This window comes from Haliotis rubra, unplaced genomic scaffold, assembly GCF_003918875.1.
Source record: "Haliotis rubra isolate DU_JTF1 unplaced genomic scaffold, ASM391887v1 Scf168, whole genome shotgun sequence".
Taxonomy (NCBI): domain Eukaryota; kingdom Metazoa; phylum Mollusca; class Gastropoda; order Lepetellida; family Haliotidae; genus Haliotis; species Haliotis rubra.
The window spans coordinates 262,180-406,358 of NW_025765647.1; the positions used below are offsets into that span (position 1 = coordinate 262,180).

General features: G+C 39.6%; 2 protein-coding genes across 3 annotated transcripts; one reads left to right on the forward strand and one right to left on the reverse strand.

The window, feature by feature from the left end:
* Window positions 1-19,585: 19,585 nt before the first annotated feature.
* On the reverse strand, window positions 19,586-109,871 carry LOC124272268 (dachshund homolog 1-like). Of its 2 annotated transcripts, none has more exons than XM_046707433.1 (10): window positions 109,373-109,871; window positions 76,634-76,755; window positions 63,003-63,195; window positions 56,073-56,149; window positions 55,135-55,263; window positions 42,935-43,153; window positions 24,924-25,007; window positions 24,106-24,255; window positions 23,589-23,654; window positions 19,586-23,175 (listed from the first exon to the last, which is right to left on the reverse strand). In XM_046707433.1, the coding sequence occupies exons 1-10, from the start codon at window positions 109,834-109,836 to the stop codon at window positions 23,060-23,062; spliced, it is 1,620 nt and encodes a 539-aa protein (XP_046563389.1). In that variant the 5' UTR covers window positions 109,837-109,871; the 3' UTR covers window positions 19,586-23,059. The 2 variants fall into 2 exon arrangements, with proteins under 2 accessions (XP_046563389.1, XP_046563388.1); XM_046707432.1 differs by having other exon boundaries at window positions 63,003-63,213.
* Window positions 109,872-132,648: 22,777 nt separating this feature from the next.
* LOC124272246 (histidine-rich glycoprotein-like) lies at window positions 132,649-133,884 on the forward strand. The gene has a single exon (XM_046707407.1). It carries the CDS (start codon window positions 132,649-132,651, stop codon window positions 133,882-133,884), a length of 1,236 nt encoding a protein of 411 aa, XP_046563363.1.
* Window positions 133,885-144,179: the final 10,295 nt, after the last annotated feature.

Genomic DNA, 144,179 nt, shown 5'->3' on the forward strand with positions numbered 1-144,179 from the left:
TTTAATGGATAACAACTTCTTTTTACTCTTTATCACGATGTTTCAGAGCTAATTTTTGCTCCATCGGGCAATTGCTGAGTAAGTGCACATAGTTACCAGACAGACACACAGACAGACAGACAGACAGACAGACAGACAGGCAGACAGGCAGACAGACAGATAATCATGAAGCCAATGAGATAAGGATATTATACAAAGATAACAATGTAATTGCCCGAAATGGCAGATTTCATGCCAGATGGATCAAGGTAAGTCTTGTTTTCTTATATTCTGGTGACTATAGGGCGTGAAGTCTCTCCAGTGTACTTGTCTCAACAGCTGCATGATATTTAACGGTGATAAAGAATAGAAAAAAGTCGTTATCCATGAAAGGTGGCATGTATTCAGACTATATAAGAATGATTATTCTACGTTTTCAAGGAAAGGTGAGCGTATCCTGCCCCACCAGTAACACCCGTCACAAACACACGCAAAGGCGAGTAAATTATTCACTAGTCTGTCTCACAGTCCCTGAACCACATTATTTTTTCTACTGCTAAGCCCTCTCTGCAGTACTAAAGCCCTAAATAAAGCAAGTCTAGATTTCCTCAGGTTCAGGAATCTCTGAATCTCTGGTCTCCCCGGGGCTCCTTTTCAATTTAAATGGGCCTGTTTGTTACTATGAAACTTATATATATTCAGAGACTAAGCATTAGTCTAATTATTCACCTGGAAAAGCACATAGGAACAGTCACAAGTCATAATGCTGGTAACTGGTGTGTCAGATTTGAAAATATCCTCCACAGTCCTCATACAACTTTTTCAAAGTTTTATTAAGCCTTAAATGTCACCCCGATCACACAACGATGGATCGATGATCTATGTATCAGTGAACTGTCCTCTCATATCCCCGCTCAAGTCTAGTTTAAACAAAGCTATCGATCCGTGCCGCGCTGTGAAGGCCCGTACGTATCACTCGTTGCACCTGTGACGTACTAGCGAGACGATGAAGCAATGAATTCCATGCTGTGTACATTTCATTACCGAACTCAAATCATACACTTATATAATCATAACAGAGTTCCTAAACTGATATCACAGCAGTTGGAAGTGTGCAAGGGATATTAGTGGGCTTAATGATGAGGCGTACATGTGTATATCTTGAATCAATTTCATATTCAACCTAAGCTGCCGCCATCTTTTTTTTGCCACAGCCAGATTTCACACAATCCGAAGTTTCACCGTTACAAGCTTCAAATGCCATTTTCATTTTTTTCTCTTCCTTCGCTTATTTTTTTTCTGAATGTTATGATTTAAACATTAGTAAGGGTTTTACAGTAATTGTTTTACACAAAAACCGAGAAACGCGGGAAGCCGTTGAAGGCATTTGAGTAGCGGGATATTTTTCCAAACTCTACAAACACACTTGTTCATGCAAAAAGATAATATTTCATGCTAAGAGGTGTGCTGGTCGACGTTATCTCCAGAAAACTCGGAGACAATTGGAAGTCGACAGGGTGCCGTTTTTTGTCACGGGGTAAGCAGAAAAAAATATTTGTCAAATTGATCTTGTTTACTGTCCCGACAAATCTCTTAGCTTTTCATACACAAGATTTGCGTTTTTTTCATTAGAGACCGTGTACCTCTAACCTCAAACGACGCTGCCTGATTCCTTACTTCTCATCAGTAAACAACGGCCGTGAGATTAGGAGAAAATGTGAGAATCATCAGTTTTCTTAACCCTGGCTAATTATGTAAACATTCTTTGGCTGAAATCCCCCAAGGGGGCTAAAGCAGCGAAATGCTTTTATAAATTACGAAAGCAGAGTTGGATCGGATCGTTCCTTCGCATCATACATAGGCTGAATAACGACGGTTGGCGTTTAAAAGCTGGCTTCTTCGAAAGTAATGAAAAATCATTTGCACTTGTTTTTACTATCTCTCGTTTCAAATTAAGATGCGCTCTTTGTAATCTTGCGGCGCATGGTAAAGCAGGCGGTCGGTCCTAGAAGATGGAGAAAACAGGCGTAATAACATGTAATTCGGGGATGCTGTTTTCTAGATTGTCAGCTATTTGGCGAATGTTAGCATCGGGAAAATGAGTCACAGTTATGTTTATACAGTAGATTTTGTTGTTATTTTGTTAATTTACTTTCCTTTCATCTTATTTCTGTTGATTTGAACGCAGACGAATGGCATCACTGCGAGGCATTTTTTACAACGAAAAAGAATTTGGTTGGTAATGAAACCTAGCCAGCATGTCAAGGCGTGGAACGAAGAGACGGTCTTACTTGAGAGGGAGGAGAAGGTGGAGGGAAGGGGGCATTTACTTCATGGGTTTGAAGGTTATTGAAGTATTTTTGAATGGGAAAGTATTTTGTGTTCTTTCGCAGCAAATATTAGAACATTTTCCGTGGTTGAGGCCCATAGAGAGGTGGAAGTGGGGGTGGGGGTTGTTGTTGTTTGTCTCAATCTCGGTATTGCGTACTGATATGTACAGTTATGTGTACGTGGTTTGGCCACGCGTCTGTACATAAGGCGGTATTGGTTGTCGTTTTTTATATTACTGATAGGTCCAATGTTACCTTTAGGACCTATGTTACTGTTAGGTCTTATGTTACCTTTAGGTATTATGTCTTACCTAATGTTAGGCCCTATGTTATCGTTAGGTTTTTATATTGTCATCGAGTGTTAGGTCTTATCTTACCGTTAGGCCCTATGTTATTGTTAGGTTTCATATTTAGTGTTAGGTCTTATCTTACCGTTAGGTCCTATGTTATCGTTAGATTTCATATTAGTATGTTCGTTAGGCTTCATATTAGTCTTATCTTACCGTTAGGCCCTATGTTAGTTATCGTTAGGTCATTAGATCGTTACCCCTATGTCTTAGGCCTTATCTTACCGTTAGGCCCAATGTTATCGTTAGGTGATATGTTATCGTCACGTTTCATATTAGTGTTAGGTCACATGTTACCGTTAGGCCCTATGTTATCATTAGGTTTCATATTAGTGTTAGGTCTTATCTTACTGTTAGGCCCTATGTTACTCTTAGGCCAGATGTTACCGTTAGGCCATAGGTTACTTTTAGCTCACATATGTCTGCCTGGTTAAACCATTTGTTACGTCAAGCCCATATACTGCCATGTCGGTGAATCTACGTAAAACGTCGCAGTCGCCTACGGTTACATTGACACCCACAGCGCGTGTATTGCAGCGTCAGTGTCTGGAGTTTATGACTTAGGCCTGGTCCCAGTACCATGAAAACGAAAATTGACCTTGCACTTGCCTATCCTTCATAATTTTATAATCTCTTTGGTCTGACTGAGACATGCGTCGTACTTTTCGACTTGTGGAGTCCTATTATCGCTTGTGCGAAATTGTCTGCAGATATCATTAACATTAACACATACTGAATGGTATGCCAAAACCACTCGGTTCATATAGGAATGTTGTTCTCAATGGAACACTAACTGATGGGTTTCTTTCAACAGATGCACAGATATGTTTCCAAACCCCGTCATTTACTCTGTCGCTCACTCACCAACTCTGGTAATTTTAGTAAAGTGCATTTTACTGATTTGTGAGTTTGGTTTTACGCCGCTTTTAGCAATATTCCAGCAATATCACGGCGGGGGACACCAGAAATGAGCGTCACACATTGTACCCATGTGGGGAATCGAACCCGGGTCTTCGGCGTGACGATCTAACGCTTTAACCATCAGGCTACCCCACCGCCCCGTTTACTGATTTGTACAAAAGCATAATGACAAATATGATGATATCATTTACAATAGTCCTATAATGTTCGATTCAATTCCATGTGTTGACTCGTTCAATGTTTCCCGGTGTTTTTCCAGATAAATAGTTGACTTGTCTTTGCATGTGTTTCTGACGTGTGTTATCAGTGGGACAGGATACGCTCCTCTTTTTTCTAACCCCTTGTGTCACCACTAGTTTATAGTGGTTCATAAACACAGTCATGTACATGACATACTGGGAATCTATCAATGTTTCTTGTACAGATTATTTTTAAGATTATGGAAACAATCTAAAAAAATGCTGCGTTATAAACATAAAATAAAGTAATCAAAGTCCTCACCTATGAAGTTAACTGTCGGCATATACAATCAGGACACATGGAGATTCAGTTCAAAGGCGTGATCTCTCACACAGGCACAATGCAGGTACCTGTAATTCTACTTTAATGGATGTAGTGCAGCTTGAGTGTTCAAGCATACGCTTGGAATGTCAAAGACCCGTGTTCGATTCCAGAAATGACACTGAGAAAAGTTAAATGGGATTATGATGGATTTTCCATTATGTCGTTGTCGTCATCATTATCATCATCAACATCAACAACGTCATCATCAACATCATCATCGTTATCATCATCAACAACAACACCATCATCATCATAACAACAGCATCATCATCATCACCGCCATCAGCTCACCACCACCATCTTCATCTCCATCGTCATCCTCAACAGTAGTAAGTAACAAGCAATCGTAGGAAAAAACAGTATCTTCCCCAGGCAGACCATCTACGTCAGGCCCACGTGAGGTAAATACACGCTGCCGCACAACCGAAAATTCTCCATGACAAAAGCTAGAGGAAAATAATGATTATACGTCAACGCCAGAGAATACCCACGCAAGGAACCAATGTGTATATATCGTCACCCCGGAGATTAACTAGTCTCGATTATCCCCGAAACAGATTCCAGTGGGTTTAAAATGCAAATAGATTGAATTTTGTCAATGACTTTGAGACTGACACTTTTCCATGAAACGAGAAACAAAATATTATTTTTCGGCCTTTCACATGGCTGGTGCACAGTGCAGGGGCAGAAGTACGTGTTGCAACAATGTGCAGATGGTGCTTCTCTGAGTTCTGTTTTTACAGTGGCAGGCATGTTTCTAATTAGAGTACAAGCAAATATTCCATCATCACATTGCACAGGCAATATTGAGGTTTACAGCCACTTTGGTGTTGCTACTGACCGCAGGTTGTCCCCAGAAGGATTGATGCTTGATTTACACTGCTATATTTTCTCATCCAAGTATTGTCACACTTACCTGATTGAAGGTAAGACCCGTTCAGACCAAAAGTCTCAAATTCAGGAACAAAAACAAAGAACACAAAACATAACTTTCCATAATCGTCAAATCACAATCAAAGCTAACCTATCCACAATTTACCGCACATCAACGAATACATCAACCCATATATCCATCCATCAACCCACCCATAAGTTCATCACTCCTGTAACCAATCTTCATCAACCCAGTTATTTACCCATTTATCAGTTAATCAACACTGCAACCAATCCATCTTTATGATCATCAGTTAATCATCTTTGCAAATAGTCCATCCACTTGTTTGTTAATTACCTCCACAACTCAAATCCAATTATCAGTTAATCAGCTCTCCAACCAACCCATCCATTTATCAGTTAATAACCTCTGCATCCAACCAACCCATCAGTTGATAACTCGGTATCTACCCACCCTTCCCACCAACCAAGTCATGCATTAATCAGCTTATTATTCCTGTCATCAACGTAGCTATCAGTCTACCAACATGTCATCCCATCCATTTATCAATCTATCATCCAGTAGCTATCCCTCATACTTTCAATCTACTCATCCACCAACAGCCAAACCCATCCGCCTATCACTCATACCATCCACGTACCTATAACTCCACTAAACCGCCAGCCATCTCATCCATTAATCACTTCCACCACACACCCATCCACCTACCCACCTCTCCCCAACCAGCCAACCAGGAAGTCTAACTACCCATTAATCACTTCTACCCTGCCCATACTTGCGCCGACCCATCAACCAGGAAACCCATCTATATATTAATCACTCCAAACACCCCCATCCCTCTAACAACCAGCCAACCCTCTATCTACTAATCACTCCCACCACCCATCTACCCATCCCTCTAATAACCAGAAAACCTATTATCTACTAATCACTCCCACCACCCATCTACCCATCCCTCTTATAACCAGTCAACCCCATCTATCTATTAATCACTCCTACCACCCATCTACCCATCCTTCTAACAACCAGCCAACCCCATCTATCTACTAATCACTCCCACCACCCATCTACCCATCCCTCTAATAACCAGCCAACCCCATCTATCTATTAATCACTCCTACCACCCATCTACCAATCCCTCTAACAACCAGCCAACCCTATCTATCTATTAATCACTCCCACCACCCATCTACCCATCCCTCTAACAACTAGCCAACCCCCATCTATCTACTCCTCTCACCCTATCCTATCCCATCTACCAATCCCCATCTCTAACAACAGGCCAAACCCCATCTATCTATTAATCACTCCTACCACCCATCTACCCATCCTCTAACAACCAGCCAACCCCATCTATCTATTAATCACCCCTATCACCCATCTACCCATCCCTCTAACAACCAGCCAATCCACCTATCTATTAACCACTCCCACCACCCATCTACCCATCCCTCTAACAACCAGCCAACTCCATCTATCTATTAATCACTCCTACCACCCATCTACCCATCCCTCTAACAACCAGCCAACCCCATCTATCTATTAATCACTCCCACCACCCATCTACCCATCCCTCTAACAACCAGCCAACCCCATCTATCTATTAATCACTCCTACCACCCATCTACCCATCCCAGTAACAACCAGCCAACCTCATCTATCTATTAATCACTCCCACCACCCATCTACCCATCCCTCTAACAACCAGCCAACCCCATCTATCTATTAATCACCCCTATCACCCATCTACCCATCCTTCTAACAACCAGCCAACCTCATCTATCTACTTAATCACTCCCACTACCCATCTACCCATCCCTCTAATAACCAGAAAACCTATTATCTACTAATCACTCCCACCACCCATCTACCCATCCCTCTTATAACCAGTCAACCCCATCTATCTATTAATCACTCCTACCACCCATCTACCCATCCCTCTAACAACCAGCCAACCCCATCTCTCTATTAATCACTCCTACCACCCATATACCCATCCTTCTAACAACCAGCCAACCCCATCTATCTACTAATCACCCCTATCACCCATCTACCAATCCCTCTAACAACAGGCCAACCCCATCTATCTATTAATCACTCCTACCACCCATCTACCCATCCTCTAACAACCAGCCAACCCCATCTATCTATTAATCACCCCTATCACCCATCTACCCATCCCTCTAACAACCAGCCAATCCACCTATCTATTAACCACTCCCACCACCCATCTACCCATCCCTCTAACAACCAGCCAACTCCATCTATCTATTAATCACTCCCACCACCCATCTACCCATCCCTCTAACAACCAGCCAACCCAATCTATCTATTAATCACCCCTATCACCCATCTACCCATCCTTCTAACAACCAGCCAACCTCATCTATCTATTAATCACTCCCACCACCCATCTACCCATCCCTTTAACAACCAGCCAACCCATTGTCTTCTAATCACCCCCACCACCCATCTACCCATCCCTTTAACAACCAGCCAACCCATCTATCTATTAATCACTCTCACCATTCACCTACCCATCCCTCTAACAGCCAACCAACCCATTATCTACTAATCACAAAACACTACTCATCTATCCTCTTAATATAAAGCGAACCAATCTATCTATTAATCACTCCAACTATACATCTACTCATCCCTTTGTTAACCAACCAGCCCATCTCTTAATCATTCCCGCTACCCTCTAACAACCAGCTAACACATATATCTATTAACCACTCCTACCATAATCTACCAATCACTCAACCAACTGGCCAACCCATCTTTCTATTAATCACTCCAACCATGATCTACAAATCATTTAACCAACTGGCCAACCCATCTATCTATTAATCACTCTGGCCAACCCATCTATCTATTAATCACTCCCACCATGATCTACAAATCATTTAACCAACTGGCCAACCCATCTATCTATTAATCACTCCCACCATGATCTACAAATCACTCAACCAACTGGCCAACCCATCTATCTATTAATCACTCCGGCCATGATCTACAAATCACTCAACCAACTGGCCAACCCATCTATTTATTAATCACTCTCACCATGATCTACAAATCACTCAACCAACTGGCCAACCCATCTATCTATTAATCACTAACCTGGCCAACATGATATCTATTAATCACTCCACCATAATCTACAAATCACTCAACCAACTGGCCAACCCATCTATCTATTAATCACTCCCACCATGATCTACAAATCACTCAACCAACTGGCCAACCCATCTATCTATTAATCACTCCCACCATGATCTACAAATCACTCAACCAACTGGCCAACCCATCTATCTATTAATCACGCCCACCATGATCTACAAATCACTCAACCAACTGGCCAACCCATCTATCTATTAATCACTCCCACCATGATCTACAAATCACTCACTGGCCATCTATCTATTAACCCATCTATCTATTAAGTCACTCAACCAACTGGCCACTTCTATCTATTAATCATGATCTACAAATCATTTAACCAACTGGCCATCTACTCAATCCTTTCACTCTACAAATCACTCAAACCAACTGGCATCTATCTATTAATCACGCCCCCACCATGATCTACAAATCACTCAACCAACTGGCCAACCCATCTATCTATTAATCACTGACCATGATCACCAACCAACTCTACAAATCACTCAATCAACTGGCCAACCCATCTATCTATTAATCAATAAAACTGGCCAACCCATCTACCATCCCACCATCTACAAATCACTCAACCAACTGGCCAACCCATCTATCTATTAATCACTCCCACCATGATCTACAAATCACTCAACCAACTGGCCAACCCATCTATCTATTAATCACTCCCACCATGATCTACAAATCACTCAACCAACTGGCCAACCCATCTATCTGTTAATCACTCCTATAATCATCTACCCATCCCTGCTCCCACCCAGCCATCCACAATACCACATTGACAAATATTCTGTATTCTGTCTGCACAAAGCCATAGCGTCCCTCAAGTATCTCCGCCACTGATCTCCTCACCAAGAGGCTTGGCTGTCTCATCCTCTGTTCTCAAGCTAATTGTACCGGACACTGCAATCGGACGGCGAAGTATGGTGATGGACTCCATTGGCTCGAGGCGAGAGGGGGACTAGAAGTTTATCAAATTACCACAACACTCGCTAACATGGTCCTCACCACATTTGCTCTAATCTAACACGCGAGTTCCAGTTACTAGAAACACTCACTTGTGATGTCTTGAGTAGCCATCTTGTAAAACATACCGTAATTCGTCGCATTTCCGGCAGACATTTATTTAAAGGTCGTAATCTATCTTATTGTTTAATTTTAAATAGGGAATGGTTTCCTTTGAGTTTTTCGTAATATTGAAGTTCTTCATGTCCCGATGACAAAACTGTAAATGTACAATCATTTACAATCTCTTTTATTTGCTCAATAGAAATGTGGTTACCAGACAGAAATATGGTATGGTACGTTCGATGTCGTGACTTTGAAATGTGACATATTGGTTATTAAGCCTAATAACACCACTAAAACAATGAGAATAGTACAGATGCAGCAAATACAGACATAACGTGACCAGCAAACACATGTAAGCTGTAATTCATACAACCAAAATGAGAAAGAAAAACATACACACACACACATGAAAACCAAAATAATAGATAAAAACACAATAAGATTCGTTTTCGTTTTGTGCAATTAATTAAGTCAAATTATTTGAAAACATGGCTGTTTTTACAGAACAACTGTAATTCTCTGTGTTGTTTGTTCCTAACGGTTATTACTAGAATCCTAGAATTTGCGACATTGTCCTCAAATACAGAGAGATCTAATTACGCAGTGACATGTTTGCTGTAATGAGTTCTTTTGTATTTGCGTGTACAGAGTCAGGAGGTAACTGGATACCAGGGTTTCTCCGAGACATACAAAAGTCGGAATAACAAGAACGAAAACGGAATGTATAGTATTTTCCTATTATCCACCTACATCAAACAAAAAACCCCATCTCTTGGTTTCATGCCCTTATAGCGGACACTATTAAATAGTTATTACTCTCCCAGAAAATAGAAACGACAAGTAATTCATTCCCCGAGTCCACAGATGTAATATAATAACGTCATTACTACCGCGGAACGAGATTTCGAGAATTGGACGGAACTTCTAGCCCTAATCTGAACTCTGTCAATATTCCATTGGCATGTGTGGACTGCAAAATAAATAAATCGCTTTATTCAGTTTTTTTCTCAAAATGAACCGCACTTTTATGACAGCTTGATGACTACAGTATTTGGAAGAAGTTGATATTTTGTTATGATAGACTCAATGAATCGTTAAAGATTGTATTGATCGAACGCCAGACACATTAAATATAGGGAGAAACATTCAATATGGTCGCCGGCGCGGAAAATACCTTGTACATGATCTGCGTATTAATTTCGCCATTGGGTAGTCCGAAGCGGTCATTAATTCCCTGAGTTTGTGAAATAGATTTTATTGGTCTTAGGATGACCAGCTTTCTAAGCTATTACAGTCAATCATTTAAATTCATTTGTCACGGAGGAAAATCTCAGTTAAACGCCAATCCTGTCAAAGGAAAATGAAACGGGTGAAATATGTTGTCAATTTCTTGTGTCTATCAACGATGACACCCGACCAGTCACGTGACACCATCTTGGCAATACAATAGGGTGGTTTTGAAAGGGGCAGTCATTTTTCTATCTCGGCGGGATAAACGGCTAGATTTAACAAATTGAATGATTTGAAAGGGACAATGATTAAACGACCACTCGGAATAACCACGTGAATAAAACGATTCTGCCAGGCACATATCAAATAGCTGATCTGTTAAGAAGAAATTAATCTTATTGGATTTGCAAATTGGATGCCTCCATAAAACCTGCAAATCATCCGCATATTTTCTAAATAGGAGAAGGTTATCAAAATACTAGGTTTTTCTTGGTCGACCAAATTACTATTTGGCCGAATAATGAAGCAATTAACGAGAGATTGATTGAAGAATGTGAAATATAACGATACCCATAAAGAAGGATAAAAGTATTAAAGATGTTCTGCCAGCGAGCCGATTTGAAGCAGAGGAGGGCTGATTTCATCTTTTATTTATACAATGCAAGGAATACTAGATACTGCGATAGCCGTAATGTTAAACCTTCCATGATAAATCGACAACTACGTATAGTTGCAGAGTTTGCTGCGGAGTACGAGGCAAATGCGACTTCATTCGTGTGTTGAGATCATTACAGTGCAGATATAGATGCACAGTTTTGAATTGTATTAGGCTGATTAAAATGCACAGGTTCTGAACCCAGCTTGAGTGCAAAGAAGGATGCACAGTCTATGAAGGTCCACGGGCGCAGATTGCTATGTGAGGTTTGAAGTCAGTTCTACTGCGAATGGGGATGCGTATGTTTTGAAGTCGATCGCGAATAGAAATGCATAGGTTTTGAAGTCAGCTTGAATACGAATAGTGGTGCGTGCAAACGTTTTCAAAGCAGCTCGATTAGGAATAGATATGTACAGATTCTGAAATCAACTGGAGAATGAATAGTAATGTACTGGTTTTGAAGTTAGCTCGGGAATGAATAAAAATGTACTGGTTTTGAGGTCAACGCGAGAATGAATAAGAATGAGCTGGTTTTGAAGACAGCTTTAGAAGGAATAGGGGTGAATAGGTTTTGAAATCAACTCGAGAATAAAAAAGAATGTACAGATTTTGAAGTCAACCCGAGAATGGATACTGACGTATAGGTTTTGAAGTCAACCCGAGAATGAATAAGGAAGAAAAGGTCTTGAAGAAAACTCGAGAATGAATAAGAATGAACTGGTTTTGAAGTCATCTCGACAATGAATAGAAATGTGCAGATTTTAAAGTCAACTCGACAATGAATACTGATGCACAGATCTTGAAATCATCTCGAGTATGAATAGGAATGTACAGATTTTGAAGTCAGCTCGAAAATGAATAGGAATGCCCAGATTTTAAAATCAGCTCTAGAATGAATAGGAATGTACCGATTTTGAAGTCAAATCGAGAATGGATACTAATGTATAGGTTTTGAAGTCAACTCGAGAATTAATAGGGAAGAAAAGGTTTTGAAGACAACTCGAGAATGAATATGAATGAACTGGTTTTGAAGTCAACTCGAGAATGAATAGAAATGTACAGATTTTGACGTCAGCCGAGTACGAATAGGGATGTATAGGTTTTGAAGTCAACTCGAGAATGAACAGGCAGGTATATTATATATTTTGTTCATGTATATATGGCTGTTGCACCACCCCTCACTCTACACTTACATTTTTCAAAACGTAGTTTTATTCACATATACGGTAATATCCTCACGGCCTTCCCCCAAAGTTTTTCCAGAGGCAACCGCACTTGTTTCAACTCAAAGTTTGCAGTATGCGTCACAGACCCCCAAGGTGGTACACATACGGTGTGGAGTCGTACTTACAGTGTCATTTGGACATTTCGTGATTGATATATCACAATTATACCAATTCAGACGTAACGAACATCGTCATAAAACCAGTCATTTGTAACTAACACAAATATATCCCCAGTTTAAACCTTTTACGGTTTGTTTCCGATTTCTAAATATTCCCACGGATCACAAACAGCTTCGCCAACAAACTGACATCGTCCCAATTCCAAGGAACATTTTACTGTCGGCGCCGCGATTGACGCCAACTTCGAAACGGTCCCTGTTAATCTAATGGCGTAAAATATTAATGTAATGAACTGGGTTCGGTCTCAAACAGCAATAATTATCTCTCAACTGGAATACATTCTCATAATAATGTGTTACGCACTGGTGCAAATACATCCCACAAGCAAGATTCTGATTTATTAACGGTTTGTTAATTAGTTACATGAGAAAGATTTAGTATCGGTCAATTCTGAAACGCATGTAATTTGTATTTAAATGTCAACTACGGGAGTGCCCATTTCATTTCTTGTAAATTTGTTTCCCCTGCTGAGATGTTGAATTCAATACTAGTAGGTTTAATTATACCCACGATGAAGAGTAATGGAAAAATGTTTTTGTGTGTATGTAGATCCCTTTGAAGCCCATGTTTTGCAATATATAACTCAAAAGCTTGATATATGAATGAATTATTGGCTGAACATTTTTTGCTCAAATGAACCCAATCTAGTTTAAATTGATGCGATGTTTTCTGTTTCTAATGAGAAAACATCAGGATATGTGGCTTTTTCTAAACATGTTTGTAAAATAGTTTTGAGATATTGAAACCAACTAAGTATAATATGAGATAAGATAAAATCTGGGTTAGAGTTTAAATATGACTTTTCAGTGGGAATATAATGTTCTTTATGCCATTTGAATTTTGCATTTTCTTCTAGAGATATTGTTCGAATACAACAGTTAACGATCTTCAAAGAAGTGAAATGTTTGTTTGAATACATCACCGCCATATTACCATAATATTTTCATTTTCATCATCCTGGCCTAGTTATTATTTTCCTACTACTACCTCTCTGCATGAATGGAAGAGGGTCTCCCTAGGGCTCCTTTTCAATATAAATGGGCGTGGTCTATCAAAATGGCTAAGCCTTAGTCAAGTCCTGGCCCAGTCAGGCTTTCTACGTTCATTATCAGCTCAGGGCCCCACTCTACACGCAGCCCAGACAGCGAATAACAGTTCTCCCTACAATGAAAAAAGGTTTACGAGAATGTGAAGACACCAGAAAATACTTCAGTCTTCTGCATTACCAAGAGTGTCAGAAGGACTGTGTTCCTGGCAGAAAACCCGGTACTCTCTCAATGTCAAACTAGAGATCGGGGGTACCAAACCTAAGGCACCAATAAAATGGGGAGTCGGACAAGTTGGTACTTGGAATGCAAGCGGGGCCTTTCCGATGTGAGGTCCACATATTTGCCATGTTTCTCCTGAATATCACCAATCACATTTGTGTCAAAAGGGACAGAAAATTCAATGATATACATTAGATTTACGAAAAGGACAAGGTGAGGTTTGTTGGCCTTGATGCGTCTGGGTCTGTATATGGTCCTGTTCCAGATAATTCTGTAAGTGTCATTTTCCATGACGCTGTCGACCTATTCCTGGTCGTAGCATGGATGGAGTCTAAATCACAAGCAATGCGAAGACCATAATAAAGGAAACGGGCCACGCTGTCATGTTGCTTCAGATACAGTGATGCTTCAGATGCCAATGCTGGGCATCCACTGACAAGGGGTTGGGCAGTTTCATTAAATTCATTGTATAATCTGCATTTCATAATCATATTCTGAGGCAAAATCAAACATTGATGGTTACAAGTGGGAAGTGAGTGGTCCTGAGCAGCAAACAGAAAATCTCAGTTTCACTTTTCAGGAGTCTTTAGCCGACTTCATCCCAGCGAAGAACTCTGCAGGACTGCTCCTCTTCTTAACACGTTTCACGAAACTTGGCGTACCGGTCGTTTAGACAGCCTTCCCTTGAAAACCCGAGCCTGTGCTGATTTCATGTGTGACTTCACTTGTCTGACACTTATTTCTGTACCTACCAGCAGTGCAGAACCTTCAACAAACTCAACATTAAGGATCTTTTAAGTAATAGAGGGACGGCTTGTAGGTCATCAAGAGTGTCACAAGAGGATCATCAGAAAACAATTACATAAATAAATAAATAAATAAATAAATAAATAAATAAATAAATAAATAAATAAATAAATCAATAAATAAATAAATAAATAAATAAATAAATAAATAAATAAATAAATAAATAAATAAATAATAAATAAATAAATAAATAAATAAATAAATAAATAAATAAATAAATAAATAAATAAATAAATAAAATAAAAATAAATAAATAAATAAATGTATAAATTAAATAAATAGATAATTCTGTCATGAAGAGCTTCCACGCTAATCCATCCACACCCTCAGCTTAAAATTGTCTAATATAGACGGTTGAGGTAAGAGCTAGGATGGTTGGCTCTATTGTCTGACGCGGTTCTTCTTGTGACGGTGATAATACTCTGGATTTGTTGTTTTGTCCAATCAACAACACCAGACCAATATGCAAGGACGGGCACAAGATAAGTACTTGTGGCTTTGACTCTACTGCGAGGATTTAGTTCTGAGCTCCAGTTTGTTTGATTCTACATTTGTATTCTTGTATTTGTCCTTTATATGGGCTTTCAGGAGTTTGTCTTGTATCCCTAACCTTCCACAAAATGGTCAACAACTCCTTCCCTGGTAAACTGACCGAACCCGTCTCTTCTACCTTGCCACGTGTCAGATAAAGAATGTTACATTTGTCGAGTTAGAATGACATACCAATGCTGCTATAGAGGACTCGACAAGGAAAATCTATTTTTCCAGTGTTGATTCTCCCTTGGCAATAGGCTCCAGGTCATCCATGTGAAGAGTTGAGTAGAAGGTGTTGGACATCTGTGCTGAGGAGGTCAAGGGTGATAGCCTCCCTTTGTTAAACAAAAAGCCTAAAGGATTGAGTGACAAACAGAAAAGCAAAGGACTAAAAGCATCGCCCTGTAACATTCCTCTTTTAATAAAAAAATGGGTAAAAATGAAGTCATAATCTGTCCCTTCAAATAGAACTCAAGATAAGATGACCACCACGTCAACTAAGCGCTCAGGTATTAATATTATTATAATTTCTTCAGACATGCAGGGAGACGTTTCCCATATGAAATGGTTTTCCTTCAGTGCAGGTAACAACGGCCTCCCTGACCTGTCTTCGGCACTTGCCAACCTGACCATGCATCTTCAATGGCATACACTAAAGTCTTGGTTACGTCTTTTCTTGGAGCATGTAAAATAACTCACTATTCTCAATTAGGTCATGTATATTTGTAAGCCAAATTATTTGGTACACATGCAACTGATAAATAGTGGTGGTGAAAATAGGAAACTAGTCAGGTCACGTGGGATGCCGAGAGCCGACAACAATGCCAACGATTCTTGATGAACCATACACAAGTAGTAGACTCTTCAAAGACCAAAGAAATATGAGATAATATTGGTTTTGTTTATTTATGAAATATTCAAAACAGATGCAATGTGTCTGTTTGACTGAATGATGCCACATAGTGTAGCCCTTTCTATATGGCTGCACGAAATTGTCATAGGAAGGACAATGCACGTGGATATTGTCCCCCCGTCGTGATGTCACGTGTCTGTCTGACTATCAAAAGGTCAAACGTTGGTCAACTTTGGGAAAATGCCGAGGCCGAATGCTGGCAATCGCAACGTCGCCATAGGACGTCTTCAAGCTGGAGAGTCCGACACTGCAGTTTGAAGGTTATTGCAACGAAAACCAGGACACCATATCTCGTTTGACCCAAGATCGTCCGAGAAGTGGTAGACCAAGGGTCACCCCCTTTTCACAAGATTACAACCGGGTCTTTCATCTTCGTCATCGGCCTGCTACTGCCATTGAGACTGTAGGACATGTGCCTGGCTTGAGGAGGGTGTCAGATCAAACATTCAGGAGGCGTGTGCGAGAGGTGGAGACCCAAAAGACTGGTATTTTCCCTGAACTGAGACGTTAGATTCACGTTTGTGAGGGCATACAGGCGTACAGGCATAGACTAAGGCAAATTTCATGGCAAAACTGGCAGCAATCCCAGTTCAGTGATGAATCTCGATTTCTTTTCCAACACCAAGATGGAAGTCAGTGTGCCTACCGATGATGGATGTTTTGCAGCGAACTACTTTCGGCAGGTCGACAAATTCGATGGCGGAACTGCTTTGGTGTGTGGAGCCATGTCCTATACACAGGAGTTCAAGTAAAGCTGACAGTAGGTCGCTACACCGACCAAATTCTGCAAGGTTTCCTTCGTCTGATTCTCAACTGGCAGAGGAACGCTATATTACACACAGTTCGTGTCATTGGTAACATCAATTACAAACATGTTAAGATCCATCTTGTTGTAGGAGGCGACTAGCGCGATCGGGTGGTCAGGCTGCCTGTCGTGGTAGACACTTCATAGTATCCCAATTGCGTAGTCGGTGCTCATGCTGTTGATCACTGGATTGTCCGGTTCAGACTCGATGAATTACAAACGGCTCCCATATTGCTGGAATATTGCTGTCATTGTCTCGCCAAGGCCGTCTTCATACACACGTACGCGCACACACATATATGTAAACAGTATTCTCCTTAAAATAGCACGGAATCAGGAAATATGGGAGCCAGTTCCAAGCATTAGAACAAAGAAAGGCGTTTACAACAAACATCCCACGCAAGAATGTAAAACATCAAAACACATCCGATAGTTTGCACGTGTCCCAATCAGTAACGCCATACACGTGCTTCCAGTGCCATACCTCATTGTGATACAAGACAGGATCTTTGTTGACCATTATTTCTGTCAATCGTATTGATACTGTGTAGCATAAAATTGTGATTTACTTGATTTCATCCTATGGTTTTGTGGCAAAGCGACGTCGGCAACGTGCGGAGCGTCAGCGGGATATGGGCGTGCTGGAAACTGCCAGTAGCCTACAATGTTCAATAGGTTCGATGTTCCACAGTCTGGGATTAGCAGACCATGGTATAGGTACCAACAAACCAAACATATTGACGATCGACCCCGGGTAAAGATTTGATTGAAATGAAACGAGATCGAGCTCAAATGATGAATTAAATTGCTTTCATCAGGCTTCTGGACTACTGGTTGTGGGACAGACGATTTGGAATCGTCAACACGCTGCTCATCTTCACGCTCCACGGTCGCTTGTTGTGCTGCTTCCTACATGTCGTCATATTGCCAAAGGGGCGGTGGGGTAGCCTTGTGGTTAAAGCGTTCGCTCGTGACGCCGAAGACCCGGGTTCGATTCCCCACATGGGTACAGTGTATTAAGCCCATTTCCGGTGTTCCCCGCCGTGATATTGCTGGAATATTGCTAAAAGCGGCGTAAAACTATACTCACTCACTCATATTGCCAAAGACGTCAACGGTGTGCATGACGTCGTAACTGCGGCAATCGGAGCTGGTCACGTGTCATGTCTGCAGATGAGCCCTAATTCACTTTGCACTTCCTTGATGGTTGTGTCTGGTGACGTCGTAATGAACGTCAAACCAATGTCAACCTGACATGTAATGGGGTGGTGTCTCTGACATTTCCATGTTCTGCAAAGGACAACATACTGACACTCCTGAGTCGATGTATTGTCTTTCAGCATGACAACAACGCCTGTGCTCACCGTGTACGAATCGGTAATGTCCACGTCGACCAGTACAGTACAATATCCATACAATATCATGGCCATCAATGACCTCTGACCTTTCACCCACTCAACGCACGTGGAACATGTAAGGGAGACGCTTGCGTCAACGTCGTTAGCCACTGACAACTTTGGCTCCATCACGTCGCCATTGAAAGACTAATACTTAGTATGCGAGTGGATGAATAGTTGACCCATCATCCTTTAACATTGCATGTCTGACTGACTTTAGTTTAGTTTTACGCCACTTTTAGCAATATTTCAGCAATATCACGGCGGGGGACACCTGAAATGGGCTTCACACATTGTACCCATGTGGGGATTCGAACCCGGGTCTTCGGCGTGACGAGCCAACGCTTTAACCACTAGGCTACCCTACCGCCCCTAACATTGTATGTGGTCATAACATTTACTTTCGAATCAAATAAAGTGTTAGTGAGTGATTGTATGGGTGAGTATGGTTCCAAGCCGCATAGAGCTCAGGTCACATATCAGGTGAAGTTAAGCAACTTTGGCCGCGGAGAGTCCTTGGATTGGTGACCGTGTTTGGCAGCTTGACTCCTGCGAGTTTCTAGGACTCCAGTCCTGCCCTACACCGAAGCACATGTGATACACGTGATCTCACCTTAGGCAAGTGACTTTGTTCAAAATTGCCTCTGTTCACCCACCCAGTACAAAATGGGTACCCGGTGGCATAAGTCATTTGACTATAACCTTCTAGCGCCTCAGAGGTAGCTTGGGTTATCCGGGGTAAACTTTGTGAAGCGCCGTTGAACAGCTTCGAGTTGGGTACCAGGCACCATAGAAAATCAATATATGATAATATTATATAATAAGACTTTGGATCTATGTTGGGAATCGAATCCAGGTCTTTGGCGTGACGAGCAAACGATTTAACCACTAGTCTACCCCACCATGCCTAAATAGTATGTTAAAGCCGGGTAGATGTATACAAATGTCTCTCATATACTACGAAAGTAAGTCCCGGTTTACACTTCACTACGTTGCATATGGGGCACCGCAATAAGCTGCAAAGTTCCAATCAATGCGAGAATATATGAATGTGGGTTCGAATTCTGGTTCATATTAGAAGGTTTGTCAGAACCATCGCTGGTTTCACTCACTCACTCCTCCAACTATATATGACGAGATTCACACATCGTATCCATGGCAACCGATGTCACAAACCACCCTGACATGTTGTACCATATCTACATATTTATTCTGTATATGGGCCTTGGCCTTCGCAATAAACTGATAAACTACTAATCACAAAAGTAGAAGGCAAAGCTGTAGATATTTTACATTTTTATTGATGACAAAATAGGAATGTCTCCACGAAATATTGCAAAAGTGACACAAAATATACAGGCCACTAGGACGCGTAGCAATACACTGTTTAACCCGAGGGCAAAATGACATCATTTCCGTTACACATACGCAGTAGGAAATTTCTATGCGAGACCAAGTCTTCAGACAACAGCGTTGCCACCAAACCATTGATTTAAAAGATCTGACCATCGTTTGGAATTTCTGAGAAGGGCAAATTTATCGATTTGATTAAAATGATCAGAAAATGACAGATTTACATGGCACTAAAGATGGCACGTACTAATAAAAATTGAGAATAATTTATGAAAATAACCAAACAGTGGCAAAAGTTCAACCAATTTCGATAAAATCTAAATAACAATGACTACAACTAAATCATTAGTACATGGGGGAAATATGGCGACAAAGTGTTCGCTGGTGACACATCACCATACAAATATATACGTTATCAAAATATTCACATTCAAACAAGTTATTATCAATCACATTTGGGTGGAGAAGTGGTGAAAATGAATCTCACGGTTGTTAGTTATTTTCACTAACATTTATATTATCTAGTGTCGCCATTGCAATGACGTCACTAAATTACGTCATCAAAATCTGAACACGACAGGACGAGACCGAAACAAGAATGCTATGAAAAATGAAAAAATATTATAAAAACAAATGATATAATGATCATAGTCCAAGGACAATAATACTTCATATATAGATTGATGCTTTCGATATTGAATAAACCATAACTCATAGGTTTCGGCTGCAATCAGTAGATCCGTAGAAATGAATCCTTAATCAACAAGTTGAAGAGGTAGCCATTACGGATAATGTTTCGTGTCAATACCCTTATTGGGAATATCTCATTATTGGAGCTCAGTATTCAACCAAGCGTGAAGCATTTCCCTCGGTCGATCTTTGTCATCCGGGCACCGTGAAAGCGGCATGTAATCAGCGTACTGTTCCTACAGCAAATGTGCCTAACTTTGGCATATTTTTCACTGGACGTTTGACGAAACTCAGATCAAACGAACTTTCAATACATAAACCTAGTTAGATAAAATTTTACTTGTAAGAACAATTATTATGCCCAGCTATAAGGTTCGGATTACATTAGACAACATTGTCGTAAACGTTATAATACTTTTTTTCAGAATACTTGAACTGATTTTAGAATACGAGTATTTGGTTCGATAAATAGAAGAAACAATTTGAAATTTTTGAATTGTATCTGTTTCTAAAAGTGTAAAGACAGGTGTGACAAAGAGGATTGAAAGGGGGGGGGGATGTCGTGGTTTGAGAACTAAATGAGCGTTTTTCAGCACGATCTGAACGGGGACTGAACATGCAGACATATAAAATATGAATTTTAAAAAAAGTACTCATGCGTAGGTTTTTTAGTGACACGTCTGAGAAACAGTTTATTTTTCTCGTGTTCAGCTTTCCTTGACTAAGGTGATAATGAGTTGTAATACGTACGCCTGTTACATGAAATCTATCACAACTAAATTATTCAATGATGAACAGCATTGGGCAGTTTTAAATCGACTAGATTTAGGAATGGCATTGCATTATGAACGCTGGAGACATTTAATCTAAAGTCAAATGTCATTAACTTGAACACCTAGTAAAACAAAGTCCATCTAAAATTATGCCACTTAAATTTTAAAATTAAAGCTAAATTTAGAATGCTATTGACTGGCTTTAGTGTCTATCTTTGGCCGTCTACTAGATACTAGATATTTGGTTGAAACCAACGAGAGCACCATATTATAGCTAGAACGTTTCTAGAGTCTGTAATAAAATATTTCTCAAAGTCAAACATGAAAACATGACAAAAGCCGACTTACATTAAAGGCTTAACAATCGGTACGCAAATATGAACGAAAAAAAGTTATGAATCATAAATATGAGGAATATATTTGAGTAATTCTGTGCTCAGTCTTTACTAAAAAAACACCCCAAAAATAATCATGTTCCTTAACTTTTTGTGTTCAGTATGTATATCTTACTCAACTATGAATATTGAAATCATCATTATCGACGTCCATTTAGGATGCTTCACGATAATTTCCTACACATTTCCATTACCAAACTGGTCTCAACAGTAGGAACTTATCCTATCCCTATGGGCGTTGAGTAGTATATATTATGCATTTACAAGAAATATGATTTCTCTGGTACTGTCTGGTTAAATTAGTCACGGCGATGCGTTAAATCAGTAGCTAGCATTTAGGTTTTCATGTCTTTTGATGACCTTTGAGAATTTGCACCGTAGCGTACATTGTATTTGATGTACTGAACATGGTCAAATATTGACCAACTTAGTAACGTCAGTGATTCATACAGGCATTTTATAAACCAACATTTGTAATTATATTGCAAAAACACAACAATAACCATGTCAGTAACCAAAGAGAGCGCGAACAATGTGGCGCGACGCGACGCGAAGCATGGCGATATTCGCCTCGAAATCTCTTCTCCTATATTACATGAAATACAACAGATGATCGTATTGGCAATCATAATGTGACGTAAGTTTCAGTGGTCTGATTCTTGTCACGATATCATTCATTTTGATTTTTAAAAAATGCATCCTGGATATCTAGAATAATTCTAAATTTTGATTCTATTGTGATTTATTGTACGGCCAGTGAATAAATAATACTTGTTGCCATTTTGATTCCGTTTCGTCGCGCCGCACCACGTACTGTCGTCGCACCCTACAATTCTAGCAGACATACAATATACGCATTTATACCAATATTAAGCAACACTTCCGTCTAAACGTCTGAGATTACATCTAACGCGTGGTAGATCCAAGATTTGACATTCATCATTGTTATTATTGAGATTGAGCTGTATTTGTCACAACCATGATAAGTAGTGGCAAATGTTCCGCCAGTGTTTTATAAGTACAACACACAGACCACACACACCAAGGGCGCACACATCTCAAGTGTAGTGAAATCTAATCTAATGTCGTACATATATGGACAACCCTCTTCTAACCTAACTCGTACACTTGTGCAGCGGGCCTGCTCAGTTATCTGCCCTTCCTGGCCTTGACCTTGTATCAAATCTGCCGTTCTTGAGTACGCCACTTGTGGCCCCTGCTGCACGTTCTAAACAATAGGATGAAGCCAATTCTTCTTCTTGAAGGCATATGTACAATGTCCGCCTCGCCTCCTATCTAGGTCGGGCTGTAGTGCTCTAAGTCTTTAGTTTGTCGTTACAGTCGTCGTCCCTAAACCGGAGGCTAGTACCGTTAGAGACAGGGTAGCTTCCAGACTGACCCAGAAGCTTGGTCAACTATGACCTCTACGTTTTCTGAGACCTTGAGTTCTGAGACATTACTCTGAAAGTATCAGAGGAGTCAAGATGGCGGACTGTCACGTGACAGCCTGTCGCTATGACAACTAGATATGTTGTTATGGTGACGATCACTGGACTTCATTCTGTACCATTGGGAGGTAGGGAAAGCGGGTGCTGCTAAGAGTATGGGGTGGCGGGAAGGTTTCAAAGATGTCTCGATGATTTGACCGACCGTCAGAGAGATCTGAAAAAAAATAACCAAAAAGATTGACGACAAATGGTAACTATTTCAAAATATATCAATCAAAGATTGTTCTAAGAGATCTGAAAACTGTTAACCATTTTTAGCATGTATCATTCAAAGATGGCTTCAGGGTTTGTTTGTTTGTTTTTTTATGCCGCACAGCACTATAAATAATCGAGTCTGGACCAGATAACCCAGTGATCAATATCATGAGCATCGTCTACGCAATTGGGATACGATGACAAGTATCAACCAAGTCAGAGAGCCTGACCACCCGATGCCATTAGTCTCCTCTTACGACAAACATGGGTTGCTGAAGACCAATTCTAACCCGGATCCTCACGGTGTGTTTCAAGGTTTAAACAGCGGCAGTTACAACAGTTATGACGGTGTATCCTAATGTGTTAGCTCACCTGGTGTCTTCTTCCCCGAGTCACATTGGCTGTGTTTATCGCCGTCTGAGTCTTGGTCGATTGAATCTGAAAAAGAAGCATTTCTTTAGCTATGCTATTGGTGCAGAGAATGCAAAGACTCGTGTAACTAAATAATTGTTGTTGCTGTTCCAGTCACCAGCGCTTCAGACATTGTTATTTCAATAAGTCTTACAAGAGAACCACCATGTACCACAAGTTGAGATCATGGGTGTTACAAGTATCAGATGGAGGGTTCATGAAATCTGATAAATCTGTTCCGGAAGTGGAATCACCGATCCCCGAGGGCGTGAGCCGACTCAACTTCCGGAATATGCAGCGTCTTTGACTTAAACGCTGTTATGCTTGATAAGATTTTGCATAATGCCACATAACTGCTCCAGTTTTACTGGCCTAAAATAAATGCCCTTTATGGTCAGTGAATTCTTGGCCCAGAATCTTCTGCAGCAGCAGTAGCTTGACTTCATTATAATTGTTAAAATGAACGTGTAGCACTCACCTGCGTTATTTCTGGTTGACTCCGGGCTGTTTGGAGCCTTGCAGTCGAGGGGTACTCCGGACTGCCCTCCCTGTTGAGCCAGAATCTCCAACTGTTCCTGAATCTTCCTCCGGGCTTTCTTCTCCTTCTTCAGCCTTTTCTGCAGGATCACTGCACGGAAGAAAGGGATGGCTCATAAACAGGATGGTTTAAAAGAGACGTTGCATATGACGATTAAAGAGTGTCCGATTGGACAATATATAAAAGAAACGTGAAATGTTACTCATTCACAACTTGATAAAACACACAAATACATGATCATGATCAATACAAATCTTCGATTACAGTTCACATCAGCAGATCCACGCATAATTGAGGGAGGCAACTCTGCAATGCAGCTTTTTATATCCATCACCGAGACTAGTGACTGGGGGTCGTTATGCAGAGGTCAGTACTTTACCAATATATTTTGTGTGAGTGAGTGAGTGAGTGAGTTTAGTTTACGTTGCTTTTAGCTATATTCCAGCAATATCACGGTGGGGGACACCAGAAATTGGCTTCACACATTGTATCCATGTGGGGAATCGAACCCTGGTCTTCGGCGTGACGCGCGAACGCTTTAACCACTTGACTACCCTACCGACCTTCTTGTGTATGATAAGGGAAAGGTTTGGGGATAATAATACTCCAATAATTAGTACCAATAACGTCCATCTGTTATTACAGAGGATGCATAAAAACTCTGCATCAAAGAAAGTCATATCTGATTAGAGAAGTAAGGAGAGATTTCCGCAATGTAGAGAGTCGTGTTGTCATCATGAGTCTAGTTGTCAGCTCACCTCTGTTTTTCTGTTCGTCCATGAGCTGCTTCTCTGTCTGTTCTCGAGCTTCTTTTTCTCTCAGCAGCTCCATCTTCAGCTCAGCTGCAACACAGCAAAAACAACATGAGAACATCACGTCAGAAACTTCAAGGTATTAGGACATCGCGTCAGAAGCTTCATGCATCCATCTTTGAAGACAGGACAAATCGACACGGCGATCTAAGAAATAGTTTTAAATTCAGGTATCGGAGTTATAATAGTTAAATTTCTTTGTGAAACTGTTATCTTTAGTTTATATTTTACTTACAGCAAACTGAACAAAAATATGACACATTTAGACTCCTCAAAATGATCAAAATCGTATCTTAAGATGATGAACAGAAAGATCGTGTTTCACGAATGTTACGAAAAGAATAGCATCTTAAACTCTGGCAAAGCAAACGACCTTGACATTGCCGCTTGTCTTCACAAAGTCTACTTCAGTTAACAAAGCGGATACGCGAAATAATTCGGCAATATATATCGACTACAGTCGCGGCAATTGAAGGTTAATTGTTTCCCTCCTAAATACAATTAGAGATTTGATCATTGTTTTAGATTATACAGCGAATGAACTGAGCCAAACTGATACATAATTCATCAATCGTCTGAAGCCAGCGCCGATGTTTATTACAACGAGAAGTCCTTTTGCACCACAGGCCAATAAATAACGCATTTAATACTTAATAAATATGCACCGAGTCACACAGAACTCAAAAAGCAGTCTTTAAAGACCCACATACGTTTTATTGAATGACATCCGTGTTAGATGTTCCACAAACAATCCAATATCAACGCCTCTTTGCAATGCATTTATTTGTACAGCGCTTCAATGATCGATCAGCCCCTCCACCGACTTAAACTCGAGAAACAGAACTTGTAAATTCAATCCAGTTATACTGAATACGTTTCATTGTACGAGACAGCTATGAGAAACAGAAGGGGATTTTATTCATTTAAGCAATCGACTATAACCAGATTGAGATGGATTCCGTCGTCTGTGCCAGCAACTCTGCTATTATTCTCTCCTTTGTCACTTGAAGACAATCTACATTTCTCAATGTCTCTGATGAATCAATAACACAGCCTAGCTTTTATTCCCTAGCCGAGAACACACCCATTCTTTGGTTTCCCGATCACTTAATTTTGATCTTTCATTTAGGTTCCCGATCTTTTTAATTTTAATCTTTCATTCGAGTTCCCGATCGTTTCATTTTAATCTTTCATTTGAGTTTCCGATCGTTTTATATTAATGTTTCATTTTATTCTTGGGCAAGAAAATCGGTATATTTTCGTTTTATATGTCAATATATTTGTGTGTGGTAATGTTAATTTGTGATTCTAAAACTTATTTTAGGTAGTTTCGCAATATATTATTTTGTGAAACAAACATGGGACAAAGATTATACCGGATAATCAATTGAGTTGGATTGTCACCGAGATTGTACCATGATACAGTATTGGTGTACATACATTCTGTTTGACATTTGATGACATTTAATATTAAAATGTTAAAAATTAACAATTATTATATTAATCTCTGGGCTGAATTTCTGTACATTTTATCATTTCTCCATGCTTTACTGTTGGGTGACGTATAACGATACTCCCTTATGGTATGCTTGCATCATATTTAAAACATGCCTAAAACTCGAACAGATCAGTTGATACTGGTGGTTCCTTTGACAGCAGTTATTCAAGTGTATGTACATGTATATCACACTGCAGTGTTGTCCACCAACATAGAACATCACCGCCAGAGAATAGGTCTTGATTATCTGACGGAACACATTTCACTGAACGAAAAGAGGAAAGGTGTTTGAAGACATATCAACATGAAACAACTTGAAAAAACACCAAGTCCTGTCTAAGGTTGATTTCATTCTATTTTGTTTCGTAATATCAGATCCCGATTGTAGCCAGTGACCATCCTATCGTGATCCACTTCATTGTATCCAACCCCATATAATCGAACCCCTGCATTAACCACGCCGCCGCCATCACCGTAACCATCCACTTAATATCAAATCCGTATCCTACGGAGTCAATATTCAGCACATCTCGACCTAGCCACTGCACTTACATGCCCATCTAACAACCACATCATATCACAACCACCCTAACAACCACACCTATATCACACAACCACATCCTCAGATCTATCACCCCAGCCATCCCCTATCACCACAATATCCTAACACCTCTCCCAATCCTCCAATCCCAGCCTTCCCTCTGCCCCTCCACCCTACCACCCCCGTCACCCCCCTCCGAGTGCCACCCAGTAAGTTCTGTGCCAAGTGACGTGTGTAAATTTACAGCCGTGTTCTTCACAACAAGGCCAGTATGTGTACAATTGTGCGTTGATTGAAGCCTCATTTGATGCAATTTAATCAAAATCGTATTAAACGATCGGAACCCTCAATCTACAAAAAAATACAACTCTGCCTGAGAAATGACTGTAAAATCAAATTTACACCTAACATGAAAGTCGACAGGACGGCGAATCAAGCGCTTCATTGGACTCCGAACGAAAAGTGAAGTCCTCGCATGCTTATCACCGATATTCAAAGCATCTGGCAGTCTGGGTAGAGTCACGGTGATTGGTAATCCCACCTACTTCAATCACTGCATTAGAAAAAGCCCCAATGATAACTGAGAACCAGACCAGGCCTATCTTTATCTAATTGCAGTTATTGTTATTCATCGCGATCCATGGATTTTTCTAAATTATTGTCTTCAGCCTTTCGAGATGTTACATTTGACAGAGTCCCATAGCGGTCGGCCGATTCGTAATCCTATCAGTAAACCACACTATTATTGATGGCATGGCGAAATTACGCCACACGTAGATGGAACTGATTTGAATTTTCGCGCAAGCGAACTCTGAAAACACGATAAACGTCGGTTTCCAAACGACTGATCAAAGCCAATGCACATGTGGCTGTCGTAATGGATCGTTTGACAAAGTCTGAAATATTATTGTTTCTTCACGTCAAGGCCCAAATACAAGACTTTGATTTAGTGGGACCAGGAGCCCTATCTTCTGTTACAGAACACTAAATTATCTCCTCATTTTCTTATTTATTGGCCTTTAATTTATTTTTGAGATGAATCAGACTCCTCGAAGTACGTTTGACTCGGTGGCGATCTGGGATTATGACGGAGAGGCTAAACAGAAATGAGAAATTTTCACATTCCGCGCTCGAGCGATGATAGATTTGTATGCTTCGTCACCCCCATTGAACGACCAACCAAGGTAGAGTCAGGAATGGGAGTAAATCACTGTTTTTCCTTCTGGTCATAATGACAAAGCATTATCCAGCGCGTTAATGAGTAATTTCTCCCATTCCGTCTCCGTCACAGTAAACCCCGACGCCTCACCAGGAAAAATGTAATAAAATGTTTAAAATAAACGAGAGTAACGTGACGGTTTTCCAATAATTCTCACAATGAAAAGCCCCATCACGACTCCTTAAGCACTGCAAGACTGATGCAGATTGAATCTGCTAGTTTCAGACAAAGGCCCCAGGAAATGATTTCTACATTGAGTACTCTGTGATAGAGGCGGAATTTGGAGCTCCGGCAGTGTGAGGACAAGTGACGTCGCTGTGAGGAGCTATGGAGCCACCAAACCAGGTGTGGACAGGCAAGATCAGGTCTTCGGGGTCGAGGCGGGTAGAGCCATCAATCATTATCTGGCTTCGTGTATTGAAACCGATCGACTTTGGTGACAGGATCACCAAAGAATGGCAAATACGATATTCAGGACCATGTTATTGACACAAAGTGTCTTTGACAATAATAGATTCCTTCTGGAGTCCGACTCTGCAAGGTGTGGGTTAATAGAACTATGATTGAGTAATGGCCGTGAATTGTTGCAAATCAGCTGCTTGATACGAATCGGAGTTCAAATTGCGTTTCCTAATAAGGAAAATAAAGGGCGCTTGTGATTATCTCAACGGGGGAGCATTGAGCGGATAGTTTCCTTCCAGTTATGCCCTCAGAAACGAGGGCTTGCCATTGAGACCAGTCATCAAATCCGAATAGCTAACACTTCATTTAGCTCAGTTCTTGGCAGTTATAACATGAAACAATTTCTATGTTTAGATGGGAGGAGTAAAAAGTAAAAGCTTATTTATACATCCGTCAAATTCCAGAACGCTTTACGTTTGGGAAATTTAAAAAGTTTATAACTGGTAAAAGCGTGAATTTCTGTTAGCGGTAGACGCGAATAACCAGTTTTTGCACTAAAAACCATGTTTCAGGTGTGTTTTGTTGTTTATTTAACTTCAAATGTTCAAAAGAGTTGAATAAATCGGTTTTCCAATTATTCCCTTCCACCGGTGCAATGGGTACGAGAGAACAGGGGTATAAAATGTCATCCGCAGATCCATTCACATCCTTTAACAAGATAAATGATGGGAAAACCATTCACGCACCTTTTTGCTCTCGCTGTCAGGTAATTAATACTTCTATTTAAAAAACTAATCGACACAGCGGATTCAATAGTCCACTTCTCCTAGTGAGAATATCACCAACTCAGTGAACCGCACAATCGTAAGGGTCAGAGCTTGCCGCGAGGGGGTCAGGATTGTCCGAGGGGGGCAGGGGTATCCTTGGGGTTCACATAGGGTGATACGATGGTTGTGCTAATCTCTGCACTAACTAAGGGTCAGTTGAGATGACCACGACGCGATCGCCGTGTCCACTAATTAGAAACATATACATCCGTAACATGGGAAAGGCGGGTTTTTACGACCACAGCAGACCAGGAAGACTCGTGGGACTATGAATCTGAAAACATTTGTCAGGTCACGCCGGACATTACTGTGATAGAGTGTCAGGTGGGTCAATTAAAACCCGGGGGGTGGGGCGGGGGGCAAATGCATCCTTAATCACAATGAGAACACGAATCAAATACCATGAGAAAGCCAGAAACACGAAATACGATCCGGGCCTGTTCTGTGTGAATGAGTCGAAGCATAGGTAAAACAAATTATTTCATTTCATGCTACATTGAGAAGCGGTACCCAGGTCTGAACTGAGACCCCCTTTTCATTAATCGGGACGAGTGTTACAATGGCTGTCTGGGGGGACAATGGTATCATGTTGACTCGAGGGGGGTCCCCTCCCATTCCCCATCCCCGAACTAGTGTTGTTCATCATCCATCTCCTTCGAGGTTCTCGAAGCTCTAAGTACAGATAACTGTCAAAGGCTCTGTAGTATATCTCTGCTTGCTTGAAACCGACAGCAATATTTCTGCCAACTTTTCTCCCATACCATAAATATTCCAGATAATGACTTCATAATGCTGTCAGACCTACTGCTGATTAAAGCAATTATATTTGTATTCCGATTACAGCGGGTTTTACAAAAAGACATTTCTAACTTTCGCAAAGACCGTATCGTTTTGAGTTTGACATAATGTATGCAGTCTGAGGTGACATTTGTGATTTATTTATCTGTTCTTGCTGCCAAAAATGACATTTATAGCGCTTATTTGTGTTCTTTGAAAATAAATGCAATCACATCTCAAAACAGCTGATTATATTTTAATGGCTTACAAGCAAAAAATATAATGTTAAGTGTATTATAATAAATGGTGAAGTATTAGGACAACTATGTTTCTGAAAAATGTCAATTATGAAACAAGGTGTAAGAAATTACTCTAGAATTTATCTTCGTGTCGAGGTCAATAAATCATTTGCATGTTTTATCCAATGTCAATTTCATGCACTGTGAATATCTACACGTTTCTCATCTAAAACGTCCGTGAGATTTTTAAACAATTCAAGGTTGTCTATTTAAAAATAATTAGTATATTACATTCCATGACATTTGGTTATTAGTATGTAATTAGTATATTTCATTTCAAGCGACTTGGTTATTTCGACATAATTAGTATATTCATTCCAGAGCAATTCAAAGATTGAAAGGAACACGTGTCAATTTCAAGACCCATCACTCGAACACATGTACATAGCAAAGGTGGTGGATCCGGACAGGCTGTTGTCTACCTCTGACAGTTAATCCTACCAGTATCAACAGTTTACATTAGGCCCGTGCGGGGTTTTAACAACATCAACAATTATCCCTTCCTTCAATTATCGCCATATTTTGTTGTGTTTCGGTGTACATTCCGCGAAGCACCTGTTGACCAGAAGCCCAAGCACGCACAAAACATGTCCAGTAGAAATGAGAGCGGGATGAACGAGCGAAACTTGACGCAAGGGTTGAAATTAACACCACGTTTATGCATATTTTCACACATGCCGTGAACGTCTCTACCAGAACTAATCAACCACGGATTATTAATGTCCTGTTCATGTGTGTCTAAGCATAGGATGAAAATGGACATGTGTTTCTGAAAAACGATAGCTGGGTAATTATGTTGAAGATGTATAAACCTACAACGGAACCTCGTTATTAGGGATTCTTTTGTTTCTACTATAGAAATCAGAAGTTTCTAGCAAAATCTATATTATTTCGGAAACATGATATTCCCAATATTTTCGGGGAAGATGTTAATCTGGATTAATGTCGGTTTGGTTTAACATCAGTCATTTCCTAATCCTACACTGAGAAGGTTTTGCCATATTAATTTATATTCGGCAAAGAAATTACATTTTTGGGGACGTGAACTTTCATGACTGAGCTGCTAAGCAAAACAGAGCATGGCGCTGTATATTGGATTTGGCCAAAAAGTGACAAACTTGCCCAAAACGTAATTAGCCTGAAATTGCATAAACACTGCAGACTTTGGATCCCCAGACAAGACATTCTTTCGGAATATCACTGTCGAAACACCATTTCTTGTTTCTTTCGTTTTATCTACCATCAAACGTGTGGATGCTCTCTTTTGTCTGACAGTAAGGCTATGCATTCAAATGAGACGTGCATACATTTCGTGATAAAAATAGAATGATTTCAAATAATATTGATAGAATAAGTAAGCCCCAAAAACCCAACAAGTTTGCCTTACGCGGTAATGGGAAGAAATTACGAGTACATGTATGTAATTAATAAATTCTCAAGCGCGTGAGTTGTGACGTCATGTACATTTATAACGTGTTGTAAGATTAAGATTTCAATAAATGTCAACACATGATGAAACGTAAAACCAAATAATTATTTCATTTCAACATCACCAAGCAAAAACTATTGTGTTAATTCTATACATATTTAAAATAATCAGTATTTTATCAATAATCAAGTATTCGATTTACAAAGTATGTGATTTATGGAGTTTAAAACACTTTTCCATATAAGCAGTGAATATTTAACGTTTGTTTGCTACGCTTGGAAAAAACGTCTTCAAAGTGAATTCGTCTCAACGAGCGTCATCGTTTCCTGATCAGTCGTCGTGCAGCGTAACGCACCCAATTAACACTAATGAAGTTGTCGACTCCGACAAAGGTCAATGCACTTTTTTTCATAGCCAGATTTCTATGTTCGTTCATGTCCCTATCTTATCATTACCAGCCCCAAACAAGTATAAGAAATATTTCCCTTCCCATCAGGCACCAAATGGCATTGCATGTAAGTATATGAAGTCGCACTTGGTACCGCTACAGACCAATCAACAACTGTTGGGTAAATAACTGGATTAGTGTCGCTTCTTTTTAACAAGAATTTGGAAATTGTTTTGGCTATTATTTCATGTTTGACAGGTAAAACCAGAGATTTAATTGCACCATTTCGTGTTTTCGATGCCTTGGGTCAATGTTTGCTATAGTGCAGTGCTGAGTTTTCAGGAAAATCCAGATGTTCCCTGACTGGGAACAGTGCGGTATATAAGCACATGTTTGAACTCACGCTTCTCGAGTGTATACTGGCTTGCTTACACCAAAATAAACAAGCGACGAAATAGAGCAAAAATAAACAAATTCTTCAACATGAACAAGAAACCTCTGGCATTCCATTTCCCGGTACTCAAAGTTGGAGGAGTATTTGGTGAGAAAACCAAACAAATATACTCAAACGTGTACAAAAATACTAAACATGTATGTTTAGCTAGAACTTGTATACGTTGATAAAAGATACGGGGATATGTCTATCTGCAGCCGCATCTGTTTATTACGAATTCGAGAGGGCGCTCTCTAACTGGATTAGAATTCGACATAGCAGTCTTGATGTTATATCTGGTTATAAACATTTATACCCATTTGCATGTGTCAGTATGGGTTTATACATTTACCCACCTTATATATGTATGTATGGATATGGATATTTATCTCCCGTGATGATATGTACAAATATAACATGACCCCGTTTATCCGGACGATACCGTTATAAACTAATCGTCCACATAAAGGAATTCCGGTTTAACGAATCATGCGTATAAGAGAGACAACTGTTTGTATACCACTAACATGTTAAATAACACCCTTTTTATGACTGCATAAAGTAAACTCTGATCTGGAAAAGCCATGTTTTCTTAACTATTTTTGAATAGTATAAACTCATTAAACGTTCAAAGTAACGAAAGTCCAATTGGTGTTGTGCGAGGTGGAACAAACTGGTTCAATGCACGCGTTTCTGTCAAAGAATCCATATCTATCCATTTATCTATTGTATATCTATCAACATATGGAATCCAACATAAGGCTGACACGCTGAAATGTTGTTTGAAGCGACTTAACATAGAACATATGATCATCATATATGTATTTGCAATATATTTCTCCTTTTTTCTTCCTTTCCTCAACAGCTCATCCCTGTATTATTTACTCCGTCATTCTACAAGAAATCAAGCGCACCCAATAGGCATCAATGAAAACACAATGCCGTTTAGAAAGTGGTCAAATGGAACCCATGAAAGTGTAATCCCAAATATAACATGTGTTACAACATCATCAAGTACCCATCATCAACTACTGTCTCTTCATCTGGCCATCTGTCCATCAGCGCATTCCATCTCAATCCATCATCGAGTTCAAGGCCAACCCATTTTCCATCCTGTCCATTAAGCATATAAGGAAACATACAATCTCAGCCCCTATAAACACGGTCATAAATCTCCACAGTCTGAACTAATTCAAACCTTGTCATTTTTCATCCGTTCTAAAAACAGCACTCCCCAAACGTCCTGCCATAATAGAAATTTCACCCTATACTTACGGCATATTAGATACACAATATTAATATATCTGGATTATGTTATTTAAACTCCACTTTGAATGGCCGGTTTCTTCATTAGCGGCGCGAGGCGGGTGGTAGACACTGTGTAATGTTAAACAACAGCATTAGTTGGGAATCCTTGTAAAAAGTCAAAATTTCATCAATCATCGTTCACTCCACTGAAAGCTAAACGTCTTGCTTAACTAGACTCCAAAGTCTGTTTTCTATCACACTAAAATATATTTAACCATAGATACGAATGTAAATCAATGGCTTGTAAATTGAGTGAGAAATTCACAGGGTGGAAACAGAAAAGCGTTGCCGTAATTATTAATTTATTTCTCAAAGGGAAATTTTGATGTGAATGATAAATCGAATTAGCAATTACTTTCACTCTGAGAATAAAATAAAACATATTTTTCTGGACAAGAAAAATATGACAACCTATCTTCGATCGGGATTCACAAAATGTCATTTGGTTAATCGTGTGCATGTTTTTATGCATGTAAGATTGTTCACTGGACATGTGCGGTGTTATAAGTAGACGGGAGGATGTATTTGAGTTTTGAGGCTGAAATACTTTTTTAAAATATGTCCACGATCGGCTCTGCTCATATTTGAAAGGAGTCCAGCCATAATACTTAAACAACCACGCTATATCCAATCCTGAAATGAGTAAACTGGCCAAATATTACAATCTGACCACATAACGACCATATTTTGTCTCAAATTAGTTCTTCAAGTGAAGGGCGGTGGGGAAGCCTAGTGGTTAAAGCGTTCGCTCGTCACGCCGAAGACCCGGGTTCGATTCCCTACATGGGTACAATGTGTGAAGCCCATTTCTGGTGTCCCCCGCCGTGTTATTGCTGGAATATTGCTAAAAGCTGCGTAAAACCATACTTACTCACTCACTCTTCAAGTGAAAAATTGAAATGCCCTTGCGTGTATTTGTGACGAGTGTCACATGTGGGGCAGGATACGATAACATTTTCGTGCACACTTGATATCATCGTTACTTGATACTGGTCCATAAACACGCGATGAGCATTATTAGTAGAGTCTGTTTTAGTTAAGATTTCTGATGATTGTGGATTTTTGCTTTTGCTTTTATTGACAAATATCCCAAATATCGAATTTACCCACGGAGAACCGCGTCGCTTGTCAAGGTTGCAGTCAACAATTTATCAGTTTGGTGTAAATATGTTTTATTTAAAGCCACTGTAACACTAAAGCCTCTGTAGATTCCATCACTAGTTTGGTAGCAATGGAACGTTTATGGTTGACAATAAAACCTGTCAAATTTAATGTGACAAGACTTGACTGTATTGAAGAAAACTAAATTCGCAGCTCTATAATTTCTGACAGTTCGCCATAGGCAGGAAGTTGTGGTAAACAGTATCCGACATTTGTCACAAAGAAGTTGATCCAGTGAATTCCAAACACACGCCCTCACCCCAAGGGAATGTCTCTATTGACTTGACCAATAATCATGTGCGCCAAATTGACCATAATCCGGGGTGTTTGATGCACCCCATACTTCTTTTGATCCCATCTACCCCATCAAGTACACCCACCCCACCCCCACCCCTACGCCAAACCCGAGGGTATACCATGCATAACTTGACTAGTGATGATACGTGCCTAATCTAGCTTAAAGGAGCTGAATGTCCTATCCTGCAGTAATGGCCAAACTGAATAGCCACGTTGCCCTGACCAAGCATGTTTCCAAAATTATTTTGTGGCTAAGAACAGGGTGTCGATTCAAAATATAGTGATAACAAAAAAGTCAAAAGACCTAAATAGCCAAGGCTTTAGAAATGAAACATACCAACAGCCGAGAATAATAAAATCCACAACGAAGAGGGTCATGCGTTGACCCCAGCAGGCCCTGATCACGCACAAGAGAAGAGTTTTACCAAACATATTTTTAACAGTTTACAAAAAACACGAAGGGAGGGAGACAACTGATGTCAAGTTTATAGAAGCAACACCTGTATTTATCAAATCAGTTTCTACATTGTATACATTTTTTAAAAATACCGCGGAAAATATTTTTTAAGGAATACACGTTCTGATACACCATAGACGTAAATATAGACTGTGTTATATGGCTGACAAGGTAACAAGTATCACGTGACAAGTGAACACACGTTTGCCGAATATTTGTCAAGACAGTTACATTTCAGTATTCAAATAAAATTTAACATAATTACAAATTAATTATGAACAAACGATGCAAGTTTGTACTTAAAACGATTCATCAACAATGAAATTTAAACATTTAATTTAAAAATTTGCATAGCGTTATTAACGAAATACGATACAGGGTATGTCGATTTAGATCGCCTAACGCACGGAAATGTTTAACGAGAACCTATAATTACATTCTGCATTCGGATTCTTCCCTATTTTCTTTTTTTGTAACAACAGTATTTGGTAACAGAGACCCAGGACCCGCGGGGTAATATTGAAGTTAAGTAGCCGCTTGGATGCGGCGTATTTTCATAGACAAGTGACCTGGTTAAACTGTTGGTATTTCTCTATTTCGTCTCCGTAATGACAATCTTCATGAAATGTCATTCCCTTTCCGGCTGGATGCAAAATTTCATCCATGGCTTGAGCAACTCCATTCATCGTCCCTCGAAGGGGGCTATCTTGTCTGCTCGAGACTTGTGGACAATCGGCTGGAGACCACACAATCCTTTGGGCTTCCGAAACACTCCTTTAGGTACACCCTCGTTATTTCCCCGTATTCAGTCGTGTTGGGTGCTTAATCAACAAAATGTAAATTTGTCGAAAACGATCCCGATTCACTTTGTGGGGATGCAGTGAAGCATTTGGGGGATAACAGAGTGCGCCAAACAGTTAATATCTACCGAAGGATGCTGACTAGGAACCAGAGATGTTTTATAAATCGCTATATGGTTTTACATTGGTATTTCTCTGTGTTGTAATTTATATGATATGAATAGTTGATACATGATAGTCCATATACATCGCACGAGAGATTCTCTTTGTGAGAAGAAAAATACCTTGTATCAAATGTTTCAAGATATTCCCAACAACAAAGAAATGTTATATTCGCTGTTTAAAAGCAGTATTTGATACGCCGGGAGATTCTCTAAGGAACAACTTCAATGAGAACATTCGGAGCGCGCATATTACTTTTAACTTTCAATGGAAGACGCATTTCTTAACATTCCAAGCGGAGCCGTATCGAAATACAAATTCTCTTTTGAGGGAAAAGAAAACAAGGTTTTAATTCTGAACTATTTGGGAAGGATAGGCTTGCACTTCCTTTGTATCTTCTTAATACAAGGTACATACTTTAAACCTCATTTCAACACCAGTTGAGTCATTTGAGTCGTGGAATTCAGTTTAAAGTTACGTTTTCAAGTTTCAAATTATTTTGTCACATGTTTCATTTAATTTTTAAATTTCAAATCCTGAGTAATTAATGAGGGTTTTTTTTAGAATCGAAGGATTTTCTTCAAAATCAGAAGTCTCTTAAATCCTCTTCACTCTGACCTCCATTAAATCACGGAGTAAAATACAAAGGTTTCGCAATTACAACTAGTGTAATGGTTTTAATGGTGCTGCGAGATTGAAAAGAAATCGACTAAGCCAAATGAAAGCTAAAGTGATTTATACTCGACAGTTAAAGAGTATCTGTTCTCCATTTAATGCTCGTAAATTACTTATATGACAAATGAAAATGGTTAGACGGCATAGAAGCGTCTTTGTTTTTTAGTTATGTAATTACAAGAGCTCTGAGCTCTTATCGTTTCTGTAGTTGTGGCCCGGTCGGCGCAGACTCGCAGACTGGGCCCGTATAGGCTGCTTTTGATTTACAGGAAAGAAAAGCGATTTATAGCATAAATATTGTAGCTGTCGCTCCATAATGGTCATGACAAGAAAAATCTTGCGTTTTTCAAGATGCTAAAAAAAGGCCGGAGAACAGGTAACATAAACCTTTATTGATGTTGAGTTTGTACATCTTGTAAATTCTCAACCCATGTTAAGAGAATCGGAGTTCTATCTTTTTGATAAACGCGTCCTCAGATGGCGCTCCCAATCAAATCTCATTATCTATCTATCTGCCCGTTCCGCCTTGTTTTCTTAAGTTGCCTTAGGGGGCCATTTTCTCAGTGAGGTCCAAATGGACATCGCGTTGGGTATTTCTCTGCGTACATTCTCTTCATACTATCATTAGTCCTACAAAGAGACGTTAGCTTTTAGAAATGTGCTAATGATATAATGTCCTTGCAAAATGACATTTTCATCTAATGTGTTCTCCAAATGCAATTCATTGTTTTAGCTTGAGATCAATAGACCAAGGTCCCTGGCCTAATAGAGACGAAGAGCATAGTAGCCATTCTTAACGATAACCATCAAAATCCGAAATGAAATTGAATCAGCCTCTGATTTATGCGAGTTTGACTGGCAAGCGCTTAATTATTTATAAAATCCAATCTTTTCCCTTTTCGCCATCTTCATCGACGGCCCGTGTTCCTCCGGCAACATTGAATGGACCGACATCGACAACGTCGTAACGTTGATGAGATGTCGAGGTTCGAGCGGATATGTTTGACTGTGATTGGGAAACATATTGTTAAGAAAATTAAGGGCAATCATTCTGCCATAGTATAGGTATTCTAGAGGCTTTATTAAGAATCGTATGCCTAATACGAGGAATTCATTACATTCCACAGCAATGACGATGATGATGATGATGATGATGATGATGATGATGAGTGCTTTTCAACCCATTCATAAGGATTTATTTAAGGTTTGCACAGAGCGCTAATGGTGATGACGATGATGGTGATGATGATGATGATGATGATGATGATGATGATGATGATGATAAGGGCAACCCATTCATAAGGATTTATATAGGGTTTTCACAGAGCGCCAATGATGATGATGAAGCATGACGCCAATGATGGCCATCATCAAATAATCATCATCATCAGCAACAGGCATGGCAGCCTAATCGTATTGAAATCGACAACAATTTCGAAACACGTGCAATTTTACAGCCGTGGAGTAATCTAAGTGAGAATAATTTGAAGCAGTGTTTCAACACGCTGCCGTTACAGATGTGTTGCCGACATGCGACACGCTGTCCACCGTTCCTATCAGATTCATCAACCGATACCAATCTTTCACCATTGAGAGAATAAATGGATGAAGTTGATGCAGGAGATGTTAACGCGGAAATCGCCGAATCTCTACAGCTGTAATAACGCACCGAGAGGAAGCTCATTCCTTGAGCGAACCATTCCTCGATATTTCTCTCAATTAACGTAACGCTCCCTTTTCCCCTTCGAGTGGTCTCGCCGGGCGAAAAAACACCACCGAGGTTGTCAGAGGCAGTAATATGGTGTCAGACAAAACTAATTTATTCACTCGTAAAATTGAAGGTTCATTCAATTTTTGATGTCTGTTTTTCCTACTGTGAAACACGCATTTTGCCGGCTGAGATTCCGTTTGATAGCAGTGTAGTGTCATTTAGAGCCATTTATATGAAATCGTAGTGATCAGGAAATGACAGAATTTTCATAGCTAGATTAATATCTTGCAATCAGTGGTACGCAAATCCGGCAATATGAGCTCTGATACTTATTGGAAATGGAAACGCTTGCGAGAGGGAATAACGCATTCGCAAAGAGATACGGCTGATAATGAAAGCCGCTTGAAGGTTTGCCTTGTACCTGTTGTAAAACTTCCTATAATGATAGAGCCGATATTGATACATAAATCGGTAATATTTTCGGCGGGGTTGCTTGAGATTGTTGATCTATGGTAATTGATGGTTTTTCGATCAAAGGAACAAATGCGCAGATCTCTTTATGCGCACGAGTGTGGTAATTTGTGACGTCATCATGAGTGTTATCGTCCAACATTGAGAGAAATTTATGTATAAAGATAATAGACTTTGAGAGAGATAATTCTGTTTTATCTATCATGAATGTGCATGTTTTCGTCTGTCATCCTCGCCAATGTTATTTGGTCTGTGACATCCCGACTGTTTGGAAATAGTGCTTAATAAGTTGGACATGAATAGAATAGCTTATTGCCGAGAACAGCTGTCTGTTAGAATATCGCCTTACGATACCGACTGCATGAACCTCATATTCCATAAAGGACACATTACGTTTATTCTATAGACAGTCATACATCTTTCAGAAGCATCTCGTGTATGAAAGACTGTCTTTTATCTAATGGGCATCTGGTAAAGCTTCTCCATTTACCGAATGCTAAAGAAATCTATTACAGCACAGAAGTCGGTTCCTTCTTACAGAGTAAAAGTCCCAATCTCTTTATCGATTTGTATTTTTATTTGTCTAACAAAACATCTTATGTAAAACAATTTTACATAGGTCCTTTTTTAAATTGGCACAAGTGAATTTGTTGTAAATATTACATTGTGACAATGCAACTTCTCTCCTCCCCCCCCATCCCCACTTCCATTCGGCATTGCATTTGTAAGCAGGTGCATTTATCTTTCGTGGAAGAGTTTATAGTCTACAGAGGGATGTTTTCTATAGTACAGATTTCTTCAACGTGTGTGAGTAATGTAATTGAGAGTAATGGCTAATGACAAAATTCATTTCATTAAATTTATTTCAAAGTAATTGAACTGATTATTGATATCATTTATGTAATTACATAATAGATTAATCTAATAAAATGTAATCTCTGTACTTGTCTGTGTTAAGTTACCTCTCTGGTAGTTTCATCGTTCGTGAAGACAACAGTGACAATGGCCATGGCCATTCGGAGCAAGAGGAGACACGGGACCCACAGTTAACGCTGCTATTGAAAAAGCTTAGACATTGGCGACGCCCGCATTGTCACGTCATAAGCTCAACGTGAGCGGCAATAACCAGCCAACCACTACTTCTACCACCATGGTTTAACGATATGATTTATGATGTGAAGGGCACTGGGGAGGCGTCTGATAAATTTTACTTATTTCGCTTCCTGCTCGTTTATCGTTGTTTTTGTGTTTTCGGTGTGTCGAGTTTCTCCATAGATAGCTTTATGCATAAAACATGTCGTTATTTAGTTCGTGTAGTTATCTATTGTGCTTGTGTGGCGTGAAAGGTTGTTAAGATAGATACAGTTGTAATCTGGTGCCCATTGGCATTTTAGATGAAAAACAACTTGGACCATTTGATGAATATTTTGTACAGAACGACCGAGTACTATACAGGGATTCTACATTGACGAATATGAGAATATCAGTGTTCTTTAAGTATTCATGACTAAACGTGTGTCTGTCTAATACTCAAATAAACACATGATTGAACATTTCCACACTTTATCTCGTCAATTGAATTGAAGCCGCAACATTCAAAATTGTTGACGCCGCCATATAGCTGGAATACTGCTGAATGCGACGTAAAACTAAACTCACTCACTCCTTCACTCAAGATTGTTGAAAATATTTCTTTAGTCATATATCTTTGTTGTTCTCTCAGTTGAATTGAAAACACTACACTCAAAATTGTTGAAAATATTGCTTTCCTTATATAGAACAAGTAAGTATATGGATGGCAACTTCTTTTATTCTAGTGCTCTAGAACAAAAGAAGTTGTCATCCATATGTGCTCTAGAATAAAAGAAGTTGTCATCCATATGTGCTCTAGAATAAAAGAAGTCGTCATCCATATACTTACTTGTTCTATCTGACTTCCAACTTCTATAATGTCACTCAAAGAATTCCGTTATATATTTGGAGTATTTGTTTCTCTTAATATATATTCTTGATTTCGTTGTAATGATGACATTGTGGAAAGTAAACATGAGAACTACAACATTTGACCACCTCAATGTCTCAGACCATCTAACAAAGCGCAAGCAAAAGCAAACCAAGCCGTCATAATTAATTGATGGCATCCGCAAACCCTTTCATCTTTTCTCCTCGTCAGGGTAAGTTACAAATTGCGTCCACGAAAAACAATAGCCCCGGCAGATCAATGACAGAAAAAATGAGCTTTAATTTCTCCATTGGGAAGAAACAGACGGTTTCTATCTGTCAACATGTATTCTCTTAAAGCAAAGCTGAAATGCACTGCGTTCAAACCAAGCTCTCAATAGCAAAGGGCTGCGCACAGTATGCCTTTTGGGCGAATGCAAAGGTTATAAGCCATTATTGTAATAAATCGCCATAAAGTATTCAGAGGTATTGTGTGCGTGCCCTCAGTCATATGTAAGAGCATGTTAGATGATGAACGTTTGTTGTTGCAGCGGCAACGAAGAGGAGAGAGTATCTAAATCAGAGACTCAGACATCTTGTACACGAGTAACATGTGGTGATTTGGAGCGGGTTGGTTTAGAGACTTTGTATTATTACATTACAATCAAGTCTATTGCCAGTCTAATGTGACTGACTGACTGACTGAATTTGGTATTACGCCGCTTTAAGCAATATTCCAGCAACATCACGGCGGGGGACACCAGAAATGGGCTTCACAAATTGTACCCATGTGGGGATTCGAACCCGGGTCTTCGGCGTGACGAGCCAACGCTTTAACCACTAGGCTACCCCACCGCCCCAGTCTAATGTGAAGTGAGTTGGCAGTTAATAGTAACTACATACATGTAGTATCTGTATCCTATCTATCATTATTACTGTCAGGTACTGAGAAATTTATGGCCCTATCTTTTTATTTAATCCACTTATATTTTATCTGATACAAAGATTTAATTATATTTTCCCGGTATCTAGTTTTTTAGCTGGTTTCATAACAGAAAAAAGATTGATTCATTTGCTGTCATGAGAAGGTGTTCTTCGTAAAAAGGTAAATGCGTTGCCCGGTTGTAGAAATTGCTTGGCACTAACCAGCAGGTAACGTACCTTTCTCCAGCGTTATCTGTCTCTCATGGTGACGTGCATTCTCTGCTGCGACCTTGAGGAGGCCTTGGATGTTGAGAAGGAGCGTTTCGATTGATGAGATCCCTGTAGCCTCTCCGTTCAACAGCTGAGGGGTGTGTCCATGCTGCCCCACCCCAACCTTCTCTCCTACCTCCCCCGGGGCATGGAAAGACTCGTTGATGTCAACACTGTCGTCCAAATCTGCAATTAATCAATGATTGTTTGTCAAAACAGCAGAACGTATGTACGTGAGACGAGATCTACAGCTATACCGTTATATCTTGATTAGGCAAACCAATGGTCGAAAGTGTGAACATGCACTTTGATGACACATTAAATGGAGTCGGTCTGGGAAACTGAGTCGTGATCACAGTGAAAGGGTAAATTAAGGTTGTGTTTCTTTTTTTAACGATGCACTCAAAAACGTTTCCAAAATAATCACTTTTCGACCAGACAATTCAGTGAAGATCGACCTGCGCAAATGCAATATGGTGCCATACATGAACAAAGTCAGTAAGCCAGACCACCCGATCCCGTTAGTTGTCTCTTACGACAAACTGGGAGGTGGGGTAGCCCAGTGGTGTCGGCGTGACATGACTGGATTACCGTTCAAAGGCACGTTCAACCCATTTCACTCACTCACTCACTCACACTCTCCCACATGTTATCTTCAACACTGCTGTCGAACGCATAAATTCACAACTTAATTTCGCCCCATTGGCATAATGTGGCCTTGTCCGGCTGAAGACCCGGTTCGATTCCAACATAACAATCAAATAAAGATTTTTTAATGTCCACATTTTTAATAACAGCACCCTCGTAGGGATTCCGTGTCAAAATGGGGCCCAGGATCCGATGATGGTCGTTGGAGGCAATTGGTGGGTGGACATGCTTGGTGACTACGTGTTCTCGTACACCGACCAGTTTGAGTCGATGCTCACAATATCAACCACTGAATTGTTAAATCAGCGAGGACCTTGAATATGAAAGTATCCCATATGCAACGCAGTTTGACATGAAGTCAAATGGCTGTCAAAGTAATTAAACATTATTTGAAAGAAGTGGCATTTTATTACCGGATAAACATCACTCAACCGACACTGCCAGAATTTTTAAAGGTATTTATACTGCACCCAGTTGACATTTGTTAGAACACCCCCGTTTCTGAAAAATATTTTAATCTATTTCAAATATACTTTAACTGATGTTAAATATGGTAAAATAACTCCAAATTTCAAAACATTTTCATAAACCAGTAGCGCGTATTCAAATGAAATGCGTCTCTTGTTTTTCTATCAGAGGGAGAGCACCTAATGCTGTACTTTCTCTCACATTAACTAACGTGATTTCCTAAACATGATTTTCCCACAACCTCCTCTCCATAAATTTAACTCGATCATGTGGAAAAGTCAGCAGAAAAATTATTTCATCTTTTCAGCATAATGAAACTTTAAAGACAGTCAAGATATGTAGAATTTGCCTGGCGTCTGAATGTTTACAAACTGCATGTGTCATATGCTGAACACCGAAAGACACCACACTGTGAAAATGCAAGAAACGCGCAATGAGAAGAAATATATGCAACCATAATTGACCAGATCTTCAGAAAAATCTTACAAGTTTAGGGACAAAATGAGAAAAAAACTGTTGCACGTGGCGATATGAAATAACGTTTTAAAAAGAGTTTCTCCTTGAGTTACTCTGTAATTACCGAGGGTATAGAGAGAAACATGTACATTTCATTACCGTCCCTATGGGAAGATAAACATCGGACCAGTAGGGGGAGCTGCCCCTAAGGTTACTAGCCAAGTCGGGAAATCTTCCGTACTTCCCCTTATGAATATTATATTTTTGTATTCGGGTCATTTCGTAATCGTGTCCGCTTCTGTCAGATTATATTGTTTATGATGCTAATGAAATGAAATCATGTACAACTGAATATATAACTACAATTTAAGAATATATTATCAAATAAATAAATGAATAAATCGAACACAGCTGATTCGAAAAGATCAGATCAATGCTCACTAAACGCTCGCAACAATTATGTTCTTCTTTAAGTGAGATCTGTTCCTTGGTTAGAAAGTTCGTTTTAGAAATAGAAATATTTTTCTGATAACTTTTTAATTAAAATCTCGAAAACAGCTTCAACAAATATATATCCCAATACACTTAGTCCGAGAGTTTTTACTCTGTGCGTGCGCGTGTGCGAGTGCGTATGCGTGTGCATATATTTGCTGCCGTTGATTATTGTAAGGGGTAGTTTAGATGTCAGCGTTTCGAGGGCAGAAAGGCAGTGTTTCACCCAATGCTAAATATGCAATTACATGAGTTAGGAAACACTGCCATCTGCACTCAAGAATTGGTCCCGTGCTCGAAACATGTCCGTCTGTTCTCAGGAAAATACCACCCTATCGCAGCACGATATGTCTGTTTCATTCCAGTTGCCTGTTCGTAATTACTTTTGAACTCAATGTGATTCTCAAAGAGAACGAAGAACTATATTATCTATTCCGCCACCAAACTGAAGCGGAGGGATTTCAAAGATTACTCCGCCATCTGTGTTAACCCTTTTAGCCGGACAGATGTAGCTTAAATACTTCGCTTCCACAGAGGGCGCTTTTCATATCTTCATAAAAAATGTAATTTTCTTTTAGTTATGGAGTGCCGCATCTGAAACGACTTGGCTAACTTTTTTCAAATCCAGATGAAAGTTTGGCTGTTTGGCCCATCTGCAAAGTGGGAGTAATTTCGTGGTTACGGCCATCTAGAGACGGACTTCACGTCTTTGAAAATTTTAAACGTAATCCATCAAACCGTTTCTATGTGCTGTGTTAGCCGTCTTGCAGACGGAGAGGACTTTTGACACTGGTGGAAATAAGCTAGGGAAATATTCGACTCGCCAAGTCGGAGAATTTATTGCTTGGCGTAAAACGCCTGTGATATTTAAAAGATCGTGTGAATGACTTGCACGTGCTTTCCGTGTGAGGTGAGGCAGGGTGGGACACGCAGTGTGGTAGAGTTTATATAGCTTTATTATGTCGACGTTATGTACTCCTAACAGGGGATCTTACCATGTTCACCAGAACGAGAATGTCGGAGTCTGTTTCCAATACGCTTTGCTACGACATAATCAACAGTTATAGGAAACAGTTTGTTTCCAAGTATTCTGATTTTAATCTTTCACACATTTTATCAAAACATCGGTTTTAACAGATGATTATGATAAACTCGATTACAATGTTATAGAATACAGGACAAAATCCCCAAAACAATTGTAACTGCATCTAAGAGTAGTAATTAATATGATACAGTTTAAATAGAATGGCGACCCTCAAAATGGACCTCGTTTTGAGAAAAAACGGGTTTGACCTAATGGTCGAAGAATCGTCTCCTTCACTTACATTAAGTACCCGAATAAAAAAGTTGATACGTATAATCTTTTTCTGTATAAAATAGATTATAAAAGATAACAAAACGATAAATTAAACCACGTTGCTTAAATCATTCTAATTAGTAGGTCCATTTTTTATCCCTATTTATTTTGGTTCTGCAGTAAAGGTCGATTTTTTCCATCCTTTCATCAAAGTGGCTGTATTCTTTTAACATGCCGTTCGGCCCCACCCACACTGACACAGCCACTGACCTTCTGTATAATTCACCCTTGATCATGGAGAGGGGCTGGCGTTATATTTTAGTAAGGGTAACGCGGCACCCCCAAAATGACTCAGCTGGACTGGTTCTCTGTGTGCGAGTTGTACATGCGTTTAAGCCATCACGTTGATGCCCTTTCATCAGAATTTGTCATCTTTAATTCCTAGATTACTTCTCAGAAATTTGAAATAATTGCAAAAACATAATTTTTCTGCCTACATCGGCGAGAGTTGCGATTCCTGTAATTAATACCATTCCAACACCCGTTTTTCACATCCCTGAAGATACGTTTGTATCTACGAGACATACATCCTTGCGTTTCATCTTTCAAACAGAAACAGATTTTCCCCATCAAGGCTCTCCTTAAGATAGTTTTATACGGTAATCATAGATACGAAAATCAAATACGCGACTGTTTCCAATAAGAGGTAATTGTCACTTTGTGCACAAGAAAACCATTAATGAATTAGCTTTACTGCTGGAGCGGAGATTTGTTCCAGTTTTCAGAAACTCAAAGAATATTAAAACATACCCCCAGCAGAGAGCGGTAACACGGAAGATGACGCGGTGAAAAAGTACAAAAGAATTTTGCTGATGAATATTAAAATTTGGCTGTTGGTTTAAATTTATCGTTTACTGATACGGATTTTGAAGAATGAGGTTATACGTTTACAAGTATATGAAATCAGCTTTTATGTTTTAGTTTCTTCTCTTAATATAACAAATCTGCATATACTTTGTAGGTAAGTATTGTTTGTCTGACTATTGCGCAAAAGAAAAATGGTTCCATTTCAGGAACATGTAAACGTACATAGATCCACATTTGTAGTTTACAAACGTCCCGAAGCGGCCATATAATCAACTTACATGTATAACCTAACGGTGTATGTGCACCTTACAAGCGAATAAGAAAAATGTATTTGTGTGTGAAGTTGAACAATAAAAACCTTTGGGAGTTTTTCAGAATGTTAACATTTACATATCTAAAGAATTTCAGCGTTTAAAATTTCCCAATTTTAAATCATTTGACAGTTAACAGAAAACAGCGGCAGAAGATTATATCGTTTCGCAGCAATAAGGCAGTTGAACACACAAGTGTTGATTGTCCATTTCAATATTGATTGACAGGTTTGATTGTCGCGGCTGGCGTCTCCATAAACCCACGGCGTTACTGTCATGTGCCCTGCGTCAAACACCACGGCTTGACTAGTCAATCAGTGAAATTACCATCCCCCATCCTCCCCCCATCCCCCTCCCGGTGTTTCTAGCTCCCTCCCACCTACGTCCAAATCCTCACCCTCGTGCAGGTACAGATTTGATATAAATTTGTTTTTGTTCTCTAACTCGGTTTGAAATATTCATGATGGATGGAAGGGGATTTCGATCCGCAGAGACATCGAGTGAAATTCCATCTCAATAATCAAAGCCTTCCTTCTCGCTTCCTTTACTGGTACTGTCGCCCTTCAAGAGCTGACACAGGCCGGCCGATGCACCCATCTGCTTGAAATGAATATTTCAGGCGTGGACACAGCTTTTGGGGGAAAGTGGCGAGAGGGGGTTCATTTTGTAATTTTGCAATTGGTTTTAGATATTTGTTTGAATAAGTAGGCAACATAATTTAGTTTATAAGTTATAGTCTTTTTGCAGTGAATACCCAAATTAATAAAACTTCCGAATTAATGAAGCCCATTTCTGGTGTCCCTTGCCGTGATATTGCTAGAATATTGCTAAGAGCGGCGTAAAACCATACTCGCTCACTTCCGATTTTTTTATATTATAGAAGTCTGCGTTAATATGGAGGGTGGCGATCGGTATGCACCCCGACATCCCCACCCCTATATCTGGATCAGTGTAAGTTTGTAGACATCCCAAGAATCTGTTACTTCAGCTTCATCGCGGGCGTTAATAAAATCTGAGCAATAAAATGTTTGGTAGAGCAAATCCTAAGCTAACCACTTCCTCAACCGCATGTTCGTCCCGCTCAAACTCAACATATGTACATTGAACCTCACTGACCTCGACTCTGAGTCAACCCATCGCTAAAAAAAATCATCAAACCACCAGTTTCCCCCTCAGTTGCCCCTTTCTAACTCGGCCTCAGAGTCGGGTCATAATCCAAACACTGTCAACCTCTTAATTTACCCATTAAGGCACAGGTGTTTGATCTTCACAGCTAATCTTATCATTTTGATCATTCAACCTTGAACATTCACTAACATTAACCCCCTCACCCCATCCACTATTCGCCTTCTCATAGCCTCACACCAACGTGGATCCGAAAAGAATCACACCTACCACCAGATTCAAACTCATCGGGGGGATCCGAACCTAAACAGACCAACCGTCAGCTTCCTTTGCAACATCGTACGTACGTACGTGGATCCGAAGCAAAACATACGAGCCACCAGATTCCCCACCCTCGCCTTTAAACCTAATGGATCCAAAATCAAAACAGACCCAACCACCGGATTCCTGGCATGTTCCGGGGGAAAAAACCCTAATGGATCCGAACGCAAACTGTCCAACCGCCAGATGGCCTCTCAACCTCTGTCGTAAGTGGATCCGAACAAAACCATACGACCCGCCAGTTTTCCTTTCATCGTTGAAACCTAATGGATCCAAACCCGGCAGACAAACCGCCTAATCCCCCCCCAGCCCCAACTGATTTGGATCCGAACCCTAAAGTCTCGCTATAACCTGTCCCCGTTTCCCATCCCCCCACCCACGTGCCCACCCTCCCTCCATACCACAATCTCCGCCAGCCCCCAGGACGTTTACCCTACAATCCTACAACCATAAACAGGAATACAAATTACTGTCTCCGTATCTGCAGTCTTTACGAGAGTTTTACAGTTACGTTTCGTGTAAGATTTCTCCCTACCGCATTGAAAACCAGTTTGTGCCGTTTTATTGTGCTGCACAAATTACTGGTTCCTTAATCATGTTGTTATTACTTGCTTAAATTTGATTAAAATAACTTTTTGTCTATATACAAAGAGACCGAATGTGACTGACTGCAAAAGACGGGTGCCCAGTCACCCACAATGGGGTTAACGTTGCGTTCAACATCGTTGCACGCACACAGAAACTGCGCACTGTCATTCTACGTGTTAGTTCCGAAACGTCTTCTGGACAGCCTGCCTACTTGAGTGTTTAACCCTGCCCTGTGAGGAGCCTTCGTACGTATACATGTACAGTCGGCGATTACACACATCACTATTGATAGCTCTATCATGTAAACTCCTGACAGCGCTGTGCCTGGGGACAAACGTGTCGCACGGGCTCTGACAAGGGTTAATGCTTAAGCGACAAATCACATGATGTAAGAATGTATGTAACGCTTGCTCGCCTGCTTGACGGGTGTGGCTGTGTCTGCGACTGCTGTCGTTGCTGCTGCTGGCTTTATTGTCGTTGCGTTCGTTATTGTAGCGTTATGGCGTTCTTACAGTAGCTGTAGGAGTTTTGCTTGTTTCTGTGTTTGTCTGTTTGTTTGTACGACATACAATTTTCCAGATACATGTATATGACGGCCGTCTGTAATATAGCCCGGATAAGACAATCAGTTGTAGGGTAGCAGTACTATCAAACACATAAGAAGTCGTACAGGCAGTAGTATTAGTATTGCAGCTGCGGTTGTGATATCGTGCATTTGGTGCATGTCTTAAAATGTCATAACGTCTTTTTGCAACGCATGCATCTCGGAACGCAGCATGCAACACAGAGCAAACAGAGACGGACACAACCCAATGCCACGGGCGACTCCGCTTTGCACCCAGCACTATAAACTCCACTCACTGACCTGTAAGGAGTTTGTAATATGATGCGAATCCTACCAAATCTCCAGATGTTTCTTTACGTGCTAATATGTATAAACAAATACGCATCTACATGTTCGCTTCTCTTTGGCATCACAGTAATCATTTAGTCATATTTGTTTAGGATTCCAGAAAAGTTTATTTTTCTTTTTGTGTGATGTGGTTTACTGCTTTTCGGACTAGTGTGAACGGAATAAGTTGATAAATATGGCTTCATCGGACATTGCAATGGCTTCGTGTTTCTGCAACTCTGAAGGCGTTTTGTTGATTGAAAATAAATATGTTTTCGTGTGTTTGCTTTGCAATAATAGCACAGAATGCACTTGTATTGAATGGGTTGAACACCGTTTTGCACTCGTGTTTACTGTTAGCAATATCGGTTTCCTTCCTACTAATTATTTGCTTACTTTTCACCCACATGGCAATAGTTTGGTAAAAAACGCATAACAAAAATAAACGTGAAAATATCATTTGACAAGCTGTATGTTATTCCCATAATGATCGCTAACACTTCTATTTAAGATTATTATTGTGTTACATCTCGTAGTAATAACCAAACCGGTCGAACCTTTGCTTGGGATACATTGCGAAATACAGGTTTTCCAATTCCACGCATTGCAGCAACCGTCACGACATTGATAATGATAGCAATATCTATCTTGAATCTATGAACCATAATTAAAAGAATATACTGAATTATAGACCTCAGAACTTCAAAGCCCATCACATACAATTCAGATTATTAATCATAGAAATCTTATTTATCTTGTGTCATAATGAGTTTTCTTTCCAACACTATCCGATCCCATTAACACACGTTTCGTGTGTACGGTCATAAGCAATATACCAATCAATCAATCCATCTCATTCAGATATCATAAGATAGATCTTTAATTATCCCCTGTATGTTTCAACGTAAGGACAAACACATGGAGGCCGTATTTAGCCTATCGGAATGTAAGTAATTCAATACTTATGGAATTAGCCTATAACAAATAAGTAGAGATACCACGCTTCAGGTAATGAGATGATATTCCATGGTACTAATGACTATACGTCTTATTCAGCAAGAACGCACAAAATGCAAATTCTACCACCACAATACATCCATATTAAATCCCAGTATCTGCTTATATTCGCGAAATTCATTTATCGCATGATTACATCTCCGCCGGATCAATAGCGGCCTTCATATATAGGCACACGGCTAGTGCTATCTTTGCACTGTTAGCCTTGTCGATTCTTGTTCAATAACCTCACCAGGTCCATTCCAAGAAAAGTCGTATTTTCAACTTTAATGATTTCTTGTCTTTTTATTCTTTGATATGGCAAACAATCCCCCTGATTCCTGTTTATACTGCATTAAATGTGGTTCTTTCATCCCGGAGTCAAAAGTCGAAATTCGTATTTTTGTTCTCTTGTTTGTTCTTATTATTCTCCGAATCCTGATTCTCAAAGCAAATACGGTGATAGAAGTTTCGCTAATCACTCAATTGCAGTGGTTGAAAATTCCCATTACCTGGCTAAATTCACATGACTGTAATGTTTATTACTCAAATGACAGAATTCCCAACGGTATCAGGTGGCCTTTAAGATAATTGATATTTAGGCCGTCTCTTCGCTAAGCTAATGAGACGAGTACTCTCTTCATTTCCACATATTCTTAGTTAATATCATTGTGGAAAAAAGAGAAATCATTCGCTTTGGATGTCTATTTTTGAAATAATTTCTCTGCGCATGAATACAACGTTACAGTTGCCGGTTTACCGCTCATGTTATTCCGAGACGATGTGGCTTTGAATTGTACGGGATTCGATAATCAAAACATTTGCAAAACACGCGGTCAAGGGGAAAACCAAATTAAACCTCCATTACGCAGACCCGCTAAATCAGAGACAACGGCAAACTCAGGGGAACAGAAATTGAAATGAACGAATGCCACAAAGATCAAAGCTTTCACCGTATTATGAAAATAAATAAGGTTTTGAGTTGTCCCCTAGAATGCAACCTGCGTAATTATAATGCTCATTTAGGGAGATTGAGTCAGGGCCCATATGAACAGACTTGAAACATGAGCCGGTTCAAACTTGGCAAGACTTAGGGTCGAATAGTTACAACCTGATGAAAGCTTTTTACTGATCATAAGTTCAATCGGCCAATAATACTAAATTAATTAGAAAACTTCACAGTGATCAAGGTGTAATTATGAAAGCTGATTAACGCAGCCGTTTAATTTTCTACAGTCGGGCGACATGTTGACGTAATTGAAGCCTGTGTCACTCCGTGCATTAGACAAGCAATGTCAATTGCAGTTCGGCAGCTAGGCGGAGCTATATCACGATAACGTATATATCACACAGAAAGCGTACATTGCAATGTTAAGTACAGATAATTGAATTTCCACGTGCCCCCCATTTCTGAATCATATTATTACTTACATACGAGAATGAAAATACCAGAGTCAACACTTGTCAATCGTATGTTTTCCTTGCAACATACTATGTCAATTACATGCAAGCGAAATGTATTATGGGTTAAGACAGCCAAAATCAATATTTATTTGCTCTTTTTGGTGAAATAGTAGTCTAGGAAACCACACGCTATACATCAAATGTCGATCAGGTACAATTTCTTGAGTTTGCGAGTATTGATTTAAACTAGAGTGGTGGATCTTTACACAGATATCGAACAGATTACTACAATTCCTTCTAATCATTTAGTAAACAAATACCTGGGATGTCTACAGCACAAAACACACCCTCCATCTATAAGGTAAAACTCAAAATAAACAACTCAATATTAACAAAAATGTCTAGAAAGCATTACATGTATGTCACGTACATCCATGACTTCTATATACAGATCACATGACAAATCTCGTCGTGTACGAGACGTGATCAAAGCAACACGTTAAGTTGTCAATAACAGCTGTTATTCTCTAATTAATACAGATGAGATTTAGGAGCCTGAAGCAAGCCTGTCAAATTTGGAAGAATATTTACATAAAACACTCCGCCAGAGGGCAGTACATAGATTAAATGTTCAAAGCATGTTGCACGACAATAATTTTTATTGGTGTACTTGTCATGTTAACTTGAAATCAATCGGAAAATTGGCTTACTTGGCAACATTTGGGAAAATAAGACACTTAATTTATAACGCGAGTAGACTTCATTTATTGTCATGTCAATATCAGCCAACACGTTGCAACTTTTACAACTATTTCAGTGATATATCACTTATTATGCAAAGTTTCTCTAAAAATCATTGATAGCATGCTAATACATATCGTTGTATGATACCCTTGTATAGTCAATTGATAGCATCCATTCAGAGGAAGGGGAGTCGGTTCATTCAAACACAGATGTCAACTTTTGATTAAAAAGTTGATTTTAATCTGGTATTTTACTTGTTTAGATTTTTGAGATCGCAAAAGCCAATTTGTCAGGAAGGCCTATGGAGGCTTCGCCACGAGACCTACAAAAACTGGGTGTATTTAAACAATCTGCAAAATAAATGGGGATTATTTGATAAATGCAATATGTTTTCTTAGGGTCGTTTTTAACTGCAGCGAAAGGCCTGCTTCCACAAGAAACTAAACTCGTGGAAGGCATTTTTGTTGATCATTGAGTGCACCAAATGTACACCTCTATTATATCGCGAAATAGTTCCATTATACCGAGGAAGGAAAGAGGTGGTGCTGCACAAGACGCGCCATTACTCGGATTAAACTAGCACTCATATGTATAGCATTGTGGACAGAAAGGACAACGAGCTCACAGTGAATTCAAATAAATCCTGAAAAACATCCACGTTAAGACGTCATATTATACACATAAACCCCCCCATTTGAATCGTGATGGAAGAAGAATATTTTTTCGTTTTAAAGAAAACAAATTGTTAGATTAGCTATGCATGACTATACTGAAGACACTATTGTGCCTTCTGTAAGGAGAAAGGTATCCGAATGTATGAACGCCCGAGAACCCATTCCTCTTGTAACACATTCTGTCTGCGTGTATTATAATACAAGCGATTAAAATGGAATACTTCGAACTATTAAATAATCAGTTTATAGGCCATTAAATTTTCAAATGGTTAAATATTACAACACGTCTCATTAGCTACCCAGTGTGTTTCTCGGGTTTGAAATGAAAACAAGTGTGTCCTTTTTTCCGAATGCTTCGACCTAGGGAACCATTTTCTAGAGCCTGTGACCCGCGAAGCATTAATCTTGTCACAGGACAAAGCCAAGCTACGAGTCTCGTGCAAGATGCTGGGTAGAAGGCGACCCCCCTTGGCTCCTCCCCCCTTACCATCTCACCTGGATGGGGACAATACCAATGGGGGAATCGCTGAGACGAGACAAGAAATATGAATTTTATGTCTGTGAACTAAAGAGAAACTCACAGGATTAAAACACACTTCGAAGGATTTTTGAGAGCATGTATGGTTAGCTTTTGTTGCGAGCCGGTTATGGCGATTTAGCATCAAGTGTTTCCGCCTTGCGATTTCATGATGTTCTTGAGAAACTGAGGACTTAGGAAACAGTAGTACCTGATTCCGATAATCAAAGATGTTGAGATCGTAATCTATGGAAGCACAAACGTAACTAACAAAGGTTCCCAGCCGCCATTGTACACAAGGTCATGTGACAGTGGATGCGCCCCCATGCGGTAAGAACACGAAACAGGGGCAGATAGCTCCACTTACCGTCGTCTCTATCATCCTCTGACATTTTGTCATCATCAGGGTCGTCATCATCATCATCACTTCTGAGAGGGCCGACTGATTTATAAGCGTCTTTCAAATGCCCGTTAACGTGGAGGTTGAGTGGTTTGTCTGAAACAAGGAACCAGATATTGCGGATCAAGAGTCGGAAGGTGAAGGCTAAACTGGCATTAAGTCCAAGAAACAAGTTATCTTTCTGAAATATACATGCGTACAAAATGAAAGAAAAAATCAAATGGATCCCACAACAAGCCTTGATTTCAGAGCTGAGGAAATCTGGACTCAAATAATTATCGTCTTTAGGTACTCCTTGGTCTGGGAGACACGTGAATACGGGATCTAATGCCAAATGTTTTAATACCAATAAATTCGACTTAATATCATATCGGAAAAATAAATTGGGATTATTTAAAAGGTGCAATATATTTTCATAGGCTTTCAATAGCGGCCAAACATAAATCGTAGGTTTGGTTTCATGAGAAAACTATTAAGTAGAGAGTCTGTATGAGAATTTAATGCAAGCTCTACGATGCACAAGAATGTTAAATGTTTTGACATTGGCAAATAAATCGTCGCTGATTCCTTCAGTGGTATGACTGGAAAAGTGCTTTAAAAGCGTCAGTTCTTATACAAACCACATGATATACTGATATCTTGAAACATAGTGAGTGAGGTTTTTACACCTTTTTCAGCAATACGACAGCAATATCACGGCGGGGGACACTTTAAATGTGTTTTCCACACTGTTCCCATGTGGGAAATCGAACTCGGACATTCAGAGTGACAGACGAGCGCTGGCACCTCTAGACTGGGCACTGTGTTATGGATATGGGACTTAAGAACACCTGTGGAGTCGAGAGTCAAAGAACTCGGAGCAGCCTTACTAATAGTGTCTAAAGAGTTATAATATGGTCACTTACTTGAATCGTTGTCCATCATCCGGGGATGAACCCGGTCTGTATCATAAGGGGATTTGCCAATGACGTCATCGCGACCTCTGGAAAAAATAGCACGTGAATGAGTATGGTTTTACGCCGCTTTTAGCAATATCCCAACAGTGTCACTGCGGGGGACATCAGAGTGAGTGAGTGAGTGAATGAGTGTGGTTTAAAGCCACGTTGATCAATATTCAAGCAATATCACTTCGTAGGACACCAGAAATGGCCATCACAGATTGTACCCATGCAGGGAATCGAACCCGGGCCTTCGGCGTGGCGAACGAACACTTTAACCACTACCAGAACTATAAATATCATGTCTGAACCAAGTCATTTTAAGTAAGTGAATAAGATGCATTCTCCATTTATATATACGGCGACAAACTCAAATACAGGACCGCAAGAACCATACTTTGAATGGAACAAAATTTTAGACGCTCACGGTGACCGCTTGAACCATTGGGCTATGGGCGACAACATGATATTCTCAGGGCGTGTTACCTATCGGAGACGATTTACCTCCCTTTTACACTCAGAGACGCTATGATTATGCGCTCTATTATTCCTTGTTCTCTTCCATCAAACTAAAACCATTGACCGTGGACACTATATTAGCTTTACTCTCAAGAACACCCAGATAGAGATTAGTCATAAATACGAAAGAATTTCCGATCAATAGATAAATAAATTTATTCATCCTCTTGATGGTATGATAAACCGACGTTATTTAAACATGCAAGTTAAACCCTAAGACGCATAACTCAAAGAAGAGCCCAGATCTCTGTTATTTTAGAAACTGTGACATCTTGGAGGAACAAAACGTGTCTCTATAAATATCCGTATCCTAGTATCTGCGTCCTTCATGGGTGCACTTCATGCTTTCTGTTGAAAAGACATACAATATGGCGGCCATGGCTTTCCGCGAAGCATGTTAGTTTAGCATTCAGATGAAGAAAATGTTGTGCTAATTTTACACAATACATCTTTCAATCTTTTTCATTGATGACAGCATTAAAGCTTTACCTAGTTCATTACCATGGGTTTTTGCGTATATATATAGAAATCTAGTTGATAACGCTTTGATTTTTCAATTTGAGGAGACTTTGAAGTCCCAGATACAAATATCTGACGCATATTGTGTTTTGCAATAAATATTTATCCAATTGAAAAACAACTTGTTTTTAGCTGCCGTGAATCATTTGATCAAGTCCAAACAAAGAAATCATCTTCTATGACGAATTATAGAACAGAAATAACGCTCAAGATATTTGAACTTCCTTCTCTGAGGAGATGATACATAGTTATCTCCCTTTGATAAATCTTTGGTATTTGAAAATTACATCTAAAAGCGGAAGCACGTTTATTCTGTTTCTAAAGCCTGTCTCTTCAATTAAGAGTATACCTGTTGGAGTACGCGAAACAGGTTTAGCGCACATGTCAATATTTTCTCTTTTGTTTCGTGCTTTCACAGCAATAGTGCAATTGAACGAACTTCAACAAAAGCAAGATGACTTGGCTCTAATCGTCGTTGATTTAATACGTGTGGGATTGAATCCGCATGTTGATGGCAATGCAGCAACGCCGTCTGACTATGAAGAGCCATCATCCCGCTGCCATTATCAAATGGAAACGGAAGCAAGGTCGAACCTAAGTATTGTGCTGAAATCTATTTGCAATACAAGTGAAAAGCACGCGTTGTAAGGCATACGAAACGATTTTCATATACGTCCTTAACGTTGTTGAAAACAACAGTCACGGAAAGCTGTTTCAAGCCAAACAATAAATTCATTTGAAGACAAAAAGCACTGTGTTGTTTTCATCAATCGATCCCAATAGCCGTAAAGAGATTGCGCTTAACGCGACACGACAATTACTTTCCAAAGAAAGGGCGTGGGGAGCATTTGTTTTTAACAATTGGAAACAAATTTCTTTGGATGCGTGAGCGAGCGTTAATCAGCTGCATGTTGTATTTTGAGAAAAACTCTCCGAAACATATGTGAGATGCATTGTCTTTTGTGAAAATTCTTTATTTTTGACTTCAAGTGAGTTCCTTTCTGCTTTCAACAAAAGTATAAAGAAAGCCAAATTGCGATAATATGTTCGGTGGGAGAAGTACCGTGAACGAGATGGTGTGTTGGGTTCTTAAGTCTCGAGGGCTTTCTCTCGAGGGCAACAGAAATACTGAACGGTTATTTTGTACAGAATGGATGACTATCCAGTCTTGTTAGCATCCATTACCAAGTTTCTGGTCGATGAGGGACTCTTATCTCGCATACAGGTATTTATTTAATCACAACTCCCATTAAACGACTTTATGTGGACTTAGTAAAATGTTTATTTTCAAAACCATTAAACCTATTTAACTTTTGGTTCATATTGAGACATCAATCATATATTTCTAAGCTACAGTTGGGATCAATGTGGATATTTCACATTATGCAACATCTTTTGTTGGATATTGGCATCTGAAACAAAATCTCATAAATATTAATATCGACCAGGAACTTTATACTTCACAGATATGGTTTTTATAAGGGTCTATAATAACATTAGCTCTTCTGCATCTGTTACAGTCGCTGTAGTTAATGATCAATTTTGTGTCAGATGTTCATGAAACATACGCCTAAAACTGGTCTGTTGCCTGTATAATGGAAGATGTTTAATGACTGTGTAAGTGAACTTGTCTTGTGACTCAATGAGTGAAGGTGGCTGTAAAACTGAATGTTTCTAGAGTTTGTGTGACTGTGGGTGCCCTTTGGCTGTGTGAATGAAGGTGTCCTTTGGCTGTGTAAACAATGGTATCATGTTGCTGTGTAAACGAAGGTGTCTTGTGGCTGTGTGAATGAAGGTGTCCTGTCGCTGTGTGAATGAAGGTGTCCTGTCGCTGTGTGAATGAAGGTGTCCTGTCGCTGTGTGAATGAAGGTGTTCTGTCGCTGTGTGAATGAAGGTGTCCTGTCGCTGTGTGAATGAAGGTGTCCTGTCGCTGTGTGAATGAAGGTGTCCTGTCGCTGTGTGAATGAAGGTGTTCTGTCGCTGTGTGAATGAAGGTGTTCTGTCGCTGTGTGAATGAAGGTGTCCTGTCGCTGTGTGAATGAAGGTGTCCTGTCGCTGTGTGAATGAACGTGACCTGTGGATGTGTAAACGAAGGTGTCCAGTGGATGTGTAAGTAAGGGAGTTCAATGACCATTAGAAGAAAAGGTGTCTTGCTGTGTCCTTAGGTTATGTAAGTAACATACAAGCAGTTTGTCTCATCAGACTAATATATCCTCGTTCCTGCCCTAACGACCACATCAGACTAATATATCCTCGTTCCTGCACTAACGACATCAGACAAATATATCCTCGTTCCTGCACTAACGACCATATAAAACAAATATATCCACGTTCTTGCACTAACGACAACACCAGACAAATGTATCCACGTTCTTGCATTTAACGATCATAAAGACAAATATATCCACGTTCTTGCAATAACGACAACACCAGACAAATGTATCCACGTTCTTGCACTAACGACCATATAAGACAAATATATCCACGTTCTTGCACTAACGACAACACCACAAACATGTTCTTGCATGTATCCACGTTCTTGCACTTAACGACCATATAAGACAAATATATCCACGTTCTTGCACTAACGACAACACCAGACAAATGTATCCACGTTCTTGCACTAACGACCATATAAGACAAATATATCCACGTTCTTGCACTAACGACAACACCAAACAAATGTATCCACGTTCTTGCACTAACGACATAGGACAAATACATGTACTCCTAGGGGGCGGTGGGGTAGCCCAGTGGTTAAAGCGTTCGCTCCTCACGCCCGGGTTCGATTCCCCACATGGGTACAATGTGTGAAGCCCATTTCTGGTGTCCCCCGCCGTGATATTGCTGGAATATTGCTAAAAATGGCGTAAAACCATACTCAGTCAGTCAGTACTCCTAGATTCTTGGATTAACAAACACAACAATGAAGAAGAACAATCTTTCCATGAAAAAGTATTGTACCTATCGCTGAAATGGTCAGATGCGATAGATATATTTGGCCTGGCACTGACCACTATACACACATGATCCTTGCACAAACAAACAACAAACAAACAAACCATTCAAAATAACAAATATCTATAAGCACTGGACTAACCGTTGATAGGGAGAAGTTTTGTATCAGTTTCAAATGCTAAAGATATAACAGCTTTCTACAGTGTGTTTACAATGCTAGATATCAAAGCCTAGTAAAAGTCTGTTTACAGTGCCAGATATCTAAGCCCTGTACTAACCGTTCGAAATGCTAGAGATATACATGTATAAGCCTTGTACTAACCGCTCTAACTACAAGATATCTATCCGGCTCCTAATGGAAACGACGTCGGTGCTCGAACCAAAGTGAAGCCATTCGCGAGGGGTACACACGAAACGATTGTACTTGAGGGACCTTGGGTTCACCGAGTGCTCGCTATATCCCCCTGTATCCCGCTCCACAGATCCCCTTACTCGGCCGAGGTGCTAACAAAATTACTTTTCCACTTGCCCAACAATTTCTTGTTTTAATGGCAATATACACACCATCTGTGAGCGTACTGCAGATAAACTGACGGAGAGAGTGGGACATATGTTCCCCCGGCTCGCCAAACTCTACAACAATCTGTTATTAATTACAGAATTGTGAGAAGGCAATAGTTTCAAGACAGCGCACATAGCCGACACCATCGTCAGGGTTTTCATACAAACCAAAGTTTTGTTTGCGGAAATCTCGCAATGACCGACATGGCCAGCTTCTTTGTGAGTTCTGTTCACTTTTTGATATATAATCCGGGATCAAAGAAACAAATGATTTGTCATGAAATCGTCAGCAATAATTTTCTTACCACAAATTGGGTTTTTCTCATTATTTTGTCATTTTCTATCAGAAATAGGTTTCTAAACACTTTCACGTGTTTGATAGATTTTCAAGACGGAGGCACCAGCTGCCGGGAACGGATTCTTGCTGCTTCGTAACCAAAATATCATAATTAATTATTTCACTCTGCACATTAAGACGTTTTAGTAAATTAATATACTACAAATATGATATGCATGGACTCAATCTGCATATTATATTGTGCATCAAACATGAGCTTGACAAATATGTTGGCCGCATGTGCTTCATGTTCTATAAGAATCATCAGGGAACTTCCAGGTGTAACATATCACTTGAAAGGTTGAATATATTTACTTTTTGCTTTGGGCCGGGGCCAACCTAATGTTCACGGTTTATTCATTAGGAGAATGAGCAATGGACAACACTCTCTATATCAGACGGATGAGGAACCGTCAGATATACCTTCTCGTTTTTGGCATTCCATAATTTGGGGTTTTTAAACATTGGAGTAAGACAAGGTGGATCATTATACCAAGAGCTATTAATGTAAAACAGAGAATTTATTAATAGTATGTAATCCTAAGTATGTTTAGTCTATATCTTATTTAGTATCCTCACACATTCACTGATTTGTGTATTTATTTATTCGCTTTGTTATTCTCACACTCGTTCTGTTTCAGTACATTTTCTGCTAAAATGATGAGAATTTGGTCATCCATACCTCAACAGTACTTACAGCTCCATTCATCCGATTCTTTTTTTGTCGTAGTTTTAGGAATGTTTGGGGGTTAAAACCATTTGAATGAAACAATCATTAATGTTCTGTAATTGAATGTAACATGATACCCTCGGAAAATGTTCTATTTATCCCCGCTGCATAAATTAAATTCGTAATTTCTGTTTTCAACATTTTGAACTTAACATCTCTTTACAAACCTCATAAAGTTAATATTTATAACCTCGTAGAAGTTGATAAATTATTTAAAGTTAAGGCACATCTTTCTGTACGGTTTATGACAAGTATAGATTTCACAGAGATTAGGAATTCCCATTATAAATCCAAAAGTATTGAAGAAAAAACACATTAAGATATTTATCTCTGAGCTACAAAGTACAGCGCACTTCTATTCACAGAGTTCTAGGGGCGTAATACAGGGTTATTTACATCGTGGCGCGAGATAGAGATTACATATGCACTGCCTCAATTTACATGACAATAGTAACATATTTCAACTCATAATCCTAATGCTTATTGTAATATCTTACATTTGTGCTAAATGCAATTACCACGCTTGTCTATTTTGATAACGCACGAGATAATCGTTTTGCCTACGTTTCAGGTAGAGAGTAAATGAGTATTGGAGGACTTTGAAAAACTAATTCTGTGTCGCTTCATTACATGGAGTGTTTTTCCAGTACTGCCAGAGCGATCATACACTAACCGTGTTATTTTCTGGTTACATTCTACATTCCAACATACCTTGATACATGCGAAAAACTTATAATGGACGTGCAATGATTAATGCAGATAACAAATACTTTGCAGAAATGTCTTTTCTAAAGAATAAAACATAATATAACTAGTTTGATGGGAATATGTGAATTGAGTCTTTCTATCAACACAATCGCATGTCATCCATTTCACATTGAATCAGCATTTATTCGTGAGTGATAAAATACGAAATAAAGACGTTTATTTTCTAAAGATTAATGATGTGATATGATGCACATTAATGCAAACCTAAAACTCACACAGAAATGCATATACACTGTGATGACCTTTCTACAAGTCTCATTCCTTGAATGACGGTTTTCTCTATTACCTTTTCCTTATTGCATATGTGTTTTCATGTTGCCTCTGACGCCCATTAGAAGCTGCTTGTTTGAATAACTGAGACTGGTTATTATCTGGCATTGACGTTCTATATTTACAATAAACCCACATGGACATAATCTGTTCACAGATTTATAACATAATTCTTATTCAGAAAACAACATATTAACGCACACGCATTGCGTGGACACTTACGGAAAGACGTACCTGGGTGACATTAGATCCGACTCTGAGCTTGACCTGTCCTTGATGATTGACCCGTCAGGTCTGAGGCCGAGGTGCTGAGCCATTGCCATGGAGACTGGTGGGGACATCATGGGGTGAGTGAGGGGCATGAAAGGAAGGGGCCCCATAGCATACGGGTGGTGTGGGAAGCCATTGAGTAGGGACTTCCGGTCTCCTGGAAAATACGAAAGACCTATATCGATTTATTGATTAGAAATCAAAAGGTTGGCAAGCATATAAAACAAGAAAACATCATCATTTATTTGTTATAATATTTTCATTGCATTTGAAAATGGCTGTATCTTACTGAATTGAATTAAATGTTTTTGTTAATATTACGTATTCTAATGAATGATGCCAGTATATGTATCGATTGCAATAATCGATTATTATCTCTTAGAGATAGATGCCAACTGATGCAGTGTTATATATGTGTAACGGGTTGTCATATTGGACGTGTATACATAACCACATAAGGGTACAGGAGAACCATCATGATGGTGAACAGAGACTCGAACCAGTCTACGTAGGAACATAACACCGTGATTGCTGACGACCAGTCATGATATTGTTCACTCGCTTGGAGGAATGATGGTAAATATTTGCTAAATCGTGGTCATCTAATTAAAACTGGAGTAGGAAACATTGTCGGTTTAGCAGAACCAGCTTCAGTCGAGACAATTCAGCCTTAAAATGCAATTGTTCAATGTTGTTTTTCGGGCAGTCGTGTGGAATGCGATATTAGTGATGGAGGTCTTCTGATGTAAAGACAAATATGATATTTCCAAACACGTCTCTATAATCAAAAAGAAAGAAAAGAAGAAGTCATGCAAAGGCCGTGTTTCAAATGAGATGCGTTTGACAAATCATTGAATTTTTAAAAGACACAGCAATTAATTATTCCAAATTAACCCCCACTTAAGCCTGTAGTTTTATGTTGTTCCTGTCAAATGACTTAATGATCGACGGCCCCATTTGTCACTATGGCAGCGCAAACTTCCGGGGGCTGACCGATGCCGGAATTCGGTTCAATATCCCTTCCGACATTTGTATTTAACCCAGTATGCCGCATCCAATATGGCGGTCACCATGTGCTCAGGCGGAAGTGCGGACGACAGGGGTTTACGTTCTACACCTGCCATACAAAGATAATATGATCTTATAGTAACTGATACCTTTATCAATTTCCAATAAGCATGAGTAATATGGCTTTATGGAAACAGAGGATTTCACACGGAGCCTCATTGCAATCCTGCAACTAAAACGAACTGACATATTCTATTCAAATTCAAGAACTGTCATTAATAGGGGAAAGGGGATGGAAAAGAATGATTTTGGGTGGGTCTAGGGTGTCATGTAAAATGATACATCGAAATAAACGGATTGCCAACAATTATCACAGCTGTATAGACAGGATATGAAAAAATGAGTTCTATATATTTAAAACATAAATATTTATATTTTTATTATAGGTACTGGGTCAAGAAAATAATATATAATGTATTGGATTTGCATGTTGGAGATGGGGATGGGTTGGGGAGACATGATAGCAAGACAAATGGCAATAACTGGCTGGTCCCTTACTTCATTTAAAAGTACTTCCTGTGACTCTTATCCTTTACATAATTCAATACCTCATAAAAGTTCACTTTTTTCAAAGTTTAAACAATTACGTCGATTCCCTAACAAAGTAACTCGGATGCAGTAATGCCCATTATCTTACTCAATGTTATTGTTATCTCTGAGCCTCCGCGTGTAATCTGATCAATACTATTTTGAGCCAAACATCCTCAATTCTAAATATGCCTTTATCTGATTAAATGCTTATAATTCTGTATCACTTCAAAATTTAAATGTTTCCGTTTCAGATCGTTAATCCTTTTTTCGAATAACCCTTTGGCCAACACGATTAATAGAGAACATGGTTGAACAGGAAGTGAATTAAATGGCGACATCTGTACATGGGTGTTTACAAAACTTACATCCGAGTGGACGAAAGTTATTTCAAGCTGTCATTTATAATGACAACAAATAGGCATTTAATGATTCTAAGAAAGCGTATTTATTTCAGCCTCGTGGTAGCAGCCGTGATAAAACAGAATATATAGTCTCTATTGGGAAACCGGTAATATTCAACATCTTTGTTATCTTAGATGAAACGGGTCAGGTAATCCAAATATTAAATCAGAATCGGAGACCACGTGTCCCGAATTAAATATAAACAAAAGCATGGCAAGCAAACAATTCTAACGTCTTTAGATTTCTACATCAAAGATATATATTTGTTATGGAAATACTACCTCTGTCGGATCGTTATAAACTAAACACAGTCTTTCTTTACGTTACATGTAACAACACAAACTGACTAGCAATAATATTTTTATTGTCAAGTCATCCAAATGTTGCGCTTACGGTGGACGGGAAATGGCTATACTGTTAATCAACGCCTTGGTTATGAGAGGAGGCAACGATGATGTCATGCCGTTAAGGTCGCGTGATCTCGCCGGCAGCGGCAGAGACAATGTGAAATATCTTACGTCACTGTCGTGAATTATAAATGACGTGTAATTAATTCAATGTCAACCTAAATCACAAAAAAATATGTGTATGTTTGTAAGAAAATATGGTTCCTAATGTTTGTAAGAACATCTGGTTTATTATTGTTTTTCAGACAGTATTCTGACAAAGGGATCCGTTATGTACCAAAAGAAGGAAAATTCATTGTTTCTATTCGCAGTTCATAGTTATGGTTTTTGTACAGGATCGATGGGGTACCCTTGTGGGTAAAGCGCTCGCTCGTCACGCCGAAGACCCGGGTTCGATTCCCCACATGGGTACAGTGTGTGGAGCCCATTTCTGGTGTCCAACGTGGTGATATTGCTGGGAATATTGCTAAAAGCGGCGTAAAACTAAACTCAATCGCTCACATGAGTAAAATCCGTGAAACCCATTTCTGGTATTCCCAACCGTTATTTTACTGAATTACTATTTCAAAGCGGCGTAAAACTGTACTTATCCACTGAAGACCATTATGTAAATCAGTCGATATGATTTCAGATTTAACCGAATTTCGTTTACATGTTACATTTACTTCACGGTATCCGAGTTCGTTTCGTTAGCTATTCTACCTTAAATATACTTGTACCTTAAGGAAATCAATAGATTGATTCTTCAGAGCTTTTAGTTCCTGTCAACGACATGTGCTTTTAATTGTTACACTGATACCTAATTTTGCATAGATATATACCCTTCCAACAATAGAACTACTATTTTTATCAGCTCAGAATTGTATACCGTTTTGTTTCAGTTTGAAACGGAGAGATCCATACTTTGCAAGTTTATTTAAAGCTCCACGGCAGTATGGAACTATAGAAAGGCACACGAGGCGAACCCTCTGACTTTGTCTATTCTCTTCACAGCGTCTAAATAACGAAACCATGAAGGCAGATCAAACAATCTGTCTGTATTTTCTTTAACAATATTCCCTCGGTGTGCGTTTCATTCTCTCGGATACCTTGGATTCACCTGTGCTGCTTAAAGAAAACTCGAGTATGCTCTGAGGCTAAGGGAGCGGAATACAGGTAGCAGGATATTGATTAAAAGCGCCGACCTTCGGGTGATGGTCCACCGCAGTAGACACTGGTAATTCTGTATAAAGGCTTATGATCTCAGCTGCGCTAGATGGCTATACTAGAAGACTATTGGCGTTTTGATTTGTCTCCTGGCATCTGCTTCATATGGGACACCTTGGCAGGATTACGTGGCAAGGATGAAACACTGGAGCCGTTCTCCATTCTAAGTCCTACAAATTCACGGACATATGCAACCATACCGATCTTCCTGTCAAGCTTATTGAGTTTTAGCCGATAGAAGAGCACTTTGGACTGTCTTAAAGATAGCCTTTGTTTGGGTTTACGGGGCTTTTGTGCTTCAGCAAAATTACTCGACGTCAAGAGTTGAATTGATCAGAAATAGAAAACTACATTTCCTCTCTGTCAAGGCAGCAAAACCAACATGTAAAGAAAGAGAAGCCGTATGAGCTGGTGATACGCCATTATGGTCTTCCTGTCGTGGCGCTGACAATGTTTTCCACACGACAAGAGAAATAGATGTGGAACAATAACGTCATATTTGGTTTCATTCCTATTTGTCTGCGCTCAAACTCAGAAGAGAACTCTTAACGGACAATGGCTTACCGGTCCATCACGGGTTGTGTCCGTCTATTCAGTTGCAATACGCAGCTAGGATAGCAAACACTTCATGGTAGAACATGAATTTTTACTTGATCATAGAGTAAGGGAAAGAAAGCAAATTGCTCTGAGATTCCCTAGGAATCGCTACGGTAATCGTAGAGTTTCCTTCCCCGAGGCCTGAGTAATCAGCAATATTAAACGCAGGGTGGGTAATTCAACACAACAGAAGTTCAGAGGTACAAGTGGGATACAGATATGGGTTCAATGCAGTACACGCCAAACAAGTAATTAGTCAATAAAGCGGATGAACGTTGCTTCGGAGGAGTCTTCGGACAAATAGTATCTTCTGCAGTATAGGCAGGTATTATCGATTGGAGAACAGAGGGAGAAGCTGTCGAACGGTTGAGGGGTTCACATGTGTGATTGGAGTTGATGGTGATGTGATGGCTGCTGCTGCTGATAATAGGGGGGAGGGGGATGGTGGGAAAGGTGCGTGAGGGAGTTTAGTTTTAAGCCGCTTTTAACAGTATTCCAGCAATATAACGATGGGGGGAACAACAAATAGGCTTCACACATTGCACCTATGAGGGAATCGAACTGGGGTTTTTGGCGTGACGAGCGAATGCTTTAACCACTAGGCAACCCCTGCACCTGTTTGGACAGGGGTGAGTGTACAATATGGAAGGTATTAAAGAATAGGCTCAAGTTAGGGTGACAAGTTAAGATCGTGCGTAGTTCATATCCCAGGAGCGTCGGTCGTTGTTCATGCTTCATTGGAACTCAAACTGCTGACGTATTGCTGACTGTAGCGTAAAAGAATACTAACTCACTCACTCACTTCTATTGACTTTGCTAGATTGGAGGAGAAGGGCCGTGGACAGGGAGATATGTTTAAGGCCGCAGTGTGAACAAGTCAAGGTGGGTGAGTGAGATTTGCGATTCGATCCCGGCTCACGTTGCCAGTCTCAAAGTCTACCCAGCCCTCCCTGCAAAGCTTAAGCCCCTAATGGAGCAAGTCAAGATTTCCCCAGGTTCGGAATCTTCAATCTCAATGGGGTTCCTTTTCAATTCAAATGGGATTATTTGTTACTATCAATATTACATATATTCAGAGACTAAACGTTAGTCTACGGGGCCAGCTGAGCATGCAATATTACGACATATTTCTTGGCTAAAGTAAGGATATAGCTTTGGGGCGATTTAATGATTGCCAGATGGCGCGAGTCAGCTGGGCAGGAGAGTGGGCGTGGGTAGAGATCCGGGCGGGGTTGAAGGAGGTCATAATGGACAATGTCGAGAATCATGTCGCTACTAGTAAGGTCGAGTTACCCTTGCTGAATGTCGACAATCATGTCGCTGCTAGTAAGGTCGAGTTACCCTTGCTGAATGAATGAGTGACATTTTACGTCGCATCGGTAACAGAATTGACTGTCCACGAGCTGGTTACTGGAACGATCTGGAGAAGGCTGATATTGGTTTGCTGGTTACTGGAACGATCTGGAGAAGGCTGATATTGGTTTGCTGGTTACTGGAACGATATTGAGAAGGCTGATATTGGTTTGCTGGTTACTGGAACGATCTGGAGAAGGCTGATATTGGTTTGAGGCCATTTTTGGTGTGGGGGTCTGACACTGAGCAGCACAGATACACACTTACCATAGCGTTAAAAAGGAAGAATACGGTGGACAGCGTTAGGTGGTAGAACACTACTTAGATCTTGGACGTAGAATATATGACGTGCAGAAATAGTAGTCACGAATGCACGCGTAAGCAGAGGCGAGGTCGAATGTCGGTGACGTTCAAGATTGTTGCACTTTTATAACGACGTGTTGCACGTATGTGCGGGCGTTCGTGCGTAATTGTATGGGCGCACGCGATGTCTGTGCGATGTGTGTGCGTGTGCGTGTGCGAACTAATGCCGAGGCAATATGTTGCAGTTTAACATTAATACCCTGATACCCCCGAGCCAGCCATTCCTTGATGTATCATCCCAATGATGAGCGCAGGCAGGGAAACAATAAGTACCATTATTCAACGTCTTTTACTATGATCGGGAACCTTCTGCTTTTTGGGCAAACTCCTTACGTGTTTATGACGTTGGCGGCACTGTAAGTGGACAGCCTTGAAGTAGAAGCCGAACAATACAGAGGGTGAGGTCCTTCCGCGAAGGAGAATAGTCCCTCCCACGCACGATTCTACTGTCGCTAAGATCATTTTTACACACTGAAGGTTATAAATGTTGGACGCCCCATGGATTAAACATTCATATTTCATAAATCTGGATGACCATTTACCGAGGCGTATTAATAAATGCGGTGTACGCCCCAGTCAATGTATTCATACATCTAGTACTTCGCACAATGCGCGTCAAATACTTAACATATACACCATAACACTTTAGAAGGATTAATTATCCATGGCGAGGGCTGCCCTATTTCTTTGTTATGCCCCGAATCTGATAAGGTATGTAGTGTTCACAGGCACATAAGAGGCACACAGAACAAATAAACTGACTGACTGACTGACTGACTGACTGAGTTTTGGTTTTACGCCGCTTTAAGCAATATTCCAGCAACATCACGGCGGGGGACACCAGAAATGGGCTTCACACATTGTACCCATGTGGGGATTCGAACCCGGGTCTTCAGCGTGACGAGCCAACGCTTTAACCATTAGGCTACCCCACCGCCCCAGAACAAATAAACAACTAATTCGGAAACACAAATAAAATATTAGGACATTATTCCAGAGTAAGCTATTTCGGATCAGGTTGTGTTTTTTCTTTTGACGTTATAAAAAAACCGGTGTTATATTTTGCAGAACCGGTAATGCACTATTTGAAAATATGTTTAGCTCACCTTACTATTTGGGTGAAATGTTGACACTATCCATTACCAGTAATATTTACACAATATGCAAAAATGATCATGACCATTTAATCCGAGTGAGTGAGTGATTATGGTTTCATTTCACACCCTTCACTAACAATAGGCCGGTTTACCAATTTTTCATCATTATAAGTTCAAACATAAGTTCTTCACTGTCTTCAACCAATGATATGAATCGGATATTGTTGAATCAAACACCTTATTTTATATGAAATTCTGGTAACGATGGGTAGCCTAGTGGTTAAATCGTTCGCTCGTCACGCCGAAGTCCCGGTTTCGATTCCCGACGTAGGTACAATACGTGAAGTCCATTTCCAAAATCAAGATTCCATATGAAACTTAACGGCATCTAATACAGAGTTTAGATCCTAATTCATTCATTTCAATTTCAAAATCCATATCGATAAAGGTGAGCTACAGTGACTAGCAGCTTTATTACTTTTTGCATTTGTTTTCTATTTATCCGTATTTAAATAGAGCACAGGGCGTGGACCGTAATGACACACGGACAATGAAATGCGTGATTACGCATAGAAATATTTTGCAACGAAACCACTCTCATATTTAGGAGGTCGTGTACACCGCGACTACAAAACAAACTTCCATATTCAAATAGTAGATCAAATCTCACATCCACTGATTATGCGGAGTTCAAAGTTGTATATTCGTGGCGTGACTTGTGTCAGTCTCTATTGTTTGCTTGCTACTATGTATTGTTACGGTTTAAGTTTCTTCAATTCCTTGGCGTCAATTCCTATGTGCGCTTATGAATTATGATTATGAAACTAATAGTACCGTATTCATTGACAGGTGTTGAGTGAAAGATGACACGACTTGTTGATAAATATTGAAATGTGAATGTGTTGAAACACATAATCGGGTTTTGTCGCTGCGGCGTTTATGTTGAACGTGTGGATAATATGTGGCGTGTACACGGAAACCCTTTTAATCTGGAAACGGACAATTGTAAAAAGGACACGAATCAAAAATTATCAATTACGTGAAAGCAGCATGTAGTTGCATTTTTCGTATAATCTTTACAATGAAACCCCGTTAATTCGGACAGTACATTTATAGGTATTGTCCGGATTAACGGGGTTTCGTTGTTAGATAATATGAAAATTGGGATTACATGCTGCTTTCGCGTGTTAATCCGGATATTGTAAGCCCGATGCTTTAACAATCTACACACACTTTTACTTTCACGGTTCGTGTTTCTTTAATCGTTATTTCCAAAGCGAAGCAATGAGAAGCGCTTTGATGTCGCACCCTCGAATCAATGCATTTAAGCGACAGGGAGTTTGGTCGATGAAATCGCAAATAATTATTCCATGTGAAATACACAAAGACTAAAGTTTTATCGGTTTGCAGTCCATTTCCTACAATTATAGAGAATGCTTGAGTTATCTTCAGTCGTAACTGATAAATCACCTGTGCTATTCCAGGGCGAATGTAGGTAGGACAGTTTTTAAATGTTCGAAGATTGGTACATTTCCGTTAATTTCCGAATTAAGTCACTATATGGATGGAGCTAGTGCCATCATTACCCCTAAATCTCAACCCCAAACCCTTACCATAACCCCCAACCCAACTCCTCAATCCCAAACCCCAAACCTCTGATGTCCTTGTATCGTTTATCTTGTATCCGTGGAATTTCCGATACAAAATATTTCTTTTCCAAACGTTCTGCAACAAGCCAATATTATCTATTTTTCAACCACACTAAATATTTTTCATAGAAACTCACTCGTGTGAACGAAAACATCCTTTGATGAGCGAAATAGACAAGTCCATTGGTACATTTCACTTTCAATACCTTTCATGAGTGAATTCGTAGTGTGTTTCAATTTATTTTACCGTCAGATTTAATCCTTCAAATCTGCCAATCGATACTTAACTGGATTGTGCTATCGACACGAATCCATGTAGATTTCATTACATTGTGAAATTGACATGTTATAACTTCACACACTTTGTAACGTAAGTTAGTCCTACCTGTGCATTGCATCTAATCCCTACCTTAATTTGATTCCGACCCCAGGAAAAGTAATTCATAGTGCAATGAACACGATCACCCCTGTGTGCATTTCTTTACCTGTCAAACTAATGAAAAAGACATCATGTTTTTACAAACATGAACCCATAGTCGTTTCCATTATCATGTACAGATCTAACGACTGAGGCAAAGAACGTAGACAATTTAGTCGTTAAATGCAAAGCTTTCCGTTCTAACCGTCTCTGAAGACTGTTCTTGCATACAATAATGTTTCTATAAATTGCTCTAATCACAAGAAATTCTATAATCCAACCCATTTCATTCTATTTAACTGCTGCAAAACAATTACACTATTCTATTGTCATTTCCCATTGAGTAACAGCCCGAAACACCAAAATCGAGTCCCCTATGAATTAATTCTTTTTCTGCTGATGAAAATCCATATGGTATTTTCGCGACTGCATTAGGTGTAATTAGCTTCCAAATGTCCTATTGTCCAACATTGTCACAATCCATTTCTACATTAGTGGTCTGTTTGACACGTTCGTCGTGATGAAAAACCCCTCCCCAGCATATGTCCGTTTCACCCAGACCATCTTCAATGTTTTCAGGTAACACAATGAGAAATTTCAAGAGCATGACGTGGTATTCTTATTCCATATCGATAAGTGCATCGTTTTGCTTTAGGGGACCACAGACAGATAAGATTAAACGGGTTTCATTGAGTAAATATAAAATGCAACATTTTAAGTTATTAGGACAATTACAGCGTATTTATACGATTATGAGACTCTGTCAGCCTCTCCATTGAGCGATTGGAAGAATGAAATGGTGAGCCACGCGCAGGTACGCACAGGTGAAATTGATTAATTGCAATGTATTACCGTCAAACTACAGCAAGCTTTAAGAGCTCCATGAGGGTAAGGAAATTGACATGCGTCAATTTCAACCAGGAACAAGATTTAAGCAAACGTTTCCAAACTGGTGTAACTTTCAATTTCATACAAACCACTGTTCTTGCAGTTGTGTAACATCATTCAAGATTGTTTAATGGTGTTTGTTAAAGCTAAGCGCAAAGACGGGCATATTAATTTCGGTTTCGATTTTGATTAATCTGTTGAATTATTGCATCAAATTAATTCACATCATCGATAATTCATACGGAGGGACGTTTTAACGTGATTACCTCAGCTAAGTATACTGTAATCCGCCATACACATTAACGAAATATATCAACGTGTATTTCACATTCTGATGCAGCAGTGAATGTAAATTTATTTTTACAGAAATATGTTCCAATGACACGCTATTAAAACTGCGAGTTTGACTTTTGACAAAGCTTTATTTAATTGGTGCCAAAAATGTAAATCATTATTTGATTAATCCCGATTTTAACACATTAAATACATGTCAGTAAGGCATTTTAATTTCAAAACTACCCGTCATTAATCATGTTTGAATCAACAACTGTTGCAACCAGATTTTGTGGGAGTTATTTAAGGATTAAAGACTGGTCTCATTATCTCCCAAACCTTCCCGATTAACTATTAAGTCTGTCAGACGAAGAATGGACGATGACGCTTTGTTCAGGGAGTGAAAGCAAGCCGTTTATATTCTTAAAGGATCCCGAAAAGGAAGGGGAAAGACGAAGCCAGCAATCAATAACAAAAATACAATGTCTGACAAGTTTGTGAGGATAAACCAGCAATTTCTTGGGCTTCATGCTCAATGGTGCTCCTACCTGACCAATTCCTCAGCCAAGTCACCGAGCTAACAATGAAGAGAGTGATCAGATATCCCGTCTTTGTTGACGCCATACAACGCTGTTGTTTCAGCGGTAGAACTACCATTTGACTATTAGTGGTTGGTGGATTCATAGAATTTCGGTATAGATTTTCGTGCTCGGCAGCAATAAATGATCAGCTCCTAACAGCTCGCGAACAGTCCTTGCCATTGATTTTTCAAAGAAATTATAAATTTAGCGAGTGCAGTTCAGCACCTATGAAACTACAGGTACACTATCGGCAAGGATTACCCCGATAATCGGCTTAGGTTTCTGCTGGGAGAAGGGGGACTGGATTTACATGCATCGTATTAATACAGATGTTACATGCTAAACAAAATTATTGCCTTCAAATAAGGTTAGGCTAACATTGCCTGTTATCTTTGATTTTTTGAAGCCACAGTAAAGAAGAATCAATGTTTAAATCATTTCGGGTTTCAGAAGTAGTCAGTTAAGCGGTAAGCGTTAACACTGATGTAAAGAGCAGTTGGCAACATGGTATGTTCTCAAGATCAAAGGCGTTATGCTCAAAGAAAAATATGATGAAAACAATTTTCAGCGGGTTTTTGTACACGTTATTCTGTAGGGTCTTTTCATGTTTAGAACTGCCTTGAATTATGAATGAGTGTATGGCTCACGTCGGTCTCTATTGCCTGACAGCGAATACGGCACGATGGGGAACAAATTCAAACTACTTAAAATTAACGCTGTCAAGTTAAGTTTTCAATAAAATACGCATACCAATTTGAAATTCATATTTTCGGGCGGACAAAAATTTAGGGGAAATATGATGGCATGAAATTGAAGATCCGTCACTGGGCGTTGAGGTGTGATTCCTATTGTCAGTTATCACTGGTGATTTATCATAGCTCGCCTTATCCAGACCAAATATTGCAGAAAGGGCTGTAACCACAGTACAGTACTGACTGACTGACTGAGTTTAGTTTTACGCCGCTTTTAGCAATATTCCAGCAATATCACGGCGGGGGACACCAGAAATGGGCTTAACACATTGTGCCCATGTGGGGAATCGAACCCGGGTCTTTGGCGTGACGAGCCAACGCTTTAACCACTAGGCTACCCCACCGCCCCCACAGTACAGTAAACGACATGCGCACTTTAGTGTCGTTCTTGATGACGATTATTTTTCTTGATCTGGCAGCATCATCTCCGTGGTTGGCAACGTCATCACGGTGGTAAATGACGTCAAACTTTATGACGTCATACTTTACTAAACACGTCTTGATGAGGCAGAAATTCTGTTCAAAATGGCATCAAACCTTTCTCCCTCACTCATACACAATAGATACTGACGTAATGATTTCATTGGAAGACATGAATACAGTAAATGCTCTGTATTCGAGTTTTATAGCAATATACGTGAGATATACGGAATATATAAGTCTTGAATCGCAAACTCTTTACGGTATTTCGCAGAGGTTTTACGGTATTTGGCTCAAACCTGCGAATGTTGCACATACGTCTACGCAAGCGTGGTCCCTGAATATGTGCAACATTTTCATATTTTAAGATGGACGTCATCAAACTCTCGCCTGTCTTGACGAGATCAGACGCCGTCACTGACCCTGTGGTGCTATGGGCCATACTACATGCCTAGAACAAGACTGGGCCCCGTTTCACAAAGCTCTCGTAAGCCTAAGATCTCGTAACTTTACTGGTAGCATTCGTACCTCCTATACTGTAGCATAAGAGGTACGAATGTTACGAGAAAGGTTACGAGATCTTAGGCTTACGAGAGCTTCGTGAAACAGGGCCCAGGACAATAGGCTTGCCGCATTTGAATCACGGTTTGGACTTGAGTACACTGTGGTGCGTCCCTTTGGGAAATATAAGAACTGGTTTCACTTTGTATGATTGGAGCTAGGGGACTGTTGCTCCTGAATCAGAAACAGATACAGGGTTTGGAGAACGTGCTACACGAAAGGGAATCAAGTGACACGCGAGTTACGCCCCCTTGTTGAGAAAAGATGCACTGGTTTGGGGTTCAAACATGTAACATATTGAGAGGCTGGCTGGAGGGGGGAGAGGGGGGTAATGGTGGTGGGGAGGTACAGAGGTGGTATATTGGAAGCTGGGATGCGGTGGGTTGGGGATGTTGAAGACGGGGGCTGGTGATGATGTAGATGTCGGGTGGTAGCGAGGATGGAGTTGGGGATGTTGAAGACGGGGGCTGGTGATGATGTAGATGTCGGGTGGTAGCGAGGATGGAGTTGGGGATGGTCAGGAAGGAAGTGTGAGTGAGTGAGTTTAGTTTCACGCCGCTTTTAGCAATATTCCAGCAATATCAATGCGGGGAACACCAGAAATGGGCTTCGCACAGTGTACCCAGGTGGGGAATCAAACCCGGGTCTTCGGCGTGACGGACGAACGCTTTAACCACTAGGCTACCCCGCCGCCCCCAGGAGGGAAGTGGCATAGTGAACTACTGTAAGGAGTTACCATGTCTTTGCAAGGTCCAGTATGTTGTGGTGACGTCGTGATGGGGTTAGACTGTACAATGTGTAGCAGGTATGTGATGGATGTAATGTGTGAATTAAATCATAGCGATAAGCCATGATAGCAGACGTTCAAAGTGGACCAGATATATCTGTCTTTCCTCAATCATGCACTTGGATGTACTCTGCTCTGTGGTCGATTGCGTGTAAACATACCATGATAGACGTCTTAATGTATGTGAACATATAAGCCTCATGCCGTAGATGTTCAAATTAAATCAATTTTAAGATAGTTACCATAGAGCCTTGGGTCGAACTGGTAATCACTTCCATCAAGCCGACTCTTCTTCAGTTTTTCTATCGTCTCAGGGCTAGCATGTATAGACGGGGACCTCTTCGGGGGACGACCGGGCCGCGCACTGAAACACGCAATATGGCGATGAACAGCCAGAAAATTCAAATTCAAAGCAAAAAACTGCAAATATTAAAAAACATATGTTTGTCATTCAACAACTGACAGGTAGTTTCAAAGATGACCAACAAACACGAATCCGTCTTGAAATGTTATTATAAACGAAATAAATTAATGTTCCAATTTCGTACTAACTGCGGTGAAAAGTAATCATAGTCTGGAGAGGAACCATTCACCCCTCGTCTTGTCACAGTTAATGGATTTAGGTAATTAGGAACTAGTTGGCTGTCTACATGGAAATGTTAATTCGAGAAAATAATGATAGCTGTATCTAAAAGATGCTCAAGCAACTTGGTTTGAAAGTATTGAACAATTCTCAATTCCTTTCTTCTCTTTGTTCATAAAAGCGGATTCGCAATGGACTCGTTCTAAAGCATCTGCTGAAATGCGGAAAGTAAATACTGGTATTTCTATGGAAGATTGCGAAATCAAATACAAGGAAAGTAAATTAAATACCTTTACCATCAAGGTTTAAAGTATACATGCATTAAGAAGTATCGACATCTGCATGGAAGTGTACCACGCTATTGTAGTCGATGCATTAATGCATTTTCAAAGCAAGGGAAAACGTATCTGAAAAGGACGATTAGCATTGTGTTTAAGAGTACATAACCATCCATGAATTGAAAATATCCACTGCTTAAGTGAAGAGGTGGATTCTATTCAAATGCAATTGAATTTTTCGATATACCCTGCTGGTCCCCCACACAAAGACTAAATGATGCATATTCCTTTTGAAGGATGAATGCTTGTTCGATGTCTGTAGTTAAGGGTAGAGTAGTAAAAATTCTTCCCATTGGCAACGATCTGTGAAACCGCTTATTAGTATCATTACTATGGCGGGTGTCACTTTTATATTCAGTCCATATGAGTAGACTTTTTTCAGAGAACAATCCCTATATCTCATCGTCTTCCGCTCTGGATGTCCACAAGGTACATTACACTTAACAATAAAATCTCTATTCTTCCTTGCCCGACAGACGCCCCTGTTAGCCTCCCGAAGCGATGTCCATCTGCCTTATAAAACTTGATATATTCCCCCGCATCTGTACACTGTTTATTTATGTTTAGAAAGCATCATTGACAGTAACTAAATATGGAACGACTCACAGACCAGTGTGTTGGTATGCGAGGTCCGAGCGCTAATGTTGAAATGCCACACCAGGATTTGCTTATATCGTGGTTTGGTTTTGATAAAACTTGCCCCGAACAATTCAATGTTTTGATTTGTTTATGGGCTTGAATTTGAAACCGTTGGGGCTGACAATACCTCCGCAGTGTGCCTGTTGTGATGAACACACGAAGGATGAAAATTTAATTTACTACGTCCGCCACACAGGCAGTCTGATTCGGGTGACGAGAAAAATAACACAACAACAAACAGGGGAATGTCAACTATATAAAAAAAACGACGGAGGTGGATTGAAACGCTACACCATGGGCGAATACAACACTAATTGAATTCAGGACATATCTGCATAAAATATTCCTCTCAGTCAGGCTGATTGGGACAGTCGCTCTGACTAGTAACGAATCGTGACAGTTACGATATCTTTAATTTGTCAGCTAATACCTTTACACATCTTGTAGTTCCATACCTTTGTGTGAAACATCAAAGAGTCCCGGTTTATTCTCTGTATCATTTGAATAAATCTCATTTGCCACGTAGTATTGTGTTGACCCGTTAAGAAAAACTGCTTAAACCCTCACCTGTTGATTCTTGCGTCTAGGGGGTACATCCTGGACCAGGTGATGACTAGCAATAATATATATTTCAAACCGACTGCTATAACACAAACCTTATTTTTACAACCCGAACAGTCATCAAATATTTAACTATTTGCTTTGATAATACCTGGGTCAATACAACCGCATAATGTTTCAAAAGACGAAGTGTAATAAAACCCGAAATGAAATATTTTAGAGTATGGTATCGGCGACACAAACGGAGTGGGTATCTTTTGCAATATGCTATTATTTAGTTTTCATGTTTATTTTGTTATTGATGAAGATGAAATGAAACGCTTTTCTGATAAAACGACAGAAATAATATTTAGATACCTTTTGAGCTGGAATCCTAACAGGCTAAGTTGAGTTTTACTGGTCGCTTCAGCCGAGATTCATATGAAGGGGATTGAGTTTATTAACTAATTATAACCTGTACTGTTATATTTACATTAAACACAATGTATTGCTGCCATATCTGAGTGCAGAGCTTATTTAAAAGTTTGAGAAACAGTTTTCTAACGTTTAATTATAAAATATCTCTTAGCCTCCAGGATGTTGGAGAGCTTAGCGCGTCAAGCTGATTGCAGGGATGCCCTGCAGGTACCGTTAAGAGATATATATCACTGGTTCATAAATATTAATCGACGTTAAACGAACGTTTTTTAAGGAACTGTTAATTGCATCATTAATATGACATTAATCTACGAATTATAACAGACACAACCAGGTCAACTTACATAAGTACGTAGCAGGGTATGTGGAACCAAACACCACAAGAATTAACAATATAATACATAAACAATATTAATTTAGCACTCGTAAGAATGATCATGGATTAACGTCTAGTTTCTTAATTGAAAGACACACAGAGAGAGATAGATAGAGAGAGAGCGAGAGAGAGAGAGAGAGAGAGAGAGAGAGAGAGAGATTATTGACAATTGACCGTCAGTGAAATAACGTCTAGTTTCTTAATTAAGAGAGAGAGAGAGAGAGAGAGAGAGAGAGAGAGAGAGAGAGAGAGAGAGAGAGAGATTATTGACAATTGACCGACAGTGAAATAACGTCTAGTTTCTTAATTGAGAGAGAGAGAGAGAGAGAGAGAGAGAGAGAGAGAGAGAGAGAGAGAGAGAGATTATTGACAATTGACCGTCAGTGAAATAACGTCTAGTTTCTTAATTAGAGAGAGAGAGAGAGAGAGAGAGAGAGAGAGAGAGAGAGAGAGATTATTGACAATTGACCGACAGTGAAATAACGTCTAGTTTCTTAATTAAGAGAGAGAGCGAGAGAGAGAGAGAGAGAGAGAGAGAGAGAGAGAGAGAGAGAGAGAGAGAGAGAGAGAGAGAGAGAGAGAGAGAGAGAGAGAGAGAGAGAGAGAGAGAGAGAGAGACTTCATTTCCTGGGATATCCATCTTCCCTAGTTATTACAGGATTGTTTTATGTAAATGTCACTAAACATTTTTAAGGTTGTATCAGGAATGGAATAAATAAAGTGTTAATAATACCTTCTGAATACAGTATTATGTGATTGTAGGCCGACATTGTTCAGTGGCGTAGCAGACGCTTCCAATATTTCTTTAGGCAACAACTGGTCGTCGCTCGACAATGAAGTTCATTCACTATAAATGTATTAGACTCCAAGGAACTCTTATTTGTTAGAACATTCTCTGTTAGTCTCGCGTTAACTGTTGCGTAAAAATGTCAACAGTGTGAAGCGATTCAATTTGACAAGAAGCTGTAATGGCTATTTGTATTTGACATTTAAGACAACATTTGTATACGAATCTCAAACCATAGCGTCACGTGGTTAAATTCTTGCACAAGCCTTTGTTTGTTAATACAATGCATGTTTTCAGTCGTGATTATTAAATCATCTTTTGGGAAAATTTCTAAAATAGTTCTCCAAATGTAATCATGAATGCATGTGAAATACATATATGAGGTGTGGTATGGTTCCGCCATTTCGAAGGCTAGGCACTTAAAGCGCTAGCATATGTGAAGATGGTAATGTAATCATATATTTGAACGATTCAGATAGCATGTCTTCTACATTTCATGAACATCACAGGAACGATCAAAGAGGAAGTCAGTCCTAAAATCCAGAAATGAGCCATTTCATTACTGAAACAATATTTCCTTCTCTGATATACTCACAGCGTATGAAACGTTCACTGAAACATACGAAACTGAAACATCATTAATGTAAGCTTCAATTACATCTCTTCAAATACATATCCTCTGAACAACGAATTATCCACTGCCATATTAATATTACGTTTCATCTCCGTTGTGAAAACCATATGCATATTTCAATGATTCATTAACACAATGTCAATTGTATTTTGCTTCATAAAATTGAATTTATTGATTTTAGAGTGAATACGTATTTTAACAGTCCCTTAAACACAGCCAACATCTCTATCTGTCCCTATCCTCCTGTTGCCCACTCCTTTCAAATTATCCCTCTCGTTGTACCTCAATTCGGATGGAGACCCCCTAGTGGCTTGAAACGAGATATTCCAGAATTTCAAATATCATTATATTTATTTCAATTCATGCATAACGCTTGAAAGAGCCAGAATCACGTTTCACATAAACGAATTGAATGGCGCTTGCAATAGAATGTAAAACCTACGACCGAGCTGTCAAATCTCAAAACTGGTTTTTTAACTCTTTTCTTAGTCGTCTTCCGCAGGTGCTTGGCTAATTAGCGACGAGGGGAATAATTACATTGTGGTATATCTGGCTACTGTTTATTCCACATAGGTAACTCGAGACCCTCAAAACAGGGTCCCTGCCTCTTTCCACCCAATTATAGGACATTTTCCGATCTACTTGCTCTATCAGGCAATATGAGAAACTCCACCAGTGATCACAGCCAGACTTTAGCAGAGATTGGACCCAGGGGGACAAAGATCTTTTCAATAGACCTATCGTAAAGAGATCAGATTTCTCTCATTCATTCGTATCTCGCCCTCTTTCTAGATTCTATACCCTTTTAATCAATTCACACTGAAACTACGATCCACAGCCCGCCGTCGTGCCGAAAAGATTCGTATTTAGTTCTAGTCACTGACTTCGAATGTTTTGGGGTTGGCTTAGCTCGACTCCCGCGCTCGACCACAGGGCTCCGAAACTGACAAGGATGCTTTAAAGTTTTTGTTATCATTGAGTCCTCAACTCTCACCTTGGTGAGAATATGGGGATCACAACAAAACAGGCAAAATGATAACTAAACGATTGACAACGATAAAGCAAAGGATGTGTTCAGTCATGGCTAGAAAATGTAGATACACCAGAGCATACAATTCTTAAGTGCAATAAGAATCCCGGGGCCCGATTTGAAAGCCGATTCGGAGTAGTTTTTAACAAACAAATAGATTTGTTGTTCGAATACTGGCGAGAGGGAACACTGCGTATGTTATCTTTATTTCATTTTCTTCGGTCTGCTTAAGATCCCATGCTGAGAAAATGATATTTATTTTCAATTCAGTGGTTGTTGACGACTTCGCCGACGACAATAATGATGGAGGAGCCTAATTCATACACCTCGTGTAATCCTTACGACCGCGGGTGTTTCTGTATGAGAGGGTCCATTTAACAACGATTTACCTCAAAGCCAAGTATGCACAACTGACGAGCTACTAACACAATCCTATGGACCGTTCAACAAAGGGTGTAGTGTAAGTTCCAGTGACGGAGCGCTAAGCTCGATTTAAAAACCCCAACAATGGCCAAAATTATATTTCTGACATTCAGATATGAACATTTAATTCTTTGCAGTCAGCGTTGGGAAGCATTTGGATTTCCTGTGACGTCACTAATGACGTCACAAAAATCACACACGACACTTTTGAATCTAAAGCCATGCAAATGTTATGTGTTTTTTCTGAATGATTATCTAAATATGAGATCTAGTAATATTCATTTCAGCCGTCTTCCTTTGAAATCGGTGTCTGCCCATTTCAAAATATATCTCGGAAGATAAAGATCCGGCACAAAAGCTTTGCTATAATGCTTTATGTGTGTACAAAGCAATAACTAAACGTGTCTAGTCACCACGAATCCCCGCCAAGACCAAATTATTCTGTTTGTGATAGTTCATTAAATCAGATAAGTTCAAACTGTCTGTGAGACATTCATATAGATGGATACAGGACTTCGCAGCAACTCGTTTTTTTTCCTTATCATTTTTTCCTTTAACAAAACTGCAAACTCATTCGCACAGACATTTAGTATTATGCGATGGGTCAAGAGACATAAAGCTTCACCACCATAACAAACTAATTTGATGGCCAGATAGTGCGCCTCCAACATAAACTACCGGTAAAGAAATCTTATTGTTAGGCTCTTCATTCACACTCGGATACAAAGATGATATCGCCTATATTATAACGCTATCAAATAGCACGACGGGATCGGATGTCGCTGTTTGGAGTTGATCTTAGGGGAGATAACTCTCATTCTTGATGCCATCTCCTCAAAAGAGTCAGAGAAATGAAACGGGGACTATATTGTAAATCAGGGGACAACGCTTATAATCTTCTACCTGTGGGAGGTACACGTTTTATTCCTTCCTTCTTTGTGGCTGAAATTTTGACTGTTGGTTTTATTATTTGTTGACAAGAGAGAATGTCCAACATAAACGTCACTCTACTAGAAAAAGGTATAAAAATCTCATAAAATTCTTGAATTGTGGGAGAGGGTACAAATTAATTGTGGAACGGAAGCGGTTGAATTCACGAAAAGCTGCTCTTTATAACTCAAAACCGTCATTTTCTGCTCAATCAATGCAATTTAGGTTTCGATCCGTCAGTTCAAGTCCTGATATTCCATAATTTATTGAAGTGTGAAAGATGAAGGTGATATCAAAGTGTGAACCTTCCCCCGAGAAGAATATGCCCTTGCATTCAAATCCAAATTACGAACTAAAACTTCAGACAATAAGCCAGTCTTTTCAAATAAAATACCCTTTGCATTTATGAATAGCCCTACAGCCAGCCAGCTCTGTATGTTAAAACATGACATCGATACATGTATCGATTGCCAACATGGGGTGATTAAAGTGAATGTAAAATTTTATCGTTAAGCTGGTGTCAACAGGGACCAGATACGTCCTAATCTGACTCTTCCAGTTCCTAGAGAGGCATCTCACTGGCACAAGATAATGTGCATTGCCTATCCACAAATAAGAGTGTATTATTCTCCACTGTAAGAGTACATTTATTATTGTATTCTTGTACCACTGTATTAGAAGCATGTTATCTTTGGCAACGGGCCAACAACAAAATGGTCAGCTGATTGCTATTAGAGTTATAAAGATGTTTTCACTTCAAACTTAATATAAGTACATCATATGTCGCCCAACTTTTGATCTAAATGAAAAGATGTATCACATTTTCCATTAATTAACCTTTATGTTACCGTTCATCTGTATAAAATACCCTTTCTTGTTCGCAAAGTAAATTGAAAAGAAATGTTTAAAAGAACAAGAGCAAATACGAAACTTTAAGATGTCAAAGGGTTAATAGTGTGTTTGAATGAAGATGATAACGAGAAAGGACTATAACTCTCTAATTATTTTTATAATAAACGTGCGATTAATTGTTTCACATCACACAAACTAAGCAATGCCATAAGGATAATATCCCTGAACTAGATGCTGTTTAAGAAAGAAACACTCATTAGTTAAAAAACTTGAAAGTTTGTGAAAGTCAAACACGAGTAAAACACATATATCTTGGTAGTCTGCATATAGAAGTCATTGGTTCCATTTGATAAAAAGCTTGAATCGAGAAAGAATGCCTCTTTTTAGTTCGTAATGCACTAAGGTAAACTTAATTGATTTTGTCTTGTGAAAGTAATACAGTGTTCCCGGAATATGCTTTGGCCATTGCTCACATAGCAATGTCCCTTTTAAAACGTAATTGGAACCAAAAACTGATTCAGCTTTCTTATACGACCAATCTCATTCTCATTTGCCTTTAATTATCAACCTGTCAATTTGGGTCAATAAATTATGTCGAATAATCGGATTAATTAATGGGAACATGGAAAAAATGAATACCGTGTATATGACGTTTTTTGTGTGTTATAATGTAGAAGCTGACTTGGGTCGTGTATGGGGCTTTGTTTGATTGGCTATCAAGCAAAAGGACAAACATATTTGATACATTATCCAATGTCTGTCGTGTTTCATGTTGATGACGTTAGCGATATATGGCGACTGGTACCTGTGGGTGGTCCAGTGAAAGAGGGCCTTCAATGAAAGTACATTTTTCAAAATCCTTATTTAATAAAAGAATTTCACTCGGTGAAAACATGCTTTGACAAATAAATATTCGTGAATACTTTATGAACTGGGAATACTGTGGTGATGAACATGTGAGTATTGTACTTAGGGAATGTTATGGAGACATTTTGAACAAAGACAAGTCTTTTTCGTATTGGATTCGTGGTTGTAGTGAACTATATGGAGCAGTGTTTCTCAAACCCATCATTTATGACGTACGTTAGGAAGAGCGTTATTATTCAAATTATTATTACATCGGGTAATCAACAATAAATTGACTGTAGAGGTGTCATTAATGGAGGTACTAGCTGCATATGTGATGTAATTCACCACTTGGTCTTGTACCATGGGACCATTTCAAGTGGAACATTGTCTTGCCTGTGCATGTGTTTTGTAGGTGCCACCGATGTGTAAGGATACGTTGGCCTTTTCCGCGATATGATGTTTTCTATAGAGATTAATCAACGCATGCTTATGATAAAGTCGGAATCGTACAATTGTTATTTTTTATATTTAGGGAACGTGTTTTGAGGCTGAAATACATCCACACGACTTTAAGAATAGAACTCATCATAGATGCCAATCATGTGTGTGTTTTGTTATACTGAACACATAGATATGCAAAGAGATTATGTTTATTAATAATTTGAATAACTTGAAATGTAAACATCTTTTCTGATTATGGTTCAATTTTCATATATGAGATAATAATATGATCCAGGTGTAACAGTCAAAGAACACCTTAAAGGGAAGGGCTAAAAGGGTGGGAGGGAGGTGGGAGTGGAGGGTACACCCCCTTGCTAAAGATGGGGATACCTTTTGTGCAACACATAGCCAATCACCATGGAGTAGAGATGTCTAAAACGATTGATAATCGGAAATATCGTCGATGGGAATCATTATTAATAATTATCGATATGGAAATTGTGTAATCTGTAATATCGTACATAAACTATTCTGATGAAATCATTTAATTAAAAACATTTCTCAGAAAACACACAAAGTTAAGTCTTTTTTGTGGACTGCTCGTAAAGTATGTTCAGGTAATCCAAGCCTACATATGTCACCTCTCACCACTGATGTGAAATGTGATTTCTTCAAGATTATTAAATCATTTATGCTAAAAGTTACTTCTCCGATATTTATCGATAATCGATCGATATTCAATTAACGGTGATCGATGTCCATGATCTATATCGATAGCCAGCCCTACCATGGAGAAGACCGATAGTCACAATATGATAGTCACCGAAATATTCACTGCACCAGTAAATGTATGGAACACATTCGCTTTCACTTTCAGTTCAAAGACATCAGTCGAGGGACCGGTGCCCGAAGAGCATTAAAATCATTATCAGTTCTCAGGGGTATGAGAACCGGTCCTAATTCTCCCGCAGGTCACCTGATTGACCCCTGGACCGATCCAATGTCCAGCGAGCCTGAAGTGGACAATACGAAACGAGCGACATCGAGAAACAGATCCAACAACGGTGTAAGATCAACATGTTAGTTGTCTCACACGCTACTAGGCTATCTACAAGCTAGGCCTTGTAAGTCGACTGGTTAGCAATTTCACACATCGGGGCGTAACAGACAGATGGGGGTCGGGTGAAGGGGGACGGGGAGGTGCGAGAGGGGGAGAGGTGACCCTGGGGTCACGACCCTACTTTGACAACGATAGCTGCAGTATATTATAATCGGAAATAAAACTGGGAGCACAGGAAGCGAGGGTGGGGATTAAAATTCGTTGCCTGTGATACGGGGAGATGAGGGGCAGAGATGAAAGGGGTGTCCATATTTGTGCTTCTTAGTGTAGGAAGTGATGACAAACTGTCTCTGGAAATATACACTGATTAAATTGATTGACGGGTACGCATCCCCTGATTAAACGGGGACAAAAGATGGGATTGAGAGAAAGTGGGTATGAGATCAAGAGGAGAAATGACATGGAGAAATGTTTCAAACCTATCGAGTGTTGAGTGAAATAATTAAGGATGAGATGAATAAATAAGTAAATAAATGAATAAAAAGGAACAAATAAATATTATAAATAAATAAAAGTACTCTTTCCTCACGTCGGACAAATATTTACTTTTCAAATTAAAAGTCACAAACTCAACCCTTTTCACGCGAGAGGCGTGAGATAGCGCCCAGCCGAACAATAGTCGTGTTTGTCCGCCAGTTCGTTATCACCCAGGTTGTAACAATAGCAAGTGGAAAAGCTTCGGTTAATTCCCGTGGTTGAGACTGCAACAACGCTACCCACGACGGCATGGCAGGTGGGAACGTTCTCAGGCCGAGCGCACCTCCAATCCACGTTTGCATCAACCAGCCAGCCACTTCAAAAGAAACATTTACTCTTGTGGTATAATTTACACTCTTCATAACAGCGGACTGTCAAGAGACATACCTGAGATCTGAACAACAAAGCATATCCATGCCAGCTATCCCAGTATTCCTTTGTGAAAGGAGATTGTATTTCCCTTCGCTTTGCACGGGTATCGTAGTAATAATACAGTGTTGGTCACATCTGTTTATGTTAAAACCCAGTTGAAATGATCAAAACACAGCTCTCTAAGCCTGTATTGCCAAAGTAAATAGAAACATCGTGGATAAAGGCCTATTTTTCTATTGACTACCCAGAAACATCGTTACAGGAAAGAAAGATTCGGGTATCGTGACAGTCAGCCGCGGTTTTCCGGCACGATACAATATCTCCAGGACATGGCAAATGACGACGATTTGAAAAGTACAAATTTATCCGTCTTATTTCGCTCGGACTATTGAGAATGGAGAATTAGTAACACACACCAATATGGCCGACCCGTTACAACCGGATAACGTCGGGTTTTTTCGACTTGAACTGCATTTGGTTTGTATCGACTGTGGAGATTTGTTAGTAATCTCGCCGACATTTTGTAGTTTGTCTTCTTGATATGAGCATGGCAGAAGTGAATCCAAAAGGGGGATTTTAACAGCGTGTAGAGAACAAAGGCTAACATAATGCAGACGCATATTCATGAAAACTGAACAGTTTGGCGTATTGTTCGTCAATTCACTGCCGCCTGCGACAAACGGTATTTGCTTTTTAAGCTGCGCGAGCCATTACAACAGCAATTGTGTTGGAGAGTCAAACACACTAAGCGCCTACTGAGGCACAGGGCATTACCTCTGGTGTGCTTTCAAACCATGGCACCATTTCTTGGTACATATGTTTATTTTTTTACATTTGTTTAAAACATTTTTTCTTTGATTGCATTTCGGCGACTGCTGGAACTGAAATGGTGTGTAGTCGTGGCAGGTATTTCTAAATGCAAAACACATTAAGTGATCAGTTTTCTGTATGTTTGGATACCTTTGACAAATAAATTTGATTTCTCTTTGGGTCTTAGCTTTTGTTAATTATAACCTGAACGCAAAAGTTCCCGTTTGCTGTTTCAGCATCACGTAAGAGGCTGTCAGTGAATTCAGGATGTTTATAAGGTAATAAAACATTATTTCCATGAACTAAAAAGTCAAATTTAAAGTTGAATTTCAGCATACCTCAAGCGTCAGCTCAATCACGTTAATCCAACAAAGGAAACCTAAAATCCTTGGGATTAAGATTAGCATTAAAAGAATTAAATTTAAACTTAATAACAACATTTAAAGGAATTCACAAGAAAAACTGATTATTTGATCTCAAATATTATTATTATCCCTATACAAAGGATAGCTGTTTCCTTGGCGTGTTTCAATGAGCAGTAGTGTTACATTGCAATCGGCGTTCCCAGCCCTTGTAACGGAAGTGCCATTTAATTGATCTAATTAGCTCTTGGGCCTCTAACAAATAATAAACAATAGCAACGCTTACGACCCTTTTACCTATAGCACGAAACACGTAGGTGCCATTACGATCTCGGGGAAAGGTACATTCAAATACTCGAGTTTTATTTGCCCAAGTATACAAATTGAACTGACAACTCTCTAAGCAGTCAACTGTAAATATTGTTTTACACTTGAATTGTTAATTCGCCCTGTCGGTATTTATTTCAAACGCAGGTGAAAAACCTATGTAAATGATCTGGCGTCGCCAGGGCAGGATTCTTATTGCTGTGTATTTATTTTCCGAGCTTGGATTTATTAGATCAGAGTTTGATAAAGCTTAAAGGAGGAGACAATTAACCAAAGCAAAAGTCCAAATAGAACATCAACAAGTATTTGCTTAGCCCTACGTCTCGATAATATCCACCGCATTCTTTCCTCCCTCTGAAAGCTTTCTCATTTCAATTCACTCCGCTCCGTCAATTAAACGCCAGGGATATGGAGGTCAGTTGAAGATATGTATTTGTCCAAGCACAGTGACCACCTTGGTTAGAAGAGGGTACTATTCACTCAAGTGATGGTTGCCGAGAATCCACGATTTGGTCAAAGCATTTGACACGAAAGTGGCGAAGTAATTCGCCGTGACCGAATGCGTGTGTTTTACAAAATACGGGCTTGACTTCTGTGACGTCCGCGCGTGTTGAGTGTCACCTTTAACCCCTCTCGCCGGTATCTGACAAAGCAACGCTTTTGCTATCGCGAGAAACACAAAAGGACGGAAGCTGAGTGATAATGCTGAAAAAATCGTTAACGTTTGGCAAAACATTTGCGTAGTGTTTCGCAATTTTCTGTTACTTGCCATTGATTGACTTTTTTCTCCGAGCCAGTAGTCTATCCTTGTCGCTAATTCTCTTCATTTTCAAGCAGTTATCATATTCCGTAAAGCATTCACAGGGGCACAACCAGTCTTTATGAGCTGGTCTTATAAATCATCCTATTTAATCATAAATTTTGACAGCTGTGCTCATAATTGACTTACAAAAAGGCATTTATTTCCCTCCAATTGCACTTTGAACCGTCTTAACATAATGAGAAAACTATCAGAAGCAATTTGACAAGCTTTTACAGTTTTTATTAAATAAGATAGATATTATCATAACCACCATTTAGATACAAAAGGTTTTAGAAAATGTTAAATTTCAAAAACAGATTTACCCATTTTGATATTTGATATTTAAACATTAATATGCTTCAAAGTTTTATATAAAGTCAAATGCTATTGTTTGACTTTTGCCTTAAATATCCCCCACTGAACCCAAAGTTCAACCTACTTCCAATCGCAGTATCTAGACATGCATAAACACATTAGCAATATTCACCATGTCAACACAAGCAGGTATTATTTTCAATATGGTGTCCGAAGAAATATTCCTAATCTCGATCTTTATCCATGAACACTTGCTACGACGTGTAAAAACCTATACATGTGTTACCTGGTGATGTACAGGACATCACAGCTCGAGCAAAGTTTATAACCTTGTCATAAGCATCTGCATTGCGCCAATATATCATAAAACGGCGTTACTAAATTGTCAGTATTGCGTCGAACCGTGTGTGAAGTCCTATTTTGCTGTGTAGTGTCACAGAATACCTCGGACGCGTGTGAAATCGCACACGTGCCCTGAGATCCCGCGAACAATAGTTGAATATTCGGTGTGAAGCTAAACACTTTACTGAATCGATAGTCGAAGCCCAACTTGGCTATTTGCATGTAATCTTTCTTTGTTCGCAAATAACACAAATGCTCGTAATTCTGTCCCTTTAATGACTGTGGCAGGGAATTTGGTAAATGCTGGCTTTACAAGCAATTTGCTTTAATTCGTTAGTGCTCTTGTTTATTGAGGAATTTGAGTGTGTTTTTGTTATTTAACAATTTAAGGAAAAACATTTTATCGATGGTCGTATGATTGTTAAAACTCACATTGTATCACATAAATGTACATGCACATTTAATACTTCACTTGACAGATAAGAATGCAATCGTGTCCCAAACTTTCATTATTTGTTTAATGGGTTAATATTCATACAGGTAAATAAATCACTGAATTTGTACAAAGAACAATCTATTCAATATTGTCCAAGAGGAACCTATTTACCTCAAACGGTGTTCTATATATTGGACATTAATTCTTACCAATGAACAATAGATAATAACATCGATATATAAGGTTCCTGAGTAAATACTTAACAATTCTGTGGATGGGTGTTTGTATGATGTGGTGTGAGAACTATAACTATAAACACAGATATTTGATAAGGTATATGATTGATCGAACACTGGCATTTGAACTTGATTACTGTGAGAGGAAACATAACCATCAAATAATGTGAAACGAGTCTCACGTTTGTACTCAATGTCTCATAAACTGTACCCCAAACCCGCACCCGCACTCACACCCACACCCACATCCACACCCACGCTCACACCCACACCCCACACCCACGTGATAACAGCAAGAAAGGACATATACTCTGGATATAGTGTCTACAACTCACCTTTACTTAAACACTACCCCCAACCTAATACCCCTCTCCCTCACTCACTCCTCACGACTACAGAGGAAAGCATAATGAGAGCACGATGCACGTGCATGCATTGTACCTAACTATCATACCCTGTTTTTAATTACCGATCCGAGTTTCAACTCTGGATATGATACTGGCTATTGCTGTCCTTTCATTGGTAGCAAAACCCCGAAACCCCCTAACAGTTCTATCACTGATGGAAAATGATTGGGAAGTTTTGATCACTAACTGCTGTTTTCACTGCTGGAAACTTTTGATCACAAAGTGCTGTTTTCACTGGAGGAAAACTTTTGATCAGTAACTGCTGTTTTCACTGGTGGAAACTTTTGATCACAAAATGCTGTTTTCACTGGAGGAAAACTTTTGATCAGTAACTGCTGTTTTCACCGGTGGAAACTTTTGATCACAAAATGCTGTTTTCACTGGAGGAAAACCTTTGATCAGTAACTACTGTTTTCACTGGTTGAAAACCTCACTGATTGATTACTAACTGTTTCGTTTTCACCAGTGGGAAAACCTCTCATAAATAATATTTTTTACTGGTGGGAAAGCTCGCATAAGTAACAGGTTCTTATCACTGGTGGAGGATCTGTCGTAATAACTGTTCTTTGCTAAGAAAATCGTTATCACAAGGCACATGTTATTTGATTACTAATAAATGTTCTCTGAGCAGTGTCAAATGTCAGTGATGTGTGACAAAAGATGCTTGAATTTCGCCTTTCACACAAACACAAATTAATGGTATGTTTAGAGTTAATAATTTTAAAGTTTATTTAATTATAATATTACATACAGGATATTATAAAGTTGCTTATACTGGGCCTACTCGAGCGGTCCAAGTGCGATAAAACAGATGGCGTTTTGACAGGCTGCACGTGCTTATGACCCAAAGCAATAACACTGCCGACTAGGCAGACGCAGAGCACATTTACTTCTTGAGTACATTGAAATCATTCTTTATATCCGGAAAACAAAATACTTTTCTCACAGATTTGTTGTCTTTTATATGCAGTACAGTGTCTCTGCTTTGTCATATTTAACTCTGGAAGTTAATGTTTCGTCAGTGTATTACGTAACTATGTTTATCCTCATTTGCATAAATTTGCATAAATGATAACTAATACAAGAAATATGACGCATATCATTTCATGGCACAAACATTTTTGTCACTCGATTTTCTAGAAGATTGAAGATTAATTGAGAAAGGATAGATCTGAGCTTAAAAGGCAGGGTCGTTTAAAAACGCCAATTTGTGGTCATAACGGATTCAATCAAATTATATTATGATACATGTTGTATTTAATCTAGATTATTATCTAATCGATTTTTCCACGACCCCAAACACAGACCATTCATTCTTTCTTAAGACGTTCGTTCTCCGCCCTAACATTGTAGTTGGTAAATAGTGGGAGTTAGGAACTCGGCTGAGGGAACTTAAGGGCTTAAAATCTGTTTGATTTTGACTCTGTACGGGGGGCATGTTGAAAGATGTGTGGCGTAAGGCGCGTGGTCCCCTTTTAGAGAAGCCCCGGCCATTGTGCTGTGCCTCGGTCTCGGGCCTAACCTGTCAACGCCTTTGGGTCGTTTCTATTGAAGGCGCAAGGCATTTTATAGACCTGCAGAGTACTAAAGATCACTGAAGGTGTAAACCAACGTTGTACAGTCGTTGCCGAGTCTCTCTATAAACAGTCGGCACTGATTGAGCAATACATTGTGTCGAATTTTGTTTCGTTGCTCAGCGGAAAACGACGAAACATATTTGTAATGTGTGCCCTATTAAAATCCTATCAACTTATTAATTCAAGGGTGGTTTTCAATTAAGTTGCATCAAGAGTGTTGCGTAATTAAATCGAAAAAGCGTGTAGCTGCGTTACAATGGCCAGTATTGCTGTGACGTGTATGGAAGAATAGTCGACCGCTGCCAAACTCCTCTTGCTCAAACTCATTATCAGATGCGAGAATCACACTTTCATTTAATCTTTCCTATGAGAGAGGGGAGAAAATCGGAAATAATCCTGCCCTCTTGGCAAAATTGAGATCTTTTGTAGCAAAGTTAGAAAAAGTTGTCTTGCAGAGGTCTCGCTGGGGTACACGATAATGAGACTTCACGAGAGATTTCACCGAATAAGCAGAGAACAATCGCAAACCAAATTAATATTCTTCAAATTTCCAACTCAATTCAAGCCACTCTAATCACAAGCAAATGTGAGTTTCTTTCCCTTGCATGTCAATTCTTTTCCTTTGTACTCTTAACAGCTGTAGGTCGGTGGAGTAACGACAATTAAATAACGTTTCATTGTTTCGACAACGAGACCAAATGTTCCGAGGCGAAACGAAGAAACACTAAACACAGGATGATTAGACTGAGATTTGAAGTCTCTAATCTCTACAAACAGACATTCGTACATCGGCTCATCCCACTATATCTTGACAAATTCATTCGCATGGGTTAGGGATCAACATACCTTCCCTCCAGAGGGCGTTTGTCTTTAAGCGTTAGTCCCCGGATGACAACGCTGCTATTTTCGCAATAATTTCTCGGCCTTTGATAAATAAAATTGATTGCAATTTTCCAAATAAAATAATTATTTTGGGGGACTATTGATAAAGTGTCAGGAATGGGAATTAATTTGAGTGAATATTAGCCTCGGCGTTGCTGAAACCGCCGCCGTTGTTACAACACGACAACGTTGTCTTGTCGAATTAAAGGAAGTCTCACCGTCTCTTTGTGGTTGGAAGACGACCAAGCTTTCATTACACCTTTCCGGTTTTAACAAACACGCATCACACATTAGACATTTTTCTTTCGAATCCTTTTATGTTTTACCACCAAACAGATCCCTAACACCTGCATGTACCACAAAATGGCAGAACAAAGAAAATCACATTTTTCTGTGTTTCTAATTTTTGGAACAAGAGTGACACATTTATCTTTGCAAAGTGGCATTTATGACGCAGAGAAACATTTGAAGTAGCAAGTATCTCTTATCATGGCCAAATCCTCTACCTGTCCTGTCGAGAAGAGTTCTCACGCAAATAACAGTTAAAATGTCATCTAGGGTCTTCAAAGCCTACCTTGATAAAGACAGAAGACTCTTTATTTTATTGATTCAAACCTAAAGTCTTGAAATCGCTAAGTATGTCAACTACCAAGGGTCGTATTCGTTTAGATAACGATCCTCATTTTGCATCTTTGTAACAATATGCTTATCTAACGTCAGATGACAAAGGGACAGTGCATATCTACAAGATGAGCGATATTTTTACGTAAATATCGAATAGCTTAACTCGGAGGGAAAACACCACAAACCAGCAACCAAACAACTCCTGAAATAATTAACACAACTGGAATAAATACGTTTAAGTAAACCTTCAACACGAAGGTCCAATATCTTATTCGAGTTCGGCATTTCAGCACACAGCATTATTCGAATATTTCGATTCGTTTTTCCAGCACTTCGGATTTTGAGTCATTTCATTTACATATTTGTATACTGGCTGTCAGAATTGTTTTTATTATGATGTATAACACGACTGCACGTGTTTAGAACGTACAAAGACAGTTAATAATTTTGTATGAAAGATATGTCGTTTATAAACTTCTGTGCAAGAAGCTGATTTATGACGAATTCCTGTACGTGGAAACACGTTCTTCTTTTCTTGCCTTGGCCTTTATGTTGTCGTTATGAAATGTTAATCAGCTAAGTTATTGACAATTCTGTTATGGATTATGGCTCTATGAAAATTAATTTCTTTATAATTCCAACATATAAATTCCTCCCGAAGACTCGCCCTTACTACAATAAAACCCAAATCAGTTGTAAAGCAATACTAACTCATTAAGATTCTAAATGCAAAACCCTTATGGTTGTTGAGTCTCTGACAAGACTCGTTCTTTTGATATATTTGCAAGTGAATATTCAATTCAAAAACATTATTACTTGCCAATAGGTCGCTTCGATAAATAAAATAGTCAATTAATATGTTTTAATAGCGGAAGGGCACTTTACTATGGTTACTGCGCCTAGTTAAGCATTCAATAAAAAACCGCTAATTTGTGGCATAAATTGTCCGACTAATAAAGCAGATTCCTCTAAAACTATAAACTTAAAGACAACATTCACTGTGAAGATAAGTGGATAACAATTGTCGGTGTTCCAGATAGGGGTTCATATTATCAGGATAACATGGTCACTTGTAAAGGCAAATAAACCCTGGATAGGCCTATGGGTAAAATTGCCCCTTGCCTGACCCCTTCCTGCTCATGTGCAAACGAAACAACAACCGCCCCCTATTGTGCAAACTGAGCGACAGCCGAGGCATCATTTTTCACAATATTCTCAAAATGTGTATGCAAATATATCTACGTAACAGTGCCTGAAATTAAAATCTCTTTCTTGAAGTCCAAACTGATTTAGAGGAGGCTGGGTAGCCAAGGGGGTAAAGTGTACACTCTCCACGGCTTGAGACCGGGTTCGTTCCTTCCATTGGTTACAATCCGTCTCTGCCATGATATTGCTAAATTCGACGTAAAACAATTCTCTCAATGAGCCTAATCATTATATTTATCGAGTGCTTGGGTAGGACTGGTCCCTATCAGCCTGTGCTGGTCGTACGAGGCGAGGATTGGATGGCCAGGCTCGGTGACGAGGTTGGTAACGCGGCGGATCGTTGCTCGCAATATCAACCACTGGATTGTCTGGTCCAGACTCGATTCTTTACCGGTTGCCGTCACATAGCTGGAATACTGCTGCATGCGCCACTAAACAGCTAAAACACCCAACGGATCAATTTGTAATGAACTGTGCTGTGACTTAACTTCGGTGACCTTGTACACGTATAATGTTCTCATGACATAGACCTCGAGCAATCTGAACATTCCGTCAAACTGGGTTATCTAAATAAGGCTTCTGGGAGCTGAATGTATCCGCAAGACACCCACATATACTATCTACCTCTGTTAGGAATCAAACTCGTGGCTTAAAATTATGTAATGCAAATTTCCACCAGTGGAATTGTTCAGCTACACCCTTCACCATAAGAAAATGACTCCAGTATCTCACGGTAATATAAGGTTGGCCATGGCTTCAGTATCCCACAGTATAATGGGGATTGGCTGGACACCATGACTCCAGTATCCCACAGCAAAATGAGGATCGGATGACCACGATTCCAGGCTAGCTATTCTCAAAACGTTCGTAACTCTACGAACTTCTTAAGCCCATTCTGAACACATTGGCTACGATCAAAGTTAAGAATCCTTAGGGCTACGAACGTTTCGAGAATATGGGCCCAGTATCGCACAGAATATTAAGGATTGATTGGCCATCATGACTCCAGCAAGTACGTCATCGTACACCTATGCCAACTGTGTCCCTTTACCATACATAGTCGACCACTGGTTACAAGCCGCCAATATGTACCTAATGGTTGACTATGGCATAAAACAACATTCACTCACCTACCCAGTAATATCGTATAAATTGCTCATAGTTCTTCTGCAGAGTCATTTGAATCCAAACCTTTGGGTATCCACATATATTTCTCTGCCACAGTTCAAGGTGTCACACAAATAAATGCAAACTGACAATGATAGCACCATGTCTTGCAAAACGAATCGTCTAACCTACCTACTAGCCTACCCGTAAGGTGTATGTATATGATCAGATCCCTGTGTTTGAATATGATCAGATCCCAGTGTATGTATATGATCAGATCCCTGTGTATGTATATGATCAGATCCCTGTGTAAATATATGATCAGATCCCTGTGTATGTATATGATCAGATCCCAGTGTTTGAATATGATCAGATCCCTGTGTATGTATATGATCAGATCCCAGTGTATGTATATGATCAGATCCCAGTGTATGTATATGATCAGATCCCTGTGTATGTATGATCAGATCCCTGTGTATGATCAGATCCCTGTGTATGTATATGATCAGATCCCCTGTGTATGTATATGATCAGATCCCTGTGTATGTATATGATCAGATCCCTGTGTATGTATATGATCAGATCCCTGTGTATGTATGTATATGATCAGATCCCAGTGTATGTATATGATCAGATCCCTGTGTATGTATATGATCAGATCCCAGTGTATGTATAGGATCAGATCCCTGTGTATGTATATGATCAGATCCCAGTGTATGTATATGATCAGATCCCTGTGTATGTATATGATCAGATCCCAGTGTATGTATATGATCAGATCCCAGTGTATGTATATGATCAGATCCCTGTGTATGTATATGATCAGATCCCTGTGTATGTATATGATCAGATCCCTGTGTAAATATATGATCAGATCCCTGTGTATGTATATATGATCAGATCCCTGTGTATGTATATGATCAGATCCCTGTGTATGTATATGATCAGATCCCTGTGTATGTATATGATCAGATCCCTGTGTAAGTATATGATCGGATCCTTGTGTATGTATATGATCAGATCCCTGTGTATGTATATGATCAGATCCCTGTGTATGTATATGATCAGATCCCTGTGTATGTATATGATCAGATCCCTGTGTATGTATATGATCAGATCCCTGTGTAAGTATATGTATATGATCAGATCCCAGTGCATGTATATGATCAGATCCCTGTCTATGTATATGATCAGATCCCTGTGTACGGGTGTGTATATGATCAGATCCTGATATGTTCATTTTACAAGACGGGTGGGTAAAAAGGTCTTAGTTCATTTGTGTTGTTTCATAATTAATTATGGACAAAGCGAGACATGCAGAAAACAGCCTAGAACATGTGAGAACACCCCCCCAATGTTCTACAGAGAGGAACAGATAAAACAAGGCTGGTAGAACACGTGATATGTTCATTTTACAAGACGGGTGGGAAAAAGGTCTTAGTTCATTTGTGTTGTTTCATAATTCTTGTTATATGTCTCGAGCAGCGATAAACCTGTCGTTGCGAAGACTGTTCTTTCTCATAGTTTTTATCGGCTAACTTACGAAGACAAGCCCCCGTTTCCTTGCAACTGTACCGAGAAACTAGGACCCTATGGTGTTACTTTCAACACGCCACGGGCAACCAACATCACGGGCAATCACAGATAAGTAAATCCAATTGAAACAGAGGGAATTAGGTGTAAATGGGACTTATATACACACTCATGACACCAGACAATAACTGTAATCGCTCCACCTCGTTCAGCCCCTCGTAGCAATTTGTCTGATTGCCGGAGTTAAATTCAGGAGTGCTAATTACTCTCCAATCCGTTCTGTGATTATGTGTGAGGATTTTAATTCCCAGGTCGGTAGAGTAATGTGTCCATTTCTCAGATAAGACCGTTGTTGATCAAATAGGGAACCCATAAACACGGACATACCGCAATAAAATTACTCGTAACTTTACAACTTACAAATTTAGGGTATTACAATGGTCAGACGGGCTGATAAGTGTGTATACCTTTTCAAATGGATGTTCTTAATTGTTGCTGGTTTCCATGGTTACAGGTGTCTAATTGTGTGACTGTCGACTGATTGAATGTGTGTTTATTTTATCTTGTCCGGAGGTGGAAGGTCACGGGAGGAGCTCTGGATTTACGACCCTTGAGAAGGAGGATCGACTCCAGTGTTGTTGTGTTTGTGGACACAGGCGTCTTCTCTATTGTCAGGTTGAAGGTAGCTACGACCTGATACAGTTGTCAGACTAATATTGAACAATTAGAATGGTCATCTAAATCTTCAAATGTCTTCCCTTATCACAGTCGGACAATCGCAACGCCAATGTAAATCTTGAGTTATCTCTAGGTTTGCAATCACCCTTGGTTAGACGTTAGGAGAGTGGTATTGCTGAAATGGTGAGATCACTTGATAGTACAAGCACGATTGATGTCTTTCAGTTTTCAATTAACAGGAACATTATTCTTAGTTCATCTCGCACATTAACCGCTACACTGTTTCCATCTATTATAACGTCAACTCAAGATATCAAACTAGAAACCTACACTGAAATTATCTCATTGTTAGCCATTCAGTTCGAGACGACAAAACAGTGTCACGTCTTTCCACTTATCTGGTTACGTACGTGAGGAAACTAAATGTTTCAACTCGAATAATCTCGGAGTTAAGGGACTTACAGATTTCGAATATCTGAGTTATCAAATCCTGGAAACTTTAGCCTTTCGTTTCACACTTATACGGCCGTACTAAAGGGCTAAACTATACAGTTATACGGTCTTTAGACCAGGGTTCCACTAAACAAGAATATGATCTTGCTAACACAAGAGTTCGACTAAACAGTTCCATAGGCTTGCCAGCTCCAGGACTCGACAAAAACGATACAGACTTTCTAACCCTAGAGTTCGACCAAGCAGTTGAATAGCTGAATAGTTCCATGAAATTCTAATGCAGTGTGGCTGACGTTAGGCATCCACTACAAGTTATACAACTTGAATATTCCTGCTAACTTCAGAGTTCGACTAATCAGTTGAATAGTCTTGCTAACTCCAAAGTTCGACTAAGCAGTTGAATACCCCTGCTAACTCGAGTTCGGCAAAACACTCATGGAACCTCAATGTTCGTAGATGTGAGTTCATATTACATCCCAATATATAGTTAATAAAATCCTTCCAGTCAAGATAATATGCTAATACTGTTCGATAGAATACACGTTGAACTCCAACGGTGGACGTATTAACATAATACCTCTCTAATCAAACTGAAGAACACGATCGATTCAATAATCATCCATGTGTGAGAAAAGGACTGTCTTATACCAGCCCCTGTCATGGATAATAACACACATTTCACTTTTATTCGAGAATGTGCCATTACATAACTCACCTACATCCCAACTAATAGGCCCCTCACTTTACAGCGTTCTGACCCGCGTCTCAATCCTCAATGCAATCAAAACTTCTTACATCCAGATCGACTCGCGACATTTGAGAGCGTTAATGGTTACTATGGTAACCTAACAATAGGACCATATGTACCATGGTATTAATAGCTGCATACAATAGCTGTCCTTTGCGGCATTTCGCTAATATTTCCAGTGTATCTATTCCGTTTTATTGCTGGGACGGCGATAATCATTAAACTGACGCCAATAAGAAAGGTATCACGATAGATACGATTAGTCGTCTCTGGAATCACAACACAATGAGCACTCACCCTCGGTGTCATAAACCGCCAAGCGGATCAGTGGCAGGTTCAGTGTTATGATATGAAGTGATCTCACTCGAGTAGACCGACATTTGTTTATCTGCAGTACCGTTTGGCTATCCCCTGTTTTATCTTACAAGTGTTTGATAATCGAAGATTACACTTGAATAAGCTGTTTATACCCTGACATTAAGCCAGGGGCATTTGACTCCCAGTGTCAGGGACAGTTGTTTTTTTATCTAACCGTTTGATTCAAATGCTCGAATGTACAAACTTTTAAAAAATCCTTCAAAAGAGGCCTGTCTATACAAGTACAAACGCGCAAAAGGCGTCGTCTATCCGGAGAATCCAGTCGATTAATCTCATGCACAAGATGGTTAGCTATGGTACGCAAGTTTAAAACAGTGTCTTTCGCTCCTACGCGATATGGCTTAATCATTTTATAACTCCAAACCGCAAATTCTATCAATGCGCAAAAATTGATCTCAATTTAAAGAAAAACGGCCACGAAACAAGATTGAAATGTTCACGATCCACTTATTCTACAGGCTCTCGTATGAAAAATAACTTTCTCTAAAGCGGCATCAATCCAAGCATTCAATTAAAACTCGAAAAATCGGGTGCTCCATTGCTTTTCACCACATCAAATAGAGTCAACAAAATCGGAAAACCTTTGTCCTCGCACGACAATTTCCCGTAAAAAAGGCTTCTGACCGCTGCAAGAACAGCGCCTAATTTGATACAGATTAAAGCATGTTCAGGCGCTGTTTAATTAACTCCGGCGACCAGTTGAGCCGAGGTCCAGTCACCAGATCGCCAGCAATGTCAAGCCAGCGCAAACTCTCTGTGTCGTTATCTTATCACAGAACCAGCAACGTGCTAATTGTAAGCAGACACGGCCTTGCTCTCGCGGTGGTTCACGGTGTTGAGTCGTAATATCGGTTGTCGAGGGCTCTTGAAAAGAGCCTATGCTCTTTAACTGTCTCGGTGGACGGTGTTGTAAATTGTCCGTCACGGGAGTCGAAGATAGTGAGAGAGGAGTATATAGCATACTTGAACTTCCTGTGGTGGAATGCCGAGTGCAGTTGGCATTGAACAAGGGCAGATAACTCTAATTACTGTTTCAAAAGCCTCGTAAGCGCCGCTGGACATCGATAAAATATTTAGAGGTGTTTGCACTGTGACTAAACTTTGTTAGATGAGCCCATGAGATCTTTATGGATAAACTTTGAGGATTCTTTAAACATCAGTGCAGATGGCACTGTATGTGAAAACACCATATAACGATCGAGTTGAGCAATAAACTGACTTGATTCCAGAGTCAACCTTTCAACGAGTGGAGTACGTCGACATATTTGTAGTTACTTTATCCGAAATACTGTCTCAATTTATGTAAGGGTTTCTGTTGTGAATTTTGGATATTTTCAACATTTTTAGCGTGTGAGCTTTGCTGTTAGGCAACTGCAGCATAATTCAACCGAACAGTCCGCACATAAGTTAGACTTCCATAGTATCTTAGAAAATAGCAACAAAAAGTTGTAACTTTAATCGAGATGATTTACATGTCTGGAGACACCACGGCACAGTAAAATATATTCCTTTGTTTGTCGTGATGTACATTGTTTTAGAAGTCTGCAAATATAAACGACAAAACCCTTTCCATAAAATGTTTATAAAATGAAATGAAGATAAACGACAAAACCCGTTACACAATCCGTGCTGGAGCAGAACTCGGTGTTCTTTTTCAACTATATCAAGAGCATGTGTATAGAATCACTATTAAAAAGTGACGTAAGGTGTTTGCGAAAAGGTGAGCATATCCGGTTCCACCAGTGGCGCCACCATGAGAAATCTCTGCTAAAATCAGATTACACTGTGTAATTTCGACTACATCTATGTTTTAACATGTATGTAGTTTTTTCAATCCTCACGTAAGGTGTTGAATGCAAACTGTATGTATTAGGTCGTTGTGTATGCGTCACATATACCTTCTCAACACTCGAATGACAGTATAATACGGTCCACTGAACACCGAAGAAACAATGCCACTTCTTTAATCCCAAACTAAATTGACGCTTTAATGTAAACATCTCATTCTAAATTACAACTCACCGAATAATCATGAATTTGTTGCCGGAGAGTTCATTAATTTTAATTTTTATGTACAACGTTTTCTACTCAACACTATCAACCGATCCAGTAAAGCACTGAACATACGATGGTTGAATTAGTTCAGAAACATGGTGTAAATTCAAACGAACTACATCAACTTATAATTTTATAATTATTTTAATGTGTGTTGGAAGGTTATGTACGGATCAACAAACCGATTTCATTTTAATAAATCTTGTTTGTTAAAAATTAAATTATTTATTTACAAGAACTGAGACTCCCTACTTATTGATTAAGGGGCAGAGTTATACAGCTTCCACGCGATTTTGAATGTCACATAAAATCAAATGGGTGTTGTCCAACACAGTGACTGTGTTCATTGGAGTAATGCCATTATTGTAAGGTAAGCATTGGCATCCGTTCATTGAGCCATTACTACAAAATTGAATAATAATAGATTAATGAATAATAGATTAGACGCAATTTTATGTGACAGTCCCTTGTTTATTTAATGAACATATCACGTCCTGAGCTGTCAGGAAGATGAGTGAAAAACCATGTTTATTTCAAATATTGAAGAATGTCAACACGATCTTTACCTCGAATTTATTATTTCATATTTATTCAGGTAATCCAGCCTGATGATCATATTGATAAGAGAGTAAGTAATCATCTGATCGTAAGAAGATGCTGGGTTACATTTCACGCAGTTATTGACCTTTGTGAGTTTTACATCTCCTAATCAAAACAGCCAAGTTCTTCTTTAGCCGGATTTTCATTTCATTTGGAGTGCATCTGAAATCGGCCCTTCATAAAATGAAATCTGATCGGTTTGAAAGCAGGACGGGAGACAGTGGGGAGTAGATTTCCTTTCTACTATGTCCTGGAGCCCCAACCATCTGCTGGTGCTGTTTACAACCCCAACAAATTCAGACAGTGTTTCCGAATTAATGAACCGTCCAAAACCTCTACTGTGTGTAGGTAATTTTTGTGAAGCTTTTCAAAAGCACACAGACGCAAAGGAAAAACTTATGTTAATGATGAAGTATGCTCCGACCCTTTGACAGAGAAACTTGAAACCTTTCTGAAAAGAAACCCTCGCGTTTTGTGTATCGTTCATGTGTTTAAAATGATATTCATGGATAATGATTCTGTTTCTGCCACAACAGGAGATCGGAGGGTTTCTGACAGTTCGCGACGGTCGACCGAAGATGTGAAAAAGCCTGCTGATCCGATGTATTTATCTCTTCTTTTCAATAAGACAATTTCTCTCCTCTCTGTCCGCTGGGGGCCCAATAGTTTTCAGCCACAGAATTGATGGGAAGAGCTCTGTAACTATTTTGTAATATGATTTGGAAGCATTCGCTCAACGGCCACCACCGACAGTCCCCCAAAATGTTGAATGCTGAACGATCAGATTTCTTCACCCAAAGACGACAATTCGCTTTACAAGATTTGATGAGGAACTACAAAGCCACAATGGAAATTCCATTTTGATAATTATTGTCAGTTTTGCCCACGACCATAACGATATCGAGTTGTTTCTTTCAAAGAACGCCCAAGTGGCCTTTTTACCAAGCAGACGACAAAAAGAGGGTAGCAGACGACAATAAGAAAGGTAGCAGACGACACTTGGGGATGTAGGAATCATATTCAAACTTTAAATTTGAAAATCTAACTTAAATCAGGACACAAAATAAACTATATTATCCATAATCGACATTTAAGTTAAATGAACTTTAACATAAATTTCGCTACATTGTGTAGTTAAATAACCGTTTCATCCCTTTCGGATGTGTTACATTACAAACATGGGATAATTTAACAGAACGTTAATGTAATTGAATAATAATGAACATAGGTCATTGAATTGATTATTAGTTATTTAAATTGCGTTTGGTTTATGAATTATGATTATTCGGTTGGATAAGTGTAATCTACCTAGAGTTCCATTGTCTTATATACGTCTATAAGTAAATACATGTTTACAGAAGGATAATGTTCATATATTGGTGGAGTTTTAGATTGTGAAGATTAATAGATGCGTTTGGTTTTGTTCTTTTAACCCTTTTTGACATGATGAAGAGAGGGCAGCATCAGGGCAGCACCAGGGCAACATCAGGGCAAACCCAGGGCAAGAACATGTTAAGGCCATGTGATTTGAGTAGCACTTGACAGGTTTCTAATCCAAGAGCTCTGTCGACAAGCTTTTGTTTGATCAAAGGACGCATCAAGATCGCATCATCATGCATAAAGTCTTAGTCAGTATCATATAGATATAAAAGATTACTTAAAATCCGCTCCCCATACCGTCTCCTCAAATAACACCAATAACACTCGAAATGTTTCGAACCCAGTCACGTTATCTCGAATTAATCGCAAAAGAAATCCCATTATTTTATATTTAAAATCCAAATCAATTTTTTCCCAGTCGAGAAATTTTATTTTTAAAATGAACAGACATTTTAAAAGGATCGTTAAATAATTCAAATGTAAGTGATACACGGGTTGTATAAAACCAATAAATAAATAATTCATAATCTCTAAACATGTATTCAAGCGCGAAGTCATGGATGAATTTCTTTAACACTAACATGTATTGAATCCGCCCAGTTCAGTGATGTATTGTACACACCAAACAATACGTACATGACTGCTTGTGATTCCGCGTCGAGAGCTAGCTATTGATAGTATGGGCGTTTAGACCCAATATAAAGACTTGGAGATCATAACTGGGGTTGCTGTGTTTTCATACAACTATAAGTAGTGTTTGTGGAGTGTGTAACTCATTAAATAGTTTACGATTTTAATACATTATTTGAAAAATTAATAACTACCCCATTCTATTTTAAGTCACACATGGCCGACCGCAGAGACATCTTCGATCGCGCGGAAAATGACAGTGCGCTATGACTTAATTGATTTATGAAAATCATAAAAGAATGAAATTGAAATGTATTAACCTTGTTCTTTAAAATGAAACTATTTCTGATATCCAAATCATCGGTTTCTCTTAAAGCCCTTCTGACTGTAGCATTAAAATTAACATAGTATGCCAGCTTGCAAACCCCCCTCATAAAATCCTGTTAGCAATGAAATATTCTTCAAAGGGAATTTTACAGAATGTATTAATACTAGGCTTGTGATCTAATTATGTGGGTGAAGACATTAAAGATTGTCTCTTAGCTAGAAATCGGACCGAGGATGGAAAGATGCTTGTTGAATTAAAGGACTTGGGGGATGGCTATCTTGTTGAGATGCTGATAGAGACTGACCGCTCGTAAACTATGAGCGAGGGGTATTTAGTTTAATGATTGATCTCAGAGAGAGAGAGAGAGAGAGAGAGAGAGAGAGAGAGAGAGAGAGAGAGAGAGAGAGAGAGAGAGAGAGAGAGAGAGAGAGAGAGAGAGAGAGAGAGAGAGAGAGAGAGAGAGAGAGAGAGAGAGAGAGAGACTATTGACAACTGACAGGCAGTGACAATGTGAGTTGTGCATTGTTTATCTACTTAAATCAGCCAAATTGCATTTGCAGATTCAGTCAATGTGTTTATTGTCGAGTACCAATCTGTGTAAACCTGTTGCAGAAACAATATGTTGCTGCTTTGTGTGTTACTTGCCTAACAGAATGAAGAGAGAATGAGTCACATGTAAACATTAAGTGACTCTCTCATGCAATTGTCACAATAAACAAAACATCTGCGGCCATGTGATTACACTTGTTGTAAGTCCAAAAACGGAACAAAGGTACTACGGAACTTGCAGTTGCAATTGTAGAAATTCGAAGAACTTATTAACATGTGTTCTTGTCAACAAATATCTGTATATACCTTTGTATCTGTACTGATTACTCATAAAAGAAACAAAGAGAATAATCCCTTTGCATATATGAACTCCCATAGTATCGATTATCAATCGATTATCAATCGCATATATGTTGAACTTATTCAATTTCGGGGCAACACTACCATTACATTAATGGTAATTATAGAACAGTGTGTTAACTGTGTATTGCCTCTTTGAATTCATAGTCAGGTAATAACAAAAAGATTGAACTTGAAGTTAATTTATTAAAAATTCACAAAATTTATTTGTTTGTAGAAAAACTTTCTTCTTAAAAAACAAGATACATTTGAATAATAAACCTGTGAGCGCCACGAGAAAATAATTCAAAATATTTAATCTGTTTCTGATACAATTTATTTAGTGCAATCAATGATGTTTCGGCTGTTAGCACCACGTCTGAGGCGTGTTGTGTGTCTCAGTTCGAGCTTGTCAGAAGCATGCAAAATATGGAGGGTGCGATATGAAATCATTAAATCAAGAATGCAATTACTTATAAAACAGTCTCACAACAGCTTGTCATAATTTCCTTAATGGATAATACATGTGTAAAATCGATATATGGAACAGAAGGATATTTTATGAATCAATATTTCCCGTATGTGTAAATCGCACTCAATGTAAGTGTCTTTTAAACATTGATATGCACGTGTCTGTGTCTTGCTATTTTGATGCAATTAAATATCATTTAATAACCATCCCCACATCTACATGATTAGAACCGTTGTGCTTTGTAATCTCAATATGAATATTGCTTGCTTTTCAATCAGAATGTGGTTCCAGTTTGAAATGGACATATCGAAATATACAACCTTCAAAGTGAAATGAACATCCTTTTTTAGTTATATACATAATTCGTGACAACAGACAATGATATTGATTAGTTCTGTATGCGAATTGCGCGCAATATCAAGTTCAAATATACATTGGAAGTGGTACTTTGGTGTTAATGTAGCCAATATACTTTACAAATATATTGTAAGAAATGAACAATATACGAGCATTTATATTATTGAGTTGTTAAATGTCTAAAGGGTTCTTAATATTAGTCTCATAATGGAATTTACATTGTGAATAACAAACAAAACTCTTTTAACTGGGATGCATATTTCATGAAATGTACACCTTTGTACAACTGGAGTACATCTCCGTGAGCCGACAGGACAGAAATGCACATCTTTAGATGTAAACACCCACCGACATTAACTAGAGAGGATGTACATCTGTGCAAGGGGGATACATTTAAGACTACGTCGACTAGCTGGTCCTTAAGGAGTTCACGACGCATGTGACAAAATCACACGCGTGAAATATGTTCGTTGTAGTTGGGATTAGCTATGTAAGTTTTCAATCCCTCATGAATACTGAAAAACACCTTTTAGAAAACCTATCAAGCGGGTTGTATGTACTTGTTAAATATCAATGACAGATGTTGGTGCTGAGCTATATGATACGTTGTACAATGGACGGCATATTTACATATTTATTACACTAACTGTAATTAAGACTTGAATTCTATAACGTTGATTTGTTATGTGTGGGTTAGATTTATGTGTCTCTTAGCTGTTGTTGTCAACTATGCGCATAATTCACCCATTCACTGTCTCACCATTGAATGTGGCAGGAATTGTCAAGACAATTAAGCATTATTTGACGTTGAAATGTAACACACATTTTGCTTTGAGATATGCAGATGAAAAGAGGTTTGGATAAAAACAACCAATTGAAAATAACGATTTATATATTCATAATTCCTTCAATATTTATTAATACTTACAAAAAACTGTTTGCTTTTGTGTGTGTCATTATCAGTATGACACTTATTTCGTGTTGATATTGATACAAACATCAATAATCAATATTGCCAGTCTTCTCAAGCAATACCTGCAAACAATTATACAGTTGATAATCAGTAAAGATTATCGCATATCTGATAACTAGACAAAGACGGTGAGGATGAGGGTGCTTTTGTTTATGAATGTGTTACATCACTCTGATCATAGATAAAGGTTGGTGTTGATGACAGTTTGCATTTGACTTATTCGCTGATGTCGACTGATAATAGAACAAAGGAACAGTTGTCTATTTCAAATGTCATAAAAGCGCAGCAAATATAATAATTATTCTACTTATTTATGAATCAGTGATACACAAATACAAGTTCAAAAGAAATATTCATTTTGCTGTTTTAATCAATCATCATTTGTATCATTCATTTGACTGAACTACGGAAATAATTATTTATTAATTACTGAACGTATTTCATGTATATTGCACTATCCTGCGTGTACATTGCAGAGTAATTTGTGTATATTGCAAATAACGACACAGACGTTTCAGCGATGTTCATATCTGGATACTATCTTAGATAAAAGTAATTCATCAGCAAACAAATCCCTGTTGCATTTTTATCATATTTGACATGGCTATCTTATCTCGGCGCGGTATAAACAAATACCATTCGTCTTAAGTCGAATTAATTGTCTGATTAGCCGTGAAATGTACTCGAGGACGTGTTTGTTGGTACACATCATAGCTTTAGATATGGCAATTAATACGTCTATCTTGACGACTGGTTATTATTATGTAATATTTTCTAATACAATTACATCAGAGCACATTGCACTAATTGGACAACACATTTCAGGGCTCTTGACATAGCTTTCATTGATGTCGTATTGTGTCAAGCATATGTCAACACCCATCAAGGCTGATGTTTATTTCAATCAACTTTGATTTATATTGATATATTTCTTTTAAAAAAGTCATGTAATGCTTTGTTTATAAATAACAAATCAAACACGAACATGTTTTTTTGTTTCGCGATGGGAGATGTCGTGACCCGCTTTACATACTCATTTATGCATGTAAATAGCAGTTTGAAATGAACATATATCTATTTCACAGTTGATACACATGAACTACTTAACGGCGTGGTACTACGCAGCGAAATAACAGAATGACACTGTCAATCAAAACAAATAGATTAGCCAAGCTGGGAAACACAGAGATAGCGTTATGTCCACACGAAACAACGAAACAACAGGGAAACATCCACAAGTACTCACCTTGAGTTGGTACAGTCGTCATATAAAATATCAAACTCCTTGCACGAGATAAGTTTGCATCGGTTAACCCCTGGTTGGATTGCTCCAAGTCCTCGTAGGATTCGAACCTGCTCCACATTGCAAACAACAGGGGTTATGTCCAAGCGTTTCAGTTTGGTGTACACAGTATGGAGCCCTCCAACGAGGTGTTTGAGGAAAAGTTCAAAAGCTTGGGGTAGACATATCAACTCACGGCCGTCTACCATAAATGCTGCAACTTTCGCCCCACGGTATTCGATCAATTTACACACATTGTTTTCGGGGTGGCAGGCTACCGGTGGGGGAGAACTGTACGTCCCTGGTTTCTGTAGCTTGCTCATCAAATTCAGGGGGTTGTGTCCACTGGGTGTGAGCCCGGGGGTAGGGCTAGGCTGGGTGGTCATTTGATGGGGTAAGACATGGCTTGGGGACTCCATCGCGATCATAAGCAAAACGTCCTCACCACGAGTGAAGCAAGGGGGATTCCACACTATGATAAATACAATTGTATTTATGCCTGTGCCGGGGCCAGCGTCTAAGCCACGCCCATCCGGCGAGCTTTCCTCTCAACGCGCGGCTTAGCTGTCAATCACGCTTACCGTCACACTCTCAAGTCGCGCTATTTCCACAAATCGTAAATGCTATGTTCCTGAGTGCTTCTTGTCCGGCTTATCGTTGTATTGTTGTTGATATTTATTAAAGGTACAGAGTGAAATCGTGTGAAATGCATGATTAAAGCTTGTGGTTCACTAACGATGTGTTTTGGGGAGAACTGTATTAAATATCGACCCGCATTGGCCGCTTAACCCTGAAATGTGTTACCCGGCCCACCGAAAAATATGTTGTCGTTTGTTGTCATTTTCACGAGTTCATTTTATCTCCTTTCCCGTCGGTTCTCAGGAAACGGGTTCACGTTTCTTGGATTTTGTTAAACGTTTATCAATAAAAATTTAACTTTGCACCTTCTAGCTTCAACCTCGTCCTTGGCGAATTCGACAGCTGTTCTTGTCGGAAACTGATACCCACCAAATCGAAGGTATGACAGGGGCTGGCTTGAATTGTTGTACATATCACCTTCGTCCTACAGACGGTTCTCAGTTCAACGTTATTATTTGCATCCATGAAATAGACTGCCATGTCGATTCGTCATTGTTACAAAAAACAATTTGCAAAAATATCAAATACCGTTTAAACCATTGATTAAAGTATAACAGTTGAAACTCATGCACAATTAGAATCCTGTTGCGTGTGGCCATGAGTGTCCAGACATATTAAATATAATATCTGTTAAATTGTATTAAATGTCTATAGTTCCCATTTACATTAAATTCAATCTCCATGTCATTTAAACAAAATACAAAAATCCACCAGTTGCACAGAACATTAACCAAATTCAATACGTATATGTGAATTAATCATAAACATATATGATTCATACCTTGATCTAGACATAAAATCTATCACAGTGCAAAAGGTTTAACAAGTTTTATAAAACTGTGTTTCTAGTCAAGTGTGAATTATGGAAAAGTATGTAAATGTTATTATTAATATAATCAATCCTTCCCTTTTAACAGGATCAATTGTTCTTTTACTTTGGTATAATCAGTTGTTTTCTTTTAAGTTAATCAATGTTTTTGCCTCTTAATACAAGTAATACTTGTTCTTTTCACATGGTCAATTTTTCGCATTTAGTTTATCAATGTTGTTCTCTTTCATTTTGATGACGTTTTTGTGTTTCAAGCTAAAATGTTCTCTTTAATGTCAATCGATTGTGTTTCTCTTTTGATATACTAGTAAGTAATTTTTGTTTTCTTTTAATATAACGCTTCCTCCTGCCGCACCGTAGCTCAGTGTTTGCACGAAGTCTGTCACAAACAATTATGTAATAGTTTGTTTTCTCTCGTGTTTGCTGCAGACCAACTCCGAGATGTTGAACTAGGTTCCCTGAGTCTAAGCCGGCCTTTAGGCACAACCATCTTATTAGTTGATTACATGCCAAAATTATACGTTGAATAAAACCCAAACTTACTGAAAATCGCGAAATTTGATGAAACAATACTGCCTATTGATTTCTTCGCCCTCGCTGTTCACAACGACAAACTGGTTCAATGTCCCTGCAGTTTCGTTGAAACAGTTTTAGCAGTTTCCAAGATGTTCGGGTAAGGTTTTAAAAGTTGTTAGACGCCAAGGGGCTATAAAGACACAATTAAATCATTTAGAATTACAATGGTTTGAAAAATGTCTGAATCCTGTCTGAATTTTTATTCTCATGACATTTCTGACAAACTGATTTCGAGGCAGCAACATTCTAGCGAAATTATCAAAATATTTAAGAAACGTGTACATTTCATGTTGATTTCAAGGCTGTATAAACTTAGATCTTGACAGATTGTCTCAAAACACGAGTCAAAAAGGAAAACATTTGGTTAATCGATCTGCAAATACAAGTCTCGATTTCCTACACTAGCTTAATGCTGTAAAGCTTGCGACATTAGCGCGATGCAAGGTTTTCTCTCAAGCGCCAGCTATCACGAATTAAGATATTGTTAATCTAACTTTGCAATCTGTTGCAGAGTGGAAAAATTATCGAGCTAAATGACTGATCCCGAAGCGACATCGGGAAATTCCGGAGTTTCCCGAGCAACCGGTCCCTCTTTAATCCAGCGTCGCGTCAGGACACAGAGAAATGGTCAAACGATCGATAATCAAATTGTTGTATCTTGTTTTCGAGAAGGGTTACATCACCTGTCATGCAAAACAGCATAAACCCGATTTATATTTGAGGTGAAGATAACTTTCCTGGCATGCATTTCGTGACACGCGTGTTTGACATTTGAAGGACAGGAAATGCACGTGAAATTGATTACCGTTTACACAGCAGATTAATCTTCCCCTTATGTGCCCAGTTATTGTGTAAGCTTCTTTTTACTAGTGACATTTATCCACTTCGTGCTAACTACGTTGTATAACGCTATCCTATTAAAACCAAAAAATAAATATATAATAAAATATATGCATGCTGTACTTGAATGAGTGGCGGGTGTCTCTGGTAGTGGAGAGCCTGCTTACCCTTTTCGCGACCAAGTGGTGTCTTCAATAACTTTCAGTGATCCATTTGTATACATTTCACCACTATTGTGGGATAGTTTTGGCAGATAGATGAGGCTGATTATTCTCTGACTTTCGAATAAAAACAATATAAAAAACTGTTCATTTCCTGCGGTTTTGAATGATAAATTCAACTTTAAAAGATTCAATTGAAACTCTTTCTAAATCCGGTATAAGCTGTTAAAAATATATTAATCGCAATGCGCACTCAATTACAAGTACGTGTGTTTAATCATTCCAGTGTTAAAAATCATTTCCCGACACATTAAGAAGTTGAATGTAAAATCAGTGACACAGGCACACAGACACTTCCCCTGGAATATTGAAATTTATCACATCCCAGACTCCGAAACTACTTTTTGTGATGTTCGTAAACAATTCATCAACATACCGAGTCTGTTTGACCTGTTGCTCCTCCAGCTACCTCCGTATCCCCCATCATCTCCGATGAAGAAACGTTTTTAAACGTATATAACAATTCTGATACATTTTATTACAGATATGTTTTAAACTTTACATGTCACTAAGTCACAGTTAGTTTTTATACAGTTTTAGGGCACTGTAAAGGTGGCAAGGTGTTTGAAAATTTTGACACATGACAGTTTTTATCAAGATTTTGGATGAAGATAAGGATGATAGTGACACTCTGCCTTATGAGATCACAAGAATCGGTCGAAATCTATTGAACCAATTTCTATTAGGATGTATAGATACGTAGGCATGGTTCAACATCCCAGAACCAGCTTCTTTGAAAATGAATCCATATAAGATTATCGTTTTCTCAGAATTAAGTAAATGTACCCCCTCCACCCATCATAAAACAATAAGTACATAAACAGCATTGCAGCTGAGGTCAAGGTCCGAGTGTCCTGGTCAAGCCTGCTAAGTTTAAAGAATCTGCTATGTGCAGTGGAAGTTTAAGATGAAAGAAATAACGGTGAAACTGTCTTTATACAATACATAAGCGTCCGCTGTACAGATCAATAAACATATTTTATATAATTTAAACATATACTTTCCATTTCTAAATCAAAACTGTTTTATAAAACAGCCGTCTCAAATGGCATATAGTGCTCGTTCCTTTATCGCCATACATGTATCATACCTTAAAAATTAGAAAGACAGAGTTCAGTGATTTTGTAAACACGAATCTGAAAAAGTTTTAAAAATATTGCTTTACTTAAGTCATCAGTTGTAAGAGAAGAACAAGTCTCATTTCCTAAGTGTACTTTTACAACTCATTCTCTGTTCTCAAATTTGTGAAATGGACTAATTTTCAAACACATCATCAACTCCTAAAACTAAGGAATAACTAAACTTTTCCCAAGTAAACTAAAACTAAATTGTCTTAATGAATAGGTCTAACAAGTCGGGCAAAAGAATACACGTGAAAACTGGATTTGACTGAAAACGTTATCCGAATTTTCTAGGTTGAAAACAGCCACCAAAACACTGCAAACTTAACGTCTAAAACGCAACAGTGATATCCGTTTCAAATTCATCACCTTCGAAATACTATTTCCTGTAAGCTTCATGTTTATCCACCATCAAACATTTGTGTTAGCTTTATTTTGCCGGACAGTTTACTTATCAATTGTACAAGGTTTGTCAATTAGAGCTAGGAAATGGGAATATAAACATTCCGATCCCATGTTAACCAATGCTCATGATGAATGTAGAATTGAACAGGCACTGTCTCCATCAATTAATTATGCAGACCGTCGCCAGTAATATTATGTTTCATCGCGTCCCGGAGAATTATTTTAAAACATGGTTTGAGCAATCGATAAATTGATTAGGAACCGACAACATGTGTTTCTATCATTGTCTGGGTTCTGAGGACGAAAGCGGTGACTTCTACTTTTAGCTTGCATGCAAAATGGTATTAAAACGGAGATTTCGTAACGTTCCCATGGCAATGGTTTTAAAATGTAAAAAACATGTTTGCACTTGCCAATATACTTACTCTTACTTACATTGCAGGCTCAACATAATTGAAATCGCAAACGTTGCTCATTATTCGGGATTAAATATATGTAATTTTATCAGGTCAGAAGCAGATGAGAGCTTGCTGAATATTTTGTCAAGTAGATTGGGTTCTTTAAGGCCGAACTGGCGGAAAACAATATAGATAAGCCAGTGTTAATCTCTCACTAATCACTCACTAATCACATGCATGCACATGCAATCATATGTAGAAGGGGTATGTCAATCAACAGTGCATTTGAGAACATGATTGATTGAGTGATTGAGCAAGTCGGCTGGGGGCTGAGAATACCACGTCCTCAAACAACTATACATCATAATTTCTTCAAATAATTTTGTCATGTTTTCGTTGAAATATGCCTAGAGCAGTTCCTATTTTAGTCTATGTTAAATCATACATAGATTTCTTGCACAGATATGTGAATATCTATACGTTTCCTAAACGGATTCTAAAATGACGTACGGTCACTTTTATTTATTATTTTGTTCATTGTTTGTTCTATTTTTTTGTTTAATGCCGTACTCAGCAATATTTCAGCTATATTACGGTTTTATTCATTGCGTGTTGTCTTTTTTCAACAAAAGAAATAAGTTGATACACTTTGCGTACGTAATGTTCTCCTAACATGCACTTGTGGATTATCTTAAGTTCAAAATTAGTCGTCTTTATTTAATTTGTTTTTGCTTATTCATCATTTGTTTGTCCCAGTGAAATATCGACCTAAACCAGAACATGATTGTAAAATATGACAACAGTGAGATGCGATTTCAGAACGAAATCAGCATGGAACTTTATGCGTTGTTGCACACATTAACTCCTACCCATAGCACGTAACACGTAAAATGTATATTTCTGTTAAAATGAAAACAAAATATCCTGACAAAAGATATACGTTGACACTATATTTCATAGCATCAGAGTAGATCGAGGAAACTCTGAGCGGGAAACCAATAAGTAACCATATATGGTAATGGGCGGAGTCTATGAGAGTATCATATCATAATCCAGAGATTACTGGTGCAAGTTCTAATTCAGGCCAATTTGTTACAAAATACTGGCAAACGAACCAACTCCATACTCAAGGTTAAGATAAGGTGCCTTCGCTATGATCTCATTATGCTAAAATAAACCCCAGTATTTAACGAGAGCCATCCTCTGACGCAGAAGTGATAAACCCAGGAGTTGATCATGGAATTATAATTTCATATGCTTATAATTGTGCCAAAGAATGATAAAACGAAAGTAAAAAATGACAATTCACCGATGCGCCATAAAAGTACTCCCTTTATCTGATTGGCATGAAGATTATTGATCTTGTATTGATCTGGTACTGCGGTACGTCTCTCTGAGTTGAACTGCGATATCCTTCTACAGGGAATTATGATCTGTTACCAATACTTTCGTGAAGTACTGTTGTACAGTACTGCAAGACACTGATAGGGATCATGTTGTACAGTCGGCAACCTGTTGTATAACGATTTTGCTATATGTCTGTGTTGGATTTTCTGTTCTAGTAATGTAGAATACAATTGATCAATATTTTACAGCATTTTTCCAAATTGATATGTTGTCGATTGTATACTCGATCAATATCTCGTTCTTCCTTGTTGCTGAAGCTATATTACGCGCAATAAGTTATAGAACACCAGATACGTTCGGACAGACAGGGGTAGCCTAGTGGTGAAACCGTCCGCTCATCTCGCTGAAGAGCCGGGTTCGATTCCCCACCTGAGTACAATGTGTGAAGCCCATTTCTGGTGTCCCCCGCCGTGATGTTGCTGGAATATTGCTAAAAGCGGCGTAAAACCAAATTCAGTCAGTCAGTCGGACAGATAGATGTGTTACAGTACTGCAGGGCACGGCCCATAACATAGACGGTTTTTGGCTTTTCTAGCATATAAGTAAAATGTAAGATCTAGTGTTCTTTACGTCTGGTGAGTAGTATATATCACCATTAGTATGTAATATATAAATGTATTATTGTGTGACCTCAATATGTAAGTGAATATGGTTACAGATGAGTAGTTTATGATTCAGTTGCGAGTAAAATTATTTCTTTTTAAATGAAATGTTTTAATATGAAATCATGAGGTAATTCGATATATTTTGTAACTTTAACAGCCTATCAAGTCTAAACGATCGCTGAATTTTCAAAGGGGGTGGGGGTGGAGTGGGGATCGAAGGACCTGGAGACATCCCCACCCCCTGGCTCCGCCAATGATATATAAAGCACATTGTAGTGACAACCCGTTACAAAGGAATTTTGCTTTACACACAATTCATATACGTTTCATATTATTTCTTGTTTTGTATAAACCTATTAAAGGTGTTCATTCATTTCTAGTAAAATATATGTATCATAGCTTTATGATAATTATGTTTTCAATGATGATGTTCACAAAATCATTCACCCGTTCGGCCATTACCCAGAACCCATCCGATTCTTACTGTGATTTATACTAAAGACTGGAATTGAATGGCAGTGACTAGTGTCAGTCCCAATACAATGCCACAAACGCATCCTCTCGTGAATGTATATACATGCGCATCTACAGCTTAATACTTATGTTTAGATTTTTTTATTACCCTGTCAACGCCAAATCATACATCACTCGTAACGAGCTTAGTAAAGAGCTCCGAACATCGCTATCAAATCTCCTCAGTGTATAGATTGACCACAAATGTCGTTCCACTGCCCTCGGAGCAAAACCCCCACGACTTTTCTCACTTCGTCACATCGCCGAATCATAAGCCGACGCGATGGATCAGTTTATTTCCATTTTATGTCTGAATGGACAGAACTTTTCTTTCATGGGCGAAAAATAAACAGCCATAAAACTGTCCTTCGCCCCAACGGTTCCAGTGAACTCCATACAGCGATGTTGCAAACTCCTCCACTCTGCCATTCATCTTGATCGGCGTCACCGGAAATCTTCGTCAAAACCCCATCAAAAGACAATTAAATTAATATCGAATTCATTGTGCGACATGGGGAGAAAGCTCGCTACATGTGTTAGGCGGTTTCAGGCTTTGGGAGGAAACTGGCGGTTGGGTTTTATGTTGAGGTGGTTTGGTACAAGCTCTTCAGTGTTTCTCTTATTTTGCAACATTTGTAAGAAATCATGGTTGTTAATAGACCGGGGAGGCTTACAGACTGGAAAATGTTGCTAGGAGGTCATCTACTGTTGGCACTGGTAAAAATATATAATGGTAAATTGTGCATTCCTTGAATAACGACCTGCGATCAGATTACCGCTGAAGGCGACCGTGATGAAGATAATGACCTAATGGTATTGGAGATATCATGGTCATAATATTCCCAAGGACGGTGATGACGTCCATTCATGATTATGATATTGATTTTGATTTTTATCAATAAATATCAGTCGATGACGATAGCGATAATAATTATGATAATGATGATGATGATGATGATGATTCGTTAATACTCCGATGATTATGGTACTTTTTGGTGATGACAAGTCGACGACTTTGTGGTTGTTGTTGTTGATGATGATGATGATAATGATGATGATGATGATGATGATGATGATGATGATGATGATGACAATGATAAAGGGGATGCCAATGGTTATGGTAATGAGGATTACAATGATGATGATGATGATGACGACGACGACGACGAAGAGAGATGCGGACGACAATGTTGAAGAATTTGAAAATGATAACTTTGGCAGCCCTAGTTTTAATCATTGATGATGATGATGAAGATGTTGGACATGAGGTTAACAGATTAGGAAAGGTAGTAGTGATGGTAATAGTAGTAGTAGAAGAAGAAGGAGCTAGGAGAAGAAGAAGAAGAAGGCGCGATGACAAAGAAAAAGATGGAGTGTTAAACGAAATGGTGGCTAAAACGACGACTTTGACGACGAAGAAGATGATCAGGAGGATAAAGACTATGAAGAAGAAAATGATAAATTTAATATGAAGATGACACTCCCTCTATACTTACATACTGTAACCACACGTGAATCACAAACACTTTGTGGAGGTAATTCCCTCCATGTTTATGAGTGACCGTTGAGGATCCAGCGTTGAAACGTTTCTTTGCCACCGTCGGCAAATAAAACACGTTACGGAATATATTTTACGTACTTTCCTAAAGTCCTTAACATTTGCACGCACCGGTCTTGTATCATGTCACACGTTATCAATGATGTTAGTGATACATCAGCATCAGGAACAACCACTTGAGAGAGGGGTGTTGACCTCATCACCCGGATATGGTAGTGTTGAACCCGTCCAGCCAACCCTGTAGCCCCCAACACAGAACACTACCCCGCCATAGCTAATCCGCCATATCATTAATGGTATTGATAACTCTGGCTATGAGAGAGAGAGAGAGAGAGAGAGAGAGAGAGAGAGAGAGAGAGAGAGAGAGAGAGAGAGAGAGAGAGAGAGAGAGAGAGAGAGAGAGAGAGAGAGAGAGAGAGAGTGGGGGAGGTGTTTTTTGGGGGGAGTGGTGCAGACAGAGTTCCGGGGATGCAGGGGAGTCGGGTTGGGAGGGGTGTAGACAGGGTTGCGGGGATGGAGGGGCTGACGTCGGAGGTTCGTGATGTGGTAACGGGTGGGAGGTTTTAGTGAGTGGACGCAGGTGAGAGTGGGTGGTCGAGAAGAGTGGAAGATGGACATGTCTAGATTGGGGAAGGTTTGGAGGTGGAGAGAGTTTGGTGTTTACACTGATACACATGTTTGGTAAGGATCGGGAGTTGTTCGGGTCCTGGGAGGGAGGTGGACGGGGTGGAAGGTTAAGATGAGTGGGGGGTGAGGTGAGTAGTGGGAGGTTAAGAGGATTGGTGGGTGGGGTGGGATGGGGTGCGATGGGAGTGGAGATGGAGAGGTGGGACGTTAAGTAGAGAAGTAGGTGGGGTGGTAGTGGAGGTGGATACGTTAAGAGGAGGGGGAGGTGGGGGGAGCGTAGAGGGGTGGGGCGTTTAAGAGGAGGGGTAGTTGGGGGAGACGAGAGGGGTGGGACGTTAAGAGGAGTGGTAGTTGAGGTGGAGAGGGATGGGACGTTAAGTAGAGAAGTAGGTTAGGTGGGAGTGAAGGTGGAGAGGGATGGGACGTTAAGAGGGTGGGAGGTTAAGGGGTGGGAGGAAGGTGGAGAGGGGTGGGACGTTAAGAGGAGGGATAGGTGGTGGGGTTAGAGTGGAGGTGGAGAGGGCTGGGACGTTAAAAGGACGGATAGATGGGGGAGTGGAGAGGGATGGGACGTTAAGAGGAGGGGGGGTGGGGTGGATGGGAGTTAAGGGAGGGGATGGGTGGGGGTTAGAGGTGGGGGTGGAGAGATGGGACGTTAAGAGGAAGGATAGCTGGGTGGACGTTGAGAGGGGTGGGACGTTAAGAGGAGGGATAGGTGGTGGAGGGTTGGAGGTGGGGGTGGAGAGGGATGGGACGTTAAGAGGAGGGATAGGTAGGGGTTAGAGTGGAGGTGGAGAGGGATCGGACGTTAACAGGACGGATAGGTGGGGGTGGGGGTAGGAGTGAAGAGGTGGAGAGGGGTGGGACGTTAAGGAGGAGGGGGAGGTAGAGGGGTGGGAGTGAAGGTGGAGGGTGGGACGTTATTAGGGAAGGGGAGAGTGGGGGGTGGGAGGGAAGGGTTGAGAGTGATGGGACGTTAAGTAGGGGAGGTTAGGGTGGTAGTGGAGGGTGGATACGTTAAGAGGAGGGATAGGTGGGGGGGCAGCGGAGAGGGGTGGGGCGTTAACAGGAGGGGGTAGGTGGGGGTGGGGAGACGAGAAAGGTGGGACGTTAGAGGTGGTAGTTGAAGTGGAGAGGGGATAGGACTTTAAGAGGAGGATAGGTAGGGGTGGAGGTGTGGAGATGGTTAGGATGGGACGTTAAGAGGAGGGATGGGTGGGTGGGGAGCGGAGGTGGAGAGGGGGTGGGACGTTAAAAGGAGTCAGGGGTGGGGGGTGGAGAGGGAGATGGGACGTTCAGAGAGGAGGGATAGGTGGGGTGGGAGTGGATGTTGAGAGGGATGGGACATTAAGAGGAGGGATAGGTGGGGTGGATGAGAGAGGGGTGGTAGTGGAGAGGGTGGGACGTTAAGAGGAGGGATAGGTGGGGGTGGGAGTGGGATGTTGAGAGGGATGGGACATTAAGAGGAGGGATAGGTGGGGTGGAGAGTGGGAGAGGGGTGGGACATTAAGAAGAGGGGTGAAGGGATGGAGAGGGATGGGACCAGGACGTTAAGGAGGAGGGGGAGGTAGGGTGGGAGTGAGGAGGATGGAGAGGGTGGGACGTTAAGAGGAGGGGATAGGTGGGGGTTAAAGGTGGAGGTGGAGAGGGGGATGGGACGTTAAAAGGACGGGATAGATGGGGGTTAAGTGGAGGTGGATGGGACGTTAAGAGGAGGGTAGGTGGGGTGGGGGGGGGAGGGACGTTTAGAGGTGGGGGTGGAGAGAGATGGGACGTTAAGAGGAAGGATAGCTGTGGTGGACGTTGAGAGGGGTGGGACGTTAAGAGGAGGGATAGGTGGTGGGGGGTTGGGACTGGAGGTGGAGAGGCTTGGGACGTTCAGAGGAGGGATAGGTAGGGGTGGGAGTGGAGGTTGAGAGGGATGGGACGTTAACAGGAGGGATAGGTAGGGTGGGAGACGAGAAAGGTAGGACGTTATAGAGCCGGAACCATGCCCAGGGGTGGGTGTGGATGTGTATAGAGGAGGACAGGGACCTGGGCGGGTGTTCAGGCTGTGGGAGGGTCGCTATAACTACAAAGGCACCCGCGTTATAACTCCTACGACCTTTCATGTGTATATTTAACTGTTGACATATCGCTCTTGAAACCCTGTTCATGAACGACATGAGAGCTGCGTGTCACCGACACTCAACAAATATTGACCTGTTCTCCGACTAGTAAATAAACATCGTATTTTTCGCTCTTTAATCTACCGGGCCAAATTGCGAATCGCTGTTTATATACACCAGTCAATTCAAAGCACATCGGGCAGTAACATAAGGAGAGCCCTTCAAGTAAACCAGGAATCTGTTGATTAAAGATGAAGATAAGTCTGGACTTATGTTCATAATTCGATGCTTGTAGCATTTGAAGTCGGTGTTACCGATACACCGTCGACGCCGTGATCTTCTCACCCAACACAGCAGATCAAGGATATATGAAATATTCACAATTACTGATAGGAATTACTTTGGTATAAGCTGCAAATAAATGATAATTGTATATCAAGTATTAATTTCATTGCTGTGAAAACACGAGAATCTTTGCCAGGTATTTTATTACATGTCCTTTAGAAAGATATAAGGTCATGGCCCTTCTTTATTTGGCGTTCTTATTACATTGGTACATCGAGTCAGGTCAATAATAGTGTACGTTAGCTGTTCCATCATAAATGTATATTGTCAGCTCGGTGTATTATCACTTCAATGACAAGTAACAAGGAGAGGACGAATTGGTATTGGAATAGAAGCTTTCAGAATGGTTATAACTAGATGAACTAGACAGTTGAACGTTATTGTTCTTTTATTGCAAATATATTGGAATTTGTAGGAATTGGTTTACTTTCCGTACATAAAGATATGATGATTGCTTTGAAGAAATGATATGTGGATTTTGACTGTGTGGTTTGACTGGCGGTAACGACACGTGCAAATAGTGACAACAATTATGTTCTTTTACGAGACTGATACGAGAAAGTGTACTTAATCAACTCCGATTTAATAAATACATTTCATTCCTAAGCTTTAAATAGCGGAAACGCCTTGTTTAAAATGTTGGATTTATTCACTTGGTCCTATGAAGGTTTAAGGTGGAGGTTTGTATTGACACTGTTCGGGGTTTATTGTTAATATATTTGACTTGCTGTCTGTGTGTTTAATTTGTTAGTGCTGGGCCTCTGTGGTGAGACGGCATCCTCTACCTTCGAGCAAAGAAGCATTACATGTAACTGTCTGGGTATGTTTGAATGGGTGTCAATTTGACTATGGTTACAATGCATTTAAGTAAGGAACATTTTGCATATATTCACTGTGGAGGTGTATATCATTAGTATATATTCACTATGGAAGTGTATATCATTTATATATACTCACTGTGGATGTATCCATCATTTGTATATAGTCACTTTGAAGACACCCATCATTTGTATATATTCAATGTGAGGTATCAATCATTTGTATATAGTCACTCTGAAGACACCCATCATTTGTATATATTCAATGTGAGGTATCAATCATTTGTATATAGTCACTCTGAAGACACCCATCATTTGTATATATTCAATGTGAGGTATCAATCATTTGTATATAGTCACACTGAAGACACCCATCATTTGTATATATTCAATGTGAGATATCCATCATTTGTATATATTCAGTGTGAGGTATCCATCATTTGTATATAGTCACTCTGAAGACACCCATCATTTGTATATATTCAATGTGAGGTATCAATCATTTGTATATAGTCACACTGAAGACATCCATCATTTGTATATATTCAATGTGAGGTATCCATCATTTGTATATAGTCACACTGAAGGAATACCCATCATTTGTATATATTCAGTATCCATCATTTGTATTTGTAAATCATATATAGTCACTGTGAAGACATCCATCATTTGTATATATTCAATGTGAGGTATCCATCATTTGTATATAGTCACTCTGAAGACAACCATCATTTGTATATATTCAATGTGAGGTATCCATCATTTGTATATAGTCACTCTGATGACACCCATCATTTGTATATATTCAATGTGAGATATATATTCAATCATTTGTATATAGTCACTCTGAAGACACCCATCATTTGTATATATTCAATGTGAGGTATCAATCATTTGTATATAGTCACACTGAAGACACCCATCATTTGTATATATTCAATGTGAGGTATCCATCATTTGTATATAGTCACACTGAAGACACCCATCATTTGTATATATTCAATGTGAGGTATCCATCATTTGTATATATTCAATGTGAGATATCCATCATTTGTATATATTCAATGTGAGAGTATCCATCATTTGTATATAGTCACTCTGAAGACACCCATCATTTGTATATAGTCACTCTGAGGTACACCCATCATTTGTATATATTCAATGTGAAGACATCCATCATTTGTATATATTCAATCATTGAGGTTATCCATCATTTGTATATATAGTCAATCTTTGTATATATTCAATGTGGAGACATCCATCATTTGTATATATTCAATGTGAGGTATCCATCATTTGTATATAGTCATTTGTATATATTCAATGTGAGACATCCATCATTTGTATATATTCAATGTGAAGTATTTGTATATCAATGTGAAGGTGTATTTGTATATATTCAATGTGTATATATTCAATGTGGTATCATCATTTGTATATATTCAATGTGAGGTATCAATCATTTGTATATATTCACTCTGAAGACAATCCATCATTTGTATATATTCAATGTGAGGTATCAATCATTTGTATATAGTCACTCTGAAGACACCCATCATTTGTATATATTCAATGTGAGATATCCATCATTTGTATATATTCAATGTGAGGTATCCATCATTTGTATATAGTCACTCTGAAGACACCCATCATTTGTATATATTCAATGTGAGGTATCCATCATTTGTATATAGTCAATCTGAAGGTACCCATCATTTGTATATATTCAATGTGAGGTATCAATCATTTGTATATAGTCACTCTGAAGACACCCATCATTTGTATATATTCAATCATGAGGTATTCAATGAGGACAATCCATCATTTGTATATAGTCACACTGAGGACACCCATCATTTGTATATATTCAATGTGAGGTATCAATCATTTGTATATAGTCACTCCTGATTTGACATCATCATTTGTATATATTCAATGTGAGGTATCAATCATTTGTATATATTCACTCACTGAAGACATCCATCATTTGTATATATTCAATGTGAGGTATCAATCATTTGTATATAGTCACTCTGAAGACACCCATCATTTGTATATATTCAATGTGAGATATCCATCATTTGTATATATTCAATGAGGACAGGTATCCATCATTATTATATATTCAATGTGAGATATCCATCATTAGTGTATATTCAATGAGGAGATATCCATCATTAGTCTATATTCAATGTGGAGATATCCATCATTAGTGTATATTCAAAGTGGAGATATCCATCATTAGTGTATATTCAACGTGGAGGTATCCATCATTAGTATATATTCAATGTGGAGATATCCATCATTAGTATATATTCAATGTGAGGATAGATATCCATCATTAGTGTATATTCAATGTGGAGATATCCATCATTAGTGTATATTCAATGTGGAGATATCCATCATTAGTGTATATTCAATGTGGAGGTATCCATCATTATTGTATATTCAATGTGGAGATATCCATCATTAGTGTATATTCAATGTGGAGATATCCATCATTAATGTGTATATTCAATGTGGAGATATCCATCATTAGTGTATATTCAATGTGGAGATATCCATCTTTAGTGTATATTCAATGTGGAGATATCCATCATTAGTGTATATTCAATGTGGAGATATCCATCATTAGTGTATATTCAATGTGGAGATATCCATCATTATTGTATATTCAATGTGGAGATATCCATCATTAGTGTATATTCAATGAGGAGATATCCATCATTAGTGATATTCAATGATATCCATCATTAGTGTATATTCAATGTGGAGATATCCATCATTAGTGTATATTCAATGTGGAGATATCCATCATTAGTGTATATTCAATGTGGAGATATCCATCATTAGTGTATATTCAATGTGGAGATATCCATCATTATTGTATATTCAATGTGGAGATATCCATCATTAGTGTATATTCAATGTGGAGATATCCATCATTAGTGTATATTCAATGTGGAGATATCCATCATTAGTGTATATTCAATGTGGAGATATCCATCATTAGTGTATATTCAATGTGGAGATATCCATCATTATTGTATATTCAATGTGGAGATATCCATCATTAGTGTATATTCAATGTGGAGATATCCATCATTAGTGTATATTCAATGTGGAGATATCCATCATTAGTGTATATTCAATGTGGAGGTATCCATCATTAGTGTATATTCAATGTGGAGATATCCATCATTAGTGTATATTCAATGTGGAGATATCCATCATTATTGTATATTCAATGTGGAGATATCCATCATTAGTGTATATTCAATGTGGAGATATCCATCATTAGTGTATATTCAATGAGGAGATATCCATCATTAGTGTATATTCAATGTGGAGATATCCATCATTAGTGTATATTCAATGTGGAGATATCCATCATTAGTGTATATTCAATGTGGAGGATATCCATCATTAGTGTATATTCAATGTGGAGATATCCATCATTAGTGTATATTCAATGTGGAGATATCCATCATTAGTATATATTCAATGTGGAGATATCCATCATTAGTGTATATTCAATGTGGAGATATCCATCATTATGTGTATATTCAATGTGGAGATATCCATCATTAGTGTATATTCAATGTGGAGATATCCATCATTAGTGTATATTCAATGTGGAGATATCCATCATTAGTGTATATTCAATGTGGAGATATCCATCATTAGTGTATATTCAATGTGGAGATATCCATCATTAGTGTATATTCAATGTGGAGATATCCATCATTAGTGTATATTCAATGTGGAGGTATCCATCATTAGTGTATATTCAATGTGGAGGTATCCATCATTAGTGTATATTCAATGTGAGATATCCATCATTAGTGTATATTCAATGTGGAGGTATCCATCATTAGTGTATATTCAATGTGGAGATATCCATCATTAGTGTATATTCAATGTGGAGGTATCCATCATTAGTGTATATTCAATGTGGAGATATCCATCAATTAGTGTATATTAGTGTATATTCAATGTGGAGATATCCATCATTAGTGTATATTCAATGTGGAGATATCCATCATTAGTGTATATTCAATGTGGAGATATCCATCATTAGTGTATATTCAATGTGGAGGTATCCATCATTAGTGTATATTCAATGTGGAGATATCCATCATTAGTGTATATTCAATGTGGAGATATCCATCATTAGTGTATATTCAATGTGGAGATATCCATCATTAGTGTATATTCAATGTGGAGATATCCATCATTAGTGTATATTCAATGTGGAGATATTCATCATTATCATGTATATTCAATGTGGAGATATCCATCATTAGTGTATATTCAATGTGGAGAGATATCCATCATTAGTGTATATTCAATGTGGAGGTATCCATCATTAGTGTATATTCAATGTGGAGATATTCATCATCATGTATATTCAATGTGGAGGTATATTCAATGTGGAGATATCCATCATTAGTATATATTCAATGTGGAGATATCCATCATTAGTGTATATTCAATGTGGGTAGTGTATATTCAATGTGGAGATATTCATCATTAGTGTATATTCAATGTGGAGGTATCCATCATTAGTGTATATTCAATGTGGAGATATCCATCATTAGTGTATATTCAATGTGGAGTATATCCATCATTATCCATCATTAGTGTATATTCAATGTGGAGATATCCATCATTAGTGTATATTCAATGTGGAGATATCCATCATTAGTGTATATTCAATGTGGAGGTATCCATCCATCATTAGTGTATATTCAATGTGGAGATATCCATCATTAGTGTATATTCAATGTGGAGGTATCCATCATTAGTGTATATTCAATGTGGAGATATCCATCATTAGTGTATATTCAATGTGGAGGTATCCATCATTAGTGTATATTCAATGTGGAGATATCCATCATTAGTGTATATTCAATGTGGAGGTATCCATCATTAGTGTATATTCAATGTGGAGATATCCATCATTAGTGTATATTCAATGTGGAGATATCCATCATTAGTGTATATTCAATGTGGAGATATCCATCATTAGTGTATATTCAATGTGGAGATATCCATCATTGTATAATATATTCAATGTGGAGATATCCATCATTATATTCAATGTGTATATTCAATGAGGAGATATCCATCATTAGTGTATATTCAATGTGGAGATATCCATCATTAGTGTATATTCAATGTGGAGATATCCATCATTAGTGTATATTCAATGTGGAGGTATATCCATCATTAGTGTATATTCAATGTGGAGATATCCATCATTATTGTATATTCAATGTGGAGATATCCATCATTATTGTATATTCAATGTGAGATATCCATCATTAGTGTATATATTCAATGTGAGATATCCATCATTAGTGTATATTCAATGTGAGATATCAATCATTAGTGTATATTCAGAGAACTGATCACAGCTGACTCACTGGTGAAGTGAATTGTAGGTACTGATACTTCTGTTCCGGCCCGGAGACAGACCGACATATTGATGAGACAATATTATGAGCAATCAGACACAGCCATTAGGCAGATAAGTACTCTCGTGAGTGGTAGCTGTAAAAACGAAATTCCAATCTTGAAAGGGCTATTTTTGAAAACTATTTTTTCAATGTAATGATCTCAAAGGTCGTTTTGTTCGGCTGTGCATGCATTGTCCGGCTATCCTTGTGTATTTTATCACATGTGAACGTCTGTTTTATATAAGTTCGGCTTCAGGGATCACCTCCTGAGTGAAGTGAGAAGTGTCTTAGCAGTGGGTGGATGATCAGTGGATCGATCCTCGGCCGAGTCATACCAGGAGAGGTTACAGATGGTGCATTGCTACCCAGCTGCTACTCAGCGACGCAGGTGGCAGACCGGTTGAATTGATCTTCAGCAACCCATACGGCTTTAGCTTCGGACCATTAATACCCCTGTTTTGTGCGTGACATATCGTCATCCATTTGTGTCAAGATATGGTTTAGTTGAGGGTCAAAATCGGATTTCAATCGACTTTGCAGAAATAACAATAAAGAATTGGTAGGTTTCATGATCGGCGATCGATAGGCCAATCATCCATGATTAATACGTTCACCTTAAGTTTTAATCGATTACATGCGATGGTAGCGTAGCGGATCGGCAGCTAGCATGCGGGTGGGGTATACCGAAGTGTATACGCCGGACTTGTTTCATAATGTATTGTTATCGTGTAGCATTTCGAGTCGGGGTTATCTCAAAATATTTTTAAATCTTTAATCCTCCTGCATTTTACGAGGTACCAATGGTCATCATCTACCATTCATCCACAAGATGCCTACCTGTAACCTGCGCCCCATCAGCAACCATCATGCATTCCTGTCCAATCGACCTACAGGCGCCTGTACAGCATCCATCCATCATGCACCAATCGACCATCCGTACACCATCCATCCATCCATCCATCCATCATGCCAATCGACCTACAGGCATACCATGCCCAACATCCATCCATGATGAACCATCCGATTCCTCCTGTACACCATCCATCCATCCATCCATCCATACCATGAACCAATCGGCCTTCCATGTACTTCATCCCCGTCCATCCATCCATGATGAACCAATCGACCACTCCCGTACACCATCCGTCCATCCATCCATCCATCATGCACTGAATCGACCACTACAGGCATACCATATGCAACATCCATCCATGATGAACCAATCGACTCCTCCCGTACACCATCCGTCCATCCATCCATGATGAACCAATCGACCCTTCCGTACACCATCCGTCCATCCATCCGCGATGTGGACTAATCGACCCTCCGTACACCATCCGACATCCATCCATCCATCATGCACCACCGACCTGGGCATCCTGTGCAACATCCATCCATCCATCATGCACCAATCGACCCTCCTGTACACCGTCAAATCCCGTCCATCCATCATGAACCAATCGACCCTTTCCTGTATGTACCATCCGTCATCCATCCGCGATGAACCGATGCAGGCCACCGACCCTTCCGTCATCAATCATCCATCATGCCAATCCATCTGGGCATACCATGCAACATCCATCCATGATGAACCAATCGACCCTCCGTACACCCATCCGTCCATCCATCCATGATGAACCAATCGACCCTTCCGTACACCATCCGTCCATCCATCCATGATATGAACCAATCGACCCCAACCGTACACCATCCGTCCATCCATCCATCCATCCTTGCACCAGGAAATCGACCTACAGGCATACCATGCAACATCCATCCATGATGAACCAATCGACCCTCCGTACACCATCCGTCCATCCATCCATGATGAACCAATCGACCCTCCTGTACACCATCCGTCCGTCCATCCATCCATCATGCACCATTCGACCCTCCCAGGTATATCATGCATCACATCCATCCATGATGAACCAATCGACCCTCCGTACACCATCCATCCATCCATCATTCGATCTGCAGGTATACCGTACAACATCCACACACCATCCATCATGCACCAATCAGACCCTCCGCATACGTCATCCGTCCATCCATCCATCATGCACTAATCGACCTCTTTCAGTGCACCTTAATCTCGTTCATCCATCATGCACAATCGGCCTCCTACACACCATCACCTGTCCATCCATCCATCATGCACAATCGACCCTCCCGCACACTATCCGTCCAGTCATCCATCCATCCATCATGCCAAATGATCCCGACACACACCATCCATCCATACATCCATCCATCCATACATACATACATACCGCAACCACCCTTCAACCATCAGTGCATTAATTCAATCACGTTTGAAGTATATTTTGATATCTGTCCTGATTACATGTCTGCTTCCTGTCTGGCAGTCAATCCCGCCACCTTACAGTCTGTCCAACCAGCTGTATTTAACTCTACATTCATCTCCTCGCATTGTGTTCTGTTATCAACAATATCCAAAGCACGATGTACCGGTATCCATCATTAGTGTATGTTCAATGTGGAGATATTCATCATTAGTGTATATTCAATGTGGAGGTATCCATCATTAGTGTATGTTCAATGTGGAGATATTCATCATTAGTGTATATTCAATGTCGAGGTATCCATCATTAGTGTATGTTCAATGTTCAGGAGATATTCATCATTATCATTCAATGTGGAGGTATCCATCATTATTGTATATTCAATGTGGATATTCATCATTAGTGTATATTCAATGTGGAGGTATCCATCATTATGTATGTTCAATGTGGAGTATATTCATCATTAGTGTATATTCAATGTGGAGGTATCCATCATTAGTGTATGTTCAATGTGGAGATATTCATCATTAGTGTATATTCAATGTGGAGGTATCCATCATTATTGTATGTTCAATGTGGAGATATTCATCATTAGTGTATATTCAATGTGGAGGTATCCATCATTAGTGTATATTCAATGTGGAGATATTCATCATTAGTGTATATTCAATGTGGAGGTATCCATCATTAGTGTATATTCAATGTGGAGATATTCATCATTAGTGTATATTCAATGTGGAGGTATCCATCATTAGTGTATATTCAATGTGGAGGTATCCATCATTAGTGTATGTTCAATGTGGAGATATCCATCATTATTTCAATGTGGATATTCAATGTGGAGATATCCATCGTTAGTGTATATTCAATGTGGAGATATCCATCATTATTGTATGTTCAATATATTCATCATTAGTATATATTCAATGTGGAAGAATCCATCGTTAGTGTATATTCAATGTGGAAGTATCCATCATTATTGTATGTTCAATGTGGAGGTATCCATCCTTAGTGTATATTCAATGTGGAGATATCCATCCTTAGTGTATATTCAATGTGGAGATATCCACCCTTAGTATACATTCTCTATGGAAGAATCCATCGTTAGTCTATATTCATTGTGGAGGTATCCCTATATTAGCATAAATGCAATGGTATAAACACCATTACAATCACATTTACATCTTTATCGTAAAGTCGAAGTTGTGCAATTGGATCTGCTTTTAGCAAGCATTTCTCAAGGATGTACAAAAGTATTGCCGCGTATTATTTACAACAACGGAGTGGATGCACGTATATATCAACGTTTAAAACCATTGCCACAGGCCATTGTTGAGTACAACCCATTCACACACAGTTGAATATTCATCCAATGGTAATTATTCAACTTTATTGTAAACTTTAATTGTCAATAATTGTGAATTGATAAGGGGGAGACTGACTATGGTAAAGAGATAGTCCAAGGACTCACCGTTCGTACAGTCATGTTGAAAACGTCATGGTGTCAGATGTGACTTGTATAGAGAACTGATCACAGCTGACTCAATCAGAAGTAATTGTAGGTACTGATATTTCCTGTTCCGGCCCCGGAGACAGACCGACATATTGATGAGACAATATTATGAGCAATCAGACACAGCCATTAGGCAGATAAGTAGCACTTCGTGAGTAGCTGTAAAAACGAAATTTCCAATCTTGAAAGGGCTATTTTTGAAAACTATTTTTCATGTAATGATCTCAAGGTCGTTTTGTTTGGCTGTGCATGCATTGTCCAGCTATCCGTGTGTATTTTATCACAGTGAACGTCTGTTTTATGTCAGTTCTTCAGGGATCACCTCCATAGTCCATCCATCAAGTGTCTGCCCAGTGGGTGGATGATCAGTAGTTCGATCCTCGGCCGAGTCATACCAGGAGAGATTACAGATGGTGCACGTTGCTACCCAGCTGCTACTCAGCGACCTGTGAAGATCCGGGTTAGAATTGATCTTCAGCAACCCATGCTTGCTTGCTTCGACCACTACCCCGTTTTGTGCGGACATATCGTCATCCATTTGTGTCAAGATCGTTTAGTTGAGGGTCAAAATCGGATTTCAATCGACTTGCAGAAATAACAATAAAGAATTGGTAGGTTTCATGATTGGCGATCGATAGGCCAATCATCCATGATTACGTTCACCTTAAGTTTTAATCGATTACATGAGATGGTAGCGTAGCGATCGGCAAAGCAAGCGGGTGGGGTATACCGAAGTGTATACCGGACTTGTCATAATGTATTGTACTGTTTAGCATTTCGAGTCGGGGGTTATCTCAAAAATATTTTTTTAAATCTTTAATCCTCGCAAAGACACGAGGGCCTGTGGTCATCATCTACCAATCATCCACAAGATGCCTACCCACAACCCGTGCACCCATCAACCAGCCATGCACCAATCGACCTACAGGCATACCATGCAACATCCATCATGCACCAATCGACCCTCCCACACACCATCCGTCCATCCATCCATCATGCACCAATCGACCTACAGGCATACCATGCAACATCCATCCATCATGCACCAATCGACCCTCCCACACACCATCCGTCCATCCATCCATCATGCACCAATCGACCTACAGGCATACCATGCAACATCCATCCATCATGCACCAATCGACCCCCCACACCATCCGTCCATCCATCCATCATGCACCAATCGACCTACAGGCATACCATGCAACATCCATCCATCATGCACCAATCGACCCTCCCACACACCATCCGTCCATCCATCCATCATGCACCAATCGACCTACAGGCATACCATGCAACATCCATCCATCATGCACCAATCGACCCTCCCACACACCATCCGTCCATCCATCCATCATGCACCAATCGACCTACACGCATACCATGCAACATCCATCCATCATGCACCAATCGACCCTCCATCCATCCGTCCATCCATCCATCATGCACCAATCGACCTACACCATACCATGCAACATCCATCCATCATGCACCAATCGACCCTCCACACACCATCCGTCCATCCATCCATCATGCACCAATCGACCCTACACCAATCGACCCTTCCTGGGCATACCATGCAACATCCATCCATCATGCACCAATCGACCCTCCACACATCCATCCATCCATCCATCCATCCAAATCGACCTACACGCATACCATGCAACATCCATCCATCATGCACCAATCGACCCTCCCACACACCATCCGTCCATCCATCCATCATGCACCAATCGACCTACAGGCATACCATGCAACATCCATCCATCATGCACCAATCGACCCTCCCACACACCATCCGTTCATCCATCCATCCATCATGCACCAATCGACCTACAGGCATACCATGCAACATCCATCCATCATGCACCAATCGACCCTCCCACACACCATCCGTCCATCCACCACATCCATCCACCATGCACCAATCGACCTACAGGCATACCATGCAACATCCATCCATCATGCACCAATCGACCCTCCCGTACACCGTCCATACATCCATCTATCATGCACCAATCGACCCTCCGTACATCATCTATCCATCCATCCATCCATGCATCATGCACCATTCGACCTACAGGCATACCATGCAACATCCATCCATCATGCACCAATCGACCCTCCCGTACACCATCCATCCATCCATCCATCCATGCATCATGCACCAGTCAACCTATAGGCATACCATGCAACATCCATCCATGATGAACCAATCGACCCTCCCACACACCATCCGTCCATCCATCCATGCATCATGCACCGAATCGACCTACGGGCATACCATGCAACATCCATCCATCATGCACCAATCGACCCTCCCGTACACCATCCATCCATCCATCCATCCATGCATCATGCACCAGTCAACCTACAGGCATACCATGCAACATCCATCCATGATGAACCAATCGACCCTCCCACACACCATCCGTCCATCCATCCATGCATCATGCACCGAATCGACCTACAGGCATACCATGCGACATCCATCCATGATGAACCAATCGACCCTCCCACACACCATCCATCCATCCATCCATCATGCACCATTCGACCCTCCCACACACACCATCCATCCATCCATCCATCATGCACCATTCGACCCTCCCACACACACCATCCGTCGATCCATTATGCACCAATCGACCCTTCCGTACACCATCCGTTCATCCATCATGCACCAATCGACCCTCCCACACACCACCCGTCCATCCATCCATCATGCACCAATCGACCCTTCCGTACACCATCCGTTCATCCATCATGCACCAATCGACCCTCCCACACACCACCCGTCCATCCATCCATCATGCACCAATCGACCCTTCCGTACACCATCCGTTCATCCATCATGCACCAATCGACCCTCCCACACACCATCCGTCCAGTCATCCATCCATCCATCCATCCATCATGCACCAAATGACCCTGACACACACATCCATCCATCCATACATACATACATACATCCATACATACATACACCACCAACCACCCTTCAACCATCAGTGCATTAATTCAATCACGTTTGAAGTATATTTTGATATCTGTCCCTGATTACATGTCTGCTTCCCTGTCTGGCAGTCAATCCCACCACCTTACAGTCTGTCCAACCAGCTGTATTTAACTCTACATTCATCTCCTCGCATTGTGTTCTGTTATCAACAATATCCAAACACGACCTTGTACCAACCCTCACATAATTCACTTTCCCTACAAATATGAAAAGGGCTAATGGAGCATAGCAACCCTTCAGAAGACAGAGCCACGTCTTAGTTATTGAAATAACCCTCATTAAGGATCCAATTCCTCTACACCAGCCTCAAGACAGTCAAAACACACAATGATCATCCGCTAGGCCAATCGTGGTCAATTACTGGAAGAGATATCTCAACAACCGCTACACAGCTGATTTGTCAAGCTTGATGGCAATTGCAGGATAGAGACATATAATTGCATACAAAGCAAACAGAGCGATCGAGTCTCCTCCATCTCAATTGTCAAGGCAGAGATGACCTCTTACGGAAAGGACGTTGACGTCACCTGCCGTCTCATGCAACGTTTCATGCGGCGTTGATTGGTAGAAATTGGTAGAAATTGGTAGAAATAACTGTAAGTGTTTATCATCCCTAGAGAACAAATATCACTTAACAAAGTCCAGTGGTCTGTTGCCTCGAAGGGAAAATGGATATTTCTGTCTGGATGAATTCATCAATGGTTTGCATGGCGCTGAGTGGATTTACTATACAAATGGTTCCTTGTCTTAGACAATTATTGCGTTTAGGCAGCGAAAGGAAATAGCTTGGATGGAAATAAAGCGGCTGATTGCACAGATATGATTGATATCAAAACGTTGCGAGCCTATTTTCGATGTTTGGCAAACACGAGTTGGATTGTATTAAATGACCTTTACGATAGCGAAATGAACTGTTCTGCATCCATTGGCAGGGTGTTGATACATTTGCTATCGGCCCTTGTCAAGGATTTCACGCAAATTGAACGTCCAAATGAAGAAATGAGAACGTCGTGTTTTGAACTCACTAGATACCTGTAGGGCAGCATGTTTATATTTCCTGCCGTAGGACTCGAAACCAACAGGGGCTGTTCTATTAGAAGGATGAAATGTTGCAGCTACTTAACGTGAAACATCTTCCTATAGTAATAAGGGCAACCATTGAAAGTATGTATTGATTGTACACATAATAAAAATTGCGTTAGACACAGAAAGTGGTGTTTGAACAACTTCGATGCCAGTACTGCAAATTTGTAGAGCCAGTTCCCCTTCAATAGTGATCGGAAGGTCGCAAATGGCCTTTAAAGTTTGAGGGATGTTTACAATACATAAGTGTTGCACTTCCAGTACAATATGCACCTTCTAAAGATAACCTTCTAGTGATAAGGGCGCCATTTGTTTAGTGTGTCGGTACTAATACTGATACGGAGCTAGGTTTCGAACACGGGTCTTCACGGTGATGAACGAACGCCTTAACCGCTTGGCTACCCCTCCGTCCCTATATCTTTAAGAATAGTACCATATAGCTTAAAGAACAGTCTTGTCTGAGAATGCATTGTGGGCTTTACATTGCGCGCCTTTCTGATTGTGCCTCGACGAGCTGTCGTGGTTCAGCTAGTTGTAAATGTTAAGGCGGTAAGTAGCAATGTAAGTTTAGAACTGACGTCAACAGTTTGCGCTTGTAGAGGTGTAGACGTTAACATCGATCAACGCACTGAGTAAATAGTAAATATGCGTAAAATGAATAAATTACTCTTTGAACGCAATAACACATTCAATAAATTCTTGTAAAAAAAAACATACATAACTTCACAGGATGTTATTTAATCGTTAAACAAAAAATAATTATATACATTAATACGAAATCGGTGGATATGTCCAGCAAATAGTGGGACCCAAGCACCACCCAGTCTGTGTTAAGCTGATGATGCTATAAGTAGCGTAATCTACTTTGTGTGGGCTTGAGGAAACATACACGCTTGGTTAGCCAATCAAAAGTCACGGAAGCATTGGTAGTTGTTCTATATGTACATGACTTTTTCCTTTAACTGTGCAAAGCACACATAGATTGAAAGAGGTTCACCATTCACTGCATTGTTAGATTCCAAATATCATCCAGCTTAATTGTGCCGCCCATTGTGTTTTCAGTAAATGATTTATTAACCGAACATCCATCATCCATTAATAAATCTTCCATCTATCTCATTACAAATTATCCGTGTATCCACCATCAATTCATCCATCCAACGTACAAAATAACCATCCTCCCATCCATCCACCATGTTTCAATCTATCTGCCCACCTATCCACCAACTATCCACCCTCCTACCAACCACCATCCATCATTCGTTCACAGCCAGGAACCATCCATCCATTAGCTGACAATCCATCCTCCCACCAAACAACATCCTTCCATCTCTCATCCATTTACCAACCATCACCCATCCACTAACATCCATCAATCAATTAACCACTCATCTGCGTTCCATCAGTCCATCTACCCGTGAAGATCCGGGGTAGAATTGATCTTCAGCAACCCATGCTTGTTGTAAGAGGCGACTAACGGGATCGGGTGGTCAGGCTCGCTGACTTGGTTGACACATGTCATCGTACCCCAATGGCGTAACTCACTCACTCCACCAGTCCATATCAACACATCACCATACATCTATCAATCCACCATCAACCATCAATCCATGAACCATAAACCCTCCACTCTCAACCATCCATGCATCTAGGCACTTCCTAATTTCATCCATCCACTCACAAGACATCCATCCATCAGAGCTAGCCAACCACCATTCCTAAACCTAATATCAATTCATCCACAACCATGCTTCCACCAACCATCACTCCATCTACCAACACCCAATCCACACGCCGCCATTTATCCATCATGCTATACCCATCAACCATCCATCCATCATGTAAATACCATCCATTACTATTAATTTCTCCATTTATCAATATTTTATTCGTTCAGCTTTGTATCAGCTTTGTAGCCTTTGACCTCTCTATCCTTCCAGTAGCGTTCAGGTCACTGGTCCATCGTGGATGTAGTCGTGACCACATCAATGACGGCGTTTGATCCAAGGACGCTGCGCACAGTTAGCCCTACCTTGACCACACGCGTTCTCCTGGACGAGGAATGACGTTACGACCAAAGGTTACGCGGAATGTAAAGGCTGTAAGCTGAGGCGAAGGATGAAACGTATTCTGGGGGCCAAAGCCTCAGTGTGAAAGGTTAGCCTTGCATGAAGCCTCGTCTATTTAGACATAACACCCCTCGTCTCTTCTTGTTACTGTGAAGCCTTAACCTATGTGGACTGCTGTTTAGCCTTAGACAGATACTGACAGCGGGACATTAAGAGACCTCGTGTTTATCGAAGCGAAGTTGGGGTCAGCGTTGGGGGTAGGCGGTAGGTGGGCCGAGGGGCTAGATGGAGAGTGATGTGGGGAGGGAAGAAGTTGGGGTGGGTGTAGTGGTCTGGTTAGGATAGAAGCTGAATAGCTGTACAGTGGGTGGAATCGTGAGAAGATGCTTTGGCGGATAGATGGGTAGGGTAGAATTCTATATAGATAGGTCGTTAGGTGGACATAGGGATGGGTTGGATGGCAGCAAAGAGAATGGAGGGAAGGATGGTTAGGCGAAGGGATAGAATCATTTCAAGCGGGTGTTAGATGGACATGTGAGTGGGTAGGAGGGTGGTTTCTGTGTTTGATGGGTAGGTGGGCAGGGAGTGGGGGTAGAATGAAACATCGTGAGTGTACCGTTATGAAGAATGTCATGGTAAATAGATGGATAAATATAGGTAAATATAAAATGGAGTGGTGGGTGTGTTAGACAGACAGACAGATAGATAGATATGCGGGTGGGTAGGTAGGTAGTTATGAAGGTAGGTAGGCTGTTAGGTAGGTAGCACTGATTAGATAGCTGGTTCAATGGGTAAATGGACCCACAGTGGAATAGAAGCATTTAGTATGTTTAAAACCCGAGAAGGTCCGGGTTAGAATATTGATCTTCAGTAACCCATGCTTGGCGTAAGAGGCGACTAACCGGATCAGGTGGTCAGGCTCGCTGACTTGGTTGACACATGCCTTGGTTCCCAATTGCGCAGATCGATGCTCATGTTGTTGATCACTGGATTGTCTGGTCGAGACCGTCTCCATGTAGCTGGAATATTGCTGAGTGCGGCGTAAAACTAAACTCACTCAATCTAGTATGTTTAAGATGGTCCTATAAGTTTATGGTGTTTAGCCAAATTGATTCATTGGAATCTCCAGGACTGTGGTCCTGTCCCACCTTTGACATTGAAACACGTTACATTTGGCAAGACACTTTGCTCGGAAACTGTTCTCTTAACCCAGCATCGAATGGGTACCCAGAAGTATGAGATGTTAATGCGTGACAATGTTAACCATCTAGCGCCTTAAAGGCAGCTTGTGATGTATACTCCCATGGAGCTGAGAATTTGCAAACTGATCGATATAATGTGTTTTTAACATCCATTGTAGATGTAGATTGCGATATTGTAAAACTGACATTACAAGTCCTCGTAATCTTTCACCAGTTTTTCGTGCATAATTACTGCGAAAACCCCGATCCTTTGTTCATAGGCCCGCTACTGTTTAACTGTTCAGTAGCAGCAATCAGGGAGTCTCTGGCTCCTAGTCAACATCGCTGATGTAATTTGTTAACACTAATGTACATTTCAAGTTAAAAGTGATCAATGACATTGACTTGATTTAAAGCTCACTGTTGCTTCAGATCAGATTGAATGTTCCAAGATTGTCTTTGCTGCTATTCAAGATGTCAGTTTCAACTCCATTCAATTCATTAACGTGACTTATTTCCCCTCTGTTTCACTCGTCTACAGATTCCACCGTAGCCACTCTTTGTTGTATACAGATAGTAATCATTATAATTCATTTAATGTCGATTGACTTCAGCCGTGCTTGCTAGCAATTCGTTCCGTGCCTGTCAAGGATTCGCGTAATATATCGGTTGTCAATAGACTTGTTCATTACTTCTTTCAACAATCCAGACATTTCATTTTTAAAGATGAATTGATTCCTAATTTTCCCCTCTAACATATCATGAGGCCTCTCTTTTATTCCGATCAGCTTTTATCTTTAGACCTCCACCACATTACCTAGTCCTTTGTGGCAATGACTCCATCTCATCAAAGTGAGGCTCGACCCACGATCTCAGAAAAAGCAGAGCAGAGACCAAGAGGCTGCCGTAACAAGCTAGTCTTACCAATCACAAACTGCTACTTCAATTGACTAGTGTAATTCCTTTACTAATGTACACGCCACAATGTCAGAAGTTATTCTGTCGACATGGCAATAAATTGAAATTCCCTATTACTTGGCGAGCAGCGATAGATTGTATTCTTAATGTTCCTCAGCCCTGTATTAAAGGCTATCCGAGGCTGACAAGCCATTTTCCCATTATCTACGGCGGGCATATGGAATGTAATCTGCGAAGAGGGTCCATAAACCCTAATGCAGCGGACGCATGTTCATTTAGGGCAATTTACGAACGAGAGAAAACAAATGACATTGGTCGAACTGAGAGCATCGAAAGCCATTATTCACCGGCGCTAGAGGGCGCATCCGTCTGTAAAGACAGTCCCGCAGATTAGTTGAGATCAGAACGAGGCTTAGGCTGCGCGTGCCGTTACAGTAGACGACATCGACTAGTTGCGTCTTGGGTGTCAGAACTGGTTTATAACTTTGTGACTGACTTTCATAGAACGAGATTAATACAGTTATAGTCTCAAGCAACACATTAGAACAATATTAGTAGTATTGAATCTTGGTATCTGTTTCCTGGGTTCCAAGAGTGAGTGTTTATTAGCTATGGGGGCCGGAGTGTTTCAAGCATGTAATATCTGTCTGACAGATACCTATTGCTAAAGCTTTAGATACGTCCGTGGCAGTGGTTGATATATGTGGACGTAGTTGTTCATTGTACTGTTGATATCAGTGTCGTTGGTAGTGCTGATGGTTCAGCTGATGCTAATGGAGTTCTGGTGGCACTTTGATGCTAACTGTGATGGTAGTATTGATGGTAGTGCACATGATAGAGCTGATTCTCTGCTGATGGTAGGGCAAGGTGACATGTGATGCCACTTTTTATGGTAGTGCTGATGGTTCAGCTGATGCTAATGGAGTTCTGGTGGCACTTTGATGCTAACTGTGATGGTAGTATTGATGGTAGTGCACATGATAGAGCTGATTTTTGGTAGCATAGGGGTGATGCACTTTTGGATGATGGATGGTTCTAATGGTGGCACTTGATGCTAACTGTGATGATAGTATTGATGGTAGTGCAGATGATAGAGTAGATTCTATGCTGGTGGTAGGATAGGGACACCTCTGATGCTAGTTTTGATGATAGTGTTGATGGTAGTGCAGATGATAGAGTAGATTCTATGCTGATGGTAGGATAGGGACACCTCTGATGCTAGTTTTGATGATAGTGTTGATGGTAGTGTCCATGTTTGTGTAGATGCTAGTACTGATGGTAGTGTTGATGGTAGTGTTGGAGGTAGTGTTGTTGGTGAGCAGTTGATGGAGGTAATGTTAACTGTTCATGTAGTGTTGATGGTAGTTACACGTGGAGTGCCAGTTGTAGCTGGTCAAAGCGTAATTATTGATTAAATGTTGATGTAACTGATTTGTTCTTGTAGAAAGTAGTGTACATTATAAAGCTGCTGGTAGTGTTTATTCTGAAGATGATGGAAGCATTGATGGAAGAGTCTATGGAAATGTTGCGCGATGATAGTGACGATGGTAGTGTTGCTTGGTGCGTTGATGGTAGTGTAGTCCTGTTGGTAGTGTAGTCCTGTTGGTAGTTTTGAAGTAGAGCTGATCGTAATTGATGATCTGGCGGTAGGGTCGATCCTAGAGTTGATGGTAGTGCAGTAGGTATTGCTGATTTTAGTGCAGTTGTAGTGTGTATTGTATTCCTGATAGTAGTGTTGATTGTAGTATATATTGTATTCCTGAAGGTAGTGTTGATTGTAGTATATATTGTATTCCTGAAGGTAGTGTTGATTGTAGTATATATTGTATTCCTGAAGGTGGTGTTGATTGTAGTATATATTGTATTCCTGATGTATGTGTTGATTGTAGTATATATTGTATTCCTGAAGGTAGTGTTTGATTGTAGTATGTGGATTGTAGATATTGTATTCCTGTATATATATATATTGTATTCCTGAAGGTAGTGTTGATTGTAGTATATATTGTATTCCTGAAGGTAGTGTTGTAGTACATATTGTATTCCTGATGTATGTGTTGATGGTAGTATATATTGTATTCATATTGTATTGTAGTACATCCTGATGTATGTGTTGATTGTAGTATATATTGTATTCCTGAAGGTAGTGTTCATTGTAGTACATATTGTATTCCTGATGTATGTGTTGATTGTAGTATATATTGTATTCCTGATGTATGTGTTCATTGTAGTATATATTGTATTCCTAATGTATGTGTTGATTGTAGTATATATTGTATTCCTGATGTAGTGTTCATTGTAGTATATATTGTATTCCTGAAGGTTGTTCATTGTAGTACATATTGTATCTGATGATGTGTAGTAGTGAGGATTGTAGTCATATTGTATTCTGAAGTGCGACGTTGGTTTCCTTGTATATTGTTGTGAGTAGTGATGTTCAATGTATGTTCCTGATTGATTGCAGGGATAATATATGGTAGTGATGAGTTTTGTTGGTGGTAGTGAGGAAGTCAATGCTGAAGTGCGACGTTGGTTGTTGTAGTGATGTCAAAGCTGACTGTAGTGTTGGTGGTAATAGAGGTGGTAGCTTTCAACGTCACAAATAATGCTGATCTAGTGGAATTTGATACAACCGCAGTAACAACATCAGTATTTTTTAAATGTCACATTTTTATGCTGATTGTGCAGCTTATGATAATAGAGACACTTGTGTTGATGGTAGTAGTCATGGTAGTGTAAACGGCGTAGCTTATGATAGTAAAGACAGACCAAGGCTAGCAGATACTACTACAACCCTACAACGCATATAATTTCTAAACAAACAAACGATTACGAAGACATTATTTTTAAAAAATGACTTCTTCTTTGGCACCCACTTGCAGGTCCTCGTTTGTACAGTTACGTTTCTAGCTATTTACTTGCATATTCTCGCCTTATACATAACACCTCTTACAGTCCCCCACAACAAATAAAGACCGCCCCGAATATATCACAAAGTTTGCTGACACTCCACATTTACCTGGAGTAAAATTAAAGCTACCAGCAGGGGCTTATCAGTGCCGCCATTGGCCTCAAAGCAAGGCGACAATGGACAAGCCAACATGATTCTTGTGTTTATTTATTTCAGCTCACAAATCAAAGATTTAATCAATGTGTGCTCAATGCTCAGAAGGAGGGTCGTCTTTTCAAGATGGCCGCGCTACTTGTTTGTTATCGTCATTGTCCGGTGCAAATCAAATGAAGATAAAACTCCTTACAGCGGAAAACTAGGGTGGCGTTAAGCTGAGTTTATCCCCCCATGTCTTCTCTCCGATAAGATGCATTGGCAGTAATTGTTTATCTCATATTTCCCATTTATAAATCACCCCAGACCCGTCTTTTAATCAATTCTATGGCTAGGATACTCAAGTATTCATTTTATTAATCATAATGCCCTACTCGAAATGGGTCGACTGCTTTAATTATTGTTCGCTCGCTACATGGCGTTACTAACGACTGGGTTTCCATTGGTGTTTAATGGTACACGGATGCGCTCCTCTGCTGGAGGTTGTCCCGCTGTCTGCAGAAACAACACATTTCGCAGACAGTCCTGACATTGGACATGATCGTTCGGACAAAACAATTTGAAACAGTCACATGTGATGGCGGTATTTTCTGAATGGTCAATAAGAATACTTAAAACTGGTGAATAACAATTAGTATATTTGAACCCAAATTAGAATGGACATTGTTGTTGGTAATATGCGTTTTAACAATTAACATTCATTTATTCATTCATTCCTATTTTGACAGTCCATATATTCGTTCCTTCATTCATATTTCATTCATTCCTATTTTCACAGTCCATTTATTCGTTCATTTATCCATCAGTCATTCATTCCTTCCTATTTTGACAGTCCATATATTTGTTCATTCATTCATTTCTATTTTGACAGTCCATTTATTCGTTCATTCATTCATCAGTCATTCATTCATTTCTATTTTGACAGTCCATATACTCGTTCATTCATTCATTTCTATTTTGACAGTCCATATATTCGTTCATTCATTCATCATTCATTCATTCATTTCTATTTTGACAGTCCATTTATTCGTTCATTCATTCATCAGTCATTCATTCATTTCTATTTTGACAGTCCATATATTCGTTCATTCATTTCTATTTTGACAGTCCATATATTCGTTCATTCATTCATTACTATTTTGACAG

Bases quoted from the DNA above. Each gene is read 5' to 3' on its own strand.
- LOC124272246 (XM_046707407.1), top strand. From the start codon at position 132,649: ATGCACCAATCGACCCTCCCACACACCATCCGTCCATCCATCCATCAT.
- LOC124272268 (XM_046707432.1), bottom strand. From the start codon at position 109,836: ATGATCGCGATGGAGTCCCCAAGCCATGTCTTACCCCATCAAATGACC. The intron at 76,756-109,372 runs GTGAGTACTTGT...TGCGTGTTTCAG, and splicing joins GACGACTGTACCAACTCAAG to TGCGCGGCCCGGTCGTCCCC. The intron at 63,214-76,633 runs GTAACTATCTTA...AAATCGATATAG, and splicing joins GTTCGACCCAAGGCTCTATG to GTCTTTCGTATTTTCCAGGA.